The sequence below is a fragment of the Equus przewalskii genome, chromosome 21 (assembly GCF_037783145.1).
Source record: "Equus przewalskii isolate Varuska chromosome 21, EquPr2, whole genome shotgun sequence".
NCBI lineage: Eukaryota > Metazoa > Chordata > Mammalia > Perissodactyla > Equidae > Equus > Equus przewalskii.
Genome location: NC_091851.1, coordinates 28,377,688 through 28,520,454, shown reverse-complemented (window position 1 = coordinate 28,520,454; position 142,767 = coordinate 28,377,688). Strand labels below are relative to the sequence as shown.

Sequence of the window (142,767 nt, the reverse complement as noted above, 5' to 3'; positions counted from 1 at the left end):
TGTGACGCAAATACATATAAAGATGCTCAACATTACAACAAGATAAACACTGATTAAAACCAAGATACCCTCAGCTTTCAGAGTGGCAAAAAGCTAAACCTTTGGTAACACACCGTGTTGGTGACAGTGAGAGGAAACAGACGCTTTCACACCCTGCTAGTGGGAGCAGAAACTGCAAACCCCTGGAGGGCAGTTTGTTGGTATGTATTAAAATCACAAACTGCACACACGACTTTAAGAATTCAGCCTGTAATTCATTTGCCCAGGTGCAAAACGATACTATGCACGAGGTTATCCTTCGCAGCACCGTTTGCAGCAGCCCAAGACTGGAAGAAAATACTCCAACGAAAAGTCTATCAACAGACGCCTAATTATATACGTTTTAGTGTCTTCATATAATGGGATCCTTTAAAAAGGAAACTCATGTGTTCTGATGTGGAAGGGCTCATAAATACATTGGTAGTTGAGAACACCCAGAGAAATAATAGTGAATATAGCACGCTGCCACATGAGTAAAAAATAAAAGAGAAAAATATCCAAGTGTGCGGGCATAGACTTGCTCAGGAAGGATACGTGAGAAACTGTTAACGTTGGCTGCTTCCACCAAGGAGAACTGGCAGGGGGGGCGACCAGAGTGGAGAGGGATTTTTTTCATTCTGTTCCCTTTTGCACTTTTTGAATTTTGAACTATGCAGATGAATTACCCACTCGAAAACATTTAAATTTCTTTAAGGTATAAGAAGGGGAATAAAGGCCTATTCTTTTTTTTTTTTGAGGAAGATTAGCCCTCAGCTAACTGCTGCCAATCCTCCTCTTTTTGCTGAGGAAGACTGGCCCTGAGCTAACATCCATGCCCATCTTCCTCTACTTTATTTGTGGGACGCCTACCACAGTATGGCGTGCCAAGTGGTGCCATGTCCACACCCGGGACCCAAACCGGTGATCCCCGGGCTGCCCAAGCAGAACGTGCGAACTTAATTGCTGCGCCACCAGGCCGGCCCCAAGGCCTATTCTTTATACCCTCCAAAGTCCACCAAACAACTTACCTGGAAGTTTAGCAATTAGTCACTCACTCACTCATTCATTCAACAAACATTTACTGAGCCCCTCCTACGGGTCAAGCACTGAGTTAGCTGCTGAGGGGTCTCTGGGGGGTAACCTCATGGAGCTCACAATGTGAGTCTAACCCCTTCAGGTGGAGCTGCCCGCAGAGAACCTCTCCCAGCCACAGCCCCCGCTCCGTGAGAATGTGGCTCATAACAGGGCCTTCCACCCTGTGTTCTCGCCTGGGGGGTCACCGTGAGAGGTGGCGGGAAATCAGTGAACTAAGCTGGTGGAATTACTTCCAGGAAAATATTTTCTCCCATAAAGTTTTCTTTGCCATTCAATGCTTGCTGATTGAAAGATTGGTGATGCAGATTATGAATGTGTGTGCCATAAATTCATGAGGGAATTTCAGACACAAGCGCTTCCTGGGGTTCTGCAGAAAGCATCCTGAACTTTCTGGGGCTCTGTCCCCTGAGATAGCCTGGGACTCATAGTTCAGCTGAACCTTGGCCCCTGGGTGGGCCTGAGGGACACTGGCTGTAGAGACCATGGCTGAGGGCCTGACACCTGTGGTTGGGATGCCGCTTCCAGAAAAGCTTGCCCCCTCCGACATCTATGGGTACCCCTCCAACAACGAGTCAAGGTCTAAAGACTGAAGCAGTAAGAGACTTTCCGTGGGTCACAGACTGCACAAAGTTAGCCTGGACTTTTCCTCCTCTTGTTGCCCAAATTCAATCCCACCTCCTAAATACGCCTAGGAGCATCCTTTCCCCACCTCCGCTGCCACTGGCTGCCGGGGGCATCATCGTCTCTCCCCTGGACATCTGCCTCTGCCTCCTCTCCGCCTCCCTCTGTCCAATCTGCCCTCTTTAATCTCTTCTAAAGGAAGTGATCTTTCAAAAAAGCAAGTCTGATTATATCACTGCCCTTCTTAAAATTCTCCAAAGGCTTCCCACTGCCTAACTTTAAAACAAAGACTAGAGTTTGGCTCCTGCTCACTCCCTTCAATTCTTCTAATTACTTACTTCTCCTCCAGGTACACTGACCTTCTTTTACCCTCCGGAAAGCACAGGCTTTTTTATGCCTCAGGATCTTTGCACATGCTTCTCCTTTTGCTAGAAAAACTCTCTCCTCCTCCCCGTTTGCTAGAATTCAAGGCTAGTTTCAGATATCATTTCCTTGAAGACACTGTCCCTGCTCCAAGGCTAGGTAAGTCCCTAGAGAGTGCCACTCACCCTGGAGACTGCCATCATTCATTGAGATTCCCCGAGCATCCCCTCCAGGCCAGTCACTGTGGTATGCTGGGTTGCCATTAAAGACAATCTTGCCCACGAGTAAGCGAACTTTTTCTTAAAGAGCCAGAAAGTAAATGATTTTGGCCTTGCACGCCATATGGTCTCTGTCGCAACTACTCAACAGGGCTGTCGTAGTGCTGGAGCAGCCGGAGACAAAATGTAAGCGAATGAGCGTGGCTGTGCGCTAGTGGGACTGTATTTACAGAAACAGACGGTAGCTGGATGTGGCCTGCAGGCCTCAGTTCACTAACCTCTGATCTTGATGGATTTTAAATCTTGCCCTTATGCCCCATCAGGGACGTCCCCTGGGTGATCTGGATGCCGAAGCAGCTCTGACAATCCCCAGCAAGTGTATGGGGCCACTTACCTTAGGGGTCCAGAGATGTTAATGTCGATGCCATCAATGGAGCTGTCACAGTGGGCCACAGAGGCAGTGGGTCGTCCAGACGGGTCCTTGCCCAAGTTCAAGGAAACTGAGATGGAAATGCCATCCACACTCAGACCAAAAGTACCATTTAGGATGCTGGTTGGGAGAAAAGAGAAGCAGATGGTGTATAACCAGTCACCTCCAGGAAGAGGAGCCAGAAGAACGCAGACTCAGATCTGCCTTCCGGTTCCCCACTGACCAGCTGTGTCCTGTCTCAGCCTCAACTTACCATTAGCGCAAATAGCCAGTGTTTATTGAGTATTTGCTATGTAAATACTATCTGCTAAATGCCTTGCAGCTGCTATTTTATTAAATCCACAGCTGCATCCGTGAAGTGGGTTATTATTAGCCCATTTTACAGATAATAAAACTGAGGATTAGGGATAGTCAGATCTGGGTCCTTTATAGACTGGGCATTTAAGAACCCAGAAAGCCTGGGGTGGGAGGACAAGCCCTTGCCCAAAGCTGAGAGACATTCCAAGCCAAGGACTACTCACACGAAAGCCGTCCTCACCTTCCAGCTCCCGCTGACAGACACGTAGTTATTGAAGAGGGAGGCGCGGACACCCCGCCCTGGGCGAAGACTGAGATCCGAGTTCCTGAGCTCCAAGCTCTGGATCCTCAGGCTGGGCGAGGAAGGCAGACCATCAAACCCAGACAAACCAGGGGCACACCAGTCCTCTGAATGAGTCCCCTCCCACGTGTCACAGTCTCTTTCGAATGTATTGACCTAAACCACCCAGGACGAACAGACCATCGCCTTCACATGCTTCAAGGTCTGATCAGACTGCCTCCTCCAGGAAGACTTCCCCAGCCTTCCAAGGCCGAAGACCTTCCTCTCGCCTTTGACACCCACCCGCATTCGCTGCTCCTGTCCATCCTGCTCACTCCACCTTCAACATCGAGAGGACCCTGTGAGCTGGCTGTGCATTGTGTCCTGTCCCCGCAGCTGGGGCCAGGGCTCCTCCAGGAACCAGCTTCCCCTCTGGGCTCCCCACGCTTCAGATACAAATAAGGGCTCACGATATAGATAGGAGATCACCCGCTGGTCACCTGTGGGTCATATTTATGATACATAGACTATAGATATGCTTTTCTTTTCCTACAGCATTTAAAAAAATTTGAATCAGTTGCCAACATTTTAAAATTGGGGAATTTCACCCTAAAAATGTGAAGGAAAAAAGACCTAAATTTCTGGCTTCTCTTGAAAAAATCAAAAGACAATACTCATGTTCCCTTACAGCATCAATCAACTGCAGGTGAGTAGCTGCCTCCTTTAAATGGGGCAGGTGCCCTCCAGGTAAACATCGCGCTGGTCATTCTCGCATTTGCTCTCAGGTCCATTCCCTGCCATTCCCTTGCTCTGACCTATGTTGGATGGGACTGCCCTGTACAAACTACATTTCCCAGGATCCTTTGCCACTGGCTTCTAGTTAGGATTGGCCAATGGGAAGCACTGGGGGGAGATGAGTGAATAGGAAAAGGGGAGAAGACAGGGGATGCCTCAGATTGTGTCTTTGACAGTGGCTCCATTTCTGTGTTGGGACCAGCTCCTGCCAGACAATCCCTTCTTTTATGATCCTAGCTGCCACCCTGGAGGGACCCTGGCTCCTGTGGTCTGTTGACCCCTCATCCCTTTCTTACCTCTCCAGCTCTAGGGATGTTAGAGACTCTTCGTTGTTACTAATTTCTGGGCTGCTTCGCCACTCCCTCTTTTGCTTTTCAGTTCTTCTAACACCTTTGAAGCAAATTCCCTATATTAAATCCCCTCCATTGGTGTTCCTGGTGTGGGTTCTGCTTTCTTGGCTGGTCCCTGATGGACCAGTATGCTCATCTACGTTACCCACTCCCTTGTGACCATTTGGGTTTGTGGCTCTTGTCAGATCCACTCTCATTACTTCACTCAACATTCACTGAGATCCTGCTCTGTCAGACCTGGTTCTAGGCACAGAGGCGACAGAGATTCAAAACTCAGTCCCTCCCCTTGAGGAGTTCACAGTTGGTGGCAAATCTGGATGTGTTAACAGACCACAGGAACCTGCTGTGAAAAATAGGTGCAAGGGGTGCTCTAAGGCTGTGGGGAGGCATTGCCCTCTAGGAGGCGTGGCCTGGATATCTCTGTGTGTGTGTGTGTGTGTGTGTGTGTGTGTGTGTGTGTTCAAATTTAAAACAGCTCTTCTTTGACTACTGACTTCAGGAAATTGTCTGAGATTTGGAAAGGATTCCAAGAAGCAGCCTTTTCTATCAGTGATAGATAATTCATCCCCAGTGACCTATTCTGGACACTGAGGAGGCCGGAAGGAAAATCCATGCAACTAAAGAATGGACGAAAAAAGAGTAAGGGGTGAGGGCTTTAAGACTGAATGTGTACAAGCTGGAGGGAGATTAAGATCAGTTAAGTCTTATGGGGAGGGTGACGAGGACCAGGGCTTGTCACCAGGAACCAGGAGGTCCTCTGCTTTATTCCTCACTGGGGATATGTGTGGATGCTACCCTCAAGGGGTATTCTGCAAATAAAATGTGACTAGGTTCCAGAAAGACTTAAAGTCCTGGATTACAGACCCTTACCATGTTCTGGAGGGATGGATGGTATGTCTCAAGCAGGTCCCTAATCTGGGCAATTAAGAGAGTAGCCAGGAGTCCTTGGCAGAGCAAAAATCCAGGGATAGTCTCTGCAGGACTGATGTAGGGGCTGGTGAATCATTTCTAAGTGTCTCCCTCCCATCCTGATGATTCAAGAAACACATAGAACCTTCCAGAAAACCCCACAAGAGCTGGTCATGATCCCTCTGCCATTAGTCCAAGTGATGGTCCCAAGTTTATGGCCCTCCCCCATGACCCCAGGCCCCCATTCTTCCTCCTCTGCTGCCCCTGTGGTAGAGAACAGAGACCTCACCCGTTAGACTCGTAGCTCACTCTTCCAAACCAACCGACTTGGAAGCTTCCTAAGAAATCAGGGACCTCGATGGCGGACAGCTCCTTCTGCAGGGCGGCTGCTACATGTTCGTGGACTGCAGGCAAACAGAGGGAGTCAGCTCGTTCAGTGGAACGTAACTAAGTGTAACCGTTGAGTGGCTGGGCTTTGTGATAACGTGAACTGGGATCGAATGCAGGATTTGCCACTTACTATTGATAGAATCCCAAGCAAACCTCTTAAATTCCCTGAGCCTCAGTTCCCCCATCTGTAAAATGGTAATAATAATGGTGATGCCAACCGGAGCCTGAGAATTAAATTAGATCATTAACTCAAAATGTCAGATAAATGGCAATCATTGTTATTTATTCATTCCCCAAGACCGTGGAAACGGTGGTGGAATACAGCGGGGCTTTTGAGGCATCATTTAGTTCAGTGTGGTCAAACCGTAGGGTTTCCACTATTGCTTGAGCCATATGTTAACAATGCAGGTTCCCAGGCCCAGCTTCGGTCAATCTTCAGTGGATCTCTAGAATCTGTATTTATTTGTTTGAGCAGTTCTCATGCAGGTGGTCTACAGACCACCCTGGGAAAAATGCCGATCTAGTCCTATCTTTAGCTTCTGATAGTTAAGATGAGGAAACCGAAGCCCAGGGGTGACATAGCCAAAGTTTCTAAGACAGGGAGTGGCAGAACCCGAGCCTGTCCTGGTTACCAAAGCACTCTGGTGGGCAACAATGGGCGCCATAGGAATGATCAAACCCCCTTACCATATTTCAGGCCTTTTCTGGTGATCCTGGCCACCAACCCAGGATTCGATGCCCCTTCTCCAAACATGGCGACCTCTGCCAGCAGCAGTAGGACCACTACCACACCGTATAGTCTGGCCATCATCACGTCCTCAGCTCCTTCCTGGGCAGAGTCTCTTTGTAAGAGCCCACCTTACTGAAGGTGACAGCAGAGGCTGAGATGCTTATAAATACAGGGGCCAGATGAGGAAATGAGCCAGCTGGGAGGAAGGGCGGGGAAGATTCAAGGTTTTGGGGCAGCCCAATTTCCAGCAACTTGAGATGGGGAGAAGGTTGCTTGTGAAGCCATTTGAGGTTTATTTCTGGTCTGAGAGTAGCGGAAGTGGTGCCACAAGCTCCAACCTCTTCTTCTTCCAAGCACTGGTACCCAAGGAGCCTCCTGACAACGCCGTTCTCTAGCCGAACACCCTCCATTCATCCCCTGTTGTCTGCAGACTGAACTCTCAGCACCCAGCCTGGCAGCGAAGGCCATCACAGCTTGGCTGCAATGAAGCTCTCCAACTGGACCTTCCACGGTCCGAGCCTGCCCGAGCCTGCCTGCACTGTGACTCTGCTGAAACCCGCTGTCCTCCACTCCCATCGTGCAAGACCATCTGGGGCCGGGCCACAACCACGACGAGTGGGTTCTGCAGCTCTACGCTCCAGATGCTTTCGGATTTTCTCTTGCCTATATTCTCTTAGTAAAGTCAATCAACTTTATTAAAGTATAATTTAGATGCAATAGAATGCACACATTTTAAGTACACAGTTCAATGAGCCTTAACACATGTAGACATCTGTGTAACCACATCGTAGTCAAGATAGAAAACACTTCCATCACCCCAAGAAGTTCCCTGGTACCTCTTCCCAATCTCCTTCCCCACCTCTCATCCCACAAAACCACTGATCTGCTTTTTGTTCCCATGGATTCATTTTGTCTGTTCTAGAACTTCATATAAATGGAATCATCCAGTATGTTCTTTTCCGACTGGCTGCTTTCATGCAGCATTGTGTTTTCGAGACTAATCCATGTTGTTTTGCATATCAACAATTCATTCCTTTTTATTGCTGAGTAGTATTCCACACAGTAGCTAGAACGATCCTTTTATTTGTATCGTATTTTTAATTTTCTTCAAATAGGAAATACATTTACATGGTTCAAACATCAAACAGTAATAAAAAGATGTATAGTGAAAAATCTTGCTCTCTTCCCTCGTTTGCATCTTCCCAGTTCCTCTCTCCTCCCCATCAAATTAACAAAAAATTCTCCTGGGATAAGTGCTAGGAGACATGGAAGGTACTTTGAGAGCTTACATTCTAGGGCTTATGGAAGCACAGAGAGGGAGCCATTAAGACAGTAGAGGTGCTCGAGCTTGGTTTTGAAGTATGTGTAGGAGTTTGGCAAACAGACACAGAGAGGGAAGTTATCCTAGGCAGAGAGGACAGCGTAAGCTAAGGCAAGGAAACCTGAGAGAGCACTGCACATTCTGGAAGGCACAAGGAATTGTGGGAGAGTAAGGGGTGAGGGCTGGGGATGGAGGAGAGAGTGGCGGAAGAGGAGACACAAACCCATCCTTGTTGAAGTACGAACATGGGATAGTTCTAATTTTCCAGTGAGAGATACTCCCTATGCTGTGTTAAAGTCTCCTTTTTCCCTGGAGAGGGGGCTCCCCTCATGACATCTCAGTCCTGATTCGAACGGTTCAGTCATGTTTGGTTTAATTTTGGACTTGGTCTTGTCCATGTAAAACCTCCATCTCGTCTTCTGCCTGATGTTTTCCCTCTCCCTGTGGAGGCTTCCTGAGGCTCCCCTGGCTTGGAGTAGGCAAGTCTGTGTGTGTGTGTGTGCGCGTGCATGTTGATGTGTGTGCGTGCATGTGTGTGTAGAGCTGGTCTTCTCTTTCAGGTACCCCTCCCCCTTCCCTGCTCTGTTCCTGTAAGGGAGAGGGAAGGGAAGCCACCTGGGGGAGCTGGAAGTTCTCTTTTTATCTCAGTGGTGATGAAGTGACCCTTGTTGAAGGTCGTCACCACTGACCAAACGATGTCTGACAGTTCAGGGTGGGTAAACAGAGGCCCCGTAAGCCCTGTCAACGAGGGACTCAATTCCAAGCAGCTGCTCTAGGCAAGGATCAGCCCTTGGGGGAATCCTCCTCTGCCTCCGGCCGCCATTTCACGTCCTCGACCCTGTGGCCAGAATTGAGTCCAGTTTTCCTCCTTTGGAAGATGGGATCCCAGGGAGGTGGTCCCTGCCTCTTCTTTGTCTGCCCTCAGCACCACTGCCTCCCTCATCAATGTTCTTTTCCGGCAAGCCCTGGGCTCAGCTGACAACCAGCTAAGGAAATGCGATGTCAGTCTCTGCTTGTTGCAGAGTCTCTACATTTCTGAGAGTGCTTCTGTTGGGGGCCCTTCTGCCTTGGCTTTGTTTAGGGGAAGCAGCCAAGAATCCTTCCCTCTCCCATAAGATGGTGTGGGGAAGGGATCGCCGAGAGTCTTTCTTTACAAACCCCAGGAAATGGTTTAATCAGCAGAGCGGTCAGCTCGGGTCTGGGCTCTACACAGAGGTCCAGCAGCAGGTGGAGGACAGAGATCCACATTAAGGATGCCCACAGTGTTGGACTCCAGAATGGTTTAGGGGATGGAACATTCTGCCTGTATCAGTTTGCTGGCTGCCGTAATGGGGTACTGCAAGCTGTGGGGCTTACGCAACAGAACTTTATTTTCTCGCAGTTCCAGAGGCTAGAGATCCGAGAGTGAGGTGTTGGCGGCATCAGTTCCTTCTCAGGGTTGTGAGGGAGAATCTGTTGCAGTCCTCTGCCCTCGCTTCTGGTGGTTTGTGGGCCATCTGTGGCATTCCTTGGCTTGTAAACGCATCACCCGAATTCTGCCTTCGTCTCCACATGGCGTTCTCCCTTTGTGCATGTCTGTCTCCAAATTTCCTCTTTCTATAAGGAATTCAGTCATATTGGATTAGAGGCCCACCCTAATAAACTATCTTAACTAATTACATCTGCAACGACCCTATTTCCAAAGAAGGCCACGTTCTGAAGTTCTGAGGGTAGGACTTCAATATAGGAACTTGAAGGGGACACAATTCAACCCACGGTGTCCCCTCAGCTGTAAGGAGTGAGGATGGCAGTTAAAGTCATGGCGGTGCTGAGATTTGAGTCAGGATCCTGTATAACTTTTCCTCCATAAGCCTGTATCCCATCCCCTAAATGGGCATAATATTACCCACCTTGCAGGGTTCTTGTGGGGATTACATAAGATAACGTTTAGGGATGTACTGAGTGCCTGGTACCTGCTGAGCCTGGACAGTTAGGTCATCTGGATCAGGGACCATCCCCTGAGCTGGACTCCTGGGATCTCACATTTGCTGGAAATGTGGAACCGCAGTAGAGAAAAACTCCCAATTATGGCTTTTACTCCTCCTTTGGCTGAAATTTGAGGTTAGGGCCAGGAAATTGGGAGCTCATGCTTTAGAACTCAAGGGTTAGAGCTCCTCAAAACCTCTGGGCTGAAAATGTGCCTTTGAGACATTTTTACAGGTGCTATCCTCTTCATCCGGCCCCCAGGGCTCTTGAACATGTTTGATTTAGTGTGTTCCCTTTGCCAGTTCATCCCAGGATTGGTCTCCCCACTGCCCTCTACCCCAATGCCTCTTCTCCCAAGGACAGGGAGCTAGCTCACTCCAATCTGTGAACACCATGGGTGTCCTAGCCTTGGCATTTTTTCTTCTCCTCCTGGGTGGGACCGTTTGACTTGTGTCTTGGGTCCACCCCAGGCCTGCACAGATCTTGACTTGCAACAAGGGTCCTTTGTCTGGCTCAATTCCATTCGTCTGCTTCTTCCAGAACTGGGCTGAAACTCCAACTAGCCTGATTGAAAAGCATCTTCCTGGGCAATATCTGTACATGATAAAAAATGGTACATGTAGTACAAAAGCATGAAAATAACTCATCCTTCCAACCCTGTCCCCAGTCCTCCACCTCCCTTCCCCAGAGGCAGTATCTTTCTCATCCTTCCAGAAGCACTTTGTGACCACGGAAGCATGCATGGTAACCCAAGTTCTCTACATCTTGCTTTTTGCACTTAACAATAGAGCTTGGAGATGGTTTCATATCAACGAGCAGATCAGGCTCATTTATTTTAATGACTGTAGAGTATTCCATTATCTAGAGGTTCTCAATTTATTTAACCTGTCTTCTCTTGATGGACGTTTCGATTAGCTCTATTCTTGCCATGACAAATCACACTGCAAAGAATACCATTGTGTAAATGTATTTGTGTGCAGTGTGACTATGTCTGTGGGAATTATTCTTAGAAGCAAGTATTCTGGCTGGCGGCTTATTTGCATTGACAAGTTTTGCTAGGTTCTTGCTATGCTTCCTTCTAACAAGTTGAACTCTTTCACATCTGTCTCGTTCATTCTGGGAGGAGCTGGGAGCTTTGCCTCTGAAACTTGTGCCAGGAACTGAAACCCACTTCTCATTTGTAGCCCATCACATGTCTATTTCCCACGTGGACCACTTTTTTATAACTTTTTTTCCCCTTTAAAAAAATATTTGGTGCCATTCTGTCAAAAACACATGCTAAAATACATTTACCATAAGATAGTCTTCCTTATCTTATTTACAACTGTATATCTACCTCCCAGCACATATCTGACACATATTAGGCACTCAACCAATATTTCATAAATGAGTGAGTAAATGAATTAGTGAAGGGAGTCTGATGAACTTAAGACCTTGACTTTTCATCTCAGACTCAAGTGCTCAAAATGAAGAAACATTGTGTAGTAGACCCAGTTGGCTGCCTAACCCAAAGCCATTTTCCTGGGAGCAAAGCCTAGGTTTTGTTCATGTCCACTCCTCCTCCGTGTTCATCTAGTAAATTCTGACCTGTCTAAGTCCGTCAATACCATTCCCTTGCCAGTGATTAGCTTAGAAGAGGCATACAATCCAATTCTGGCCACTGATAGATGTAGAAGTCCCCTGAGGAAGGGGGACTGACTGTAAATAAACTGCCTGGGGAGACATAGCACCTCTTCTGCTGGAGGTTGTCATGTCAGTATGTGATACCTGGAACTGTGGCAGCCATCTTGGGTTCGTGAGGGGAGACAGCCAAGGACAGACTGACATGTGGAGGATGGCAGAGCAGAAAGAGAAAGAAACTATCTCTCTGGTCAAATATGAAGCCACTGAATAAGCCAAATGTGGAGCTGCTGACATTGGTACTTGCCGTTATGTGAGATGATAATTTATTACCATTTCCTCTTACTTGCAGCCAAAAGCATCCTAAATGAAACCTATTACCTTGATGAGTTAAAAAACTCACATACCTGAAGTGCATTTACAATGCAGACAAGGGACATTGGAAATGCCGGAAGCCTTGTATTGTGAATTTGTTTTGTCTAATAAACAGGAGGAAAAACAAAAAGGAAAGTACTATATATGCACTGTTGAAAACTTGGCAATATAGGCAAGCACAAAGAGAATAAAAGATTTCCATTTCTTTATCATTGAAGGTAAGCACTTTCAACATTTTAAAATATATCCTTCCAGCATTCTTTCTCTATCTCTGTTTCTTTCCATAAGAAGTATATATAATAGTAAAATATAGTGGCAAATATCTAGCGTGTTTTTTTGTTTTTGTTTTCAGTAAGCATAAACATTTTTCTCTCGGTTGTCAAACAGCCTTTGATAATGTGCTTTTGGAGGGTTGGTGCATTTAGGGAACTGCTATGCTGGATTTTCCATTGTAGCACCCTGCCCTCCAGTGAGGGACATCTAGTTACTTCACCTTCCACCTCCCTGGTTGTCAACAGTCTAAAGGACGGTGAACAAGTGTGGTGAGCCTGTTTCTCAAAGTGTGGACTTCTAGTCACTGCAATAAGAATCACCCAAAGAATACTTTAAAATGAAGATTCCAGGAACTTACCACAGCTGTGTTGAAGAAAACCCTATGGGTGGGGCTCAGGAGTCTGTAACTATAACCAGCCCACTAGGTAATTCTGATGCACACTGAAGTGTAAGAACCACAGTTCTTGTCTCTGATCATTTTCCAGGTGAAAACTGCCCACTCACAACCTGAGTTGGGGCTCTTCTTCCCTGTCCATCTTGGGTGGGTTAGGTTTTAAGCCAGTCTCTCCCTCTCCTGGCTTGCACTATTCTTTATAATTCTTCTGTAAACAATTGCTCCAGACCCTAGGGAATCTTGAGCTAATTTCTATTATCAGTATTTTCTACTATCAGACTTATAATTGATAACTCTTTCCTTCTTCTCTGCAACTTTGACTTGTTGGCCCCAGTTCTGACTCTAGAATTGTCAAGAAAAGCCTAATCCCTTTCACATACAATGTTTCATCCATTCTTTCTTTTCTTGGTTCATTCTATATAAATGCAGTGTGTCTCTACCATGTGCCAGGCATTGTGCTGGTGCTAAGGTCTAGTAGTGAGGCAGACTGTTCCCAAGGCTAACTGCTCCTCATCTGTCAGGTTCCAGCTTAAGTGTCCCCCTCTCGCTGGATGGCTCTACCTAAATGGGATCCCACCCCCAGGCACCATTTTTATTGTCTACTTCAGTATCCTCTTCATTCCTTAATTTATGTCCTCTTCATTCTTGAAGGATACTTTTGCAGGGTATAGAATACAGTTTTCCTTTCAATGTTTTAAAGATGTTGTTACACTGTTTTATGGCCTCCATTGTTTCTGTGAACAAGTCATTGATCATTCAAATCACTGTTCTCCTGTATGTAACATTTTCCTCTAACTTCTACCATAATTTTCTCTTAATCATTGGTTTTTAGTAGTTGTATAATGACGGGTGTAGGTGTGGTTTTCTTTATATTTATCCTGCTTAGAATTAGTTGAACTTCTTGAACCTGCAATTTTATATCTTTCACCAAATTTGAGAAACTTTTGGCCATTATTTTTACAAAAATTTTTTCTGCCTTATTCATTCTCTTTGCTCTTTCTAGGACTCCAGTTACACATAAGTTTTTTTTTTTTTTTTTTTTTTTTTTAATATTGTTCCATAGGTTCCTGGGGCTCAGTTCATTATTTTTTCACTCTTTTCTCTCTCTGTCCTTCATATTAGATACTTTCTTTTGAGTCTGCTCACTCTTTCTTTTTCTACCACCTTCAATCTGCTGTTAAATCCATCCAATGAATTTAAAAATTTCAGATACAGTAAGTTTTCAGCTCTTGGATTTCCATTTGATCCTTTTAAAGCCTTCCATATTTCTGCTGAGATGTTCTATTTGTTCATGCATCACGAGTGTATTTCCCTTATGTCCTTGAGCATAGTTACAATAATTACTTTAAAATCCTTGTCTACTCACAACTAAAATATGCAACTATGTACTGGGGGGATTTGGGGAGAAAAAGCAGAAAGAAAAGAAAGAAAGAAAGAAAGAAAACAGATTGGCAACAGTTGTTAGCTCAGGTGCCAATCTTTAAAAAAAAAATCCTTGTCTGATCATTTTAACATTTGGATCCTCTAGGTGTTAGTTTCTTTTAGTTGTCTTTTCTCTTGAGGGGGGCCCATATTTTTCTGTTTTTCACATATTGAGTAACGTAGGATGTATCTTAGACATTGTGAATGATGTGAAAACTATAGATTTTGTTATGTTTCTATAGATGATGTTATGTTATGTTTTGTTGTGTATTGATTTTTTTTTTTTAGCAGGCAGTCACTTTGGTTGATCTTAAATGGAAAACTTGGTCTCCTCTGTGCTGGGAAGCAGCTGAAATCTCAGTTCAGTTACTTCAGCTGTAATTAGGCTGTTTAGAGTCTGCACTGTGCATGCACAGTTTCAGAAGCTAGCTGGAGATTTAAGCAGAGTTTATGCACAGAATTTGAGGCTCCTCCCTCTCTGAAAAGTTTCTTCCCTCACTTTCAGCCACTATGGTTGCCACAAACTCTGTCTTCCGGTTCTTCAAACCAATGACAAATAAAAATGGCAAGCAATAGGATATATTGGAGTATATGAGGAAGCCATTTGGTATAAACCTAATTCGGCCTGACTTCTTTTTTTTTTCCTCCAAAAGGGCCTGACTGGCTATTGAGCACGCATTGCATATCTGCTTAGACATTTCCTTTGGCCAGAACAAAGGCCCTTGAGATAAAGATGCAACTTCCCCCGATATTAGCATTTTTCTTTAGGCTAGGAACTGATTGCTGCACTCACCTCCCAGCTCACCTGTGACCACCCAGCTGGAGACAACAGACTGCCTCCCCGCTGTGTTCACAGAGACGGAAGACCTACCTGCTATTTCCATCAATCGCTGTGCCGACAGAGCAGTCTCACAACTATTGTAAAAGGGACATTTCAATCCTATGTGAAACATCCTCTTTGAGGGTATATAACCACCCTTATACCCCCACTTCTTTGGAGTGCTCTGTTCCTTTGTGGAAAGACTCTCCCGGGTTATAATCCTCAGATTTAAGCTCAGAATAAACTCACCCAAATTTTCATTTATAGATTGGATATGGATTATTTTCGTCGACACCAGCAAGACTGTGGCCTTTCCTTAAATTAAAAAGCCACAAAAAATGGGAAACTCACCCAGTGCTGATCCCTCATTTCAAGTTTTAACTCCCCTCCAGCATCTCCCTGCTTTGAATGCTATCCAGTGCCTTCCGAGAGTTGTTTTTCACATTTTGTCCAGTGTTTAGAGTTGTTATATAGGGGAGGGTGGCCTGGTAGGAGCTACTTGGCCAATACTTGATGAAGAAGAATCTCCATTTTCTTCCATGCATGTCATATTTTTAAATTTATTTTTGATTATTTCTAATTGTCTGCTCTCCCAACAGACTATAAATTTCTTGGGGGAAGGCGGGGAAGGTGTTGTGTCAAGTTTGTTCATAAGTGCATCCTCAACTCATCGGTACAGAGCACACGATAGGGGCTCAATATATGTTTGTTGACTATACTAACGAAGGTAGTCAAAGTCCTTACCCGCATGGACCATACAGTCTATCAGAGAAGACGCATATTATACAACTAATTACAAGGTTGGAAAAAGGAAACATGGAGTTAAATAATATAAGTAAGGATGACTAACAACATGGTGTGCCAACCATTGTGCTCAGGCCTTGACAAGCATCATTTTGTTTAATCCTCATTATTATCTTATAAGGTAGGTGCCTTTGTTTCCTAGAGCTGCAATAAAAAATTAATGAAACTAAATGCCTTAAGACAACAGGAATTTATTCTTGCGCAATTCTGGAGGCTAAAGTCCAAAATCAAGGTGTCAGCAGTGTTGATTCCTTCTGCAGGCTCTGAAGAATCTGCTGCAGGCCTCTCTCCTAGCTTTTGGCATCCTCAGGCATTCTTTGGCTTGTAGATGGCATTGTCCCTGTGTCTTCACATCATCTTCCCTCTGTGCATGTCTGTCTGTGTGTACAAATTTCTGCTTTTTCGAAGGACGTAGTCATATTGGTTTAGGGTCCACCCTAATGGCCTCACATTAACTTAATCATCTGCAAAGACCCTATTTCCAAATAAGGTCATAGTCACAGTCCTGGAGAACAGGTCTTCAACATCTTTTTGGGGGGACACAATTCAACCCATAATAATACATGGTGCACCTGGTAGGAAAAATTTTCCTCCTGATTAAAATGCAAAAAGTAGATAGCATTTTATTATATATAATACAAATATAATATGTAATATAGTATTTTATTTATATAATATTTATATTATTTTATTTTTGTTTTTATTTAGCATATCTGTCTATCATCTATCTATCTATCTGTCTATCTATCTGTCTGTCTGTTAAAGGACCTTTCCTTGGACTTTTCCTGTTCTTTTTAGCCTTAAAATAAGACAGGACAGAATCCACTGAAATGCTCTTTCATCAACCTTTCTTTCTCCGTCCTGGCCACAACAGAGACTGCCATGTGCTTGGCTAAAATCTTTCTTGGATTTGTCTGCCCAAGGGGTGACTGAAGGTGGTCTTAGCAAACCCGTGCCAGCTCAGTCTAACCTACAAAGGCCTGGAAAAGGCCAGGGAAGGAGACGCGCTTAGCAGTGAAGAGGGTCATGTGATGTGCAGAGAACACCAGTTCTGCCGCCACGCAGCTTGAGACCCAGAGAAATCATATCCCCTCTATAAATGTTCGCATTTGTTTTATAAAATCTGGATGATGATAGTGACCTCTCAGGGTTGTGGCAGAGGAGGGAGTTGGAAGTGTTGAATCCCAAAGAAAGAGACAGGGGAAATCACAGCGTTCTTACAAAGGCAAGGAAGAGCTGGGCAGGGGATCTTAAGAGCTGCTGGATTGTCCTTTCCTGGTTGGTTTTCCCCTGCCAGCTATTGTGGTAGCCAGAAAGGAGTTGCTTGTGTGTGTTTATGTGCACAGCATGTTCAGTTCCTCCTTGGTAGGATGGAGGGAGCTTTTTCCCTCTCGCTGCCCTGCAGACCAAGCAGGGGGCTTTTGGGGGGAGAGTGTTTCTTCTTCCTTCCAGCAGCTTTGAAAGTCACCCGGGACGGATGTAGGAAACAGTGGACCCAAGGCAATTACAGGACAAGAGAACTGGAGCACGAATTCACAGTCGTGGTTGGGCACCTGCTTCTCCAGGGAACTTCTTATCAACATATCTGGGCCCCATCATGGAGCAGGTAGTTTAGTGGGGCCGGGGCTGGTCTTGGGTAACAAAATTTTAAAAAGCTAAAGAATGTGGATGCTACACAGAGTTAGCAATGTAGGGCCAAATGCACACACTGTTGCTAGAGTATAAATTTACACATTTCAGAGGGGTATAATGGATTGAATAGCATCCCCCAAAAATTCATGTTGGAACCTCAGACTGTGACCTTATTTGGAAATAGGATCTTTGCAGATATAATTAAGGTAAGAATCCAGACGAGGCTATACTGGACTAGGACGGGCCCTAAGTCCAATGAGAGTGTTCTTGTAAGGAGAGGAGAGGACGCACAGAGAGACACACAGAGGAAGTTCATGTGAAGATGGAGACAGACATTGGAGTGATGCTGTCACAAGCCAAGGAGTACCAGGAGCCACCAGAAGCTGGAAGAGGCAAGGAAGTACCCTCCTCTAGAGTTTTTGGAAGGATTGTAGCCCCACTGACACCTGGGCTTCAGACTTCTGGCTTCTAGAACTGTGAGAAATAAATTTCTGCTGTGGTCAGCCATCAAGTTTGTGCTAATTTGTTACACAGCAGCTCTAGGAAGCGAATACAAAGGGCAATTTGATAGTATTTATTTAAGTTTAAAATACTTTGACTCGTTAATTCCACTGTCAAGAAATTATTGTAAGGATATTCTCTCATATCTACACCAACACACATGTATGAGGAGTCATTGGTGGGGAAATGAGGATGAAAATTTGCGTACTACAATTCAACTATGTGAGAATGTAATTTTATGTTTTGGTAGCTAAACTAAATATAGTGAAATATTAATAATCTGGCAATCTTGGTGAAAGGGATATGGGAGATTTTTGTTCAATTTTTGCAACTTTTCTGTGAGCTTTAAATTATTTCAAAATAGAAAGCTACCAAAACATAAAGTTACATATTAATTGACGTTCTGCTATAAGGAAGAGCGTTTCCTTCTTATTTGCTCACTTACCTATTTACATCAGTGTGGACCCATGGATCTTTATTTTATTCAGTGGGTTGTAATGCATTAATGTCATTATTTATTTTGATGCTCAGATTATCCCACATTTCTTCAGTGGGAGTCCATTCAAGCTGGCTCATGTGTCCTCTTGAGGTGTCTCCATCATTCTCTGAGCACTTCCTCACGTTCTGATGCAGGAAGATATTTCAGGCTCAACTTATACTTTTCCTGCCTCCGCCTTGGTATCATTCACTTCTCCAAGGAGCCTGGTTTCTTTTAATGGAGACTGGTGTTTAGAAATCAAGATCCAGATGGTAGCTGTGCTCATTGCCCTCAAAAGGATATTATGTAACTCCTGATATGATTCTAATAGAAGTAAGTACACAGACACATCTGTGAGTATTTTTTGCCACAAACTCAAATCTGAATGTGACCAGCCATGAATCTTAATAGTTTACAGAAAATACAAGGGAAAGGAATGTAGGGGAGGAAGACATTTCCTCTTCGCAAATGTGGGTTCGTCTGGCCGGAGAACGAATTAAATTCACATGAGACAGACCAGCAAGAGAAAATTAAACAAAGCTTTATGAGGAACCATGGCCCGGGGCCTTTCTTCCCAAAGGAAGAAAGGGCACCAAAGAAGTGGGGTGCACAGAGTGGTTATATACCCCCAAACAGGGTGTTTCACATGTGATTGAAATGTCCCTTTTACAACAGTCATGAGGCTGCTCTGTCAGCACAGCGCTTGATGGAGGCAGATAGGTCAGCTGCCTCAGCGAACCCCGCAGGGTGGCAGGTGTGCTGCCTCAGGCTGGGGGGTCACAGATGAGCGCCGCAATGGTTCCCAGCCGAAAGAAAGATGCTTAATCTTTAAGGAGATGCCAACGTTGGGAAGGTGAGGGAAGTCAGTTACAGGAGGTTACCAGACAAGCCCAATAAAATGCAGATTTAAGTCCTTGCCTTTGGCATTGATTAAGAGTTTCTAGAGAGAAGGTTATCTCCTTTCTTCTTCCTGGTACAGCAAGGGAGGCACCTTTTACAGATAGAGATTTACCTTACAAACATAAATGTGTCCTAACAAAGAGCGAGTTCCATTCCTCCTTCCCTGTCCCAGTTTATCAAAAGCAATCAGCCTCAAATAATCCTGATGCTAAAGAGACATATCTCGGGGTGGCCAATTTCAGGTCCCCACAGGAAATATGTTCACTAACCCCATAGGGATGTAGTTAGAAAAGTTAAAAATATGGGAAATTCTACAGGACAAATGATCTGGTTTCTTCAACCAAAAAATGGAAAAGAAAAAAAGTAGATATAGGGGACATTTAGAGACTTAAGAGAGCTTCTTTGGATCCTGGTACAAAAAACTGAGGAGGAAAAAGCATTTATGAGACAATTGGAGAAACGTGAACAGTGACTGGCTATTTTGAGATATTAGTGAATTAGTATTAAATTCTAAGATGTGATAATGGTGTGGGGACTGGAATTGGCCACCCCAAGATATGTCTCTTTGGCATGATTATTTGGGGCTAGTTACTTTGCAGACAGGAAAGCAACTGAAAAGTAGAATTTACTTACCCTTTGTAAGAGACATTTACATTGTAAAGGAAATCTCCATCTGTAAAGATGTCTCCCTCTCTGAACCAGGAAGGGGCGATGACCTTCTCTCTAGAAACTCTTAATCAATGCCAAAGGCAAAGACTTAAACCTGCATTTTGTTTACTGTACTTGTGTGGTAATCTCCCATGATCACTCCCCCTCCACCCCCAACATCCTCCTTTGTCTTTAGATATTTAAGTGGTGGTTTTGGCCATTTTGGCGAGTTGCTCAGTTTGCCTGACCTCTCCCATGTATACATGTTATGAAGCTTTGTTTAATTTTCTCTTGCTATTCTGTCAGGTGAATTTAATTAGTTCTCCGGCCAGACGAACCCACATTAGGTAGAGGAAAAGTCTTCCTCCCTACAATGGTACTGTAGTTAACGTAAAAAATTCTTACTTTTTAGAGACTCATACTGAGCTACTTATGGAAGAATGTCCAGGATGTCCATGATCTTTTAAAATAATCCAGTGGCAAGAATGGGGAGTGACAGGGGTTAGATGAATTGCAAGTGGCCATAAGTTAGTTGCTGAAGCTAGATGATGGGTTCATGGGAGTTTATTATAATATTCTTTCTACTCTAATATAAGGTGAAATGTTTCTTATGAAAAAAGGTTTTTTTTTAAAGGTTTCCAGCCAGCTGCTCAGTTGTTGGCTTATAGCTTTATAAGTCAGTGTCTCAATAGGAAGTGGAGGTCACACTTACTTAGGACAATGCAAGGAGGGTTTATTTACAAAGGGACTGATTTCAAAGGTAAGGGCAAGGTGCAAAGGAACCACAAGGGCTGGTGCAGGAACCCGGAGTTAGTGACAGCTGAGCTGTTATACCCCCGGGCAAAAAAAGGAGAAGGGAGGAAGCAGTCACTGGAACTGGAAGAGGAGAGTGGTATAGAGGCCTCCTCTAGAGGATACCCTGCTTATCTTCCTCCCTCTCATCTCCTGCCAAACTCACTTGGAACCCAGACGGTAGGGAGTCCATTGGTCCATACAGATCAGCCTCCCTGGGCACAGAGCAGAGTGGAGAAGAATGCAGTGTGGGCCAGGAAGGGCAAATAGAAATTCAGTGGCTCACAGCAAAACTCCTCTACTCATGCATGGCTTTGGGGGCTGTGATAGAGTTTGGACATTGTTCTGTTAAGGAGGAATTCAAAGCAGATGAGCTCAACAAGCTGGTTAGCATTTTCAGCAATCCCTCTGGCTGTTGAGCAGAGAATAGTTTGGAGGAGGCTGAATGTTTAAGAAGGAAGCCCTATGAAGAAGATATTTGATCTGGGGAGGGGTGACTGAGCCTCAGATTCGGGTGGCAGTGTGGGTGGGGCTTCTGATGTGTTGGGTATGGGGGTAAGCATGAAGGAGAATCAAGGATAACTCTCGCTTTTTGGGGGCTTAGATCATGCAGGTTGGGAGATCCATCCATTGGGGTGGATAAGATCAGGGAACCATCAGTTATGAAATCAAGATCTCCATGTTGGATGTATTTGGATTGGCAGGTCTGTGGTTCAGCTGAGTGAGGCTGTCAAGCAAGTATTTGCATATATGAGGGCGGGGGAGTGATCTGGGGTCAAGATATAAATCTGGGAGTCTTCTGTATTTGGATCCCATTAAAGGCCTGCTGGATTAAAGTGGCTGCATAGTCTCCACTGGACCCTCCACCCTTCTCCACGCTGTCTATGCCCTCGAGGGCTGACATCTACAGAGGTGTTACTGGGACTCTTGTCCTCATGCCTCAGGTTGGTTTTCAGACAATGGCAGGAACTGGCAGGAGATGAGAGTGTGAAGTAAAAAAGAGAAGCCAGGCAGTGGCTCTCCCCAAGGCCACAATTCCTGTTGGGGGGCTCCTGTCCTCTGGTTAGTACTCTTTCCGGTAATAGCTCCTTCAGGTTCAGGGGTCAGAAAAGCTTTCAGCTATTGCCAGTCCCTGGTGTTTCATCATTTCTTTTTGGTCCTCTTATCCTCACCCACATCTTTATAAACTCTGCACCTTATGAAATCCCCTTTGAATCAGCCATGTGCTTCCTGCCGGGTCTTTAATGGTAATAACGTGGATGGATGAGGTCAAGACACAAAACTTCCAGTTTTAAAACGGAGACAGTCTTGGGCAAACCTGAATAGTTTGATTACTGCAGCCCAGGTCCCCTAGGAAGGGAATGAAGAGATAGATGAGTGTCAGGACCATGGCCTTGAGGCGCGGCCACATTTAGGAGCCCAGGAAAAGAGGTGGAGCCCATAAAGGAAGCTCTGCAGGAATGACTCATGGTGGAGGAAGAGACTTAGGGTATTTAGAGTCACAAAAGTTGAGAGAAGAGAGCCTTTTGAAAAGGACCAATGGTCAACCACGTAATATGCTACTGAGAAGCTTGGTAAGGTGAAGTCAGAGAAATGACCACGGGGTCCGGCCACATGGCTTTGCTGACCCTCACAAGCACAAGATGGAGTAAGTTGAAGAGGGAAAGGCAGGTAAGAAGGTTGAGATGGGAGTGTGGGTAACAACTCTTTCCGAAGATTTTGATGGATGAGAAGCAGAGAAACGGGATGGTAGCTGGAAGGGGAGGGGAGGTTTTATTCATTTTTCAGTAAGGCTGGAAATATCACATCTGTTTGCTGCTAGAGTGATGTCGCATAGAGGAAGAGATTGGCGGATCAGGAGGGGGAAGGAACAAAGTCCTGGAGAAAACGAGGAGGGTCCAAGACTCAGGTGGAGAAGCTTGGTTTTTGAAAGAGCAGCTGTAACAAAAACACCACAGACTGGGCAGATGAAACCACAAGCGTTTCTTTCTTTTTTTTTTTTTTAAAGATTTTATTTTTTTCCTTTTTCTCCCCAGAGCCCCCTGGTACATAGTTGTATATTCTTTGTTGTGGGTCCTTCTAGTTGTGGCATGTGGGATGCTGCCTCAGCATGGTTTGATGAGCTGTGCCATGTCCGTGCCCAGGATTCGAACCAACGAAACACTGGGCCGCCTGCAGCGGAGCACGCGAACTTAACCACTCGGCCACGGGGCCAGCCCCACAAGCGTTTATTTCTGACAATTCTGGAGGTTGGGGAGTCGAAGATCAAGGTGCTGGCAGATTAGAGTTTGGTGGGGGCCTGCTTCCTGATTCCTGGCCATCTTCTTGCTGTGTCCTCACACGGTAGAAGGGGCAGGAAAGCTCTTTGGGGTCCCTTTTAGAAGAGCACTAATCCCATTCATGCGGGCTCCACCCTCAGGACCTAAATACCTCCCACAGGCCCCACCTCCTGATACCATTACATCGGGGGTTAGAATTTCAACAGATGAATTTTGAGGGGGACACGAACATTCAGTCCATTGCAAGCAGGGACACTTCTATTGTGAATGGCCAGGTGGAGGGCAGAGAGCTCAAGTACAGATGCAGGAAGCCTTGTAAACTTGGTAGCAGGAACTTGAGGATGTTCCCCACAAGTTTCTTCTTTCTAAAGAACTATGAGACGAGATAAGGAACTGTTGAGCAGGTAGAGTTGAGGAAAAGTCGTTTTTTTTTTTTCTTCAGCATGTCAGACATTTGAGCCCAATGTTCACATGACATATGGAGTCACAGGGAGGAGAGAGGAGAAAATGGAGCTGTGAAGAGCGATTAGCAATAAAACAAAATCTCAAAGAGGGTAAAAGAGTTCTGGTGGAGGGTTTGGCCTTGGAAAGACGTCTATCTGGCTCTTGTAGCGTGTCTCATTTGTAGCCACTCTTTATGCTGAAGAGCCGTCCGTTATGTTACTCGTAGTATCCAGGCGTGAAGTGGGTGAACCTTTTTTCAGCCCCTCATATCCTTGAACGCTGACCTTCAAGTTCATCCTGACCTGGTCCCCAAGAAATAACAGCACCTATAACCACGTCTGCCTTCCAAGCAGGTGGCTTGTATTCAACGGAAAACACTGATTATATAAGTTTGAGACGAGACTTTGGACACAACTGAACTTATTTATATTGTAAAGGGGTGGGGATTGGAATTTCAGAGCAGTAGGAAGTGAAATTCAGAGGAGGGAGGGGACCAGAGAGGAACCACAATGAAGACGGAGATGAGTGAGGTGAAAGGGTCAAAGAAAAGTCAGGTTGCAAGTTGCCAAAAGGGACATTTCAGAATGGCAGTGCTGACCGTGGGCTTGAAGATTCTCTGAGTGGTGCATTCTATACTCTCCTCTTGATGGCCTCCAATTTTTTGATAAGTTCTGAGGTGTTTGTTGTTGTACTTAGTGCCGTGGAGTCAATTACGACTCCTAGGGACTCTGCACAGCAGAGTGGACCCCTGCCTGGTCTTTTTACGCCATCCCCTCACGTTCCGGCTGGTGCTGCTAACCCTGCTGGTATTTGAAATACCAGTGGCATAGCTTTCATCATCACAGCAGCAGGCAGCCACCGCAGCATGACAAAAGACAGATGGGTGGTGTGGTTCCCTGACCCGGGCCACGGCAGTGGAAGTGCTGAATCTGAACCGCCAGACCACGAGGGCTGGCTCTGAGGTACCTAGGAATCTTTATTTTAGTGGATTCCTTTGGTAGAAACTGGTGAAGGAGCTGTATTTTTTTAAGTTTAATTTTTATTGTGGTTATGTATAACAAAATTTATCATTTAACTATTTTTGAGCGTGCAGTTCGGTGACATTAAGCGCATGCGCATTGTTTTGCAACCATCGCCACCATCCTTCTCCAGAACTTTTTCATCTTCCTAAACTGAAACTTTGTGTCCATTAAACACTACCTCCCCATTGCCCCTCCCCCCAGCCCCTGCTAACCACTGTTCTGCTTTCTGTCTCTATAACTTTGACTACTCTAGGTACCTCATATAAATGAAATCATGCAACGTTTGTCCTTTTGTGTCTGGCTTATTTCATTTAGAATAATGCTTTCAAGGTTCATCCCTGTTGTAGCGTGTGTCAGAATTTCATTCCTTTTTAAGACTGAATAATATTCCATTGCATGTATATACTGCTGCAATATTGTGATTTATTAGAAAAACATTTATTTGATCACTCAGATGACCAAAATATATTTCTCATATATATTTGGTCTTTTTCCACTGCTCCTAGCTCACGGCTCCCAAAACCCTTGGAATTTCCTAAATGTTGAGGATGATCAAGGTGTCTTTTGTTATGTTAATGAGGTGACTTTTGGAAAGCACCTAAGGGTGGGGGCTGGCTGCCAGTGGAGCCGACCACGTGGTTAGAGGGTTGGAACTTTCTGTGCCACCCCCTGACCTTGGGGGATGGGGGAGGGGATTGAGTTCAATCACCAATGGCCAATAATTTAATCAATTATTCCTGTGTCATGAAGCCTCCATTAAACCCAAAAGGATGGGGTTTGGAGAGCTTCCGGGTTAGTGAACATGTGGAGATTTGGGGACAGTGACGCGCTTGGAGAGGACATGGAAGCTCTGTACCCTTTCCCCGTGCCTTGCCCTACACATCTCTTCCATCTAGGTGTTCATCTGTATCCTTTTTCATTTCCTCTTATAATAGACTGGTAATCCAGTAAATAAAATGTTTCTCTGAGTTCTGTGAGTCATTCTAGCAAATTAATGGAACCCGAGGAGGGGTCTTTGGAACCTCCAGTTTGTGGCTGCTCAGTCAGAAGCACAGGCGGCAACCTGGGCTTGCAACTGGCGTCTGTAGTGCAGGGCAGTCTTGGGGAACTCAACCTGTGGAACCTATGCTATCTCCAGGTAGGTAGCGTCAGAACTGAGTTGAACCCTCAGACACCCTGCTGGTGTCTAAGAATTGCTTGTTAGTGTGGGAAAGCCTCCATTCACAAACACACACATTGGAATCGGGTCCTGGAACCCAAAACCAACCACATTTTGTTTATTCATTCATATATCGGTGGAGGTTTGGCTTGTTTCCACCTTTTGACTATTGTGAATAATTGGCTGCTGTCAATATTGGAGTACAAATATCTGAGTCCTTGTTTTTAATTCTGTTGGATATGTGCTCGTAAGTGGGATTGCTGGATCAAATATATTCAATTTTTTGAGAAACCAAGGAGCTACATTTTATGTTTAGAATCGAGGCTGTAAGTGTGGCACCACTGGATACAGAGGAAACCATGATAGATGCTGACAAAATATAAGTCGGTTGAACAAGTGAGACTCTAAGCCCACCAGGAACTCTCCAGAATCTTAGGGAGGAGATTCCACTTTCAAAGACATTGCAACTCAGGGGCAGAAGTATTCAAGCTAATTTTTCCAGGTGTCCCAGATGAATTCTGGACAACACACAGCAAGCTCAAGGAGTTTGCTTATATGTATAATCAGTTTACTTAAATAGACTTCAAAGTAACTTACAAATGCAATAACACTACGATAAGCTGAAAATAGATAGAGAAATCTAGACAGATAAAGAAATTTAGATAGATAAAGAAATCTACCTAAAGAAAATAAAGTTAGAAGAGTGAGGTAAGACTGGAGGAAAAGTTAGCGTGTAGAATGTTACTAGTGGTAGACATTGAGCTTCCTTACAGCCAAAGGGAAGTGGTAAACAAGATCCACATAAGGTATGGAGAAAACATACAGCTATTCATAAGAAGCAAAGCATCTCCTGGTTGCAGACCTGAGAGACTTTTCCCCCCTGGCATCACAAGCGGGACACAATCGATGTAGGGGTGATGTCTGCTATCACATCACTACATAGACCAGAGAGTTTCCCATAAGCCTCTGTGGGCCAGTTGTGGGCATATGTGCTCAAGGAAACTTTAGCAGGAACTGCAGGGAACTGCAGAAGGGATCAATAATTCACTTTTATTCAAGCAGTCAGTATATCTTGCTTGCCCGGAAGTGAGGGGAAATGAAAAACGTGGGAGGTGGTCTCTAACAACTTCCCAGTTGTAGGCTGAAGTTTCCCCAAGGCTGCTCGGGGGAAAGTGTAGGAGGAAATAGAAGAGAAATGAGAAGTGGGGGAACATCTGGACGTCTAGGGCCTAGCCGGAGTGAGGAAGAAAGATCTAATTAGGAGTCACAAAAGAAAAGCCTGCTGCCGTTCTGACCTTGGGCGAGGGAGGAAGGAGAGGAGAACAGAGAAGCAGGAGGCAAATGGCTAAGATGGGGCTCCCAGATTCCCTTCTCTGGACTTTGGCTTAGAGAGGGAAACGTGCATTAGAGGGGACACTGAGGACAGGGAGGGGAATCAGTGACTCTGTGTGCAATTTGACACTCAAAAGAGGCCACCTCTTGGACTGTCCTCTGCCCCAGCCGTAGCATAGCCATGACAAGTGGACAGCTGATGTGGTCAGGCAGAGGGAGGTATCTAAGTCAGCTAGAGCTGTCATAACAAAATGCCACAGCTGCGTGGCTTAACAACAGAATTTACTCTCTCAGTTCTGGAGGCTGGAAGTCCAAGCTTAAGGTGCCTGCCAACTCAGTTTCTGGTGAGGGCTCTCTTCCTGGCTTGCAGATGGCTGCCTTCTTGCTATGTCCTCACACGGTGGAGAGAGAGACAGAGAAGAGAGTGGCCTCTCTGGTGTATCTTCTGACAAGGATGCTAATCCTACTGGGTTAGGGCTCCACCCTGATGACCTCATTTAGCCTTAATTTCTTCCTTACTCCAAACACAGTCACATTGGGGGTTAGATTTTAACATGAATTTGGGAAGGACGCAATTCAGTCCATAGCGGAGGTCTTGGAATTTAGTTTCCCTGAGATGCTCTGAGGTCCTGAGTGGTCTAAGCAGACCCAGAGGTGACTGAGGGGCTGGCTGGAGAGCTTGCTAGCAGGGATCGCAGTACCAGAGTGAGGTACCAGATCTGCCCTCTGCTTAAGATCCAGCACGTGCTGTAGTGAATAGCTGGCACTCGGCAAATGTTCATTGCAAGAATCAGCTGTGACTTCTTGTTGCGTGGATGAGTGTCCCCAGTTCTCTAGCCTTTAGGAGTCACCCTTTCCTTGGACTTCTACTGAACATCAGCCCCCGGCTCTGCAGGAAGTATGTTTGAGTCCCTAGAAAATGCTGACGTGTTCCAACAGATCCATCCTGTGGCTGTTTGTTGTGTTTTGCTCTGACAGCTCTGTTGCTCCAGGCCTCTTCGTGTTCACCTACGGCCACTTTTTAACCTCCTCTCCCAACTGCCGCTCTTTTCCTGAGCCATTTTGCTCCAAACATCCTCGTGATTAGCTAAGGCTGGCTCCAGGACAGCACAGACTCCAAACTCTGGCGTGGTCCCGTTTCTGCCTCAGAAGTATGTGCTGTCACGGCCTCAGTTAGCCATCAATATGCCTTCCAGCGCATCCAAGCAGGCCTGCTCTCAAACATTCAGCTGGGAGAATGTGACAATTTTCTGGAGCTTAATAATCTTTCTTTCTTGGTGATCCCCCAAGAGGTCTCGCAACTCTGCTGGGGTACTTAGATGGAATCTCAGGGGCTTCTGAGAAGGTGTTGGTTTATAGGGGAGAAAGGATGGGAGAAGATGGGGAGGAAGAAAAGACGGTAGGAAGCAAGAGAAGACAAAAAGAGGAAAAGTTATAACCACTTAACCCAAATTAACTCAGACTGGAATATGCATCCAAATCACCTAGAAGGCTTGTTAAAGCACAGATTGTGGGGCCCCACCCCAGAGTTTCTGATTCAGCAGGTTTGGGAACCAAGTCTTCTCATGTCTAATAAATTCCCAAGTGATGCTGATGCTGCTGGTCAGGGGACCACACTTGAGGATCACTGACCCCATCCAAAACCAGGTTGGAGACCATGCAGCCCTTTTGGATACAGTGTTTTGCTCCTCACAATGGGTAGGCAGATCTGCTCCTTCCAAGATAGCCTTGCAACCAGCAGCCAAGTCCATCTGTTTGTTCACCCAATAGCGAGATGTCCAACACATCTCTAAGGAGGCTAAAGATCAACTTGGATCCAGCTCTTTATTGTCTGACAGATGAAAGGCATCCAAGCTTGGTAACGAGCCTTTCCTGCTCTCCCAGGCTCTTTGGCCCAAATAAAGCACCTTGTCATCTATCTGGTAAAGGCCTTACCTGACAGTCTTAGACCAGAAAGACTAACCAGGTCACATGCTCCTGGGTAGCATCTACTTACACCTCACTAAACTGGGGGAGCACTGGGTGGTTTCTACTCTCAGAAACCCATTTATTCCTCTCTTGGTGTGGAGGACAGGAGACGGCGTGTGTCCCACTTTGTGCCAAGGCCTGGGACGTGATCGCCCCTACTCCCACTCACCCGTTCCATCAGGATGTAGTAGGCACCTGCGTAATCTGACCCTGAGCTAAGTGGGCGCATGGGGGCAACGGTGAAACGCATCCAGGATCTGCTTCAAGGCTAGGCCTGTGCCAGCTCCCAGCTGTGCACAGATGAGGCCTCAAGAAATGTCAGCCTGGATTATCATGGGTGTGATTAAGGAAGGAGAGTCCCAGTCTGGGTCTGGTATAGAAGCTCTTGCTGATGCAATTCACAACCTCCTTCTGGGAGGAAATTAGCATCCCTGATAAATGCTCCAGCAATTTTCTGATAAACTTTAACAAGATGAAAACCTCTTTGGGGAAATCAGCTACCCAAACGCTCAGCTGATTATCAGACTATCTTTGTCTTGTATTCAGTGTAATACTGATTATTTAACCTTTCTATAATTCTGTGAAATGGCCTTAATAAAAGGGAACTGTGACTCAGCTTTGTGGCAAGATTGAAATTAAACTCTGACACACGCTCATAACTAATTTATCTGAAAAAATTTAGAACAGTCATTATGGAGATAGGACATAGGAATGGTAGCCAACATTTATTAAGTACTTGCTGTTCGCCAGACATTAAATGAAAGGTGCTGTACAGCTCAGCTCATTGACTCTTCGTAATGAGTTCGGTTATAGCAGCTCACCTTTACTGACAAGATGCTCAGAGAGGTGAGGTGACTTGCCCAGGATCACACAGCCAGTAAATGTCAGAGTCAGGTTTTGAATCCAGGCCTGTCTGAGTTTGGAGCTGGAGCCAGCAATAGCTACACACTTCCGCCTCTGTCAAAGGAATGCTAATGGGAGATGGAGCGTGGGATAGGTGAGAAGGACAAGTGTTAAAAGGAAACAACAGGCCCAAGATGGAGTCACTCATGCTAAGCCCCACCAAGATTTAATACCTAACCCAACTGAAGTTCCAGCCTCTGCCAGGAGTGGAATTTTAAACCAATCAGTCTGGAATTTCCCCACCAACCCTAATGAGGCAATCTGCCTGATAAGACCCCTGGCCTCCCCCCAAGGGAAGGTGACCTTGCCTGAAATAATGTACTCTTTCAATTTCTTTGACCGACCCTCTTTCTTCCTATAAAAAACTTTCCATTTTGTACAACTCTTTGGCGCTCTTCTCTACTTGTTCGATGGCTTGCTGCCTGATTCATGAACAAAGCCAATTAGATCTTTAAATTTACTGCTCGAATCTTTGTTCTTTAACGCAGGTCTGGGGCTGTGGGACGTGGAGGAGGGACAGGGCCTTGGGAAGGAATGATGGGAGAAGAGGGGGCTCAGCCCCAAGAGGAGGTAAGGGAGGGACGTGTCTAGAGAGACGTGGGCCAGCAGCAATGACATGCACAGAGCCCAGGCCCGGGCATGTTTGGAGGAGATTGTGGAGCTCACTCTGGTGGCCGCAGGAGCGGTCCCCAGTCCTTTGAATAATGAGAACCCCGTCATCTAGTGTTGTGGACTGTACACGCTGCTAGTTGGTCTTTATGACTCTGGATTCAGAGAGCTCATCCCAGTTCCATCTCTTACTAGCTGTGTGACCTTGGGCAGATCACTTCACCTCTCCAAGGTGAAAGTTTCCCCATCTGAAAATTAGGGGTGATATTAGCATCTCTCTCATAGGATTGCCATGAGGATTAAATAAGATAAACCATGAAAAATGATTAGCACATGCCTGGCTCCTACTAAGGGCTCCATAAAAAGGTGAGGTGTGACTGTTTTAATGTGTAACTGAACTTGTGGTGCCATTGTGTCACTATTTTCTTCAGGAGGGCTGTGAAAAAAAATGTTAGCTTCTTATTTTTGTAGAATTTCAGATTGTTAGAAAAGTTGCAGGAACAGTACAAAGAATTCTTGAACGCCCTTTGCTAAGATTCTTTCCCTCCTGAATTATCTGCGAGTCAGATGCAGACCTGATGGCCTTTTACCCCTAAACACATTGGTGTGTATTCCCTAAAAGCAAGGACATTTTCTTATATAGTTGCAGTACAATGATCAAAATTACAGCCCCCCATAGTATCCTTATAACAAAAGAAAGTCTTGGGTCATATATTGCACTCAGTTGCTCTGGCCCTCTAATCTTTTTTCGTTTTCTGCTTTATCTCCCCAAACCTGGGGAGGAACGGGGGGGGGGGGTACACAGTTGAATATCTTAGTTGCAGGTCCTTCTAGCTGTGGGATGTGGGACGCCGCCTCAACATGGCCTGACGAGCGGTGCCATGTCCGCGCCCAGGATCCGAACCCTGCGCCGCCGCAGTGGAGCGCGCGAACTTAACCACTCGGCCACGGAGCCGGCCCCTGTCCCTCTAATCTTGACTCAGTAGCAGTTCCCCAGCTTCTTGGTCTCTCGTGACCTTGACATTTTTGAAGAGTACAGGCCAGTCACTCTCTTTGGATTCGTCTGATGTTTCATCAGGATCAGATCCAGGTTGGGTATTTGGGGCAGGAGAACATCTCAGTGCATCACGTCATCGTGAACATTTTTGTTCACAACCTTAAAACAGCGTCCCCTCATGGGAGTAGGTGGGGAGCCCTGGACCCCCCGCATGAGAATACCCTCAGGGACTTGATAAACATGCGGATCCCCCCAGTCCTCCTGAGAGCGTGAGCCAGGAGTCCGCCTGGTTAACCCACATCCTACGTGACCAGTTGTCTGCCTTCCTTCCAGCCATAACGTTCCAAAATAGCGCCAGTAGATGGCGCTGTAGTCCACACTTTCAACGCAGCTCCCTGGGTTTTGGAAAGATCTGGCTGAGATGCTTCCTGTGGATTCAAGCTAAGATCCAGGAGAGCATGGCTGCTTAAGCTGCCTGCCTCCTGCTCTCCCTTCCTGCCCCTTCAGAATGACTTCTCTTGATGCCCCAGGCCTTAAAGGGGTCAGAACTCACTTGGATGTCCCTAAACCAGAGATGACCTACTCTTCCCGGGGAGAGAGCCCTCCCCAGTTTTCTGAAAAGCTATTAAAATAATAATAGTGATAATAGCCTCAATCAACCTTTACTGAGAGCTTACTGTGTGCCAGACACTGTGACAATCTCAATCCACTCACTTTCCCATGTGATGCTCACAACAACCCCTGAGGAAGGGATTGTTACAGAGGAAGTGAGCTGCCCAAAGTCACACAACAAGTGACTGTCACCACCTCCTGTCTCCATCTTGGCTGGAACGTGTACTTCTGTTAGAGGAGGTGATGGGGACAATACTGTCTGCATCGCAGGCACATGCTCTCAGAGCTCTTATTTGTTCTGAGAAAGGAGGGGATGCTCTTCCCTGCCTGTGGGGCTGGGGTGACCAGGCACGGAACTGCAAGGGACAGACACCAGGTCAGCGCCCCTGCAAAGGGGTGCTCAAATGGTCAGGGAGGCAGAAACGACGTGGGTCACAGCACTTGAGGGCCAACGGGGCTGCTCTCTAGCAGACTCAGAGGCTGGAGGGACACAGTGGGACAGCCAGTCTGTGTGGTGCCCACTATAGAGCAAATCACACTTGTTGAGTTTGTTTCCACTTATTTAATCCTTTTCTATAGATTACATTGAGGGGATTTTCAAGAGGAGGGATCCACGGTGTCTGGGAGGGTGGTGTGAAATGAGCCTGGAGACGCGGGCAGGTGGGCATTTTCACCAATGGGTGTGGTCAAGAGAAGTGTCCTTGAAAGCAGAGCGGTGGCCTGGCGCTCTGGAAGGCATCCATATCCGTATACACGGCTATCGACTCAGACACTGCCCCCTGCTCATGCAACACCTCATCTCCTCTCCTTCCTTATTAGCAGAACCCTGGGTTAGTTGAAGTGGTCACCTGCCCAGCTAAAGACTGTATTTTCCAGCACTGGCAACTAATCCTGGCCTGTGAGCTGTGAGCCACAATGCTGGGCAGTGTATTAGTCTGGATCCAATCAGGAGAGAAAAACCACATGGTAATTTGAATAAGGAAAGTTTAACATAAAGAATTATTCACTGTAACAGGGGCTTGCAGTAGTGAGGGATTGGCTAGTAAGATGTAAAGAGAACTCTGAAGAATACAGGACTGGCGGGTACAGGGAGCAGCCACTCCTCTTAGGGCTGAGCTAGAGCCCCCGGCTCCCCGTTCTCTCCTCCCAGGGCTGAAATCCAGACTTTGTTGGAGAGGGCACGGCTATGGTTCACTGCATGGCAGAGAAGTCACTGTGGTCGTGCTGGAGGAATTTGCTGGAAATCTGTCCTCTGGAACTTGCCAGGACACTGCCCTCTGTGCTGCCTGGGAAAGCTATGCACAGGGAGGTGCCTTAAGGGAGGCACTCCATTACAAAATCACCAAAGGCGGGGATGCTGAGGGGGCGGGGTGCTGCTGGCCTTAGTTCCCGTGGCTGCCGGAGCTGGGTGCTGGAATAGCCAGCTGCACTCTAGGAGGCCGCTGAGTGAGCACACCTGAACCAGCAAGGGTGGCTCGTGGGAAAACCCTTTACAAGGGATTAGATTTTAGGTCTGGCCCCATGGCCAAGTGGTTAAAGTTCCCTGCCCTCCACTTTGGTGGCCTGGGGTTCGTGGTTGGGATCCTGGGCACAGACCTACTCCACTCATCAGCCATGGACCCACACACAAAGTAGAGGAAGGTGAGCACAGATGTTAGCTCAGGGCCAATCTTCCTCACACACACAAAAATAATAATTAAAAAAAAAATCTAAGCCGGCCCCGTGGCCTAGTGGTTAAGTTCGCGTGCTCTGCGCTTTGGTGGCCCAGGGTTCACTGGTTCAAATCCTGGAAGCAGACATGGCACCGCTCATCAGGCCATGCTGAGGTGGCATCCCACATGCCACAACTAGAAAGACCCACAACTAAAAATATGCAACTATGTATTGGGGGGATCTGGGGAGAAAAAGTAGAAAAAAAAAAGATGATTGGCAACAGTTGTTAGCTCAGGCGCCAATCTTTAAAAAGAAAAAGAAATCCTAAAAGGGATTATATTTGGCTAGATTATCCTTTTTGCATGTTGGTCTTCTCTTTTTTTCCTGCCTGGAACGTGGTCATGATGGCTGCTGCCATGCCATCCTTCTTGTGAGCATGAGGAAGGAAGAGGGCCTCATTCTCAGGATGGTGGACAGAAAAGCTAGAAGGAGCCTGCATACCTGATGTATGGAGCTGCCCTGCACTGCCTTTTTTTCCTGCAGCTTTGTGGAGATGTGATTGATACATAACATTGTGCACATTTAAGGTGTACAGTGTGATAATTTGAGGTAGATATATATTGTGAAATCTTTACCATGATAAGGTTGGTTAATGCATCCATCACCTCACATGGTTACCATTTTTGTGTGTGTGTGGTGAGAACATTTAAGATCTACTCTTAGTAACTTTGAGTACACAATACAGTAGTGTTAACTATAGTCACCATACTGTATATTAGGTCCCCAGAACTTCTACATCTTATATTTGAAAGTTTATACCCTTTGACCAACATCTCCCCACTCCCCAGCCCGTGGCAGCCACCATTCTACTCTGTTTAGATGAGTCCAACTTTTTAAAATTCCACATATAAGTGAGATCACACAGTATTCGTCTTTCTCGGTCTGACTGTCCTTTGCATAATGCCCTCAAGCTTCATCCATGTTGTTGCAAATGGCAGGATTTCCTCCTTTTTTATGGCCAAGTAATATTCCATTGTGTATGTATGTATCTATCTCACATTTTCTTTATCCATTCATCCATCAGTGGACACTTAGGTTGTTTCCACTTCTTAGCTACTGTGAGTAATGCTGCACTGAACACGGGGTGCAGATATGTCTTCAAGAGACTGAATTCGTTTCCTTCAGATGTCTACCCAGAACTGGAATTGCTGGATCATAGGGTAGTTCTATTTTTGATTTTGGGGCGAACCTCCATGCTGTTTTCCATAGTGGCTGTACCAATTTACATCCCCACCAACAGTGGAAAAGAGTTCCCTTTTCTCCACATCCTTACCTGTGCTTATCTCTTGTCTCTTTGATAGTCCTGGCCTGCCTTTCTTCATAGCCCTCATTATGAGAGAGAAAAACAAGTCCCTACCTTGACTCAGAAACTTCTATCTGGGTTTTTAGGTTCCTTGCAGGCGAATTTAATTCCTAAAGGATAAAACTATGCTTAATCAAACGCTCCCCTGGCCACGACTGTCATGAGATCACTTCAGCCAATGAACAGAAATCTTCCAGAAATCATGTGAAATCATTTTGTATAATTTCAACGCATTGCCTTTCTTAGGTGACAAGTAAGTAGTGTTTACAAGAACAGTAAGTGTTTCTGAGAGCTTATTTACTTAATATTTTAAAACCTTTTTATTGAAGTCTAACACACATACAAAAATGCACAAATCATCTGTTGCACAGCTCAAAGAATTTCCACAAGGTGGACACAAATACGTACCCCCCAGATGGAGAAACAACAGTACTTGCTCTCTAGAAGGACCCCCCCCCCCCCATTGTCCTTGCCAGTCATCACTTGTGCAAGAAACACAACTAGCCTGATTTCTAAGTACATAGATTAGTTCTGCCTGTTTTGGAACTTGACATGAATGGCATCGTATAGTATGCAATCTTGTGTGTCTGGCTTCTTTCTCTTAACATTATGTTCGTGACATTTCCCCGTGTTGTTGCCAAGCTCAGACCCTGAGGAGCAGCTGGAGGAGGGTGGACAGGCATTGCTTGCTGCTACGCATGCAGGGAGGGGGCCTAGCTGGGAGACGCTCTGGGCACAGATGTCCATGGCCAGGTAGGGCAGCTGATGGCCTATCACATTCATCAGGAAGCCTGTCTGCAGCTTAACACACAGAGCCAAGGTCCTGGGGCCAGAAGGCCATTCTCTAGACAACAGCTATCATTTGGACTCATAAATCTCTTGAATTCTCAAGAAATCATTGTAATAATCCTTCTCCTATCCACTTGCCCTGCTGTGGCCCATCTTTAGGCCTTCAAATGATCATAAACAGATAAGACCTCTTCTTTTCAAAGACCCCCATGAATCAATAGTCTACAACTTAAGCTCTACATTTTATAAAGTTTGGATAAAATCTTGCCTACCTCCCTCTTGCTGTGATGTATTTATTTTGTAACTCTCTCATCTGAGCCTAGCATGGAGTCCTCTGGAATCTACCTCCTAAATAGAAGACCGTGAGACTGGACCTGCTGCCACTATCTTATGTCACAGTGAAAGAGCCTGTGTGATACTGAAGTCACCACAGGGGAGGCAGGAGCAGAGGAAAAAGAAACTGATCCTGAAGGCTTCATCTCGACCCCTGAATCCAGGGGAGCCTGAAGTCCGACTACTCCTGGACTTTTCAGTTACGTGAGCCATATAATTCTCTTTTTTGCTACAACTAGTTTGGCTGGTTTTCTGAGACTTGCACTTGGGGAATTAGCCCCGCCTGGTACATGGGGTGAAGAGGCCAAGAGAGCAGCAGAAACAGCAAAGACTTGGATTTCAAGGAGCCCTGGGTCTGGTCCTGACTATCTGGCTATTTGACCTTTTGCAAGTCAGTCATCATCTCTAGGTCACATATGCATTTGGAGAGGTCACCCAGGATGCTCATTCCCTGGCTAAAATTCTATGAATTTTGTCGTAATGTTAAATTTTTTGTAAGGGTTTCCTTGATTGAAAGCAGCTGGAAGGAGGAGGGACTTGTCGATGTCTTAGATATTATAGTGAGCATCTGCGCAGCGTCCTTTCCTAGAATGGCAAATTGTGTTTACTTTGGGAGCCTGCTCTTCCTCCGTATCATGTGATCCCCATGAGACTGCCAGTCAAGGGCCTCCTTCCTGGCCCTACCCCAAAGGGGATGGCTGTGTGGTCTAAGCTAGGCCAACCAGGCTGTGTCTCCTGTGAACTGGAGTCTTGATAGAAGACATATGAAGATAGAAAACGGAGCTCAGATGTTCCCAGTGCGGGGCCCTGAGGGGACTGTCCACCATTGTTAATAAACTGCTGTTGAGGTCCTGGGAGCCACCAAGGTCCTTATTTTCTCCAGGCTTGGCTGTGCAGCTCTTCCTTCCACAAGTTCCTCTGTTTTGGCTTAAGACAGGTGCGGTTGGTCTTCATGGTTTATACCCATCAAACCCTACAGATGCTTCCAAAGTGTCCAAGATGGGCACCCTCCCTTTACATGAGTGTTATGTCTCACACAATTAAAAACTTAGGAGGCCGACCCCGTGGCCGAGTGGTTAAGTTCGTGCGCTCCGCTTCGGCGGCCCAGGGATTTGACGGTTTGGATCCTGGGCGCTGACATGGCACAGCTCATCAGGCCATGTCTAGGCGGGGTCCCACATGCCACAACTAGAAGGACCCACAGCTAAAATATACAACTATGTATTGGGGGGGATTTGGGGAGAAAAAACAAAACAAAACAAAAAACAAAAGATTGGCAACAGTTGTTAGCTCAGGTGCCAATCTTTAAAAAAAAACAACAAAAACAGATAATTTTAGGCTATTCTTGACAAAGGATGGTCAGAATTTCTGTTTACCAACTGAAATGGCACCAACATGTGTTAACTGCGCAAACATGATTCATGCCTGCTCACCAGCTTTGCAGATTTGTGATCCCTGATGACCTTTTGATTTGGGGGGAATTTACATGATTTCATATTTTGGGTGTATAATTTGACTTAATTATTATATATAAAATAGCTCAAATGTGCACAATTCACATAAAATGCCCCACATTTTATAGGGCATGTAGACTATAATGCATGAATCTGATGTTTGTAAATAAAGTTTTATTGGAACACAGCTGCATCCGTTTGTTTATACACTGTTTACACCTGCTTTTGTCCTGTAACAGCAGACTCGAGAAGTATAACAGAGACCACATGGCATATACAGTCTAAATACTTACTATCCAGCACTTTGCAGAAAATGTTTGCCGGCTCCTGATCCAGGGAACAGAGCCAGCTTGGCAAATTAACATTCTTTCCAGTAGATCAGACATCGTAAGTTCTGTCCTCTGTATATAAAAAGATGAGTCCTACTCGTTATGGACCAGCCCTGAGAGACATATTCACTATACTGTATAGTGATAATTATGCATTTTTCTGTATGTCTGTAATATTCACAGTAAAGCACGCACATGCAAGAGACATTTAAGAGGCTAAATCAAGGAAGAGCAAGGGTAAAGTGGGTAAACCTTGTTGTGATAGGTTGCATTATTTGTTCAAAACATCTACAGCCACTTCATACCAGCCCTGCCTACCAGTCCTTCCCTCCAAGGCCATCCTTGCAGGAGGATCCTATTTCCCACGAAGTTGACACCAGGTTCAGCCATGAGACTTACTTTGGCCAATGAAATGTAAGTGGAAGTGGCCTGTGCTGCTCCTGAACAGAAGCTTTAAGAGCAATCAAGTGGTTTCGTCTGTTCTCATTTCCCTCCGCCGGGATACGCCCCTGGCAGAGTCCCAGATAACAGCTGCTCCTGCAGCCGGGGTCCCAGCATGAAGAGGCCTTGGAGCAGAGCTGCAGCTGACACGTGATGTGAATGAGAAATAAACCGTCGTGATGACAAGCCACTAAGATCTTGGGGTTGTTTGTTCCACGGCATTATCTGGTGAAACCTGAGGAATACACATGAGGAATGTTTTATATCATAGTTGCCAGTGAAAGTACATGGAAGATCCCTCTGGGACAATGCCAACTGCCATAAATGAGATGAAGAGGAGACAAATAATACATACCCTTCAGCTTCTCTTTTGTAAATTAACTTTGGAATCAACCAGAAAAATTGGGGTAGGGTGCACTCAGGCTAGGATTCATGTCAAAGATAGACTTTCTGAACGCTCAAGTGTCAGATAATTTTAAGCCCTCTAGCCTTTTTTATGAAAACAAATAATATAACAAATAAATGTTTTGTAAAAGACAGACTATGAGGAGGTAAGAATTATGGTTAAACAAAGAGTGAATAAGGTCTTATTCAAAGGAAAAGGGAAGGAGTCATAAAAATACTTCCTGGACATTGGAAGTACTGGGGCTTACAAATTTGTTACAGGACCAGGAGGAGGAATAAAACGAACAAAAGAGAAAGGTAAAACATGAAAGGAAAAGCAAGGAAAATTTGAGGATACTATTTGTATACAACTCAACAGACCCCCTGACGTTGCTCAGGAAAGTAAAAGGAATATTATTGAACCAGTCAAGCTGGTTGCCGCCCACCTACAGGCCACACGGAGCTGCCTGTGTGAGACGCAATGGGGAGCATCTCTCTGTCCCTGTGACTTACGATTTGAAGCCACTGTGTCCTCCCTCAGCACATCCTAACACGCCTGTCTGTCCCCATCAGCAGGCACACAGGCTTCCCGCTGGAGTCCGGTTTCAGAAAGACCTTCGAGGCGTCCCCAGGGATGCGAAAAGTTAATAGCTTTTGTTTAGAGTCAGACACTTCCACACGTAGTCTCTCAATTTAGTGAGGATCCAGCTATTGGCTTTCATCGAATGTGGCAGCAGACAGGAGCAGTCGGCTTGGGTGGGCATGAGGAGGGTGAAAGCCCTCGACGACCCTCTCCAGCGCCTCTCAGCTGAACAACAGCAGTGACAAAACACTGGGGCTCATAACGGAAGAATGTGCCGCTTATAATGAATTTGGCAGGTCTGAGCAAGTTGGCAAGAGTGTCTTCCTGACACACAGAGGTATCTGTACACATTTAAGGAAGCCACTGCCTATCCCGCAGATAATGAGTGGGTGTAGGCTTCTTAAAAGTGAGAGGATCTAGAAGAGTCTGGCCAACATCTTTACTTGGAAAGATGCAGACTCAGGGCAGAGGTGGACTCAAGAGAGTTAGGGAAGGTCCCACCTCAGGCCTGTCTTCAAGCCCCAGGACCGTGGAAGCTGGGCTGTAGGGAGGACAAGGTACCCTTGACACCCTTATTTTCTCTGAGTCGGCTCCCAACCCAAACCACCAGCCTGAGGGCAGGGAGAGGAGAGAGAGGTGGGAACGACACTCTGACAGCACCCTTGCACAATGCCAGCTGAGCAGAGACAAATAAACAGAGCTGCACACTGGACAAAGGGCTTTCCCATTAGCCACAGGTCACAGAGGGATACGGAGGACCTGAATCAAATAACTAGTCAGGTCGAAGTAAGAGAGAATATCGCATTGTGTGTCCTGCAAACAGACAATATACCTTCCACTGAAACACGCAGGAGAGCATTTACAAGATTGACCGTGGCTGTAAAGAAAATAGCAGCAGCTCTCCCTAAAATAGGAATAGCGGGGACCTCTTTGACCACCAGGTAATAAAACCAGAAATTAAAGAAAGTAAAAATGAGACAAAAACCCAACCACATGGAAAAATCAATACCTCTTCCTCAAAATTTAAAACTCTATTTGAGAAGAAAAGTAAGTCAAAATGGCGAGTTCGAACCAAAAGGGAAAAAAAAAGAAGACACTGTGTGTCAAAAGCGATGAGCTGCAGCTAAAACCACATTGAAAGGAAAATTCAGTCTGAAATGCTTATATTTCTGAAAAAAAAAAAAAAAGAAACAAACATAAATGAATCAAGCATTCAACCCAGGAAGACATAAAATGAGCCACAAAATGAATCTAAGGAAAGAAGGCCAGAGTGAAGATGAAGCAGAAATGAATGTATCAGAAAACAAAACAAAGGTAGAAATGATAAATTGAAAAGCTGATTCGTTAGGGGAAAAAAAACCCACACAGTAAAACAGATAAGCCACTCACCAGCCTGATCAAGGGAAAGGCACATACAGAGGAGGCACAATTAGGAAGGAGAAATGAAAGATAAGCACGCTGAGAACATTTCAATATGTATTTTTTAATTACATAAATAATGCATGGAAAAATGCATTAGAAACAAAAGTCAAATAAGAAATAAAAATAGAGTGAAAAGTTAAAGCCTGCTGGATCAGTCTGGTGGGGCTGCCATCACAAAATGCCACCGGCTGGGTGGTTCAGACAACAGAAATTTACTTCCTCTCCGTTCTGGACACTGGAAGTCTAAGACCAAGGTGTGGGCAGAGCTGGTGTCTTCTGAGGCCTCTCTCCTTGCCTTGCCGATGGCTGCTTCTTCACATGGTTGTCCCTCTGTACCCGTGCCCCCGACGTCTCCAATTTGTGCGTCCAAATTTCCTCTTTGTATAAGGACACGAGCCAGATTGATTAGGGTGCACCTTAAAGGCCATATTGTGACGTAACCAGCTCTCCCCTCTGAGGTGAAAAGTCCTGCATCGCCCAGCTGCATTCTGAGGTACTGGGGGTTAGGGCTTTAACATAGGAATTTGGGGGGGGTAGGTGGGAGCACAATTCAGCCCATGACACTCTTTTTCACCTTTTCCCCTCAAGCCCCACCTCTCTCCCCAGAAGTAACATGACTAACCAGGCTCTCCCACGACATTTGTGGGGCCCAGGACAAGAGCCAAACCGAGGCCTACGTGTAGTATACCTACATGGTTTTTGTAAATGCTAAGAAACAGTTAAGTAAAAATGTTCTATCCTCCTACCTGGACAAATATATCTTCAGCTTGACCTGGAAAACCTCTGTCTACACCAGGATGGCCTCACGCTGATGTGTAAGGAGACTGCAACCTGTACATCCAGGGTTCCTCCACACGCCCCCCCCCCCCCCAAAGAGCAACCCTTGCTTGCTGGCTGGGCCTGGCAGTGGTCACAGCAGTGGGGCACCCCATCCTCAGGTGGAGGTGCCTGGGGCGAGTCCCAGAGACTGTGGAAGCCTGGTCTAGAAGCAAATCTCAGGCTCTAGATGGGTCTAGAAGCATCCCCTGTGGGGTGGGGTGCCTGTGGAGGGCGCTGGAGCAGGCCCCTCTGAAGTGCAGGTTCGAGGTGGAGGCCCCCTCGCTCAGGTCTAAGGGTGATACTGCTACACCAGTGGTTGTTATTGGGGATCTTCTCAGACCATTTTACAACCATTTTATATATTAAAAATGAGATTCTAACTCCAAAACAAAAGTTTATTTTAAAAAATAGATTCTGGGGCTGGCCCAGTGGCATAGCAGTAAAGTTTGTGCACTCTGCTTTCGCAGCCTGGGGTTCACCAGTCCGGATCCTGGGCACGGACCTACACACCACTTATCAAGCCATGCTGTGGCAGGCGTAAAAGAGAGGAAGATGGGCACAGATGTTAGCTTAGGGCCAATCTTCCTCAAAATAAATAAATAAAAATAAAAACATAGATTCTGTATTTCTTTGAGACTTGCTTTGTCCCCCATTATGTCTTTTAGATGTTTCCATGTCAGCATACATAGATCTACTTTATTCTCTCTAACTGTTGCGTGATATCACACAGTGTAAAGGTGAGGGGAAAGGCAAGAATTATAAAAGCTTATTTGACACAATGCAATGTTGATCCTCTTGAAAATCAAGATGCTTTGAAACCAAAATAAGTTTTAAAAAACACATTACCAAGATTGACTTAAGAAGAAATAGGAAACCTAAACAGACTGATAGCTGTAGATGTGGCTGAGGAAGCTGTCCCGGAGAGCTGCAGAGTTTCTTTCAAATCTACCAGTGACAGGCTCATCAAACTCCTCCAGAGCATAAAGAAACGCGGAAACTGCCCAGTTGTTTTTATAAGGGTACTGATATTGCTATGAGTTGAATTGTGTCCCCTCCCTAAATTCATGTGTTGAAGCCCTAACTCCCAGAGTGATGACACTGGGCGGCCGGACCTTTGGGAGGCGGTTAGGTTTAGATGAGGTCATGAGGGTGGGGCCCTTGTGATGGGATTAGTGGCCTTATAAGAAGTGACTTGAGAGACCTCCCTTTCTCTCCGCCCTGTTAAGACATGGCAAGAAGATGACCATCTGCAAGCCAGGAACTGGACCCTAACCGGGCACTGAATTGGCTGTCACCTTGATCCTGGACCTCTCAGCCACCAGAATTGTGAAACATAAATTTCTGTGGTTTAAGCCACCAGTCTATGGTGTTTTGTTATAGCAGTGTGAGCTGACTGAGACAATTACCAAAACCTGACAAAGCCGCAAAAGAAACTCACAGACTAATTTCATCTGTGAATACTGAAGCAGAACTTCTCTATGAAAGATGAAGAAGTAGAATCTAGTAATACCGTTAAGGAATAATAAACTATAGCTGAATCGTGGGAGGTTGACACACAGAAACCAGTCATGTCAGTCATATTTCTACTTATTACCAATGAAAAACTGGAAACTGAAATTAAAAACACAATACCATTTGCAGTATCTCTGTAAAATGCAATACTTAGGTATAAATCTAACAAAACATGTACAGGATCTATATGATGAAAACTATGAAATGTTAAGAAATCAAAGTCCTAAATAAATGGAGAGAGTGGCTGTGTTCATGGCTGGGATGATTCAACATACCAAAGATGACATTTCTCCCAAATTTATCTATAGGTTTAACATAATTCCTATCAAAGTTCCAGCAGGATTTTTTGTAGATACAAGCAAGTTGATTCCAAATTCTATACATAAAGCTGAAGGAGCTGGAATACGTAAAATGCTTGAAAATGAAAGTTGAAGGGATCACGCCCCCTGACTTTACTACTCATTATGTAGCTACAGGAACCAAGACAGCAGTGTTGGTGTAGGAACAGAATAGAGTCCAGAAATAGATCCACACAAGGGACCAATTGATTCTTTTTTAAAGATTTTATTTTTCCTTTTTCTCCCCAAAGTCACCCGGTACATAGTTGTATATTTTAGTTGTGGGTCCTTCCAGTTGTGGCATGTGGGATGCCGCCTCAGCATGGCCTGATGAGCGGTGCCATGTCCGCGCCCAGGATCCAAACTGGTGAAACCCTGGGCCGCCAAAGCGGAGCGCACGAACCTAACCACTCGGCCACGGGGCCGGCCCCCAGTTGATTCTTGACACAGGTGCAAAAGCAGCTCAGTGGAGAAGGGATAGTCCTTTCAACAAATGGTGAAGTGTTGGCACAGCTGGATTTATGAAGGCAAAAAAATGAACCATGACAAAAACTGTACACTATGTGCAAAAATTAACTCGAAACGAGTCATAGATCTAAAAATACAATGCAAAACTACAAAACCTTTAGAAGAAAATATAGGAGAAAATCTTCATGACCTAGGGCTTGGCGAATATACCACAAGCACAAGCCAGGAAAGAAAAATAATTGAGAAATTGGACTTCATCAAGATTAAAGACTTTGATCTGTCAAAGATCCTGTTAAGACAACAAGAGGACAAGTCACAATCTGCGAGACGATATTTGCAAATCACATGGCTGACAAAAGATGTGTATCCAGAGTACACAAAGAACACTCTAAACTCAACACTCAGATAACAATCCAATTAGAAAATGTGTAAAAGAGTTGAACAGACGCTTCACCAAAGAAAACATAAAGAAGGCAAGTAGGCACAGTAAAAGATGGTCAGCATCATTAGCCATTAGGAACATGCAAATTAAAGTTACAGTAAGTACCATCACACACCTACTAGGAAGGCTAAAGTTAAAAATGCAGTACTACCAAGTGCTGGCGAGTACACCGTTTTGTACAGCCCTGACTCCTAGAACCATGGTAATGTTTCACATACCCAATAAGCAAATAAATGACCCAAACCATCCAGGGTATGTGGGAGGAACCCCAAATAATGTACAAAGAGTAGTGAATGAACCTGCATTACATGTGAATAAAATAACCCCACCGAAGGCTATGGAGAATAGAAGAGCTAGCCTAAGTAACTTTGGGAAACAGTATTTTCCAATATCCATTTTGACCGGATACCGTTACTACAGACAAAAAGAAGTGCACACAATTTGTACTCTATTAGTAAATACGTGTATACTAGGTGTGAATAACAGGAAATACGGTGTGGATAATGAGAGCCAGGTTTCTCACTGTCAGAAAAAGAAATTAGAAATAAGGAAAGAGCTAGAATGAACTCTGTGTGGTGTTGGATTGGAATCAGAAATATAAGTAGGAACCCAGGGTTTTTAATATATTTACTGACGGATAAACATAGAAATAAATGTGGATGTGTGCACCTATGTGTTAGTCCACCCACGTGTATTCCTAGTTCTCAGAAGGCAATGACGTCCCAAAAGCAAAGAGCACACGTAGACATCTAGCGCCCACATCTTGGTTTCTAAACTCCATTTTCCTATTTTTAAAAAAGTGTAGATTTCTGTGGAGAAATGGCTGATTTCAGAGCTTGGAAAGGGAAAGTACAACATGATCCTGACAAATATTTTGGTGCTTACCACTAAGGAAGTGCCCAGAAAATGATGGGGCCATAGCGAAGGACAGAGGAGCCAACCTGCAGTCATTCCTGACGGCTCAAAGCTGTGACTATTTGAGCAACAAAATAAAGATTGAGTTATAACCCTGTTCTATCTTCTCCCACAACGATTATCATCTCTTAACCTACCACGTAATTAACTTATGTTTTTGTTTCTCGCCTCTGTCTCTTCACTAGAATGTAAGCTTTACAGAAGTGGGAATTTGGGGTCTATTTTGTTTACTGATATATCTCAAGTACCATAACAGTACCTGGAATATAGTGCAGACTCAACAGATATTTGTGGAATGAGTGAATTTTCTCTTTCCCTCCCCTTGGCATGTCGACTGGGGAAACTGAATGTTCTAGTAGAAACAAAAAGAATTTTTTCAAATAATTGAACAGCAAACATCAGCAGCCACCACCATCTGGTTCTCTGCCTCAGCACATCTGAGACTCACATGGGTGGGCAGGGATGGTCTTGAAGGAGCTGAGCAGTCTGGGACATTCTCTCAAGAAAAGAACATGGCAACCTGGGAGCCCATCTACCAAGGGAACACTTTGGAAGATTTTCCCCTCGAAAGGATACTTGGAACAGCTGTGGTTATTTTGCAAACTAGTGAGAAGCTGACTTTTGCATGGCTAATTTGAAGCCCATTGGCATCTTCATGTCAGCTGAAACCCTCCCACTGTCGTGAGGTTGACATTAGGTGGCAGTTTTACGGATCAGGGGAAGGAAGCATGGAGAAGGGGAGTGTATCAGTTTGCTAGGGCTGCTGTAAAAAAGTACTACAAACTGAGGGGCTTACAGCAACAGAAGTTTGTTATTTGACAGTTCTGGAGGCTAGAAGTCAGAAATCAAGGTGTCCAGAGGGCCATACTCCCTCTGAGACTCCGGATAGAATCCTGCCTTGCTCTTCCTCGCTTTTGGTAGCCTTGAATGGTCCTTGGCTTGCAACTGCATCAGTCCAATCTCTGCCTCCATCACTACATGGGTGTCTTAAGTCATCTTGTCTCTGTGTCCAAATTTCCCCTTTTTATAAGGACACCAGTCATTGGATTGGGGCCCACCCTAGAACCTCCTTTTAACTTGATTACCTCTATCAAGACCCTATGTCCAAATAAGGTCACGTTTTGAGGTGCTTGGGGTTAAGACGTCAGCATATCTTTTGAGGGGACACAATTCAACTCATAACAGGAAGTAACTTGAAATCATGGAATGTTAAAGCTAAAAGAGACTTTCTCCGTTGGAGTTACCCCACTCTATACCCCGTCTTTGCATGACCTTACCCATGCCCAGGCTTTCCTGAAATGGGAAGTTGTGAAGGAAATTCACTAAAATATTAACTGTGATAAAGGTCATCACCTCTCACCAGGTCTCCCGTTGCTGCGGCCCTTGACCACCTTCCAAAATGTAGGCCCTTTGTGTCTTCTCTCCCCTAACTTAACATTTCATGATTCATCCACCTCCTGAGTACCCTCTGGAGCCCCAGTAGACAGCTTAGAACCATCAGAAGGAGTGAGAACAGGGTGAGATATCCTTTGGGGAGCTCTGTGGTCCAAACAGGAGTGATATGAAAGTGAAACACAGGGCCAGCTGAGCATGTGCAGCACAGGCAGAGGCAAAGATATGGAGACGATTAACGGCTGACTACAAACTGGAGGAGCTGTGTGATAAGGCCTAGGGCAGCCCATAACTGGGGAAAAGATTGGAGTATTAGGTTAAGTGACAAGAGACTTCCCATCAAATCATCAGATACATATTAAGTGCCTGCCTCAGTACTGCAATGAGCCGTGGGTGATACAAAGACAAGTAATATCTGTTTCCTGCCCTCAAGGAAATTATAATCTGTTTAGGGAGGTTAGACACAAAACTCAGGAGAAGTTAGAGAACAAAATATTTAAATAGCAATTCACAATAGCACATGATCAGTTGCCAAATGAACTGCCAAGCTGGTAACAAGCTTTTAGAATTCTGAAGCAGGAGAGATTATTTGGTTATTTATGTTCTAGAGAGGTGCATATTTTCCTCCTGGGGGAAAGGAAGGGTTAACAGAGCAGGACAAATCCATGAAACTGAGTTAGGTTTTTCACAAAGATCAACAAAATTCATAAACCTTTAGCTAGACAAAGAGAAAAAGATAAGACTCAAATAAAATCAGAAATGAAAGAGGAGACATTACATCTGATGACACAGAAACTAAAAGGATTATAAGAGGCTATTATGAACAATTATGTGCCAACAGATTGGAGAAGCTACAAGAAATGGATACATCCCTAGAAACATACAATTTACCAAGATTGAATCATGAAGAAAAAGAAAATCTGAGCAGACCTGTAACTAGTGAGGAGATTGAATCATTAACCAAAAATCTCCCAACAAGGAAAAGCCCAGGACAAGACGCTCCACTGAGAATTCTACCAAACATGTAAAGAAGGGAGAAACGGGGGGCTGCAGTTCAACTGGCGTAGAGTTTCAGTCATGTAAGCTGCCGAAGTTCTGGAGAGCTGCTGAACAACAATATGCACATAATCAACAATACTGTACTGTGCAGTTAAAGATTTGTTAAGAGGGTACATTTCATGGTAGGTGTTTTTTTAACACAATAAAAAAATTTTTAGAAGCTGAATTAAAATAAACATTACTACTTAAAAAAAAAGACTGAGCAGAGCCACCAAGGAAGGCTCTGTGTGGGGAAGCAGGCGAGAAAGCTGTTACCCAAGGAGTGTGTTAACAATAATAATGGCTCCCATTTATCGGACAATTACTGCAGACTCGGTAATTTACATTCCTCGTATTCATGGCATTTAAGTCTTTCAGCAGTCTCATGGGTTGCTATTGTCACTTCTGTATCAATTAAACAACATTATCTTCTGTAACAGATAAATGCCCAAATCTCAGTGGTTAAATATGGCAGAGCTTTATTTGTGTTTTTGTAAAGTCCAATTGATGGTTGGAGGTAGGAGGAGCTCTACTCCATGCAATCATTCAGGGGCCCAGGCTGCTGGAGGCTCTGCCATCTTCAACACGTTTATCTCAAGTCACCTTAGATGTCAACATTTAGCTAGCAGAGAGAGGAGAGAGAGAATGGATGAGAATCATCCACGAGTGGCACAAGTCGTCTCTGCCCACATTCCATTTGCCCAAACTCAGCCACATGGCCACACCTAACTGCAAGAGAGGCTGGGAAACATAGCTGTGTGCCCAGGAAGAAAGAGAAATGCTTTTATGGCTAGCTGTCTAGTCAGACTCTTCCACACCTGCCTCTTGTTCAGATGAGGAAACTTGGGCTCAGAGAGGTCCAAGGTCAGTGAGTAAAGAGAATTCAAGAGGCACCATCTATATGTAGTTGATGGAGCAAAAACCAAATGTGCAAATATAGTATCTAAAATTATAAGCTTACCAGTAGAGAAACCAAACATATTAAGTTATATAACTATTTTGAGTGAGGGAAGGTAAGTGGAGCAGGTTAAAGAGCTTAACCCTTAAGAATTCAGTAATTATGTTTAAAATTTGTATATAAAAAAACAAAATAGGGGGGCTGGCCCCGGGGCCGAGTGGTTAAGTTCGCGTGCTCCGCTGCAGGCGGCCCAGTGTTTCGTCGGTTCGAATCCTGGGCGCGGACATGGCACTGCTCGTCAGACCACGCTGAGGCAGCGTCCCACATGCCACAAATAGAGGAACCCACAACGAAGAATACACAACTATGTACCAGGGGGCTTTGGGGAGAAAAAGGAAAAAATAAAATCTTTAAAAAAAAAAAAAAAAAAACCAAAATAGGAACATTACTTGATATTTGTAGCTATCTATCCAAAGAATTGAAAATGGAAACATTTAAGGGATTAAAAATTGTTCCCTCTGAGTCCACTGTTTCTTATTATAGACTCTTGTATGTTTGATTTTTAAACCATGTGCCTAAATTACTTTGATTTGCATCTTTAAATTTTTATTTTTAAAAAGTAATATTTGCTTGTGTAAAAAATACCTGAGCCAGGGGCTGGCCCCGTGGCCGAGTGGTTAAGTTCGCGCACTCCGCTGCAGGCGGCCCAGTGTTTCCTTGGTTCGAATCCTGGGCGCAGACATGGCACTGCTCATCAAACCACACTGAGGCAGCGTCCCACATGCCACAACTAGAAGGACACACAACGAAAAATATACAACTATGTACCGGGGTGGGGGTTGGGGGAGAAAAACGAAAAAAATAAAATCTTTAAAAAAAAAATACATGAGCCGTACAAAATGGCACAAGAGGAAAATAAAAACTTCCCAACTTTACAAACCCTTCATTTCCACTCTCTAGAGGTAACCTCTGTTTCCAGTATCTTGGGTAACCTTCTAGAAATTTCCTGTATACATATAAGCATGCATGTATATGTCTATATCATTTTAAATGAAAGGAGATAATACTGTACCTTCTGTTCCATAGCTTACTCTTTCCAATGAATAATGCCTTGACATCTTTTCACGTCTGCACATATAGTCATTCTTCTTAACGACTGCCTAGTATTCTTTTGCATGGATGCACTGTCATTTATTTACCAGTCCTTATCAAGGGCCACATCAGCTGCTTTCAGGTTTTGTTTTGTTGTGTTTTGCTCTTACAAACAATGCCACAATAAACAGCCTATCCAAGGTGTACATCCTGGGATCCTAGGTGAATAAACCTGGAAAATGGAAGCTTGTTTATTGGGAGCCTAACTAATCGAAGACATAAGGGGCCTCTTAAATACAGATATTCATCTTATGTATTCTTCTTTGAAGTAAACACACAGGCAGAAAAGTGTACAAGTAAGCGTACAGAGGGATGGATATTCACAAAGTGAACGCACCCTCGTAACCAGCACTCAGAACACTATCAAAATCCCAGGAGACCCTCGTGTCCTTTTCCAGTCATGCCTCCTCCCTGGAAGCATGAACACTCTCCTGATTCTTACTTCCATGAGCTAACTTTGCCTGTTTTGAACTTTGTATCAGTTGAATTATACGGTATGCACCCTTTTGGGTCAGGTTTCTTTAAATCAGCTTCTGTTTGCGGGATTCATCTATGTTATTGCATGCATTGAAGTTCATTGGTGCTCGTTGCTGTCTAATGTTCCATTGTGTGCATATTCCACCATTTATCCTGATGGACCACTGATGCACATTTGGGTTATTTTCCATTAGGAGTTGTCAGGAAGAGTGCTTTATGAAGTCACCAGGATGTGTCTTTTGTTGAAGATATGTGGGCATTTCGGGTGAGCGTCTACTGAGGAGAGGAATTGCTGGGTCCCGGGCACATGCATATTCAACCTCAGCAGATCCACCCAATGGTGGTACCAATTGACGCTCCCAGCAGCTCTGGACAAGTGTTCCAGTTACTCCACATTCTAGCAAACAGTTGGATTTTGTCTGTGTTTTTCACTTTAGCCATTTTGCGTTGACTCCTAAAATGATTCTGCACAGTTCCTAGAGAACCACTCTTGACGGAACTGCTGGTCCTAGAAAGCCAGCTGGGGGAGGAGGGGTGGGGCTGAGGGAGAGCTGGGCTGCATTGGGTCTGGGGGATGCAGGTGATCGTTCTGGGCCCACCCTGCTCCCCAAGACGAAACGGCAGTGGTGAGAGCATCCTTTTGAGAACAGCCTACCTGTCTCAGGGGTTTCTGCTGATAGGGCTGCCCTGAGGGCCCCAGGAGATCGCCTGAGGCAGGAGGAAAGCCTTCTCTGAGGGAAGCAGCGAATCCAGCTCTGGATTCTTTAGTGGCCCCTGGTGGGAAATCGCTTTCTTCTGGCCCATAAAGCAGCCTTCTGTTCTGCTGTGCTTTACCACCAGCCGTCCTCTGCGGGCTGGGAGAAGCAGGGCCAGGTGGATGTGCTGTGGGGGAATTTCCCCACCGGCCTCCGGGGGAAATCCTCAGGATGCCTTTAGAGGTCCCTTTGTCACATGAGACAGGTGCAGCCCCCAAATCCAGTCAGACTGCGGGGAACGTCAAGCCTGGAGGTAGGGGACAGGTCAAATCTCAGAAGGGAGGTCTGGACCGAAGACATGGACATGGGGGTCATCGCAACCACTGATGCTCTTCAACGTCTGGAACGCTGAAACCCCCTCTCTGCTTTTGCTAACCAGAGTGGATTCTGAAGTTGGCAGTTAGAGACCCTGAGCAATACGGGTGTGTGGTGCCAACCAGAGCCAAGCTGAGGATGAGTCAGCGGGGGGCAGGAGGTGGGGACCCTCCAGGCCCAGCCAGACCACAGAAAATACATATCAAGTGTCACTGGCCTCATGCTCAGTGTCTGAGGCCAGCAGCGTGTCTGGTGACCGAAGGAGCCAGAGAACAGAAGACCCGTTGTGAAGTTAGAGGTATACAGTCCACGAGACCACCCTCATTTCTGACACCAATTGTAAGTTTGAGGGTCCCCAAGACCACACATAAGTTCCAAGGGTGCAGAGATTAACTCTTAGGGCTGAGAGCAAAGACCAGACTTCTCTGTGAGCCAGGGTGAATTCTTTACTATGCATCCCGCCCCCCTCCACCGCCTGATCCCAGGTGAACCCTCTCTCTCTACTCAGGCACCATCGCAGGAAGAGGGGAGCATGTGAGAGGAGAGACTGAGCAAGTACCCAAGCGCTAAATTCACCGAAGAGCTTCTGTAAATTATTGGATTCGATTTCCTGACATTTATTTTACGGAAGTACCTGCACATACACATGTACGGATGTATGAACAAGAAATGATGTACGGATAAAGTTATTCACTGAAGCACTATTTATTGTCAGGGGCGGAGCTGAGCAGGAGAGGGAGCTGAGCTGCCAGGTGTCGTAGTAGCTGGGTAAAGCAACAACAAGCCCAAATGAAAGTGACACTGAAGCCATTTGTCACTCACTCCATAGTCTAAGCAAGCAAGAGGCTCCGACCTGCACCACCACCCCCACCCGCCTTTCATTTCCTCATGGAACCGAGTGCCAGCGATGGATCAACTGGATCCGTGTAGACATGGGGGCCATCTCATTGTTGAGGGAGCCCCAGACAGTAGCTTCTGGCAGTTTTATGGACCCTAGGCCAGGGGAAGGAAGGGCTGGGAGTGACAAAGTACTGAGTGCTGAGTCATGGCAGGGAAAAACGTCTTCAAAGTTTGCCCTTGTCTCTCTGATAAAGAGTCCTCAGCAGAGGCGCCTCAGATAGAGACCTAGAAATGCAGGCGCTCAGGCTAGGGATGCAGATACGCAAGGGCATCGCCAGCCGGCGCCTGTGTCCCTGGCTGCAACTCCCTCCAGAGGCTGCGAGGCATCGGCTGTGCACCAAGACTGGTGGGGAAGGCAGCTTTCCTATGGTCCGACTTCAGAAGTCACACATAAGTTTTTGGTTAAATTGTTGGACTCTGGTTAAAACGAAGAGCTGGACTCCACGTGTATAAAAGCAAAACGTTGGAAATAACCTAAGGATCCATCCGTAGGGGATTGGTTAAATAAATTGTGGTACATCCCCACCAGGACATCCTGTGCATCTTTAAGAAAGAGGAAGTTGCCTTGTCTGTACACAAGTGTGGAGCACTGTGTAGCTGTAGGGAGGGGTCGTGGGGAAGTCAGTGAGGAGCAGAGAGGGGGAAACAGGCTGTGGTCAAGAGGAGGGTCTCCAGGGTGGCGTCTTAGTTTGGTGTGGAGATGAGGTCTATGTGCAATGAGACTGTGGTTTCTTGATGGTTCTTTGATAGAGCAGAGTCCTGGTCATTAACGTCAGAATGTCCTGTCCCAAGGCCAGTCCTTCTATACAAGACTGAGCTGTCCAGGATACTCACAAGTCTACAGTCAGATTTCAGGATGTCAGAACCTTCTATGGGACCCCAGGGCCAGTGTGGTGATCCTGGACTTATCCCAGCAAGGCACGATGAACTCTAACTTGAGGCTCTGTTACAAAGGGAATGCGTTTAGTCTCACCGGGTAAGAATGGCCTTTCCTTGCTTTGTGAATAAGAAATATTTTATTCTTTCACAAATAAGTGTTTTTTCCCCTGTCTCATAGCAAACCTGGTTGCTCCATACTCATCAAGGACTTGCTTGGGGCTCCCTGAATCTTTTCTTGGAGCCATCCCCTGGAATGTCTTAGAAGGTTCTGGAATGCAGGCTTGCTTGCAAACTAGCCTGAGTTTCTTAAAAATATGCAGAGGAGAACAACCCACAACTTTTCCAGGCAATGTGGCAGACGGTTTTACAGCACATCCAGGAGTGTGAGCTCTTGAATTTCCTACCCTGCTATAGGGCTATATGCCGCCATGTCAGGGCCCCGCCCACATTACCACGTCAGTGCACACCAACCTGATTTCTACTTGCCGCTACTTGCATTTTTCTTTTTTTGTCTGAGAGGTTTCTGTGGCCACTGGAGCCCGGTCTGCTCAGAGAAGAACTAGGGAGCTAAGGTCCTCCAGGAGCTCCCTCAACCAGTGACTGATGGGACATGGTGTGCGAATATCCCAGCTGCCCTGGCCCTGGGGTGGACACTCAGGAGTGCTCTGCACTGGCTCCCGGAGTTTCCCCAGTGGGGTTAATCCCAGCCCCGCCATTTGGTAACTGGTTTGGTCACACATCCTTTACAGGCTGCCTTCCCTTCCTCCTCTCATTTTCTCTCCTCTGTGGGTATTTCCTGGAATCTTCTTCCCGATAAACTACTTGCATTCACCTTCTTGTCTCAGTGTCCACTTCTGGGGAGCCCAAAGGAAAGCAGGTGATGATCGCACCAGCTGTTTACCAGGACCTAGTTATGCCCTGGGCACCCCCACAAGCTTGACCCCGTGGGGTCCCTAGTCACCCTGCGAGGAGGAGTTCCCAGCCCCTTTTGAAGGGTGAGGATGCTGAGGGTTAGAGAGGCGTTGCCCAGGCGCCTAAAGCAAGTAAGCTGGACTCAAGGCTGGCCCTTTCCAGCACACCCGAGGCCACACTCTTAAATCAGGGACCGGATCCGGGTCTGTGCTGCCTCTGTGTCCCCGTGGGGAGCAGCCCCGTGCCTGCCAATAGAAGATGCTCAGGAGGCAATCCAGCCAATAAGTTTCCAATCCCCACTATGGCTAAATGAAGCCTTTGATGTGGATTACCTAATATTGTCATCATTATTATTAATATATCATTATCATCCTCATTTTATAGATAAGGAAGCTGAGGGGGGAAAGGACCTGCCCAAGGCCACATGGCTAGTACTGGACTGAGCTGGAGCCCTCCACCAGCCCTGCACAGGGACGATGGTGGACGAAAGGAAAGAGGAGGGAGAAGGCAAAGCCACGGCTTCGCCAGCTGGGTGACAGCGTGTCGTCCCATCTTGGAATGCATTGCTGTCACATACAGGGTAAATGGGTCTATTCCCTGTGAATTATCTGCTAGCTGGCAGCTCCATCCATCTGCTCATTAACACAATAAAAAAAAAAATCAAACGAGCCTTCTGATTCCCAGTCCCCAAGGGACAACTACATAACTTGGAAATGACTCTTTAGTAAGTCTGATCAAAGGCTGGCTGTTCAGTGATCAGAAATCAAAGCCTCTTCCTCCAGGCTTGGGGCTCATAAACAACCGTTGGATGAGCTTTTTATTTGGGACAGACCAAAAACTAGATGGATCCATTTCCTCCTAATTGATACCCGTTTCGTCAGAGAAAGCAGTGGGAGGCTGACATTTTGCTCTAGGAGATCCATTGGCCCCTGTGTGTGCAGCAGGCAAGAAGCGAGGGAGGGGGCGCATGTGGAAGCGAGCCCTGAACTGCCCATGAACTGAGAGGGACGAGCTCCTTAGAGAGCAGACATCAGTGCCAGAGCCACGGCTGAGCGGGGAGCGGGATCCCTTGTTCTCTCTGTCAGGTCCCAAAGCAGCAGCCCATGAGAAAAGGGAATGTGGTCAGAGTCGAGCCTCGCAGACCACAGACGGGACTGACCATCGAAAGACCCCTTAGGCAAAAGAGCGTGGGCAGTAGGGAGGTCCAGCTAGAGTACCAGGTGGTTCCTTTACTGAACCATTCAGGCAATATTTATTGAGGACCTACTAAGTGCCAGCCCTCCGCTAGGCATGGGGATTGGATGGTGAATAAAAAAGACAGTGCCTGCCCTTAAAGACATTACAGGCCTGAGAGGGAGGATGGTCCATCCCGGCAGGAAAGGAAAGTCTGGAGTCAGAGAGGGCGTGGGTGCACCTGCTGAAGAGGAGTGTCGGGGTAGAGGCCCCGCAGACCTCGCCCCCAGAGCTGAGAACAGAAGTGTCTTCCTCCTCCCAGAATCTCCGGGAGGATGCTGCACATCTGGAAGGGCAACGTGCTGATCCAGCTGTGACCTCCAAGCCCCACCTTCCTCCTTGCCCTCAGACTTTCGTGTACTGGATGTTGGAGCCCAAGAACAGGAAGTCCTAGGAGAGACGAGACAGGACAGGATGGTAAACGCATCCTCCACTCCAAAAAGAAGCATCTCTGGTTTAAAGGGAGGCCCGTGATTGAAGAAACACAAGTTCTGGCAGAAACCAGGTCAATGCATAAATTGTGAGCGTGTCTCCATCCCCAAGGTCTCCATAAAGCACAGGTTTGCCAGCTACCTTCTCCGAGGCGGCAATTTATCTGTCATTTCCCAAGCTGCTGCTTCCTGGCAGTCCTCATAAATGTCCTTTGTGTCACCTAAATTTTCTTTCCTTGGCAAATAACACAAAATTGCGAGCTGTGGGGATTTACTCTCCTACCCTCTCATAAGTTTCCATTACCCTAAGGGACAAGAATTTTGAACTCAAGGAAAAGTCCAGTTCTTTCCCACAGCGATCCATTCCCTGCCTTTGGCGCTCAAACAAATGAATGGAGTTGACCTCAAAATTCTAACGAATATGATGACATATAATAAATCTTCTAATCACTTCCCGTGTCCTGAAGCAAGATGCTTTCAGACTTGGCCTCTAATCCTCATGAGAGCCCAGTGGAGTTTGGGCTACACCCCATTTGCAGGGGGGAAAACTGAGGCCAACTGCAGGAACTGTCACTCCAGTTTTGTTTTGTTTTTTTTTTTGAGGAAGATTAGCCCTGAGCTAACATCTGCCGCCAAGCCTCCTCTGTTTTGCTGAGAAAGACTGGCCCTGAGCTAACATCCGTGCCCATCCTCCTCTACTTAATATATGGGATGCCTGCCACAGCATGGCTTGACAAGTGGTACATAGGTCTGCACCCAGGATCCGAACCGGTGAACCCTGGGCCACCGAAGCAGAACGTGTGAACTTAACTGCTGAGTCACCGGGCCAAGATCTGTCTGATTCCTTGTAAACACTCAATAGTACTTGGGTGTTGATATCTCTGGGCCCAAAGGGGCTTTGGACATTTGTTTTTCAAACACAACATTTAGTCAATGTTTCAATGTTTCTGACCATTCTGTTGCCCTTCACACTCCTTAGTAACTGTTATTTACCAGATGTTGACAATTACCGGGCACAATGCAGCATCTCCTTTAACGCTTCTAGCCCACCAGTCATCCCACCTTAGAGATGCTGTTCTAGAAAGATAACCTGAACTGTGGGACACGAGTGGACCATAAAATCCTTGGTCAGAATAGGGGAGAATCAGATATATTCCCTGGTATTAAAATAGATAAATGAATTATGGTCCTTCTGATGGATGGGACAGTAATTAACATGGGAGGGGGGACTAGATTGCAACAAGGGAACAAGCCCAAGGGATGATAAATTTAAAAAGAAAAAAAGACAGGTGTGAGCACCAGCAACGCAACTATCCAAAATAAACAAACACAACATTTTAAAATGCTTAGAGAGAAAAAAAGAATGGAAGGAGGTACACCGAAATTCAAACTGTCAATGTGGTGGGGCAATGGGTTTATGAATAATTTTTAAAAATGTGTATAATATGGTTATGTTACTTGTTTAAAATGGGAGGAGGAGCACATCAAACATATATATATGTATTTTTTTTTGCTGAGGAGGATTCACCCTGAACATCTATTGCCAATCTTCTTGTTTTTATGTGAGTCGTCATCACCACATGGCCACTGACGGATGAGTGCTGTAGGTCTGTTCTGGGGAACCGAACCCGGGCCGCTGAAGCAGAGTGTGCTGAACTTGACCACTAGCCCACGGGGGCTGGCCTCCAAACATATTTATAATAAAGCTCTTCCACTTAAGAATTTAGAAGAATTTTTAAAAAGTTAAAAATGGCTTTCAGAACTCAACCTGTGGCCAGTCAAAGATCGCAGGATTTTCAAAACGAGCTGGTCTTGAGTTCCCCCAGCCACCCACAGTGGGCAGTGGGAGGCAAGGGGGCATGAGCTGGGCAGACGCCCTCTGCCTCAATAGAGGGGCACTTCTGAAGGACACGCGATGGCTTTGTGGCATCTAGTTGTGCCCAGGGCATCCTCCTCGAGTGCAGAGTTTCCCAGCCACTGGGCTGGGCTGGGTCCTGCTCACTGAGTTACGGCCTCTGAACCTGGCAAGCTAACTGCACCCCCCCAATCCTCAGAGCCCCCCATGAACCCACTGACCTTGTGGATCTGGAGAACAAGGTCGTAGAGCCGAATATGCTTCAGCAGAGGGAGGGGGAGGCCTTTTGCCAACTTATCTGGAAGTTGAGGCATGACAATGAGAGAGGTTAGTTAATAAATAACGATTATAGATGAAGTTTTACACAAAATGAAAAGGTCATCTCTGCAAACGCTATACCCATTTAATTATCACCAAAGACTATGAGGTAAGTATAATTACTATTCCCATTTTACAGATAGGGAAACTGAGGTACAGAGAGGCCAAGTAACTTGTCCTGGGTCACAGAGCTATAAAGTGGCAGAAGTGGGATTTGAACCCAGGCAGGCTGACCCAGGAGCCTGAGCCCAGGGCACTTTATGGAGGAAGTGGCAGGTCTGGGGCAGCAGACACTCACGATGAGAAGCTGGTGGACCCGTTCCCCACCCTCCCCTGCTTTCTCTTTCAGCCCAATGAAGCAGGGCCTCACGGAAACAGGGTTTAGATCTTTACGCTTTAATTTTTGACTAGAGAGTTGGCAATTGCCTGGGAAAATGAATTCAGAGGTGGGCTGCCTTGTGCCCTCTATATTAACTTGGTCCTCAATCTGTCACCTGCCACTTCAGGGTGTGGGGGACACGTCCGTGAGTCCGTCCTTCCCTTTATGAGGAGGTTTCCCATGCTCCAAAGAGCTCAGTCCCCAAGCCTCATTAGAGCTCTGAAGGAAGATGACACCAGCTTCCACACTCCCATCTCACGGACAAGCCACCGAAGCTCAGAGAGGAGAAGTGGCTCTCCCAAGATCACACAGCCTGTAGGAGAGCCCTGTCTTCCAACCGCAAGGCCAGCTCTCTTTCACCCAAAGGGCAATGTCCCCTCTTGACTGGAAAAATCCACAATGTTCTTACCGTTGATTTTGGGGTAGAGGGTGTTGAGAATGTGGAAGTTGATCAGCGCCTCCAACAGCTCCACCTGGTGGAGAGCAGGAGAGGTACACTGTCACCACCGGCAGCCTCTTGCTCACCAACAACCCTCCACCTGGCTCCCCCCGCCACCCCCGCCCCCAGGCACGGGGGTGGGGGTTCTGTAAGTGCTGACATGGCAAAAGCCTTGAAAAAAGCAAATTGCGGATAGATATCTACTATTTCATAAGATAAAACTGTTTTGAGATGCACATTTATATGTGTGAAAAGGGATAGAAAAATTCTGGAAGATTGCACAGCCAACTGTCTTTCCTCTGGGAAGAACATCAAGGCTTGGCCTAGCCTTATCTCTAGTATTTAATTTTTTACATTGAGAATGTTCTCCTGAAGTACCTGTGTAATAAAGAAATTTGTAAGTCAAAACGAAAATTATGAAACACAACTTTGAGCACTCACTGTGTGCCAGCTGTCGGCTCAGAGCATTACATTTGTATCTGAGTCAACCTTCACAACAGCCCCTCGAAGTTGATATTAATGTCCCCACTTCACAGATAAGAAAACTGAGGACCCCAGAAGGAAAGTGACTGGCTAGAAACTTGGCAGCAGGGTCAGAATTTGAATCCAGATTTATCTGATTCTATAGCTCTTGCTTGTTACATGTCATGTTCAGGAAACCTGATAGGGATGACTTTTTGTGAATCTTTACATATGATCATTTTACTTTCTAGGACATTTTTATATGCCATGCGCAGATACGATGTTAGTGTGTCATTATTCACTTTATCCTTTAGTCTCTGAAAGGAGTCATCCTCTGGGGTCCCTGTGGGCAGTGTCTCTCCATGGGAAGAGGAGGGCGGGGGGGAGGGTGGTGAGAGGGGGCAGGCATTGTGGGATGGGAGAAAGGAAGACGACTACTGCATCTCTCCATTGGCCTGGGAAGAGCAGCTGCCATCGTCCGCCTTCGCTCTTTTCAGAGATCTCTCCTTGATGCCTTCAGCCCACCCCGATCTTCCCATTCTCTTTCCTCCTTTAATAGGGGACTGCCTATTTCACCACTTTGTCCTCCTTGAGAAATCATCTCTTGGCTTTGCCTGCCCAGCAAGCAATTCCTCTTGGTTTTGTCACAGGGTCCTTAATTTCCCCTGGGGAACCTGCCTTTCCAGTCTTAGTCCACATGATTTGGGACTGCAAATCCTGGCTCCAGGACTGTAGATAAAATGGATGCTTGCTGATTGGTCCAATTTCTGGCCACGGTGATTGGCTTAAGAATGGGCACATGACTAAGATTAATCCAATGAGTTACTATATGGATTTTTTTTTTGGTAAGTTTTTTTTAAGAAAGTGAAACTACAGAAAATTTTGGGGTTTTCCTCTAATGGGAAGAACCTTCCTGAGAATGAAGCCAACACTGATGAAAGCAGAATGGACAGACAGAGAGAGATTCTTGATGCACTAATTTGAGCACCTGGATCCAGCTGTGCCTGAAACCTGTGGCCCTAATTTTTTGGTTTTTGGTTTTTGCTTTTTAGGTATATGACTCTCTACATTCCTCCTGTTTGCTTAAGACAATTTGAGTTGGTTATCTTTTCCTTGCAGTTAAAAGAATTCTGTCCAATAGATGATTTAATTATATGTTTAATTAATGTTTAATTATATATTGTCTTATTTTGGGAGGTAATTGTTCTTGGCCCTATGTTTTGTGTCCTCGAGAGCTTCTGTACTTCTTTGGGGCAGATAGCTGCTCTTCTTCTTTTCTATTTCCTTCAATAGGCGCCATAGCATTGCTTAGTACACACTCTAAATTGACTAATGCCCTAATCATGTCATAAATAAAAACAAAGATAACTTACATTGAATACTCCAACTTTGGACTCTTTCAGTTCCACTTGTACCCTACAAGGAATCAGGGAAGATTCAGAGACATAGGTATTACATCCGTGGGAAACCTAAGCAATGTGGGGGTCCCAAGAAAGTAGGAGGTACCTACTTGAGAAGTCACAGGGCCAAAGGTGGGGTAGAGGTGGGAGTGGAAAAGATGAGTGAGTAACAAAAAACAGTGGTACAATTACATTATGAAGACTGGCAGGGGGAGGGAGGTGGTGTAAAAAGACCTCAATCTTTATCATTTCAGGAAGTCAGTACAGCGGATATCTAAAATCTATAGCTTAAGAAAAAGCAGTGTTAGTAAATTCTTTAGAAATTTGGAAGTAATGGGGGTTAGGTGGAAAGGAAGTTTGTGGGGGCATGACCAGTGAGGCAAAAGAATTGAGCCACCTGGGGTGAAATTTAAGTTTCCTTCCCAAATGGCAGGCCCCCAATATTGACAGGAGGGTCTCCTCACATCCCACCCCAGCTTCAGAGCCTCAGAGACAGTGCCCAGATGGAGCCCAGGGGGCAGGAGGAGGACTTACTTTCCTGGCTTCAGGAACCCAGTGATCTTGGTAGTGTTGAAGGTCAACACGGCGGACACATTAGTGGTCTGGAAATGCCAGTAGAAGGAAACGGGTCCCAATGAGGGAGGTTGTCACAGACAGGAAGGATGCCTATGAGGACCAGCTCTCTCCTCTAAACAACAGCTCCGTGAGTCAGAGCAGGCACTTGTCCACTAACTGTGGACTTCCACGAGGCTCACGGTGGGTGCTCAATACATGTGTGACCTTGAACATCACCCCTTGGAATTGCTGACTATGACAGCAGTTCAACTTTGAACAGACCACCAGGAGAAGGTCGATCCATGGAGATCTCTAAAGGGGGTGGATTTAGCTATCTCAAGATTCAGCCTTAGTAATAATAATAATAGATTCTGTTTTAATTTAAAATATATTGATGACAACATCAAATTGCAGATACAGCATCTAGGAGCAATTACCCTTCCAGAGGTTTGTGTTGTTGAGTTTCAAACCTGAAACAAGAGAGCAACGTTCTCCATCCAGTGAGCAGGACCCCGAAGGACTCAGATCCCTTCCCTACTAGGTGGGGCCCCTTGGGAAAGGAGAAACCACTCTGGGTATTTAATGCAGAGGGAATTTAATACAGGGAATTGCTATACAAGTGATGGAATTGCTGAGAAGCCAATAAAAGAGCTGGAGAGGCAGCTCAGAGGTTAGCAGAGGAGGAAGCTGCTTCCACCCCAGGACCTGGGGGACAGAGTGGGGAGTGGGGTTATGGGAGCCGCCGTGCAGGAGACAGTCTCTGTGCAAGACAAAGAGAGAGGAAAAACACTCACTTCTTTCCTCTCCCCCTCCATTCTCCTGACAGTACCTTCCATTGGCTGACCTAGCTGGAAGTCAGAGTGCAAGGGAGCCTGGGAAATGTAGTCTTCCGGGGTCAGATACAGACACAGAGCAGAGCAAATGGGTCAAAGACCCCTGTACCTTCCTCCCCGCCACAGCCCAGACTCACTCAGTGGGAGATACATGCTTAAACAAATAAACCTGCCAACAGCTGCATCAGCATCTTTATTATAAATGCCATGAAGAAAAATATTATGTGTTACAAGAAAAAAAGGACAAGGGGCCTGAGGTGGGTCAGGGGTCAGGGCAACCAAGAAAGGGCTTTCCGAAGAAGTGATGTTTAAGTCGAGATCTGAAGGAATTAGCCAGGACGTGAGTGAGGGGAAAAGTATGCAGAAAAAGGGAACAACATTTGCAAAGGCTTTGAAACTTACCACACCAAGCCGGAAGACAGGCTCCCTGGCAGAGCTGGGCAGGATCACAAAGGCGTCAATCTCCATGTTGGGGGCCAAGGACAGATTCCCAGGGCTGAAGTTCAGGAATGGGGCCGGGACCACTGCTCCCTGGAGCTCCAAGTTCATGTTGGGGTACAGCTTGGCTAACTGGGGGCAAAATGAGGAGATTAGGTCAAGAGAAGGAAAGATGCATGCTTGCTGGGAGAGGCTTGAGGGAGTCAGATAAAACTGAGAATGCTTCTGGGTTGGTTTTATTTCCACAAATGCTGAGTGCTTTCTTCTTAACCACACAACGGAACATCTTCCCACGCCAGAGTCTGCATCATCTGTTTCGTGGCCGCATTGTGTTCCATCGTGCATGAGTACTGTGACTGATCGAGCCCCGCTGGGCATCAAGTTGTCTCCAAGTTTTCGCCATTAAAATGACCACCCCTCTGTGTGCCCTTGGCTGTTATTTTGGGGGAATTGCAGACTCAAAGGGCAGCGATATTTTTCAAGCGTCTGACAGGCATTGCCAAACTGTCCTCCAGAAAGATCGGGCCAATTTTCTCACCGGCCACCCCTCCCCGGGCAGCAGGCGAGAGCTGTGGTTTCTCCACATCCTCATCACACTCGGGTAACTGTACATGCGGAGACCGGACGCCAATGTTTTGGAAATACGATACCACTAGATGCCACTATTTCAAAAGTGCTCGCAATTTTCTGTTTAACTAGAATTTAATTTTGGGGTGAGACTGTTCCTTTTCAGGGGGAGGTTGGTGGAAGAGCGAGAGTCCCATGAGCCTTTTGGTTATGCAAATGTGAAATCTACATTCAGTTGTAAAAGGGGGATGTAGAGAAGGTTGAGGGGGGCAACCACTTTACTTGGAAGGTGGGCTGAGTTGATTATCATACAAGCAGGAAGAGGGAGAGAGAGTTCCCTCCTCTTGCTGGAGCAAAAGGACATTGGAGCCAGGATGTGGCCACAGGCCCTGCAAAGCTAGCACCCACAGTACAGAGGCTGGTTGGGCTGTCGCGGGTCTCTAGGGAGGGGAAGGGCCTGTAGGGGGAAACTTATGGAAGGACATGACCCAGGCACAGCAGGACGTGAAATTTAAAACTTTTCCCACCATTTTAATTCCCCTCAACCGTCATCAGGCCTTCTTGCCTGATGCCAGGACATGTTGAACACTACCGCCTGTCTGAGCGCATCTTGGGGGACTCGGAAGGTGGGGGAGAGGACAGGTGGGTTTTTGTGGGATTAAACGAGATGCTGCCCAGTGATGATGGGGCTCAAGGCTATTGACTGCAACTCTGAGAGAGCCAAAGACCAGAAACAACCTATGAGTCCTCCCATGGGAGGCTGGCTTAACAGCTACGGTAAATCCATTCACTGGCAGACTGGATACCCAGGAGAACAAGAGCAAGGAAGCTCTTTATCTACCTATATGGAATGATCTCCTGGTACAGCAAGGGGAAAAGTAAGGTACAAAGTGGTGCCTCTACTTGTGTAAAAAAATGAGGGAAAAGGCACACGACGTTTGTTTGTATATACGTGGAGCATCCCCAGAAGGATGTATATCTGATCATACTGGTGGGCTCGGGATGGGGACTGGGTGGTTAGGGGACAGCATGGATGGGAGACTTTCTCCTCTATGACCTTTTATGTCTTTTGAATGTTGAGCCATGAGAATTTATTATTCAGTCAAAAAATAATTTTTTAAGCACCATGGACAGTGCCTGGACCCCAGGACGCCTCTGTAATTGTTTGATGATATTGATTAGGGTACATTTTGTGGGACATGTTGGCATTCCTTGGGACTCTCAGATATCACCAATAAAAGACCGGACAAGCTGTGGTCCCATGAGACACGGGGCTCAGACATCTGTTACGTGGGCTTTGAAGGGAAGGGAGCCCTGAAGCCTGCAGCACTCCAGGCTTCACTGGGGGCCTTGCTGCCGCCTTCTGGCTCTTGGGTAAACTGAGAGAGTGTGAAGGTTTTAAACAGAAACCCCTGAAGGCTAGTGGGCCCGACCTGCGCCCAAAAAGGGCTGAGGGGACTCACCCTGGGGACAAAGACGCGGAAGGACTTAGTGGTCAGTCGGATGGGAGAGTCAGGCGGAACCTATAGCAAAGAGACACAAAGAAGTTTTACAGTGCTCCTGCTGAAGCTGAAGATCTAAAGAGACGTAGGGAGGTGGAGGGAGGTTCAATCTTGTAGCTTCTCGACTGCCTGGGCTCACCACGGCAGTGACAAGACGCCCGTCCTGCATTCACCATGAGCACGTGAGTCCCCAGGGTCTTGGCTGCTCTCCTTGGAGCTTGGCTGACATGCAGGACCCACTCAGAGGGTCCCCGAGGGTGAGATTTGCAGTCATACAGACCTAGGGTTGGCTCCTGGCTTTGCTGCTGTGTGGTCTTAGACCAGTTCCTTCACCTCTCTGAGCCTCAACTTCCTCACCTATAAAATGGGAACAATAATGGTCCCCACCTATTGGGTCAGTGTGAGAGGGATAAATGAGATGGTGGGTCCAAAGTATCCAGCACGAGGCCTAGCACATGGTGAGCACTCAAACACAGCCGTGTGGTCCCATTCACCAAGAGAAAGGACGACCTGCAGCGGGGATGGGGTATCAAATGTGATAATAGAGGGAGAAAGCCTGTGTGTGAGAGAGAAGCCATTTGAAGGACAAAAAGTCACTCCACCCATCCAGCAGGTGGTCCCCGACTTATCACCAGGGGAAGCTAGATCCTCCAAGCTGGACCACATCGTGTTGCGTTGCCATCCTGACACTGTACACGAGGCCTCAGCTTTTACGAAGAGCTACAAGAAACAACCATCTGAAACCCAGAATATTACATTATACTACCAAATTTAGTATCCTATAGACAAAGTCACATTGGAGACAGTTTTTTCAGAGATAAATGCTAGGAGGACTTGGTCTCTCCTTTTTACCGTGAGTCACTAAACCATGTACCCTTTCCCTTCTGGCTACAAAGAAGCTCCCAGACAGGCTTGTGATTGAAAAAAAAAATCAATTTCTGGATCCAGTGTCTTCATAATTGTGCTTTACTTTTCACTCGGTCTTTATTTCCTGCTCTATGTGACTTTATGCATTTATCAGTGTGTCTATTATTCTGCTTCATTCACTAACATATTTTTTTCAAAAAAAACCTCCAAAAACCATCAGGATGAGAGAAAATATGAATCAGAACAACAGAGCTAGACTAGGGGAAAATAAAACAGATAAGCAAGCCACAAAGTCTTCCACAGTTGTTATATAAGGGAGAAAGAACTTTGACTTTGAGGTTCCTGGCAGCCAAAGTGAAAAGGGAAATTGTGCTAACATATTTTTCCTGGTCTTTGATCTTTTTTCCTATGTCACTGATGTAAATGAGGTGGAAAGGAAAGAAGGAAGGAAGGTCAGGTTACATTATCATTCGTGAGTCCTGTTCTGCCACCATCCTTACCATGTCATCTGTGATGGAGAAGTTCAGGTACCCCGCCTCTTGATAAACTAGGCTGGCTGTGTTGAAGACATAATCCGAGATGGCAAAGTAGACCATTCGGCTGTGTTCCTCAGGAAGACTCATGGCAGGAGCAACAAAGGTAACTGGGGAGCGGTGATCATGGTTAAAAATTTCACCCTGGAGAGAGAAGTAGGGTTCATTTGAACTTTTCAGAGTCTATCCCAGGGCTGAACATCTGGGCTAGGTCGCCACCTCCACAGCCTGATGAGGTTGCATTGGCTAGAGATACTGTCTGAAACTCCACCATTAAAGACTTTGGGTCTAAGTGTTGTGCTTCCAGAATCTCTTAATGAAAAGCTCCCCAGAAGCTTTGGTATATTAACCCACAGGACTTACTGGCCGGCTCCTCTCCCCCACCCAGGGCCAGCTGTGACCTCACCTGCATGGTGGGACAGGCGAAGGAGGGGAAGTAGGGGGAGGGGAAGTTTCAAGGCCTAAGAATTGTAAGACACCTGTGGGAGGATCCTGGCTCTGGGAACACTCCCCACCACTCCATATTGCCTTGTCCTCGACGCAGCTGGAACCACTGGGGAGATGAGGACAGATCTGAAGCCAAGGGGATAGGAGGCTCCAAGAAAGAGGAGCTGGACCCACACTGGGGCTGGACCCACCCAAGCCCCTGCTCCAGGACTCTCACCTTAAACCTTACATCCAGCACGTGGTCTGTTACCCGAGGGGCCTCCATTAAGCTGTAGTCGATGCTGGTGAGATTGTCAATCTCTGTTGTGACTGTGAAGTGGGGGAAGGGTGGAGTTAGGAGCCAGGGGATGGGGAAAGGGTAGGGGCTCTGGCTGACACACACTCCCTGTGACTTTCTTCAGAACCCCCTGCCCCTCTGCCTTAAGGCCCTCCAGCCAGCCCAGCCCTGGGGCAAAGAGCTGCTTCTTCAAGAAAGAGACGACGGGGGTTCTCTTGTCCCACCGGTGAATTACCGGTGGAGGGTGCGGTATGCTCAGGGTGGAGCCTGAGTGGGTTCCAGGGTCACACACACATGCACACACGCACACACCCCAAGGGCAGGGGAGTCCAGTTCTGGCAGCCCCTCCACCCCTGGAGCTTCATGCCAAGGAAGCCACACAATGCGGAAAATTCTCCAGCCAAAGGTATTACTCCCCAGGTTTACAACAGAGGCCTCGATCTTCGGGGAAACCAGCCTCCTATCAACATGAACCAAATAACCAGGAAGGTCAGGCCATGTCCAGGGCCCAGCCACTCCCTTATAAAGCCTTAGGGGAACAGGGGTCCTATGTCCCATGCATTGGGCCATCTGTGCCTGCCTGGGACCCCACTAAAAGGGAATGTCAATAAGTGAGCGTGGGGGGCCCTGGGGGCCAAGGCATCAGAGAACACCTCAGACAACTTGTCAGACTGTCTCTCCAAACTCTAGGTGTGCACCCTAGATCTGGGGCCTCCACTTCTAGGGGACTCTCCTACAGTTACACTTACGTGTGCGGGCAAAGAGGTTGTGCAATAGCAAAGGATGGCAACAACCCTCCATGTCCAGCAGCTGGGGACTTATTAAACAAATGAACCCACATCCATGTGATGGAATACTATGCAGCTGTTAAAATGACGTCTGTTCCAACCACCTCGGAAGACTGTCGGGCAGGATCTGATAATACTGAATCTGTGCAGACCACATGAGCCTGCAACTTCACTCTCAGCTATAGACCCAAAGACGTGCGTCCACATGTTCTAGAATATTCATAACAGCACTCCCCAAAATGGTCTAAAACTGAAACTACCCAAATGGCCTTCAACAGTAGAATGGACAAATATTGGATGATTCTATTCATGTACAAGTTACAAACCTAATCTTTGCTGGTAGAAGTTGGGATGCTGGTTACCCTGGAAAGGTGGGCGGGGACAGAAGGAGACACCAGGGGGCTCTGAAGGGCCATTCATGTTCTGTTTCTTGATCTGGGAGCTGGTTACGTGCGTGTGCTCAGTTTGTGAAAATTCTTTAAACTGTTCCCTTCTGGTTTGAGCACTTTTCTCTATATATTAACTTACACAGAAAACTTAAAAAATGAAATCAACTTACGTGTGCTGATATAGAAAGATCTCCGACATACACAAGTTACAAAAGGACAATGTCTATACAACGATTAGATTAATAGATATTCATAATTATGCATATATACACATATTCATGAACAAAAGGAATACATATATCAAGGTATATTCATATGCTTATGTATGTGTATATTTATATTTGTGCAAGCAAAGAAAATATCCAAAAGGATACAGTCAAAATAGAAGTTACCTCTTAGAAGAAAATTTGAGGAGAAAAAGGGACCTTTAATTTTTACTTTCTATACTTCTGCCCCATTTAAGGTTTTATAATGGATGTATATGCTTTTATAAAAATTAACAGAAATAAACTGAGCCAGGAGCGGGTGAGGTGCCCTACCTGGTAGAGTTTGGAGATAAGGCTGTAGGTCGGAGGTCACTGAATTCTGGATCTTTTCACAAATCTGAAAGAAATGAAAGAGAAAGCCTGCGTGAGTTCCCTGGCTTTGGTCTGGCCCTGTGCTGTGCTGTTTGCTTTAGTCCCATTATTTCACGTATTTGCTCATTCATCATTGATTCTATAAAAATTTATAAGCACTTATCATGTGCTGGGTACTGAGGAAACAGAAATGACCAAAAACATGTAGATCCCCGTGTGGACCCCAATAGAGTCCAACTGGACCTTTCAAAGTCAGTTCCAAGGCTGCACATCTGCGCTAGCTACTCACGTCCACAGCCTGATGAGGGGACAGAGCCTAGAGGCACTGCCTGCAGCTCTGCCACTGAAGGTGTTTCCTTTGGGAGGCCCTGGCCGCCCATAGATAAGAGTTGAGCAGCAGAACTAGGCAGTAGGTAGAAATGGCCACACGAACGAATGCGTAATTAGTGTAGATGCTTCTTAAATGTCATCACTTAGGCTGGCTGCACTGACGAATATTCCTCGTTTGCCCTGACGTCCAGGGAAGACCGGATGCTCACGCTGAGGGTGCTACCCCAGGAGGCGGGCACACGGGATTGAGTGCCACTGCCTGAGGTGCATGCTTCTCAGGAAAAGGAACTGCATGTTCCCAAACCCGTTTGCTGCACTTGCTATTGTAATCACTCAGATTATTTATTATGTAAACCGATGGAGTGTGACGATAAACCCTTTGGAAAGGTACGTTGCTTAAAGAAAATGCTGTTAAATTTGGTGTGGACAAGAAAAGCTTAGGAAGAAAAAAATCAAAAACATCTAGAAGGATTCTGCACTGGGATTTCTTTGCAAATGTCTTTAAATTCTCCTTGTGGTTAAAGAAATCGGAGCTGGAATTTGTAGCAGATTGATGTTTTATGCAAGAAAGGCAACGCCAATCAAGAGACTGTGAGCCAACAGCTGTTGCCAATCTTCTTTTTATTCCCCTGCTTTTTTTTCTCCCCAAATCCCCCCAGTACATAGTTGTATGTTTTTTTAGTTGTGGGTCCTAAGAGTTGTGGGAGACTATTTTCAGAGAACAGTTCTGAGCCTGACATCAAATGAATTTACATTGGCTGTTATCTTAAAACATTTGGATTTATATGTAAATATTTTCTTCCTTTATACATGTGTGAGAGAGTCCTCTCTTTAAACAGCTTTTCTGATTAACCAGCTACCACCTCTTGTGCAAGTGAATCCACATGTGCAGTGAAGGAGAGGGACCTGGGGGTGCTCCACGAGCACGTGATGGGGTCCTGGCCTAGTGTCGGGTCACAGATGGCTCCCTTGAAGAGGTGACACTGTAAGGACAAGCTAAAAGGGGTGAGCAGGCATTGATCAGGGACAGGGCAGTGGGGAGGGCTATGCGAGCGGCTGGGCAGGCGAGGGGTGAAATCTTAGGCCCCCTTTGGAGCCGGCACAGTTTGGGGAGAGGGCTTTGGCAGTGGGGAGCTGCCAGAAAGCAATGCAAAGGGATGGTGAGGAACGTTCATGGTTGATTTCACAGGAATGAGAAAACTCGCCCAAGGCTGTTCCTTCTTGCTTTTCCTTTAGACCATCCCAAAGGCCTGAGCCTGGATGCCCCACCCCGAGGGGACCTGAATGATGGGGGGGGGGGGGCGGGGAGGAGGCACTCTGGTACCTCTGTCCCAGACACACAGTAGGGCCTCCTGGAGAGGCAGATTAGGGTAGTGGTTAAAGGTGTAGTAGGTGAGTTGGACAAACCTGGGTTCAAATCCTGTCCAGCCCCACTGGCTGTGTGACCTTTGCAGATCTCTCTCTGCTGTTGGGTCCTCACCCACAGGATACAGTGACAAGGCCAAGTGTTCGCAGGGTGCGTGAGTATATCTGACCCAGAGTGCAAGCACGCAGTGAGTGCTCGTTCATCTTGGCCCTGCTGGTCAGACACCACGTCCTGCCCTGAGCAGGGAATTAGAAGGATCTTGTGCGGGGCAATACATTTTCCCCGGAGAAGGAGATTTCTGAAGACCCACGCTGTTCAGGAGTCAGGTGAGAGACCCTCAGCCCTATAAGGCCTTTGGTACAAGCTGTTCCCCGCTCTGGGAAGTTCAAATCCCGACCTAGCCTCCCGCCAACAGGGTGACCACGGGCAAATTACTCCGCCTCTTGGAGCCTCCTCTGTCAGATGTGCAAAATGGCAACTCCTTCAAAAGCCTGTGCCAAGTGCTTAGCACGTTATTCCTGGCCAAACCCCCGGCTCCATAAATAGCCGCCATTATTATTACAAATAAGAATAGTTATACAATGATATATTCTATATAACAGTAATCATATTAATTTATCAAAACCGTAATTGTCATGGTACTTTATTACTTTGATAATTATTATGTTACAATTAATTATAATATATTACTATTGCTATATAATATTATTAGTCATTATTATCATCCCCATCAACAGGGGAGTATAAATCCACACCGCTAAAGAATATTATGTCCCACTCAGAATGGCATGGCAACATGGTAGCAGGGGGCTTGAGAAGGAGGGTGGCATATTTCCCAAGCTCACCCAGACCCCAGGACCCCAGAACAAGAACAGGAACGTGTGCAGATTGTCACGCCCAACTGTGGGGTCTACCTGCTATTCTCGATTAGACCACCAGGGGGCACTTAAAGGCAGACCAGAGGTTGGACCAAGAGAGGTGCGTGTTCGTGTGTGTGTGTGTGTGTGTGTGTGTTTGTGTTTCTCCTTTCCTCCTTCATCATTTTCTCCTTTCCCAAGCACAGCCCTTGCTACAGACACAGCTCCAGTTACACGATACTTCAGAAATAGGATTTGGGGGGTAACAGAAGGTCAACAGGAAACCTCTTTGTTTTAGCCAGAGATTACAAAATTAAGAGATTTCGTATTATTTTTTTAATGAGAAAATTTGATGCTGCGTCGCTGCCTCTCCATCCAAGGCAGGTGCTCATGAGCTCATCCACCTGGTTCACGAACTCGCTCCGGAAGTTTCCTGCCTGGTCCCCGCTGACCTCCTTTTTGGTCTTTGTGGAATGCAGGGCAGTGGGGGGCAGTGAGCAAGCAGAGGGAGGGGTGGGAGTCTCTGCTCGGCCCCTGCTGTGTGACACTTGGCCAACCATATAACCATTCTCTCCCTAGCTGGACAGACTTGAAGTCCAGAGACCTACTTTTTGCCCCCAGTTTTGCCATACACTGGCTCTGTGACCTTGGGAAATTATTTGTCCTCTCTGGGCCTTGGACCCAAGTATGTCTGGGCCAGCTCCCACAGCTGTCAAGGACCAGAGGTCACTGAGGACTTGCATCCAGCTTTTGGGTGGCTCAGGGGACACCAGCAGCTCAGACATTCTTACCTTGCTCTCTAATGCTTCTTGGAACCTGGACTCGATCTGGCTGTGGAAGAGATTCAGCAGCCACCTGGGGAATGGAGCACAGTGGATGGTCAGCTGTGTGCCACTGAATGCAGGGATGGCAGGGTGGCTGAGAAGGCTAGGCCCTGGCCTCTCACCAGGCCAGTCTCCAAGGGAACCCCTCACACCCCATCCTGGTACCCTGCTGTGTCTGGTCTGGAACAGGATGAACACGCCAGTCCTGGCTCCAGCGCACTCACTGATTCGGTGCCTCTGGCACCCCAGGCCCTGGCTGAGCCCCAATCAGATTCAGCAGATTTGAGGGAGGGGCTCAAGAATCCACATTGTTCTCATCAAGGAAATTGAGACTCAAAGAGACTTGCCCAAGGGCTTGTATATTTTTCACAAACTCTCCTTTGGCCTAAAACCTTTGTGTTCAGCCGACAGGCAAATTTCATTTCCTGATGGTGGCCCCCAGAAGTTCATGTTTTGGTGGAAACAGCACACCAATATTCTGGCTTGAATCTGCATCTGTCAATTTCAGCAGGGTCCCCCAAAGAATTACCTGCAAATGCCTGTGACGGGCTCCTGCATTAAGCCTGGACTCTTACGCCTATCAGAGGCCAGGCTGCGGGCTGGATGGGCCTCGAGTGGCAACCAGGAGTTAAGTTGGTGACTGCCCCAGTGGTGACCTACCCCAAATCTCCTGATATGTCCACCTCCACGTCAGAGATGTGGCTGCTGCAGCTGGAGACAGTGACTGTGGGCCTCCCCGAGGGCTCGCTGCCCAGGAGGAGGTCGACCGAAATGGTGATGTCCTTGACCCCCACGTCGAAAGAGCCATCTAGTTTCCTGGAGGAGATTGGAGAAGCCGTGACTGAGCCGTAGGCCAGGGCTGGCCACCATTTAGGGGGGAAATATGAGCTCAATTCTTACCTGAAAATAAGTGGAGCTGGAGTAAACATTTAATTACAAATAGTTGTTACAAATATTTATTAGAAAGCAAGGATTTATTATAAATAAGATCATAGAAAATCTAGAAGAAAGCCTGTGTTCACTTATTCCTGGTCAGGGAAGGGCAAAGGGTTTTCTAGGCAGGACCCAATCTCAGAAGCCATAGAGGAAATGACTGATACACTTACTACCATAGGAAATTAAAAGTTCAGTCAACAAACAAATGCCATATGAGAGCAAAACAAAGAAAGGCATCATGAGCCAGCTAAAGAGTAATTTCCTTATCTTGAGCTAATACATGACTAATTTCCTTAAATCACAAAGAACAAGCCTTTATAAATTAATATGGAAAGGATAAAACAACCCAAAAGAAGGAAAAAAAAAAAAGATCAAAGATGTGAACAAGAAGTTCAATTGCAAAGAAGCATATGAAAGTTATTAAAAATGGAAATAACAATGATGCCAGCTTTTGCCTATCAGCTTAATAAAAGCTGTGGAGTTTTAACACCCAGCACTTGCGAAGGTGCAGGTTAAGTGGAAGCCCCAGAGACTGCGTCCAGGACAGCGTGTCTGGAGCACAAATTGGTACAATCTCTCCGAATTTTCACACACATATCTTTGGCCCAGGAATTTTGCTTCTAAGTTGTTACTTTGTGGCTCTTCCTGCCAAGATGTGTGTGGGGGGCAGCTCACTGAAGCATCATGGGTAATAGCAAGAAATGAGGAAGCAGCCTAAATGTCAGCTAGTAGGGACAGGATCGGAAGTCACCGGCGTCTATGCTATGCAGCCTTTCGAGAGAATGAGGCCAAATGTGGTCTATCTATCTATACAGTGGAATATCGCTCATCCATAAAAAGGAATAAGGTACTGATGCGTGCTACAATGTGGATAAACCTCAAAAACATTATGCTAAGTGAAAGAAGCCAGACACAAAATGTCACGTATTGTAAGATTCTGTTTATATGAAATGTCCGCACCGGGCAAATCCACAGAGACAGAGGGCAGACGGGTGGTCACCCGGGGCCGGAGGAGGGCGAAGCGGGGAGCGACCGTTTAATGGGTTCGGAGTTGTCTCTTGGGTGATGAAAAAGTTTTGGAAGTAGATGTGGGTGGTGATTGCAGCACGTGGTGGATGTACTAAATGCCCCTGAATTGTACGCTTTAAAATGGTTAATTTTATGTTATATGAACTTCCCCTCAATAAAAATAGAACATTAAAAAAAAGTTTAAAAAAGAGTGAGGTAGGTCTTCATAGGCTCATATAATGAAAGCTTTGAGACATGTCAGTGAAAAAGGCCAGGACAGAAGAGCACGGTCTGACTCCTCTCGTGAAAATTGAAAGGGTGTGCACTTAACAGGTGCTACATGTCCTGAGCGGCTTTCTAAAACAGCGCTGTCCAAAAGAAATAGACTGTGAGCCCCATAGATAACTTAAAATTTCCAGTAGCCACATTAAACAAGGCAGAAAGAAGGGGCAGGCCTGGTGGCGCAGCAGTTAAGTTCACAGGCTCCACTTCGGCGGCCCGGGGTTCGCCAGTTTGGATCCCGGGTGTGGACCAACATACTGCTTGGCAAGCCATGCTGTGGGAGGCATCCCACATATAAAGTAGAGGAAGATGGGCACAGATGTTAGCTCAGGGCCAGTCTTCCTCAGCACAAAGAGGAGGATTGGCAGATGTTAGCTCAGGGCTAATCTTTCTCAAAGAAAAAAAAAGAAAGGCAAAAAGAAGGAAGTGAAATTATTTTAATAGTATATATTATCATTTCAACGTGTAATCAATAAATAAGTTATTAAGAAGATTTCTTATGTTCTTTTCTGTTCTAAATCTTCAAATCTGCTGTTTCCCACTTACAGCAGGTCTCCCTTGGGCCACTTTTCAAGTACTCCATGAAGACATGTGGCTGGAGGCTACGTATTGGATGGGGCAGGTCTAAAGTGTAAATGTGGTCAGGTCACCCAGGAGAGACTGGTCAACCCTCCTGTCACGGGCTGAATGGTCCCCCCAAATTCATGTGTTGAAGGCCCAAACCCCATCATCTCAGAATGTGCCCGTATTTGGGACAGAACCTTAAAAGAGGTGATTGAGTTAAAGTGAGGCCACTGGGTGGGCCAGAATCCAGTCTGACTGGTGACCTTCTAAGAAGAGATTAGCACAGAGCGGGCAACCACACGAGGATGCAGCACAAGAGGGTCCCCTGCAAGCCCGGGAGAGAGGCCTCAGAACAAACTAACCCTGCCGACATCTTGATCTGGGACTTGGAGCCCCCAAAGTGTGAGAAAGTACGTTTCCGCTGTTGAAGCCCCCCAGGCGGTGATATTTCGGTAAGGCAGCCTGGGGGGACTAACCCACCCTCCCCGCAAGGACCTCGCAGTCAGAGAGGGGTTCGGAGTGCTGGAGAGTCGGGGCCCTGGGAGCCAGCCTTGACCAACGCAAACAGGAAGACGGGGTCACGCGGCCGAGTTGGGGTAACTCAGAGCTGGGCTCTGCCCACAGTGTCTGCAGAGGTCCCCAGGAGCGCAGAGTGCCAATGGGCGGCCAAACTGACTTCCTTAGCTCCCTGTCTCACTCCAGACCCATCCGGATCTTTCCTTAGAAAGATCCCAGCTAAGGGGCTTAAGTGCCCTTGAATTCTTGCCTTGGGGTTGGCTGCTGGGGAAAGCAAACCGAGAAGACAACTCTGTCTGGTTTAGCTCGCCCACAAGCCCGTCAGGGAAGCGTGAGGCGGCAAGAGACTCATCTAAGAGCCAGGACTCAGGCAGGTCGACCTCTGGGCTTGGGCTCCTTCCACCCACCATGTGGCCTTTCTGTTGAGTTAGGAACACCTTTGACCCAAGAAGGATGGGAAGAGGGCCAAGGCCAAGGCTGAAATCAAGGCCAAGGGCTGGAAAGCCTAGGAGCAGAGTCTACTTACAAGAATGACTTGCGCACCTTCCACTTGCCGTGGGCCCCGATGAAAGAGTCGTAGAGGGTGAGCCTCAGGCCCTGGCCGGGGAGAGGCATCAGAGCAGAGCCGAGCAGCTCACAGCTGGAGATGTCCAGGCTGCGGAAAGAGATGCAGGCAGGGCAGCATCAGCCCCAGCTTGGGTCCAGCCTCAGCCTGGATCTTGCTTCCTCCCCCACTCCCCGTGGGGACCAGGCCAGCAGAGTCTGCTTCGGGCAGGTGTCTGGCGCCCCCACTTCTCGAGTGCCTGCTGTGTGCCTGCACTGCTGCTGCCGTGAGGAGTGTTCTCCTTCTGTTAAGTCAGTTAGGCCTCACAGGGGAGTCCATATGCTTCTTGTTCCCTCTTCACAGAGGGAAACAGAACCTCTTGGAAGGGGTGCATTTGCCCAAAGCCACACGATCAGGATCAGAGCCCACGAACTCGTGATCCTGGGTGGGATCCGGAGCAGGGCACGTAGACACACCCCTTTGGGGTTGCAGCTCCTTCTCCCAGCCATCCCTTCCCTACATCCATGTCTGGGAACTGGGTTCAGGGAAGGTCAAGGGCAGCCTCAAGACACAAAATGGCTGGGACCAGCAAACCAAGACGATGACACATATTGTGGGGTCGTCCGTGGGAAAAAAGCTGTCAGGTTCCATTTTATTTGCCTGGCACACAGTAGGTGCTCAATAAACGACTGCGGTGGACTGAATAAAAGAAGGAATGAAGGAAGCAATCAATGGTAGGGAGCAGGAAGGGCCCTGATGAGCAGTGGGCTCAGCTGCCCTCCTCCCATTGCCGTCCGTCAAAAAGTGTCTCATGTCTCTTTTCAGCATCAGCTGCTCATGTCGAATGACCCTTTGGAGACTAGGCTCAGATGCCACTGCCTCTGGGAAGCCTTTGTTGACTCCCCTGGATGAACAAAGCGTGGCTCTAACAGCTGGGCTACTATATTTAAAGTTGAAGGTCTGTCTTCCCTTCCAGACACCCTCCAGCCGCCAGACCAGAGCCTGCACGTCCCTCCGAGGAGGAGAGGTGTCTTCCCCGTTGTACAGATCGGCAAACTGAGGCTCAGCCACACAGCCGGGAGGTCTCCATTCATCTTTGTTGTATGAATGAATGCAGGAGCCCGAGTCCCTCCCAGAACTTCCCTCTGAACTCTGCGAGGAACTAGCCCACTGGCCACCTAGGAATCCTGGGGCTCTCCTCCCTTCCTCTCCAGAACCCCCCCACCTCGGGGCCCCAGCAGAAAGGAGGTCCACCTGTGGAACTCATAGTGCACACGGCCCAAGTGGCGGATCTTGAAGTCCCCAGTGAAGTCGGGCAGAGAAATTCCACGCAGCTTTCTCTGCAGAACCATTGCCCCCTCCTTGGCCACTGTGGACAGGAAAAAGCTGGCAGTCAGCCTGCTCTGCCTGCCTCCTTCCCCTCTAAAGCCTTCAGGGGCTCCCACTTGCCCTGGGGAGAGAGGCCAACTTGTTTATTAGCACTAATTACACTTGCAGCTGACTGAGCCCCTCTTGCGTGCCAAGTGGCATGAGAAACACTCAGGAGGGTCACCACGTTTTATGTGGTGTTGTTACATTCGTGCCCATTTGAGGGATGAGCAAACAGAACGCCTTTGTCAGCAACTCCACGAGGGGTGGAGTGCTGTGTGCTTGGGCTGGGGGCAGTCCTCTTTCCTGTCCTTCACGGTGTCTAGCCTGCGTAGAAGAAACTATAAGGATTGTAGGGTTAGAATCCTGGCGTTAGCATCTTTCTAGCTGGGTGACCTTGAGCAAGTCCTCAGCCTTCACTTCCTGCCTCTGTCAAATAGCGATGGCAACAATGCTTTCCTAATGGGGGGCCCTGAGGTTAAAGTAGATCGTTGCAAATCACCAACGGGGCTGCGGGGATGCACAGCACACCTAGCTTGGTGCCGGCACACAGCGGGGCACCCTGTAAGTGTCTGGAATAGCAAGCAGGGTTTACGTTACTAAAAATACGGAAAGGACCCAAATGTCCAACTCTCCAGGATTGGTTCAGTGAACATGGTATGTCCACACAGTGGGAAGGGACAAAAGGCAGATTTTGCCCGATTTAGGGTTTCAATATAAACAGCATTTATTAGGAGCTTCTGTTTGTTCTGAGATGTGAGGGAGCCAGGATTCTGCCCTCGAGGAGGGCATGTGTACACCGGTGACCAGTAGCCCCACTTCCACCACTTTCCTCCCTCTAGCAAATGCACATGCTGGTCTCTCTGCCAGAATGCTACCCTTTGTCTCTGCCTAACTCCCTTTTATCTTTTCTGCTCACCTCATCTCCTCCAAGAAGCCTTCCCTGCTTACTCACTCTCTGCCCTCAGCCAGTCTGGGCTCCCAACAACCCTACCCCCAGGGCATGTTATGACCCCATTTAACACATAAGGCAATCGAGGCTCCACAAACGTGAGGAGCAGCCCTTGGTCAGTTGCTGTGGGGAGGAGTATATAAACACCCCAGATCCCTGGCCACTCAGATGGATTAATTCTAAGGCTTTGTTTCAGCATCTTAAAAATAGTCCTCCTTTTCCTACCCTTTAAAATTGAGGTATGACATACGTAAAGTCCTCAAAGGCACTAATCTTAAAGGTATTGCTAGGTAATTTTTAAATGTCTGTACACGCATGTCACCGCCACCCAGACAAGATGCAGCTCACCCCCAGTGCCCCTGCGGGCTCTCTCACGTCCCTTCCGGTCTCTACCTGCCTCCAGAGGCAACCGCCATTCTGACTTCTAGTTTTAAGGCATATGTTTTCAAACTTTACCAAGGATTTTCCAGCAGAATTGTTCCAGACACTGCAGTGGCTGCTGGTTTAATAATGTGCCTCTCCTGGCTGCCTTTCCTTTCCCATCTCACGTTCCCACTCCCCTATGGTTTTTTCTGGAACCATCTCCCAAATCAACTACTTGCACCCAAATCCTTATCTCTGATGGTTAGTGGGGACCCAGCTAAGACAAGTAAGGTGCCCAAGTGGCCCCAGCGGTTGGGTGACTTGGCTAGAAGCTGAGCCAGGGCCACCTAACCGGGAAGGCTGCACCAGCCAAGGGAGAGTACCTGGTCTGTGCCCCCACTGCGCCCAGAGCAGCCTGGTGCCAAGCAGGTCAGCCAAAACCAGTCGAATCCTTACCAAACCCGCAGCTTCTTACCATACTCCAGGCCCTTGTCGGTGATCCTGGCAACCAGGCCGGGGTTGGAGCCCAGAGCTCCCGGGGTGGACGTGAACAGCAATATCAGGAGTAGAGAGAACAGGGTCCCAGCCGAGGCCTCCATCCTGGATTCCAGGTCAGGGGGCCAGGACTGTCACAACTGTGGGCTGGGCCCAGATCCTTTAAGCAGCCTGAGGGCTGGGGGCGGGTTCCTGGGATCGGGAAGGGGAGGCACAGGGACCGGAACCTGCTTGCGACACTGTTGGGGTCACAGGTCACACAGAGAAGCTGGTTGTCGCCACCCCAGGATCAGAGGGTGGGTTGGCCTGGCCCCAGGTGACAATCTCTGTCCGCTCTTCCCACAACAAAACCCCACAGTCATTGCTAGGAAGGCCCGGTGTTACAGACCAGGAAACAGGCTCAGAGAGGCCATGTCACTCGCTCAGAGCTGGGACTCACAGCCAGGTCCGGAGCCATCCAAATTCTCTCTTCTTCATGCTCGACTCTGTTTATTTAAAAAAGAAACCCACGCCCACCCTAGGAAAACAGGCTTTCCCAAACCTTGCTGGCGGTAAAATGTTCTGGAAAGTGACGTGGCCGGTCTTTAAACACCCGTCTGCCTGGTAACCCAGTCATTCTACTTCTGGAACTTGACCCTGTGGACAGAATTAAGCCAGCGTGCAAATACATCCCTTCAAGAAGATGCCCATTGCTGCGCTGGGTGAAATAGGCAGGGGGAGTGGGACCCAACCCAAAGTGCCGAGGACAGAGCATCGGTGAAACGCATTATGACACATTTAAAGTGATGCTGCGGAAATTAACGTATTTCTGGTTAGAGAAACGTGCTGGTGAGGGTTGGTTTCCAAGGGCACCACACAGTGAGGGGCTGCTCCTTTGTTCTACCCCCATGTTTGCCATATGGAGACTTTTTAGCAAGGAGTTTTGAGAGATTATCTCTGGTTAGATGGGCAGGATTACCGGTGTTTTTAAAGTCTTTTTGTTTGTTGGTATTTAAAATTTTAATTTTCTTGGGGATATACTGTATTGGCAGTAAGTAAAGATAATAGCATTTTATTTGGAAAACAAAATTTATAGTAGGGATTGTGTTTAATTCGTAGGGATCCCCTTGCCCCAGGACTCCCTATATTTGTGAGCTTTGTTCTACCTCCACCTCCAGGAAGCCTTCCCTGATCACGCCCTCGTTTCCCTGGATGAGGGAAAAGTCCTCCTCTGAGCTCCCAGAATCATCTGCACTTTCACCATCACAGCATCAACCTGCTTTTTCATAATTGTGGTCTTGTAAAAACACGTCCACAAATTCTTTGATACTCTTTCCATCTAAAGATAAAGTCTCTGCACCGTGCCCCGTGAAATCCAGCAGGTCTTTGTGACTGCCTCAACAGCCGAATGGGGCAGAAGTAACAGAATTTCTTCCCAGTGGGTCGGAAAAGACATTAAGATCAGAACTTCCCACGCTGAGCACAGGGAAGCCCCAGCCCAGGCCCCTCTGCTCCTCTGTACCCTGCTGCTCCGGTCCCTTTGACTGAGGTTTGTCGGGGCCCCGTCTGTCCTGCACCAGCCTGGTTGCTCCCAAGAGCAGGGCCGAGACTTCCGTATCCCGCCATCCTTGCAGCATCTAGCGGGCTGGCAGGAAATTGACATTTATTGAGCTCCTGTTGAATGACAGATCCCATCTTGGTTATGCACACTCCTCCTTGGGCCCCGCAGTGGCCTCTAACGTGGGTCTTCCAGTCTTGTTCTGAGCTGAGGAAATGGAGGCTCAGAGGGGTGAAGTGATTATGGCCACAGTCGCCCAGCAGGATTTGAACCCAGATCTGTGGGACGCCATTTCAAAAGGAGGTCAGGGAAGGGTTCCCTGGGAAGATGACATCTGAGCTGAGCCCTAAGGAGGAGAAGGAGTTGGCCTTTGGAAGAGCCATCCCAGCGGAGCAGGGAGCAGGGCCAAGGCCTGGCAGAGGGCAAGGGCTCACAGGTTCTCCCCACGTGCTGGGGGCAATGGTGGGGGGTCTGCTCCCTGGATTCAGCCTGGGGAGGAGCCTAAGCTGGGAGTCAGGAAACCAGGCTCCCGCCCTGACTCAGCCCTGCCTGGCTGTGTGACCCTCAGCAAGCCTAATTTCCTCTGTGTGCCTCAGTTTCCCTCTGCGAAATGAGGGGGGCAGAGCAAGTGACTCCCACAGGCCCTTCCAGCTTGGACAGTGGGAGAGGACAGTCTGAAGAGTGAGGACCTCATGGGGACACAGATGTCACTCTTCCTGTGGCAACAGTTCGAGGATGTCCCTAGCTGGGGGCTATTTGCAGGGGCGGGATTTCCCATAGCAGCGACCTGTGGACCTTAGATCTGCCTGGCCAGCACGCCACATGGCCCCAGGCCAGGCCTCCACCCACTGTGTGGATTACAAAAGTGTTGGTTGAAAAGAGTTTGGAAAACCCACGATTTGGAAACCACAGTGTCTGGCCTACTGGGCAGCACAACATAGATCATTGTTGACAGTGAAGGGACATGTGGCAGAAGACAGTGCAAGGTTAAGGGCATGGACTCTGGGGCCAGATGGCCTGGGCTTGACTCTGTGACTCAGTTTCCTCATCTGTAGTTGGGCTGAGCCCAAGGGCAGCACGACAAGAGGTCAGAGGTCAGGGAGAGTGAGTGGTCAGGGCACTGCTTCCCTGCCCCCTCCTTGCTTCAGGTCTCAGTTCAGGCTGTGGCATGTCACTCCTGACCCCCCTCACCTGTGGCTCCAGCCCTCACTGGCCTTGGACCCTGACTCTTTGCTGCTTCAAGCTAAGGGATGCTAGTTTCTGGGGGCCTCGGCATCCTTCACGGTGTCCCTAAGCCTGCCCCCTAAGTCTATACATAGCCCCTTAGTTCGAATCCCAAGAACCATCTGAGTTGGATTCTGGTTTCCTGCCTTGACCCTGATTGAGATAATTAGTACACCGAGCATTTCTTCTGCATGATGGACCTTTTGTAGCAAATGCCTTCCTCTTCCGGCAGCGAGCTCTGAATTCTTTTCCCAAGTCTGTCCAAGTCTTCCACGGGGACAGTAGACTGTGAAAGACACGACTAAAAATCTACAGCAACCCATGTTCTGCCACCAAGGAAGTCTCTGGGGAGTCACTGAGGAAGATTTTGTACAGAGGTGACATCCTGCTGGAGGATCTTGAAGGTCACATGGAGATTCTGTGGAGGAGAAAGCAAAGGGCCGTCCCAGAGGAGGGAGCAGCATGTTCCAAAAGACAGACACACAACATGGGAAGGACCCGCAGCAAGGAAGCCTGGTCCTCGTCTAGGCTCTGCTTCTGATGGGCTGTGTGACATGGGGCAAACCATGCCCCTCTCTGACCCTCAATTTCCCCCCAAATGCAGATGACAGCGGTGGACCAGGACAGCTTTTCTCAAATCCCCCAGGGATCTTGTTTATTTATTTATTTATTTTAAAATTGATTTTCATTGAGGTCCTAGTTTAAGGTGTACAATGTGTCGAGTTGATACATTGATATATTATAATACGATTACACTGTAGCTTTAGCTGATCCCTCTACCACGCTACATAATTACTTTTTTTGTGCGTGGTGGGAACAATTAAGATCTAGTCTCTTAGCAACTTTGAAGCTTATAATACAGTATTGTTGTCTCTAATCACTGTGCTGTGCATTAGATCTCGGGGACTTCTTTATCTACTCATTCCAAGTTTGTATCCTTACATAACATCTCCCCAGCTCCCCCACCGCCAGCCTCTGCTAACCACCATTCTACTCTCTGTTTTTACAAGTTTAGCTTTTTTTTAAGTCCATATATAAGTGAGATCACACAGTATTTGTCTTTCTCTGACTGACTTACTTCACTTAGCATAATGCCCTCGAGTTCCATCTGCATTGTTGCAAATGGCAGGATTTCCTTCTTTCTCGTGGCTGAATAACATTCTGTTGAATATACATACAGCACAACTTCTGGATGTGGAGAAAAGGGAATGCTGGTACACTGTTGGTGGGAATGCAGATTGGTGCAGCCACTATGGAAAACGGTATGGAGGCTCCCCCCAAAATTAAAAGCAGAACTACCATATGATCCTGTTATTCCACTTCAGGGTATGTGTCCAAAGGAAATGAAAACAGGATATTGAAGAGATATTTGCACCTCTGTGTTTATTGCAGCATTATTCATAATCGCCAAGATATGGAAACAACCTGAGTGTCCAATGATGGACAGACAAAGCAGCTGTGGAATATACCAGGGATCTAGTTTAAATGCAAATGCCATTCATCAGGTTCCTTTGGGGGCTGAGACTCTGCACTTCTAACAAGCTCTTAGGAGATGCTGATCTTGGACCATGCTTGGAGAACAAGGGACTAAATGAGCTCTAAGTTCCCCGCCAGCTCTGCGTTTCTATAACGCTGTTCACTCTTATTTTCGGCGCAGTTGTCTATGATGGTGCCCACCCTCCTGAGAACATCACTGTAGTTCGAGGAGAACCCGCAGTTCTGGATCCCTGTAGGGTACTTCGGTGTTGACACTTTGATATTGATGGCAGCCTCCTCCCCAGCCCTATCACCTCCAGGTCTGAGTGTGAACGTACACACGCACACACACACAAGCCCTGAGGCAAGTGCATTTACAGAAGAAAAATAGTACTGTCAGTGACAATCCAGTGTGAAGGTTGTGTGTCACCTACCTAGGATGCTAGGAGACCCTGTGGAGCAGGGCTGTCCCTGTGGATACACAGCTCCTCACCCCAGGGGGTCTCTAGGGAACCTGAGGACACCCCCTTCTCTCCCTCTAGCCCATCTCTGCCTCTGCAATTGGCAGCATCTAAGATTCCAGCAGTGGCCTCATTTCACTGGGTCTTGATGGTTTTGGGGACCCTAAGGAGCTTCTGTTAAAATGAAAATTTCTCATCAAGAAAAGATTCTTGGATATTTTCCAGAGCTCACTTTATTGGATTCCTTTCCTGGGATTCCAGAGGGCCTTTGCTTTTCCAGATGGGGAAACTGAGACCTAGAGAGGGAAAGGGTCCCGGTCCCACGGGGAACCCAGCGCTCAGCCTGGATTTCTGGCCAGCCAGCGGCTCTAATTCTTGGGGTCGGGCCTGTCAGGCAGCCAGCCCTGGATCATGCTGTGAGAATCGCTGACATAGTGGCTTTGGGTCACACAGATGTGGATTCAAATCCTAGATCACTTTAAAAATAACTATTTATTGAGCACCTGCGTACGCCAGGCATCAGGAATTTACAGCTATGGCAGGCCGGGTACTGTCCTAACCGCGCAGTGAGAAGAAGTGGGTTTATTAAGACGTAGAACTGACTTTGATGACTACTTGGCAGGTCCCCTACCACAGATGGCACGCGTATTTCATTCTCTTAACGACCCTGTGAGGTAGGTACTATGATGATCCTCACTTTACAGATGAGAAAATCGAAGGCCAGAGAGCTAATCGCCCAGCGTCACACAGCCGGTAAATAGCAGAGCTGGGTTTGAACCCACAGGGTCTGGGAGCCCAGCTCGTGCTCTTCACCACCATGCTATGAGCTTATCAATTCTATCACCGATTCTTCCCAAGAACTTCACACCAAAGAGGAGGGCAAGGGTTTACTTCCACTTTTCAGAGGAAGAAATAAAGGATCAGAGAAGTTAAGTAACATTGGAAAGTTGTCCAGCCCATGAGGGGCTGGGTTGATGTTTCAAACCAGGGACGGGTGACTCCATAGCCCAGGCCCTGAACATGGATTTGAGAGACCTTGGGCAGCCTGCATAACCTCCGTACACTTCAGACTCCTCAGCTGGAAAATGCGGCTTCCATCTGCCTTTGACCATGAAGAGACTGGCCCAGGGCAGGGCCACTCATGGCCACTAGTGGGATGTGACAAAATGGTGAACACAGTGGTCAGTCTCCCTGTAACCCCTCCATAGGGTACCCATCTCCCCCCATAGGGTACCCCTCCCTCATATTTAATGTCAGCATTTCCAAAGGAAGCCCAAGAGGGCAATGCTTAACCCAGAGGGAAGCGGCTCTGATAGGGAGATTTGCAGGCAGTCTGGAGCGGGCAATTCTTTTTTAAACAGCTTTATTGACATATAGTTCACATACCGTAACATTCACCCATTTAAAGTGTACAGTTCAGCGGTTTGTAATATATTCACAGAATATACTATCTGTGGGCAACTATCACCATAATCTAATTTTAGAGCATTTTCAACACCCCCAAAAGAAGCCCCGCACCCATGAGCAGCCACTCGGAGCAGACAATGCTGAGCCTGAAGGGAGAATGTATAGTGGCTTTGCAGGCAGCATGGCAGACAATGTGGAGCGTGTTGGGGATGCTCCTCAAGTCACACCTCCGAACTCCTGCCTGTGCTCAGCCACTGGAGAGAGGTCCCCAGGGCCCAGGGTGCTCCACTTACCAGGCTTTAGCTCCAAGAAATATGTGCATTTTTTCTATAGAGAGTGGGGCGGGGACTGCCTGAATGCTTTGGTAAGTAGAGGGTAGGTGTGGGAGAGGACCAACCATCTCCAAAGAGAATGACAGAAGAGGAAGTGAGGGCAGGGGAAGCAGGGCTGTGTCCCCATCCTCATCAGCTATGCTTGTCACAGCAGCCAGAGGGGTCCTTTAAAAGCATGAATTATCACAGTAGCCAAGACGTGGAAGCAACCCAAGTGCCCATCAACGGATGAATGGATAAAGAGGATGTGGTAGATAGATATAATGGAATACTACTCAGCCATAAAAAAGACAGAATCGTGCCACTTGTGGCAATATGGATGGACCTTGAGGGTGTTATGCTAAGTGAAATAAGTCAGAGAAAGACAAATTTCACTCATATGTGGAAGACAAACAAACACAGATACGGAGAACAGATTGGTGGTTACCAGAGGGGAAGGGGGCAGGGGGAGGGTGAAAGGGGTCAAGGGGCACATGTGTATGGGGATGGATAAAAACTAGACTATTGGTGGTGAACACGATGCAGTCTATACAGAAGCAGAAACAGAACGACGTACACCTGAAATTTACACAGTGTTATACGGCAATACGCCCTCAATAAAATAATTTTTTTTAACATGAATTAGGTTGTGTCATTCTCCTGCTCAAAACTTTCCAGTGGCTTCCCTTATTTTTTGGAACAAAATCCAGAGTCCTTAACAGTCTTCTGGGTCTCCCAGCCCCATCCCATGCAGTGCTCCCACTTGCTCTCTTCCCTCCAGCCTCACAGGTGGCTTGTCTGTTCCTACTCAGTGCCTTTGGAAAATAGAGAAATGTGCACCCTCTTGGGGGACAAATTAGAGAACAGATTTTGTTTCCTCAGCCTGGTGCCTTTTTACAGTGCACAACCCACGCAACTGAACACGGTCATCCTGCCTTAAATATGTCAAGCCCCAAACAGACACGATTTTGACATCTGGGAGGAGTGGAAAGAGGATGGGCTCTGATGGTAGAAAGGCAGGGAAGGGGGGAATCCTAGCTCTGTCACATGGCAGCTCTGTGACCCAAGGAGAGTGACTCAGTCTAAAAGCATTGAACAATTCCCACCTGGGGGCATGGAGAGTGCCGTGAGGATTAAAGCAAGTCTCTCATGTGCTGTGCTTGATGGATGTCCCTCCCTTCCCCTGTGTGGCTCCAGACCCTCTACCTCCATTTAACAGAGAATCAATGACGTTAGCAGAAGCATGTGCATTTTTCTTTAAAAATACAGTTGTAAAAATATCTTTTATCTGTTTTTCCTCACTACAAAGACGTTTCTCCGTTTTTACTATCACCCACTTGGAGAAGTCTGAATGACAACAACAGACTCCTAATTTGTGCCCACCGCCTTCCACTCTCACCCCTCCAAAGCTTTCAGAAGAGACGACAAAACGTTTTTAAAACTAAAGCTGGTCATGTCGTCCCACACCCACTACCTGCTCCAAACTCTTCCTCATCCTTCTGTCTCAGACCAAATGTCAGCAGCTAACGGGGCCTTCCAGGACCGCCCAATTGATGTGAAGTGTAATGCTAGTAGGACCTGCCTAACGGCCTGAGATAGCCACACCCGATGTCCCATGGCAGGAAATGGCCCAAAGTCCCCAAGGAAACTCACCAAGAGTCCAAGGACAGTCTGGGCTGGTGATCTGGCGGGTCCTGGGATGTGAGTGACTGAAAAAGCCCCAGTGGGCTCTGTCCCCTGGCTCAGTGTTCGGCTTTGGGCCCACTGGCTGGGCAGGACAGTGTGGACTAGGAGGGCCACCATCGCGGAGCCCCAGTGTGGGGCAGGGAAAACAGGCCGCGCGGCTTCACTGTTCAACAGCGACACCGTGTGGTGGTGACAAGAACAACAGCCCGGTGGACTGATCTGCTGGGCAGACCCGCTGGGTGGGACCTTGGAAGCAAGACCCACTCTTTTGGACTGAGGAAATCCCACTCTTGGGCAGTGCGGCATGAAAGCTGTCCTCAAAAGAAACGATGGGGCTTTTTCTTTTTTTTTGAGGAAGATTAGCCCTGAGCTAACATCTGCTGCCAATCCTCCTCTTTTTGCTGAGGAAGACTGGCCCTGAGCTAACATCCGTGCCCATCTTCCTCTACTTTATATGTGGGACGCCTGCCACAGCATGGCTTGCCAAGCGGTGCCATATCTGCACCTGGGATCCGGACTGGCGAACCTCAGGCTGCTGAAGCGGAACGCGCACACTTAACCACTGCGCCACCAGGCCGGCCCCTGATGGGGCTTTTTGCTGACAGAGGGATGTGAGGACTCAAGGAAGTAATTAGAGAAGTAAAGAGGTGATTGTATCTGTGCTGTGCACTGGGCTGCAGGTACAGCCGATGGGAGAATGCATGGATACCAAACAAGAAACCATACCGTCACACAGCAGTCCATCAAAAAAAAGAGCAGGCCTTTTTTTTTTTTTTATGTGAAGCACAAAGAGAAATACTGTGGCTACAATTGAAATGCAATCCCTGGAGGAAATGACCATGCCGACTTAGCCATTAAAAAAAGCTCATAATCCCCAAAATACACATGACACATTTTTCCAAGGACAAGCTTCCCCCATGTTTAGATCACTTCTGAATCTGAATTCAGAGAAGTTTGCAAGGGTCTCTGGGTCAAGAGCTAGAAAGGGATGCCTGGAGAAAGGTAGCCTGTGCCCCACAGGCCGGTCAGGAGCGGGTGCTGGCCACCCCTCACCTCCTGGCGTGGGTGACAGCCCCGGGCACCCATGGCGACTTCAGCCATAGTGAACATCTGCGCCGAGCAGCAGGAAATTCTAGGGAGAGACGGAAACACTGTCATCAGCTGGAAGGGCACCCCTTGTTGGTGGGTGTGGGGCTGCTGGGTTTCTAGAAGGAAACTTGGGGAGCCTGCCTGTCGGGAAGGAGAGAGGAGAGGGGGCCTGTCTGCTGACAGAAAGGTCAGAGCGAATGTGGGGCCCTCGGGGTCTCGCCTTGGGGGCCTGCACATCACGGCCGCCAGCGCCCATGAATGTGCCAGCAACTTCCCTTGTGGCTGTTTCCTTCACAGCCGTGGGGAGCCCCGGGCGGCGTGGAGGCCTTCATTTGTCATCCCGGCCTCATGGCAGCCCCAGGGAGCCCTTGTGCCAAGCAAGGCTGAAAAACCACTTCTCTTTGCTCTTTCATGCCCTTCACTCAGGGTTTTCAGAAATGAAGAAGTTAAATTGCCCCATGGGGTGTTTTTTTTTTGAAAAAAAAAATCTTGGTAAAATGTGGGGAACACGGGGGATGTTTCCTCTGTGCTCTCAGCTGTTTTCCTACAGTCTCTGAGCCCCGTTAGTTCCCTGGTTGGAAGAATTGGGGATTGATTGACAGGACATTGGGAGCGAGGGAGAGTGAGGAATCTGGGTGGTGAGGGGGTTTCCCGGGGGCCTCAAGGTTATCAGGAAGGCCACTGTCCGGGTAAGGAATGCGACGGTGGGTAATGGTTTCATTGCAGAGATACTGGCTTTGTTGGGATGTGTTGGGTGTAGGGGGCCTCAGAGTGGAGGCACCAAGGAAGCCAGCAGATGCACAGGTCAGGAGTTTAGAAGAAACTGGAAGTGCAGCTGGGCCACTGGATGGCACAAAGGTGGCTGTTCAGCCCTAGAGAGTGGATGAAAGTGACCAGGGAACGGGGATCGTGGGGGAAGGGCAGGGGCCTGGAGAATGCCCTCCGGGAAGGAGGAACCAGCCAAGCAGGTGGCAACAGCCAGAGAGGAGGCTGGAAAACCAGGAGAGGGGGTCTCCAAAGCCGAGAGAAGAAAGCATCCCAAGGACAGATGCTGCGGTGGGGTGGGGGGTGGGGGGTGAGACGAGGAGAAAGGCAAGCAGAGGCCGTCCATCCCGGCATCTAAAGCCGCCAGACACTGACCGCGCTTTACACCCCACGGGCCTAGAAGGATGCTGGATGCTAAGCAAGGCAGGCAATACATATTTGCCAAATATGTAAACGCCTCCACTTTATAGAAGAGGCTCAGCGGCCACCAGTGAGCTCCCCTTCCACGGGTGAAGTGTGGGGACAATGATGGTTAAAAGCAGGGACCTGGTTTTGACCCTGGGCTTCATGTAGCAGCTGCTGGCTTTCCTGCGTCATGGTCTCTCTACTCCGTCATTCACAGCCCCCACCCTCCAGGGCTGTCGTCAGGGCGGAAGGCACTCCGTACCAGGTGGCACGGAGGCAGCTCTCCAGCAGCGGGTTGCCGGTGTTGTGGGAGGTTTGGTGAACAGAGACCTTTGGACTCACCTGGTAAGACCGAATCACCAGGTTGAAGACCTGGATGTGGCTGGGCAGCGGGAGAGGGAAGCCTTCTTGCAGCCTCTCTGTAACGGAGGTGGAAGTAAGGACCGGGGGAGGGGAGGGGAGGAGAGGCAGGGGCCCGAGAGAGCCAGGCGGGCGCCCTCCCTGAGCCGGTGTGTCCAGCTCTGGGAGGGGCTGGCACGGGCACTGAAACGAGGGCTGCCCTGGGTCTCCTGCCCTGTCCTCCACCGTGCTCCAGAGACCTGGGACCCTCACATTCTCACCCCATCGGCCCCACGCCCACATCCAAGACCTGTGCAGGCCTCTTGCCCACAGCACTGCTGGTGTCACCAGGCCCGAGTGACAGCCAGGGGCGGCTGCTTGCAGGGGTGTGGACAGTCCCTGGACATGCCACTGGGGGTGTCCACTCGTGTGCACACGAAGCCCGTCGATGTTTAGGATGAAAGCAGAGATGGTCAGTGGCCGGGGGCTGGCTCCCCAGCACCACCATATTCTGAACTGGAACCCTGGAGAATTCTAAATCAAATCTGGTCTCCCAGGTCATTATGAAGAGACGTGTGCCAAGGTGGGAGGATCAATCACACTGTCTATACTAATTTGTTGTCTTAATGTATGATTGCTGGCTATTCCAGTCACAGTTATGTGGGCCTCTCTGTCTTCTCCCCTGACTCTGCAGGCGTCACCAGGGTGGTGAGCAAGCTCAGCCTGTCTCTCAGAGTCAGGAAAAGACCAGCTCTGGCTTCAGAGCTGGGATCACACCTGTGCTCCATGTCTCACCTGCTCTGTCACCTGGAATAGGTCACTGAACTCCTCTGATCTTCTATAGCCTCGAGTGAAAACTGAAGATATCAATATCCCCCCTCGCATGGCGCTGTCGTTAAGGGCTGGCTGAAACAATGGATGGGCCTGCAGTAGGAACTCACCTCCTGTGCTCCCTTTTTTCCATCCCTTCTCCGGGGCAGAGGCCATTTGAGGTGACCAGCTCCCACAGCAGGGGCCGGGCATTAGGTGGCTCTAGGAATTAACCCCTCTGCTTCCCCCAGGATGGAAAATGAATTGTTTCTCCAAAGCTCCTTACCGTTGACCTTGGGAAGCACCAGAGTGGGCACGACATAGTTCATGATGGACTGCAGTAACTGCACCTGGAAATCAGAGGACAGGGCCCGCGTCAGGGCCTTGTGGCCTCAGCAGTGCTCCCTCACCCCCTCCCACGCAGCGCAACCCCACGGCTGGGAAAACCACCGAGAGACGGACACAAGTGAGGACGTGTGAGTCTGCAGCCCGATCAAGGTCACTGAAGTGATGTTTTTCACTCTAAAAGGTCCAGATGTAAAGCATGTTCTAGACTGCAGAGAGCAGGGCAGAGACAAGGGAGGTCCTCAGAGAGGATTCAAACATGACAACCTTTGCGTAAGAAAACACATCCTCAGACTAGAGGGCACATTGCTTCTATCTTTCTGGCAGATGTTTGGCAATATTTATCAAAAGCCTTAAAGATGCGTGTGCCTGGTGGGCCAGCCAACACGCCCGGGAAGCGTTTATCCTCAGGAGATGACGTAGGGTGTGGCAGAAGTGTCGATGCAAGGATGCTCATCAGAGTGAGACATTCAACCAAAACAATAAATTAAAAGCAACCTACATGTCCAACGACTGGAGATTCATCTGGGGACATGGTGGCACTTGGATTCTAGGAAATACTATGCAACTGTTATTGATATTATAGAACTATCATTATCAACACAGAGATATTCAGGATATATTTTTGAGTAAGGAAAAGTAGGCAATAGAAACCACGTAATTCCATTTCATTATTAAACATGCACAGCAAAAGGTCAGGAAGGGTACACCTCATATTATTAACTAGGGGCTGGCCCTGCGGCTGAGTGGTTAAGTTCGTGTGCTCCGCTGTGGCGGCCCAGGGTTTCGCCAGTTCGAATCCTGGGCGCGGACATGGCACTGCTCGTTAGGCCACGCTGAGGCGGTGTCCCACATGCCACAGACTGGAAGGACCCACAACTGAAATATGCAACTATGTACTGGGGGGATTTGGGGAGAAAAAGCAGGGGAAAAAAAAAAGAAGATTGGCAACAGTTGTTAGCTCAGGTGCCAATCTTAAAAAAAAAAGAAAAAAATTATTAACTAAGTGGTGAAAATAGAAATGGTCTTGATTTTCTTTGTTTTGCATATCTGTAGGTTCTGATTGTTCTACAATGTATATGTTTTGCTTTTGCAATAAAAAAAGTTTTTCAAAAATAATGTAACACCCTCAAGATGATTGCGTGTCTTGGTGACATTTACAACTTGTAAATATGTACATTTTCGTTTCTGGAACAATTGAGTTTCCTTCCCCAGGCGGTAATTCCCTGGGTTCATCAAATGTGGTGCCCTTTTTCCCATGAATCTTGGAACTTTACATTTTTATTCTCTGCAGAAGCAGAAGTTAGTTACCGACAAGGTCAAGCCACTGAGAGAGGCTTGGCACCAGTATCTCCAGGAAAACACAATGAGGTCGCTTAGGATCTTTCCGTTTATTGTAATCTTATCAGATGGAAACGGCTGGCTGGATCTCCATCAGATTTGGAGGGGACATTGGGACAGTCTGACTTTGGGGCTGGGTGGCTTACAAGGCACCCCCGCGGAGGGGATCTTGGAGGGCATTTCAGAGATCTAAGGAAATGTTCTCCAGGGGCTCGACAAGAGGCCCCCTGGGAGATTCGGGCCACGTGTAGTAAGTCGCTGAGGACGGAGTCAGCAGCCGTGGCTTCTAATGGAAGTCACAGGGCGATGTGCGTTCAGGACGGCTATTGGAGAGCGTTTTAGCTGCTACTTACATGGGGAACTCAATCCCAGAGCCCCGGTGGGGAGGCAGGGGTGAGTCTCCTTAAGGACGGTCAGTGATTCCGGGGAGTGAAATCATCCACATGGGCTGGCGAGGGGCCTCCTCCCCTCCCTCCCACCTGCCCTTCCCCATCTCAGTAAGTGACTCCACCATTCAGCCAGCTGCTCAAGCCAAAATTCTAGGCCTTTCTTCATCGCCCTTTCTCTCACCACACACACCAAACCTCTCACCAAGTCCTGTCTAATTCTACTTCCAAAATACATCTTCCTCTTTCTTCCTTGCCTAGTCCCAGCCTCCATCACCTCTCACAAGGACAAACCACCAGCCTCCCTACTGATCCACGTGGTCTGACTCTCATCCCCTGTAATCCATTTCCCCCGCCCCAGCCAGGGCCATCTTTGTCAAGGTATAAATCAGATCACGTCACTCCCTGCACCAAACAGTTCACCAGCTTCTCACTGCCCTTGGAACACAATCTACTGTGGCACAGAAGGCCCGGGTGAGCCAGCCCCTGCCTGCCTTTCCAGCCACATCTCCTCCTCTGCCCCCTACTTCGCTGCTCTGGCCCACTGGCTTCCTTCCATTCCCCAAACACGCCAAGCTTGTTTCCACCACAGGACCTTTGCCCCTGCTATTCCCTCTGCCTGCAACAGATCTTCCCCTTCAGGGCTCCTTCAGCCCAAATATCACCTCCTCAGAGAGGCTCTCCCGGATCACAGGGTCTAACCTCAAGGCTCCCCAGCACTTTCCATGTTGTTTTTCATTGCATTGATCATGACTGAAACGATCTTCACCTCTTATTGTCTGTTTCCCCACCATGATGTAAGGCTCTCGAAGGGGGTCACTGTCTTCTTTATCAGCATATCCCCACACCTGGAGCAGTGCCTGCCACATAGTAGGTGCTCAACAAAGTAATTAACTTGCTCATTCAACAAACACTTGTTGAGATTTTCTGTTCCAGACTGCGCATGTTTAACCCCATTTCAATCTCACCACACTCACTCAGGTAGAAAGGGTCACCGCCGATTTGAGGGAACGGTCTGAAGCTCAGAGAGGAGAAGTGACTTGCCCAAGGCCCACAGTTAGTAAGCACAGAGCAGCGATGCCAGCTCAGGTCTCTCTGGCCACAGGGCTCCTCCCATCACTATGTCAGGTGCAAATTAGATGCAAATGAACCAGTGGCCTCCAGAAACGATGCCATGAGCCTGAGCGGCCCTCAGGACAGTTATCTCAAGATCAGGGGAAGGAAGGAGGCACCACAGGCCTCAGACTCACCGGGAAGGAGCCAATGACCGAGTGCTTCAGTTTCAGGAGCAGCCTGTGAAGAGGGGAGGGGAAGCTGAGACCTCATTCACCTGACCCTGCCGAGGGCCCAGCTGCTGGGGAGAAGGGGCCCGTTCTGGTGGATGCCACTGGTTTCCCAACCCAGTATCCACTCCCATCCCCTACATGGTCAGTGCTGGGCTGTGGGGAGAGCTGGCCGAAGGGCAGAGTGCATCTCCCCTGCCACAGGGACTGCTTCAAGGATGGACCTGCAACCCATGCTGGCCCAGTGAGAGCTGGTCCCAGGACTTCTGCTGGAAATATTGGGAACGAGGTGTTCTCTTTTCTCCAGGAAAATTAGGGAGCGGCTGGTGGCCATTTTTGCCATCACTTGGTGACAGCCTGCTGGGAAAGGAAGCCAGCAATAGGGGATGGCAGAGCCAAGAGATGGACAAAGTCAGAGTCCTAAGGACATCATTTGAGCACCTGGATTCATGCTTGTCTGAAACCCCTGGACTTTCCAATTACTTGAGCGAATAAACTATCCTCTCTTTACAGCCATTATGGCATTTTAACAGCGATTTCACAGAGAGGGGGAAATAAATGGCATTTTAATGAACCCCTATCATTCACTATGTTGAGTACTTTATCCCATTGAGATTCCTATAACACCGTAGGAGGCAAGAGCCATCACACTCCCATTTACAGACGAGGAAACTGACACTCAGAGAGGTCAAGCAATCTGCCCAAGATCACACAGCATACAATTAGCAAAGTAGGATTTCAAACAGGTCTCTCTGATGCCAAAACTCCTGTTGTCTCCAATACCATACAAAACTTGAAAGTTCGCTCTTGTTCAACAGGAGTTGGGAGCCCCAGGACTCCTGCCCCCTGGACCCTCACTACCTCCACCCTGCATATTTTACAGAGTCTGTGCTCAGCCATCACCCAGCTGTATCCTCTCTGGCTCCTCTACTGGAGAGGCCCGCGGGTGTTTCCAGGAAAATGAAATTCACATGTTTCCAAAGGAGTAACACTTGTCAAAATGATGCCCAGAGAACTGAGCAGTACAGAAACCTCAGGAGCTGATCTCAAGCTGAAGGACAGCTCTGTGCAAGCGAGAAGGCAGAAGTGAGCAGGAAGGTGGGTCAAGACTCAGTTTAAACAGCGTGCAGCTGATTAAGAGAGAGACACCAGGTCTGAGTGTTGGGGTCCCCGAGAGACTGACCCTCTCTCTGACAATCTCCTTCTCTCTCCTCTTCCCTCCTCTTGTGTCTCTGTCTCTCAGAGTCTCCCTCTTAATGTGTCTCTCCATCTGTCTGTCTGTCTCTCCCCCACGTCTGTGTTTCTCTTTTTCTGTGCATCTCTCTCTTTCTCTCTTGCTTACCAAGTGTCCCAAACACTTCAGCACATATGGATACCTCATTTAGTCCCCACAACGATGCTGTTGGCAAAAGATAATCGTTGGGCTTGTTTCACAGGCAGGGAAACTGAAGTTTGGGGAGTCCGGTGCTTGCCGAGGCGAGCTGCACTTCAGGTGCAGGCAGCCTCAACGCCAGAGCCCACTGGCCCAACCGCCACTTCCCCTGCCGGACTCCAACCCGGTCACGTGGATTCCAGAGGCTCCTGGCAGGGCGCGGCTGACCGAGACCGAGGACCGGGTGTGACGAAGTTGAAGTGGGCCCTCCAAGTGCTGAGGGAGGCCAGGGATGTGGGGTGGCTGGGGTGCTGGGGTTCAGTGTGGAGCAGAATCGCCAGCAGGCGCTGCCCAGCCATGAGTCGGCCCAGGACTGAGGGGTGTTAAGCTGGGACACGCTGGGCAAACTGAGATGACTGGTCACCTTACAATGTATGGCCTTGGGCAGGTCACTTCATGTCTGAGCATCTGTTTCACTGTCTGCAATATGGGGCTATTGTGCCCATGGTGCACTGTTTGGGCTTAAATGTGATGGATGAACAGGAAAGCAACGAAACAGTACTTGGCACGTTGTAAGCTCCTGGCTAGCCCATGGGCACCAAGAATGGATGGGCAGCCCCCCTCCCATCCCCACAGGCCTACTTACTTGTCCATCTTGACCTTGCCAACAAGCCTGTTGGACCTGGCGCTGACCTCCAGAGAAATGTTCGTGCTCTGCAAAGCAGCAAGCCAAGAGGTGAAGTCCCGATCCGGGGCCGGGGCTCTGCGAGGCCTCCAGGACCAGGAGGGTCAGCTTCGCCAAGGGGCAGACCCACAGAGCCCAAGGAAGGGGGGACTCCTGCTTTGTGCCTGTTGGTGTGTTCTGGACCCTCAACCAATTACCACTTTCTCCCCTCTGCTTCCGAGACCCTTGCAGAATTCCCAGGCCACTCCCATGGACTAGGTGAGACAGACTGGGGGGTTGGAGTTCAGGCCAGGCCTATTCTCACAGTCACTCATTCATTTATTCATTCAACAAATATTTACTGAATTGGGAAACTGAGGTTCCCACCTCAGCTCTCTGCCCACTGTCTGCGTGACCTAAGGTGACCCCATCGGAACCCACGGAATCTGCCAAGTGGGCAAAATGGGTCTTGAGTGGAGAGCGGGCAGATGTGCCCGAGGCCTGTGAGCGCCTCCTCGGCGGGGAGAGAGTCCAGCCCTCACTCCTGGTGGCCGTAGAGGGTGCCACCAAGTGTTTGTGGAGTGACAGAGTGACCAAATGGTTGAATGCACACATCAGCAGGGTCATAAAAACTTGGATAAGCGAAGGATTAAACACACAAGTGAAAACAGAAACAAAGATGCATGGATGAGTGAACGATGGATGGAAGGACAAATACACAAGCGAATGATTGACTGAATGAACGTATAAATGAACTAGTGAATGAACAACGGAATAGATGAATGCGTGTACGAAGCAGAAAAGGCACAGCATTTGCAAGTCAGCAGTCTAAGGGATAATTGAATGAATAAATAATCGAATGAATAAATGAATGAGTGAACAAATACACAAATGCGTAATTGTAGGACCAATGTTAGGAATGAATGAACCGGAAGCAGTACACCTATTTCAAGCCAACGACGGGATTCGTAATTGAATGAATGCATGTCTGTTAGTAGAGTGGTTCTGGTCTCAGACCCTGCAGCCACACAGTCCAGGATGGAATCTGGGTGGGACTTACACCGGCCGGCCCTGACCCCGAGGGCCGTGCTCTCAGCTCTGTCCAGGGCTCCCCGTCTGCCCACACCCGGGAATAGCTTACCATCTCAAGCAGGAAGAGGGGGACCAGCGAGGAGTTGGGGAAGACGACGAAGGCCTGGGCCTCCAAGGTAGGGGTGAGGACAAGGCCAGCGGGGCTCATGGTGAGCTGTGGTGGGGAGGCGGTTCCGAAGAAGAATTGCATCTTCATGTTGGGGAACACTTTGGCCACCTTCAGCCCCCCGCGGGGACAACCAACAAAGGGAGCAATTTTATTAAAATGTTTCTTTTTTTTGGAGGAAGATTAGCCCTGAGCTAAAATCTAGCACCAGTCCTCCTCTTTTTTGCTGAGGAAGACTGGCCCTGAGCTCACATTCATGCCCATCTTCCTCCACTTTATATGTGGGACGCCTACCACAGTATGGCTTGCCAAGCGGTGCCATGTTTGCATCCGGGATCTGAACCGGCAAACCCCGGGCTGCCGAAGCTAAATGTGCGAACTTAACCGCTGAGCCACTGGGCCGGCCCCTAAAATGTTTCTAAATCCTGTCTTGTCCCAGCTCTGCATAAACACCTGTGATGTCTTCCCATTGATTTCCAAATAAATCCTAAAGACTGCACGATGTGAGACCTGGTGCCCTGCCAACATCAGCCCACTCCACATCCCTCTACCCCTTTACCCTCCAACTTCAGCCACATGCAGCTCCCGTTCCTCAAATATGACCTGCTTTCTTCCCGTCTAAAACCCTTTGTACACTCTGTTCCCTCTCCCTGAATGCTTGTCCCCCTGCTCTCCCATAGCTTGGCTCTTTCCCTTCCTTCAGGTCTCAGCTCACATGTTGCCTCCTTAGAGAGCAGGGGTGGCTTCAAGGAGGAACTGAGGTGGGCTTTGGCGACACTCCCAGCTCTGCTGGTCTCCAAACCTCCCCCAAGTAAACTCTCAGCCTGAATAAAAATGATGCGATTGTTATGCAAATAAAGCTTCAAGTAATTCCCCCCACAGCTCTTCCACACCAGTACCTTCTCTATAGAAATTTCTGGAAGTGTCACCCCTGGAGAACCTGTTAAGGCCTGAGTGTTTGTGCCATCTGCAATTTCATACTATGGAAGCCCTAAGCCCAATGTGGCTGTGTGTGGAGATGGGGCCCTAAGGAAGTAATCAAGATTCAATGAGGTCACGGGGGGGCCTGATCCTATGGGATTAGTGTCCTTGTAAGAAGGGACAGCAGTGCTCGCTCTCTCTGCCTGTGCTCAGAGGAGAGGCCAAGCAAGGACACAGCAAGAAGGCAGCCATCTCCAAGCCAGGAAGAGAGCCCTCGCCAAAAACGGAATCTGCGGGCACCTGGATCTTGGACTTCCAGCCGCCAGAGGGTGAGAAATAAATTTCTGCTGTTGAAGCCACCGGGTCTGTGGCATTTTGTTACGGCAGCCCGAGCCGACTGAGATAGGGGCCTTCCATGACTGCCTGGTCTAATGTGACCTCATCGACCTGGTGGCTTCACTTATTACAGTCTGCATCTTCTTTTTCGGTGTTTTGGGTGCCTGAATAATCATTTTCTCTCTTGGCTGGACTGCAGCTCTGGCAGGGCAGGGACACGGTCTATTTTGCTGGATGCCCATGTGGGGTCCCCAGCACAGAGCGGGCACTCAGCAACTGTCTGTTGAGTGGTTCAGCCCCAGCCTCCACCCTTATGCTCAGTGCCCGGGGGCTTCGAGCCATTCTCTGCACTGCGCACGGGCTGCACAAGCTACTGCCCCTCTCTCGGGCCGGGGCGCCTCTGGACCTGGAGAGGGGCTCTCATCAGGCACTCGGCAGACCCGTCTTCCCCAGCCCCTCCTGAGCTGACTAAAGGGGAGCAGGTGCTTTCTCACCTCGGGCAGGAACCTTCCGAAGAACTTGGTTGTCAGTTGGAATTTGGATTCCTTTGGAAGCTGTAAGCAAGGGAAGAAGAAGAAAGGATTCTGGGGGGGGGCTGGCCCGGTGGTGCAGTGGTTAAGTGCGCATGTGCTGCTTTGGCAGCCCAGGGTTCACCGGTTCAGATTCCAGGTGTGGACATGGCACCGCTTGGCAAGCCATGCTGTGGTAGGTGTCCCACATACAAAGTAGAGGAAGATGGGCATGGATGTTAGCTCAGGGCCAGTCTTCCTCAGCAAAAAGAAGAGGATGGGTGGCAGATGTTAGCTCAGGGCTAATCTTCCTCAAAAAAAAAAAAAAAAGAGAGGATTCTGGGGGGTTCTGTTACAGACCAGGGGTAGGAGGCAATTCCCATCTGAGGAGAGAGAGACTAACTATACAGACAGACAATGCCCAGACCAGATGTGACAATAGAACCAGACCCACTTCTGTGGCAAGCAGCCCAGAACAGTCAGGACGTGGTCAGTGATGGCCAGCTGCCCTATTTTTTTGCCCCCGACAAAGTCAAATACGCTCCCCAAAGCGATCACATAGGATGCCCGGCACCTGCTGGCCCACCTCCAGCTTCCCCTCGAGACAGCCTCCACAGGGCATGTCTGAAGACCTCACTTTTGCTCCCTATAAGGCGTTCCCACCCCCTGCCTGCCTATGAGTCTCTGCCAGATGCATGTGATGGCAGCTGACCCTGGCCCTGAATTGTTCTCATTCGGGTGGGCTTTGTTTATTTCCACAGGGGACCTGCGGGGGCTCCGCATCCGTTCGGTGCCACGACAGAGAGCGAGAACCTGGCCCCTCTTCCAGGAGCAGCAGAGGAGGAGCCCCACATGTCAGTGACCAGGTTGGGATCAGGGTGCACCTAGACTAGAAAGGATGGTCATTTCTTCATTTTACAGGTGGGTAAACTGAGGCCCAGAGAGGGACTTGGCCACGAATAGAGACAACGACGATGAGGACACTAATGGTGATGCGTCGCTAAGGCTGGATTACAGAGCTGACACCTAGCGAGTCCTCGGTCGCTTTGTCATTCAGCCCGTGCTTCCTACAGCCAGGCCTGCATAGGAGCTTTGCACGCGGTCACATCTCATCTCACCCCCGTTCCACCCTTCGGAGGAAGCTACTGTCCCTGGTGTTTTATAGATGAGGAAACTGAGGTTCTCAGAGGTGAAAAAGCTAGTGATGGTCACCCAGCTGGAGCAGAGGGGGCTGCTATCGGCCCTCAGGTCTGGCTGACTCTGAAGTCGGGACCTGGAGCCCCTCTGGTGTGAACAGACTCGGATCCAAGCCCACTGCCCTCGGAGGCCCGTGCGCTCCCACCTGCACCCCCCGCCCGGCTTTACCATGCTGTCCTTGAGGGTCATTTTCAGGACTCCAGCCTTATGGTACACGAGCCCGGCCGTGTTGAACAGGTAGTCAGAGAGGCCCAGGTACACCATGCGGTCGTGGTCGGCGGGAAAGGCCAGCGCCGGCGGAGCAAAGGGAGGCGGGTCACGGTGGGCCGGATTGAAAAACTCCCCCTGCGGCGGAGGCGACAGAGTGAGGCTGGGCATCCTTCAGGAGCCATAATTTGACCTGTCCATTCCAGGAAGAAACGGGCTGGTGACACCAATCGTGCATTCACAGAGGGGAACGCCGAGGCCGGAAACCGACAGGAGCATCAACGCCTCCTGGGCGCTAGATTCTACGTGCTTTTCACACCAACCCTGTGAGGTAGGTGTGGTCGTGCCCATCTTACAGGAAAGGACACTGAGGCAGGGGGAGGTGAAGTGACTTGCCCCAGGTCACTCGGGGGTAGGTGACCGAGCCAGGAACTGACCCTGGCCATCCAGGGTCCAGCAGCACACCCCCAGCCGCTCCACCGGCTCCGCCTTGACCTTACAAATAAGCACAGAAATTCTACTGATAGAACAATGAGATTCTGTTTGTTTCCATCTATCAAGCTAGCAAAATTTTTAAAGAGAGAGCTAAGCTGTTCTGAGTGTGTGTGTATTTTAAACCCATCCTTCCCAGTTTTTGGTGAGAGCATTCATATGCTGCTGGAGAATATATGTTTATATGTTTCTGAAGAGCAATTTGGCAACATGCTGCAAAAGCAGATCGTTTAGCTAAAAAATAATAACGTTGAGTTATAAAAGAGCAAATTGTAGATGGATACATATGGTAGGATACCATTATGTAAAACCGAAAGGCCTATAAAACATACTATAGAAGAGTTGTTGACACACACAGATATGTAGTAAAAGGATGTAAACAGCCCCAGGACGGCCACACGCTGACATCATCGGCGTGATCATCTCAGGGGGGTGGGACGGGCAGGTTTGGAGAGGGTGCCCAAGGGGGCCTGGCCTATTTATTTCTACAGTGTTTCATTTTAAAAAATCAGAGGCAAATATGACAAAATGGGAACGTTTCTTACATGTGGGTGGTGGGTACATGAGAGGGTGTAATATTCTCTGTACCTTTGAATCGTTTCGTCATTTAAAATGACCGAGCATCCCACCCATATTGTAGATTACCACGTGACTCTAAGCCTACTGAGATGGACCAACGGCCCAGCCAGGACTCATCTCTATACACATTGTGAGGTAAGGAGAGCAAGTGGAAGAAGCGTGCGTATCCGTTCAGACTAGCCGGAAAATCGCGATGGGTTTACATGTCCCTGTGTGCGCATGCTTAGAACCCGGGCTAGTGGGGGTTGACACCCCCTGGGGCTGACGGTCACTCGCTCTGGGCAGCAGCCTGGTGGGGGGGGACCGTCAATAGGGCATTTTCATTCCTCATTCGCTGGGGAGAATTCAGCAGGGTATAAATCCTTTACTCTGTTGCATCACTTAGACTTTTGCAAAGTATACTATGTGGACCCGCAATTCCACTTCTCGGCAATAGTCAAGGATGAGCGGGATCCAGGGGCAAGGATGCTCACGGCAGCTCTGGTTACATTCGTGGGAAAAAAAGAAACAGCCCAAATGTTCCAGGAGGGGGCGCTGTCCACCCACTTTACCACGAGCTGTCCCCTCAAAGACCCAGCAGCCAGTGAAAGGGCTGCAGGGGGAGCTTTCATGGGAAGGCGTCCACGTCACACTGTTCTGCTTTTAAAAAGCTGTAAAGCGGTATGTGCAGTAGGACTCGTGTGAATATGCATATGTGCGTTTATTTCTGCGTCTGTATATGTGGTTTTTGTACGTACTTGTTTCAGCATCTCGTGTGTGTGTGTGTATGTGCGTGTTCATGTGTGTGTGTTCATGTGTGTGTGTGTGTGTGTGTAATAAGTGCTGCTGAGAAAAATAAAGCCGGCCATGGGGGAAGAGGAGGGAGCTATTTCAGCGACAGTGGCCTGGGAAGGCATCTCCAGGGAGAGGGTATTTCAGCAAAGACTTGAACGAAGGGAGGGGCAACTTAGATGGATATTTCTGGGAGAGTCCCTGGGCAGAAGGTACAGCAAGTGCAAAGGCCCTGGGGAGGGAGCAGGTGCAAAACATTCCAGGAATGGCAGGAGGTCAGTGTGGCTGGAACAGGGAGAAGACACAGAGGGTGGACTAGGGGGAGCGGTGAGGATAGAGAGGAGGGGGTGGAGTCCTTGTAAGATTTGTTTCCAAGGTTGATGGGGAGCCCCGGGAGGGTCCGAGGCCAAGGTGCGAGCCTATATGATTCTCGGTACAAGTCTCACCTTCATCTGCCCATCCAGGTTCTCAGCCGTGACTCTCAGAGGTGCCACCAGCGAGTAATCGATCCAAGCCACTTTGTCTATTTTGGTTGTCACTAGAGGGAAAGAAGACGGACCATGAGCTGAACGGCATCTCTGGGGCCTGGGATGCAGCGTTAGCATCCCCTGAAAGTTGAATCAAGAACTGCACTGCTAGTTCCATTCCCGCCTCCTCCAGGGAGCCCTCCCTGAGTTCCCTTTAAAGGGAAATGAACCCACACCCCACATGCACAGACATCACCTCCCTCCCTTCTTTCAGCAGCCTTGAGATGTGGCTACAGCACAGCAGCAGAGACACCTGTGCTTGAATCAAACTCTACGACCTTGGATGAGTCCTTTCACTTCTCCAAGTCACCTTCTGCTGTTTGTAGGACGGGGCAAGACTGGTGACCCGAAGACGCCCTATACATGGTAAGGGCTCAAAAACCAGAAGGGATCCTTATTAGCAGTGATAACATCCCGGGCTGAGCCCAGACTGGCTCAGGCCTGAATGGCTTCTGTTTCCCAGCAGTAACCAATGAGAATTAAATAAATATTGACCCCTCCTTTAGCCATTCCTCCCATGATACAGAAGAAACTGAGGCTCAGAATTGGTAACGAGTCCCAGACGGTGGCTGGAGAGTGAAGGAGGGGAGTTTGAGTCCCAGGGCCAAACCTCGACACCGCAACTGCACTGCCCATGCCCAGGATGGGCCCTGCTCCTGGGGCGCTGGGCGGGGCCTGGAGGGAGGAATGCATCTTAAACGGGCAGGTACCACGTGCTGGTCACGCCGGGCTCCGGGGCAGGCAGCCCAGGTTGCAGTTTGGGGCACGGGTTCTGGAGTCAGAAAACCTGCATTTGCATCCTGTTTCTGCTTCTCACTGGCTTTGTGACCTTGGGCAAGTCACGGCTCCTTTCTGAGCCTCAGTATCCTTGAGGTAAATTTGGGAGAATTCAGCAACCTTAGTGAGGTGCTGGGAGGCCGAGGGGAGACAATTCTGCTGGGTGCATGGCCCGTGGTGAGCCCGCGGCCAGAGAGGGCGTCTCCCACCTACCGCAGCTCTTCACAGTTTCCTGAGCACTTGGGGACAGAGAGAATCGTCCCCATTTTAAAGGCATGGAAACTGAGGCCCAGACAGGAGAAATGAGCAGCCTCAGATCTCAGGCTTCAGAGAGCTGGGGGTATTTGGTTATTTGGCTCCAGCAGGGGAACGAGTAGGGGTGGGCTGCTTTCCCATCTCACTTCTGGACCTGCCTCAAGGACCCAGCCCAATAGTGATCCAATGCCAAGTGCCATCTGAAAATTACCTATTTCACCCATTCCCGCCCAAGACCTGGCCTGCCTGGGAAACTTGCTGGCTCCATCACACTCTCTCTGTCTCCCTCACCCCCTCCCCCTTCTATCCCAGCCTCCTTGACCCCGCCCAGCCCTCACCTGGCAGTGTTTGCAAATAAGGTTGCAGCTTGGAGGACACAGAATGGGTCATTATCTCGCAAATCTGGGGAGAACAAAAGAAGTGATCAGTGATGGCTTCCCACAGCAAAAAGTGTCCTTGGGGAATAATGATCCAGACATGTTTAGCTTTCCTTGAATATTTCTATTTCCTTGAAACCATGTAACTAATCAAGTTTCCCTTTTCTCTTTGGCCACCAGGAAGCTCAGAGTCCAACAAGTAGCTTGGAAACTGTGTGTATCACTGTATGACCTGAATATCTGCATTTCATTTCCTTCTCTGGTGTGGAACTTTCCTGATGGATATTTATGTTTCTATTTTTTAATGTGGGATTTTTTTGTCTATTTATCTGTTTGCTTTTGCTGTCTCAGATCCTTTGTGGAATGAGGTGGTGAAAGAACAAACAGAAGGTGGTCAGTGGTCAGCCTTCCGCTGTCTGTGCTTCTGGGAGCAGGGGTAAGGCCTCTGCTCCAGTCTGGGTGGGCACCCTCACCTTTGCTGTGTGTGGCCAGAGAAGCCTTCCCCGACCGCCCCTCCCCTACCTGACTCCCAGAGCAACAAGCACTGGTTTGAGAAGACCCGGGTCCCACGCTGACTTTAGCACTGAGGGAGTTGCTCCATTTCTCTAGACCTCTATTTTCTCATCTGTAAAATGGGACGGGGCAGCTTCTGTTCTCCATTCCACTTGCTCTTCTGGAATGTGGTCTTGCCACGCCCCCATGAAGAGATGGGGGCTGTGACCTCTCCCCTAGAACCTGGGTGGGTGCGGTGACTCGCTTCTGACCAACAGAACCTGGCAGAAGCAACTGTGTAACCTCAGAGGCCAGATCACCAAAGGCCGTGCAGCGTCCCCCTCGGTCTCCTGAAACGCTCCCTGGGGGACCCAGTGAGAAGCTGCGAGAAGCCCCAGCTCCCTGGAGGGGCCTCGGGTCGTTGCTGCGGTCAACAGCCCCAGCTGAGCCAAGCCTTCCTGTCTTCCCCACCCAGGCACCGTGGAGATGACAGAAGACCCTTCCGGATGACTCTAGCCCTGAGCTTTGCAGTCTTCCCAGACGAGGCCCAGACATCACGGGGCAGAGACAAGCTGAGCCGGCCCCACCGTGCCTGTTGATTTCCTGACGCGTAGAACCCATGGGCATCATAAAACGGTGGCTGCCTTATGGCGCTACACTTGCAATGTATAAACGACATAAAGCAATAAGGAGCCGGAACGTAGGCTGAACCACACGGCCTCCCTAACCGCAGGCACTGGGGCTGAGCGTGAGCTGGGCAGACTAGGCCCTCCCTTCACGAGGCTGCTCGCCCCAAGTCTCGAGCGACCTCCGCCTCATCAATCCATGGGGTCTCTCCAGTCCTCGCCTTTCTCCACTGCTGGGCGGCCCCTGGCATGAGGGACCACTGTCTCCCAGAAATGCTCCTTCTAGATCCCCAGGATCTCTCCGTCTGTCCCTCTCCCCCGGACACCCGCGTCGGCAGCTCCTCCCTCGTGAAAGTGTCGGAGCTCCTTGGAGCTTCCGTTTGGGCTCCCTGCTCCTCCGCTCAGGTGCTCTTCCGGAGCCGTGTCGTGCACACCCACAGCCCCGCCTCCGACATCAGTGGTCCTCCCGGGAACAGCTCCCCACAGCACCAGCACCTCGCCCTGCCCGGGACAGTCTCTACTCCCTGGGCCTCGCTCCAAGTGCCAAGGAGGGACAGCCTCCAGAAACAGCCCCAGCCAAAGAGGGATGCGAGCTGGTGGATAAATACCCCAGCTTCCTCACCCCTTGGGGATGGTTCTGCTGAGACTCGCGAACAAGACTGAGTGAGCCCCAGGTGCCACAGCAGTGGCCCCCTCAGTAACGTTCCTATCCCCGGCTCCCTACCGCCCCTCGCTGTCCTGCCTGGGATCCCCCCCATAAACTCCTTGCACCCAAATCTGTGTCTCAGCATCTGCCTGGAGGTGGTGGGGACCCAAGCAGAGTCACCTCCTCCAGGCTCCGGACATGTGGCCAACTCCCAGACTCTCCCCTGAGCCTCCTGGACAGCTGTCCCTGGATGTCCCATAGGCCCCCAAGGCCAGCACATCCCAGGGAAGCCCCTCAGGTCCTTAATCCTCCACAGGGCTGGCCCATCGTCTGCCCAGACGGCAGCCTCCACACTTTCCTCTCTCCTTCCCCACCACCAGTCAAGTCATTTCACCCGGGGGAGGGAGGGAGGGAAGAAAGAGAGAAAATTTGGTTTCCCGGAGTGTGTTTCTATCACGTAAGACTCTGGATGTCCCAAGACGATTTAGAATAGCATCCTCTCAGGAACTGGAGCCTCTGCTCCAAGTGGCCCCGAGGTGGCAGGGGTGGCACATCTGGCCCTCCAGTCCCGCTCCCCTACAAGGGCCACCAGATGGCTCCAGACCACAGCAAACCACAACCCAGCCTGCGGCCTCCCCTCCCCCCCACACGCACCCCTCCCAGCCTCGGGCTCTGCCCTCCCTCGGACACCTACCCTCACTCTGTGTTCATTGGGAGTTAACTCACAGCTCACTCTTCCCCATTTTCAGCTCTTCCTAGCACCACGGACATCCTGACAGCTCATTCATTCCTTCACTCATTCATTCATTCATTCAGTCAGTCTCTCTTCTAAACTACATCTTATTATTATTAAGAGCTTCGCCTCTGCGCTGGGTGGGTGTGGCTTGAACCCCAGCACTGACGCTTCCTCCCTGTGTCTCAGTCTCCTCATCTGTAAAATGGAGGTGATGGGGACGCCCACCCCTCACAGGGACTCTGTGTGCAATAGACGCTGGAATCCTCGTAAACTCGGCCCGGCGCCAGGCCCGCTGTGACCTCAGCACACGGAGCAGCACACGGGGCTCTTTCGTCCCCCTCATGAGCTTGTCTACCGGGAAAGAACCTGTTCTCCCGGCCCCACGTGTTAAAGAGCTGCTAACACTCCCCTCAGACTGTTATTGTTACTTAACCACAAAGACAGTGGCGCACTGGGGAGCCAGGTTGGCGGGCTGCACGTGGCCAGCACCATCTCGGCCGCCCTTACCGCAGCCGCGGAGGAAGGCACCCACGTCCCCATCTTACAGATGCTGAAACGGGGGCTGGGGAAGGTCCAGTGATTTGCTCAAGATCACACAGCTGGTTACGCGCTCCGGAATGAAAACCCAGAGATCCTGACTCTAAAACCCATTCTCTAACCCACCGTTGCGCATTTTGACCAACATGCACCGATTTTTTTTTTTTTTAACTTTTGACAGAGTGCCCTCAGTTGGATGATCTCATTGGAGAGACGTCTCCCCACCCATACGGCAGTGCCTTTGCCTGGGAAACCAACGTCTCCCATCGGGAAGACGGCACAGGCCTCCTCGGTCCCCCTGAGCCTCCTGCCCCCACTCTTGGCCTCTCCAGCCATTCTCACGGCCAAAGAAATGGTTCTAAAGCACAGATCTGGCCAGGTCACCCCCTCACTAAGACCTTCAGTGGCTCCCCACTGTCCTCTGGAGAAAGCCCAAGCTCATGCGGCTCGCAAGGCGCTCAGGGGGTTCCTGGAAGCCGACGGCTTACGACTAGAGAGCCGGCCCCATGACAGGCCCTTTGCTCAGCTGGGGAAGCAGGTGGGGGTGAGGGTGGAGGCAGGGCTGGGAGGCGCTGGCCGGTGCCGTCCTCCGTACCAGCTCCAGCCTCAGGGCACAGCTGGCCACCCTTCAGGCCAGCAGCTGCATCCACTGCATTTTCTGGGTGGGCAGCACCACGGGGGCTCGGGGTGGGGCAGAGACAGGGAAGGAGGCTGCGAGCAGAGCAGAGGTGGTGTGAGCGGCCTGGGGCCCTGCTGTGTGAGGGGACTGTCCTTCGTGCCTTGCTGGACTCCGCAGGAAGGCACATGACTGACCTCCGAGCTGGGCTAGCGGCTTCAGAGGCGGGAAGGACTGGTGACGGGGCTGGGGCGACGGTAGGAGTGTCCAGAGATGCATGAGGTGCGTGGACCCCGAGGGCCCCTCCATCCCCGACCCGCCGTGGGACTCTGAGCCCCTCCTACCTTGTTGTTCATGGCTTTTCGGAGCGAAGACTCGATCTTTTTGTGGAAGAGTTTGATCAACCACCTGGAGATTGACACGTGGGGACATGTGTGAGCTTCCCAGTTGTCTCTGGGCTGCATTCAGGAGGCTGCCTCATCCAGGAAGGCTTCCTCCCTCCTCCAAAGAGGCCTAGGCATCCTCGGGCCTGGGCTCCAACTGCACACACCCCCATAAGACACTTCACCCTGTGTGCAGGGACCTGCTTATGAGATTATTCCCTCCATGGGCACATGCCCGGGCCCCTGCCCTGTCCCAGCCTCCTTCCTCACCACTCCCCTCCCTCTCTGCACTCCAGCCACACCACTTTGCCACATCCTCTTCTGTCCTCCCACCACAGGGCCTTTGCACATGCTGCTCCCTCTGCTTAAAACACTCCCCGTCCCCAACATCTACCTAATTCACTCCTACTTACTCTTTTCATCTCAATTCAAATGTCATTTCATCAAGGAAGAAGTGGCTAGTCCCCAGACTGGGTCAGATCCTCCTGTTCTATGTGTTTGCAGCACTTTGTACCTTTTTTTTTTCTTTCTGATAACCTCTCGTAATTCTTTGTGAGCCGTTCATAAGTGCAACGACTTGATTAATGTTAGTCTTCCCCACTGGACTGGAAGCTTCCAGAAAACAGGGACTGCGTGGCTAAGAGTCTGGGGCCAGCCAGTCCTGGGCTGAATCCCTTCTCAATACTCACTAGGTATGAAAACTCTGATTATTTCCCATCCTGTCTGTGCCTTGGTGTTCTCCCCTGAACATGGGGTAATTGGAGACCAGCCTCACAGGGCCGTGGTGCAGCTTGAATGAGATAACACACAGGCTTGTAACTGTGCTTGGCATACAGTGAGCCTCCCACTGCTGTTAGCTATTGAGAAAGTTTTATCAGCCACCACTGCCGCCCGAGCGCGTGGCACCAGCCTGCTGCAGGGCAGACTCTAAGCCGGCATTTGCTGGAGGGGCGGCTGGATGGACGCCTACAGATCTGGGTGAGGATTGTATAACTTGGTACACGTAAAGTGTGTAACCCACAGCCCGTGGCCCAGCGAGGGCTCAGGAAAGGCGGCTGAAGGAACGTTGAACGCACAGTGGCTCCTCGAGGCGGACGGTGTGGGCTCCCTCTGCGGAGTCCTGTCCTCTGCCCCCCACCCGAGGCCTCTGAACAAGACCTGGCAAGGAGGTGGCACTCGGGGTGTGTTTCCTGAATCCAGGGATGGCTGGCACAGTCCTCCTTGAGGTCCCTCCTCCCATCCACAGCCCTGGGAGATCGTACCCCAGACTGCTGCCTGAGACGTGCAGGCGGACCCCGTCGATGTTGCTGCTGCAGCTGGAGCAGGAGGCGGTGAGGCGGCGTGAGGCGGGCTCTTGGCCCAGCCTCAGACCAGCAGAGATGGAGACGCCCTCCACATTCAGCTCAAAGTTGCCGCTGGTTTTGCTGATGGGAGACAAAGAGAAATGACTTGGAGCAAGCACGGTCTTCCCCACTGCCATTCGAACTCCACACCAGGGCCGGAAGGTAGTTTTGCTAGTCTCCAGGCGAGGACGTGGAGTTCAGAGAGGGGAGACAGCTTGCTCAAGGTCACACAGCAGCTCAGTGAAAGAGCCAGGACTCCACCCTGGAGTGTGAACCCATGTCTGCCTGGCCGAACCCTGCTCTTACCCAGTGCCTCAGCCACTGCCCGTGCTGTGTGGCTTTGGGCGGGTTTCTTAACCTCTCTGAACTTCAGTCTCCTCACCCAGACCCTGGACCAGCAGTGGAACATCAGCTTCGCCACTAAAACGCTGGGTGTTTGGGGCCAATAACTTTTATTAATTAATGCCCTTGTTTATTTAAAGGGGTAAATAACCCCTTCCTCAGGGATGCCATGAGCGTTAGATAAGACAGAGGACATGAATGTAGTTTGTCAATTCTTCTATAATGTGATGAAGTGTTATTTTTTTTTGGTCATAAATAAGAGAAATGATAGACACAAACGAGCCGGGGGAAGGACTGAGCAATTCTGGTTGTGGGGAATGGACAGACCCAGCGGTCCTCGGTGGGGAAGGCAGATTCACGCCCCTCTCCTCACCAATTCTATTTTCTCCCTGGATTTCCCACAAGGAGAAATTGCTAGAGCCATTGGTCAGTCTGAGCCGCTGTCACCAGTGGGCAAGGTCGCTGCGTCGAGAGCCCGATATCTAGTCAGAGCCGTCGTTCTGATGCTTTGCCCCAAATTTTCGCCCCTCCTGGCTTCCACACCCTCACCACCACCTGCCTCGTGGGAAGGCGTGTGCACTTCCGTGCTCTTGTCGTTGGGCTCAGCTGCGTGACTTGCTTTGGCCAGGGGCCCATGAGCACAAGCGACCGTGGGCCCGTTCTGAGTCTAGGCCTTCAGAGGGCCTGCACGCGTCCGCTGCCCTTTCTGCATCTCTGCCACCACCAAGCACAGGCTCTGGGGAGCCCGCCGGGGCCAGGAGGAGGAGGAGCGACGCGCGGAGCAAAGCCGCCACAGCTGAGCCCGGCCTAGGTCGGGGAGCCCTCGCCGACAGATCCATAAGCGATGATATGTGACTTGTTTTAAGCCTCTGAGTCTAGGATGGTTTGTGACTCAGCAGTGGCTAACTGATAAGGCAGTAAATTCAAGTCCCACTTAGCCTTCCATCCCAAGCCACATGCACCAACTCAGCCTTGCCAGCGCCCTGCATCGAGAGGCGGACCAACGCTCAGCTACTAACCAAGGGTTATGTTGAAACTTCTAATGTGAAAAATTCCCCCAGGAACCCCTCGGGGACAAATGGTGAGGGACAAAGCGAAAACTGGGCCTTCCTCTCATCCTTTCCAAGTCACTAAAGCTCACCCATCAATCAACAACCCCAAGCCTGGAAACGCACATGAAACTCTTTCGTGCCTTCCATTTCCCACCGATCTTGACATTGGCGTTTCTGATGGAGAGACCAAGGCCCTCATCGGGAAGCAGTTTCATCTGGGAACTGGGAAGCTGGAATCCACGGACATCCATGCTGCAAAGAGGAAACGTTCAGTTAGCCTCCCAGGCCCCCACATAAGGACTCAGTTAATCGTTCACGCAGACTCACTGCGCGCCCCTGGCCCTTCACCCCACCCACTCCAGGAGAACCCAGAAGCTACCAGAGCAGCCTTGGGAACTCTATGGGCAATGGGCAGAGGGGCGAGGCTTTGAAGTCAGACAAATCTGCCCTTGAATCCCGCTCTTCAGTTTACTACTGTGTGACCCTGCGCACGTCACTTGGTCATCCTGAGCCTCAGTTTCCTCATTTGTAAGATGGGCACAGTAATCTCCATCTTACAGGGTGTGTGGCATCAGTGAAGACAACAAATGTTACCCCACTGCCTACAAGCTCGGTAGGGGGTGGAACGTGTCTGTCTTTTCTCACTATTGTAGCAAAGCCTTCTGTTGTTAGTCACACAGTAGGTGCTGAAAAATATCCGTTGAATGAACAGGCGTATAAAATTCTGTAGAGGACGTTTATGGGTTTTCTGCCCAGCACCCATGCCCCCTTCTGCCATTTTACTTTGGGGGAACCCCTCCCCACATCTACCGCTCCCGCTGCAAAGAAAGTCGAGGCCACCTCCATCTTCAGGAGGCGGGGCTTGTGACGTAGGCATAAGCTAATCGACGTATTCTGTGCCCCTCCCCGCAGTGATTGGTTCAGGAGTGTGTCCATAACGGAAGATGGACCAATCAGGGTGAATCTTAGGGTTTTTGCCTGAGTTGCCAGCAGAACACGTTCTCTTTCCTCAGGACTGGGGGCTCTCAGGAGACCCTGGTGGCCACTGTCCTGCCTCCTCGAGGGGACACCCTCCCTGAGGGTTAGACCTCCCCAAGGGGAGAGATGCTGATAGATGGCAAGAGAGAAACGGGGTCTGATGGCATTTGAAGCTGCTTCAAGCTGAACCTGAAGCCAGGCTGCTTTGGGGGCTTTTCAGTCCTGTGAGCCAGTAAGTTCTGGCTTAGGCCATTTGGTATTAGGTTTTCTATCCTTGAACCCCCACCTCCCACCCCCCAAAATTCTAATTGATCTATGGGCCCAGTGCCAAGGTCTGGGGTTCATGACACATCCCTCCACGGGGCACGGTGAATGCCCGAAAGACAGTTTTTGTGGCTTCCTCCACGCTCAGTTTGGGAGGTTGCATCCCCTTGGGATGTGTAGACGCTGGCTTTGGGATCCTAACCTCTCTGGGTTCAGGAGTTTGTGACTCTGGGATTCGAGGTGTTGGCGGCCCCAGAGCACTTGCGGACTGAGCTCGACGGGCCTTACCTGTAGAAGTTGTAATGCCCTTTCCCGAAAGGCTTCATCTTAACACTTCCTGACATATCGGGAATCTTCATCTTCTCCAGCTCCTTCTGCAGCACGGCCACGCCCTGCTGACAGGCTGAGGGGAGAGAGCAGAGGTCATGGTCAGAGGCCCAGGCTGTGAGCGGGGCCTCGCCCACTCCACAGAAAGGATGCAGGGTTTGGAAAAATGTCTAAAGCAAGGGTCAGCTGAGGTTTTCTGTAAAGGGCCATGTAGTAAAGGTTTTCGGCTCTGTGGGTCAGACTGTCTGTCATGACTACGCAACCCTGTTGTTAGCGTCCAAGGGCAGCCGTAGACAATGTGTAAACGGATGAGCGTGGCTGTGCTCCAGTAAAACTTGATTTACGGACAGAGAAATGTGAGTTTCATATAATTTTCGCATGTTGTGAGCTATTCTTCTTTTGATTTTTTTTCAACGATTTAAAAATGTAAAAGGCACTCTTAGTTCATGGGCCTACAGAAACATGTGGTGGGCCAGCCTTGGCCTGTGGACTATAGTTTGCCAAACTCTGGTCTGAAATATCAGCCCCAAACACCCAGTCATGCATTCTAGGGGTGTTTGTTGGACCCCGCCTCTGTGCCTTGCTCTGGGCTGTGGCCTCACAGATACACATCTCTCTGGCTTTTGGATTCTGTCTTCACAGGACCTTTGCATGAGCCATTTCTTCTGACTGGGAAACCCTTCCCTCCTATCGTCACCTGGCCAACTTCTAGTCAGTTCGATCACCATTTCCTCCAGGAACCTCCTCTGACCCAGCAGACGAGAGGAACCCCTCTTGTTATCATTCTCACGATGCTGTGGGCATCTCCTTTGGCGCTCCCATTACTGTTTGTAGTTATGCCTTTATTCACGTGACTTTTTGATTAATCTCTCTCTCCCTTACCAGATGTAAGCCCCCCAAGTTCAGTGGCAATATCTGTTTTATTTACTATTGTAGAGAAATGTCCCCCACATTTACCACAATGACTGGCAGTTAATATTAGAATGCACTTAATATTTGTTGGATGAATACAGGAATGAATGCCCCCATGTCAGGAATTCTGCCATCAGTTGTGTGGCTAACAGCATCAAAGAACCAATGGAAAGACAGACTGGTTACCTGGGGAGGAGTAAGTCGTGAGATGAGGGACCCCAGGCTTTGTGTTTTCCAAGAACCAGTTAGGAAATAAGAATAACCATGATAAACATTTATCTGGGCCAGGCACCGCTCGGGGCTCTGCGCGTGTATTAAGTCGCTGGAACAATCCTGGGAAGGAGGTCCTGCTACCACCCCCGAGTCACAGATGAGGAGTCTGAGATCCAGAAAGGCGGACACTCGGCTGCCAAATGATAGAGGCAGGATTTGAATCCAGGCCTTCTGGTCCCAGAGCCCCTGCCCTGAAATAGGCCATCTGGGGGTTCAAATTAAACAAGACAGACATAGTCACGGCCTGGAGGGGAGAGAAGATGTGACACAGCCCGGATCTGCCGGGGTGCAGGGGCCGGGTCTTGGAGGGTCTCAGTGCCGTGCTGAAGGGCAGGACATGTTCTGAGGCGCTGGGGGACCCCTGACTCGTGTAAGTCAGGGGAGGGACACGAGCAGATGGCTGCATTTCAGAAAACCCACTGGCTGCCCCGTGGGGCATGAGAAGAAGGGGAAACCGAGGCCACCGGGACCGAACATGAAGACTTATGGGGTTAAGGCTGAGCCTAAGCCTCTGCTCGGGGAAGCCTTCGGGGCCATGCCTGCTCTGGGTTCGGAGCACAGCTGTCCTCATCCCTCCTAGCTCACGTGGAGCCTTCTGTCTGCACCCTTGGAATCAGAGGTGATCTCCCCCAGGGGTCACTGGCCCATGAGGTTCTGCCCTCTGCTTGGTCTCATTTCTCTGGGGCTGGCTATGCCCCACTGTTCTGCAGTTAATCTCTCTGCCACGGGGAGGCAGCATCGAGCAGCCTATGCCGGGGCATGGGGCAAGACGGGAGCTCAACGCCAGGCCGCCCACTTCCTCAGACCCACTCCAAATTTCAGTTGCTCACCTGTAAATGTTGCTAGCAACAGGATGTCCCACCCAGCGTTGAAATGAAGACGAAATGAGATGGAGCGTGCCAAGCTCCTAGCACAGTGCCCGGCACAGATCTGAGCAGGTCCGCAGGGGCTGCTTCAGGACCCTCTCTCCTCTGTCTGGGCCTCGAGAGTGGCCTGGGGGAGGCCCTCTGGTCATCCAGATGGGGGGCTACACATTATGGCTGCTCAGCCCCTGCCCTGGGGGAGCCCAATAAGAAGGGCCCTCACCACGCTCGCCCTGGCCCTGCTCAGCCTCCTCGTGTACCTAAGTTCTGCCTAGGCTGAAGACTGAGCCAGGGGTCTCGAGGCAAACGGCAGGGCTGAGAACCAGCTGTGGAGGGAAGTGAAGGGCCTAGAAGCCCGAGTTGGGGGTTGGGTAGAGGGAGGGAAGGGAGCGTGAGGACCTGAGGGGCCTGAGCACTGGGCTTGGAGTCCTCCAGACCAGCTCTGCAGTCCCAGCACTGCCACTTCCCAGCCCTGTGGCCCTGGGCGACTCACCCTGCCTCAGTTTCTTCATACGTAAGATGAGATAAGAGGGCCTGCTTGGGGGAGCTGTGAGCATGCCACGCACTGGATTAAAAGGGCTGCACACAGCAGGTGCTCAATAAGTACTCCTCAGGGGTGGGAGATGAGGGAAGGAAGGCTCTGATTACCGTAATCCAGGCCCTTCTGGGTGATCCTGGCCACAACGCCGGGGTTGGTGGCCGCTGTCACTGCTGTGCCCACGGCGGCCAGCACCACCAGTGTCGCCCACTGCAGTGTGTTGTCAGGACCCCTGGCCATGTCTTCGTCCTCTAGAGCTGCCAATGCCTCGAGGCCTCGGAGGGGAACCGGGGACCTATAAAGGAGCCGGCTGGGGAAGCACACGTCAGAAGAATGTAGAAAGAAGGAAGGAACCTGGGCGGGGCGGGCGAGGGGGAGGACTGTTGCCCATTGTTCCCGCCATGGTTGGGGCCACAGCCCCAGAGGCAATGGGAAGTGGAGCCTGGGAGCCATGTGTGTGTGTGTGTGTGTGTGTGTGTGAGACTCCTGGCTCTGGGCATCCTTCCCCTCCCTAAGCACCCCATCCTCCTCTCTGACCCCTAACCCAAATCCTTCCGTCTATGGATTTCCTTGAACCTGGGTGGTGGGTACGTCAAGTTTCATTATATTTTTCTTTTCTTTTTGTCGGCTCTATTGAGGTATAGTTGACAAATAAAACTGTATACATTTAAAGTATACACCATGAAGATTTGATACATGTATACATTGTGAAATGACGCCACAACCAAGCTAATGAACACATCCATCCCCTCACGTAGTTGCTGTATTTTGTGTGTGATGAGAGCACTTAAGATCTACTGTCGTAGCAAATTCCAGGCATACGACGTACTGTTCTTGACTATAGTCACCGTGCTGTACGTCAGATCCCCAGAACTTATTCACTTTGTAACTGTTCTATTTTTCTTTCCACTTTTGGTTTCCTTGCTATTTTTCATAGTAAAACATTTAAGACAAGAGAACCTTTAGCGTTTTCTTGTCCTGAGAGGCAGTAGTGCCAATAATTACATGCTTGAGTTTTGGAGCCCAGGGTCTTAGCTGTGCTGTTAAATCTCAGCTCTCCCACTGTCTGGTGGCCTGACTTTGGTCAAGCCCCTTCGCCTCTCCGAACCTCAATTTCCTCTTCTGTAAAGTGGGGACAATCAGAGCTGCCACACTCCCTGGACTCTTGTGAAGCAGAAAGGGCTTTAAATCTGGTAAAGCACTTAGCACAAAGCCCCTGCGTGACAAGCACACAGATGGTAGCTGCTAATGTCTCTCTGACTCTAAAAGGAATCCATGTTCATTGGTCAAAATTTGAGAAACAACCAAGAGAATAAAAGTTACATGCAATCCCTGATTCCAGAGGCAAACAGAAGTGTATTTTAGAGTATTTCTCTTCCCCCTGCCTTTTTTTGGTAAGTATAGGTAGAGTGTGTGTTTTTTGAACAAAGAAAAATGGGATCGAGGGGCCGGCCCGGTGGCACAGCGGTTAAGTTTGCACATTTCGGTTCCATGGCCCAGGGTTCGCTGGTTAGGATCCCGGGTGCGGACATGGCACCGCTTGTCAAGCCATGCTGTGGCAGGCGTCCCACATATAAAGTAGAGGAAGATGGGTATGGATGTTAGCTCAGGGCCAATCTTCCTCAAAAGCAAACAAACAACAAAAAACCCAAAACTAACAAAAAGGAAAAGTGGGATCGCACCGGTGAGTTTTGTAAAGTTCCCTTTTTTCAATAAACGGTATGGAGTGACCGTCTCTACCAGGATTAGATATCCTTCCACACGCACCATATTTCCTTGCTTCCTCATCCTACAGTTTTCCTCACCAAGCTTTTGTTTTCATTCCTTTTTCCCCCTTCCTTTGACAGATGTGGAAGCTGAGGCTTCTGGAGGGAAGTGTTTTTCCCACAGTCACACAGCTAGCTGCTAGCAGAGCTGGGATTCAAATGCAGACCACCAGAAGCTTCCCACACCAGCCTGGGTCCTTCAGCACGTTATGGTTGGGGCCACGCAGACACGCCCCCCACCACCCCAGCTTTCCAGACGGGACTCTGTCTGCTCAGCTCCGGCCCCTCCCTTTGCAGCATCCTCAGGCCCTGGGTGGTCAGGAACCCTGCCGGGCAGCCTGCTTAGTCTCCATGGTAATGAGAGGAAGGGTGGGGCTGCGGAGGGGAAGGCCAGCTTCTCTCCCGCTGGGTCCCCATCAGCCCCCTGGCGCCCTGTTTCCCGAGTCTGATTTTATGAAAGTCTAATGAAGCCCGCTGAGCCAGGAGGACGTGAGACCCCCTGAGGTTTTGTCTTTCTTTCCTCTCTCTGCCTGGTTCTAAAAGGGCCTCCCCTCCTGCCCCCATCCACAACAGCAAGAATCCTGGCTTGCTTAAGAACGAGAACAGTGGCCATGTGCAGAGCCCCTACTGTGTGCCAGGTGCTTTACACACGTTATCTCTGTCTATTATCTAAAAACAACCGCAAGGAGGGACGATTATTCTCCATTTGGGATATGAGGAAACTGAGTCACAGAGTGGCTATGTCTCTGTCAAGGTCACACCGCCTTTCATGGAGAGGAGACTTCTTCCCCCTACCTGGGGCGGTTGCGGGGAGGACTTGTCACCCCAGGTCCTCACCCCAGCTCTACCTTCCTGGCCCCCAGGGTCAGATGTCTCCTCTGTACAGGGAAGAGAGCTCTAAGTAGCAGCCAAAAGGCATAGATCGATGACTTGACAGAAAATTAGATTTTTGAAAAATTATCTTACACAGTTTTGAACCCCTGCAGCTCTAATTGCCCGAAATTCCTGAGTCCCCTGGACTCAGACAGATGTTGCCTCTGCAAGGGTGTCGGACAGGAAAGGAGCATTGAGATGAAACTCACATGTCTATGACTTACGTTGCCACAAAATCGGGATCTTAAAACCAGATGGCAAGTTTCTGAATAAGCCATCCCTACAGGCTTCCCTCTGATGGCTGGTGCCCAGCCCAGTCCGGATGAGGCTGTCAGTGATGGTGCAGCCTCCTTTTCAGTGTTGCCTCTGGCGATAGAGGTGCCCCACAGCTTCAGATCTGACTCTCTGCTCTGTATAATTCTATATAAGTGGGAATGTCTTCAACTCAAGTAACAGAAATCCTCAACTCCCATTGGCTTTGACAATTAAGCACATCTGTTATCTCAGAGAAGAAGCCCAGAGAGATGGCAGGTTTGAGGTTTTGGTTGATTCAGCAGCTAACAGACATTTACTGTCTCTCCATCTCTGCCATCCCAGTGTCTCAGATTTACCCTCACACTGGCTTCTTTCATGGTTGTAGGATGGCTGCAACAGCTCCAGCCATCACATCTAAGCAGGCTTATTCCAATGTCTCCTCCTCCTCCTCCTCCTCTTCCTCTTCTTCCTCCTCTTTTTGGTCTTTTTATTATTGTCGTAAAATATTTCAAACATAGATAAGAAGAGACTACCCAGGTCAATAAAATCTTACCATTATGACATATTTACCTCTAACAGTTTCTTCTATTTCTATGAATTTTAATACATGTATAGCTCTGTGTAACCAGGACCACGATAAGGATATAGAATAGTTTGATCATCCCCTTAAATTCTCTTCTGCTCTCCCAACTCAACATGGCTTAACTCATAAAGAAAATAAATTATCTCAGCAGGAATTCAGAGGTGGGGTGGATCAAGAGTTGGTTAATTCAGGGGCTGCTTCTGTCCATCTTTCTACTCTGTGGTCCTTAGGATGTCGACTTTTTCCAGAGGAAAGTGTATTCGGTTTGGAGCCGGTACATAGGGGTTCATGGTCTGGGCAGCCAGCTACCTACTCTGTGTGTGACACTGGTCAAATTTTTTGACCCTTCTGAAATTTGGATTCTTTATTTCAAGACCAGGAAACAATGCCCGTCATGGGAGGTTTTCTGAGGATTAAATGAGATAATAGAGCTGAATCAATTTGCACAGAGAAGGTGCTCAGTAAATAGTCATAATTCAGTCTTCATCACCAGCTGGCTGGAGGGTTCTGGAGCCCCCAGGAAAACACAGACAGGGTACCGTAAACTGAGCTCTTGCTCCTCTAGTCTTTGGGTTTGGGCTGGATATGGGCAGAGAGAGAGGAATCCATCGCTCACATCCCTGTGTGAGCCTGCCACTCGGCCAGGCACCATGAGGAGAGACAGCTGCTGGCAAGGCTGTTAAGACCACAGGTTGGGGACCTCACAGACCTGGGCCCAAATCCCCAGCTTGCCACTTACTCGCTGGGTGAGTTTGAGCTTGTCACTTAACCTTGCTACCCTCAGTTTCCTCATTTGTCCCCACGCTCCATCCTCAGGCACATGTCCCTCATCAGGCCCAGATGTTACCGTGAGGCCGTCTCTGAGGTGAGCTGCGGCCCCATCACCTCTCCCTCCCCCTCAGCCTTGATTCTCCAGCTCTTTCCCTCCTTTGCCCAGCGCAGCCCGCCTCCTCCGATTCTGGATGGATCCTGGGGCTGCGGGAGTAGGTGGGGGCTCTTGGTGTGTCCTGGGGGTAGAAGGGAGGAGAGGACTAGGCCCTCATGGAGATCCAGCCACGAGGTGAGTATGGAAAAGGCAGTCAGACGTTTGGCACCATGCAGATCACCCCGAGAGGGTGGACACTGGTCCAGGAGGTAGAGGCACGTCTTCCCGTGGGATTATGATTATGCTTATGATTATTGCCACAGTCCCAGAGTAGATCACAGGATATGTTCAGCAGGGAAGAAATGAAAGAAGGGTCAGAACCCAGAGCATGAATCCCAGACAGTAAGTGTTTGGAGCCTGAGAAGGAGAAGCTCGGCCTGACCTGGCAATCCCTGAAGGCTTCCAGGAGGAGGCGAGAATTGGCCTTGGCCCTGGCGTGGCAGCCCACCTGACAGAAGGAGGCTGAAGGCTTCGGCTTCACTTCTCCTTTCTCTCCGGAAACTGAAGAGCTTCACCTGTGTTCCGGTGTTGGCTCCAGCGGGCTGGGCCTCCTCCAGCCCGAGGGAGGGTCACAGGAAATAAAGCAACAGTCAGTTGTATTACTTAGCCAAATGTCCAACAGCCTCAACATCCAGAGTCATTTCCCCTCGGCCACACTAGGAAATGGGTGTGTGCTCAGCCAGCCCCAGGGGGCCCAGGATTGGTCCCAAAGAGAACTGTGCTGGCAAGTAACACAGCCCTCCCAGCCTGGCCCTGCCCAGGGGCCGCGAGAGCACGGGGCTGGGGTCCCAGAGAGGCCCGGACTAGAGCGAGGCCAGTGAGGAACGGCCTGGCTGTGCTTCCGCATGGCCGTGTGAACTTGGCCGAGTCTTTGCTCCTCTCTGGGCTCCAGGGTCCTCGTCCATAACCACAGCCCCATCTTTAGAGGGCTCCAGCCACGCCAGAAACCAAGCCAAGCCCTTGGATAACATTCTCTTTCAATCCTCCCCTGTCCCTGAAAGTAGGTCTCATTGGCTCCATTTCACAGATGAGAAAATTGAGGCTCAGAGAAGTTAAGGAGCTTGCCCAAGGCCCTGCACCTGAGAAGTGGCAAAGGGAGGGTGAGGGCTTCGAAAGGAGGGGAGGGAGCACTTCCTGTTGGGTTGTGTGATGGAGGTACCTGTGGAATGCCAAGGCTCCTGGAGAAACACGTCCAGGGAGCCCGCATCTGCCCAGACAGGGTGGGGGAAGGCAGGCCAGGTGGAGGGAACAGCTTAGGCAAAGGCGCTGAGGGCGAAAATCCCTAGGGGGTGCAGTGTGGGATTGCGAGGGGGAAGGAAGGGGCCTGGGCCATGCGGCCATGTTGTGGTCTTGTTCTTGGAGGCCAGAGACCCCCCAAGTTTTCCAAGTAGGAAGGTCCTCCCATGGTAATAGGTTTACAACTAGTAGGTTGAGAAAGAGCCACTGCAAACTGAACACCTCTTCTAAGCGAATTTGCATTTTTCTGGCTCCCGGCTTACAGATATTTGAAATGAGGAGCACGGGGCATGTTTGATGATAGCGGAAAGTTTGGCTAAGGGACCTCTGAACAGACAAAACTTGCCCTGCCAGTTCCCTGCCCCCTGGCCCTCAGGACACCTGGGGAGCTGAATCCAGAGACTGTCAGCCTCAGAGACTAGGTAGTGATTCCCGGTCAGCTGGGCCGGGGGCCAATGGCTGAGGCTGGGCGGGAGCACAGGGGCTGGGCCATGCTCACCCTTCCCCTCGTAGCCTTTGGTGGCCCTGTCGGGGAGAAATTTCAAACGTGACCTGACCGGCTTTCGTGGAGGGAGAGAGGGGGCGGGAGCTGGGCTTTAGCTTACTGGTCACAGGGCACTGTCCGAAGAACAGAGAAAGGGCACCTGGGTATGTGGCCCTTTAGCCACAGAGACTCCCGCCCACTAGAAAACAGGGCCAACCGGTGTCCTAGAATCCAGCTAATCAGAGCAGCAGTTCCAAAGTCCTAGGGGCCGGGGGGGAGGACGGGGAGAGCAGATCAGCAGCTGGGGATGAGGGATTTTCCCACCCACCTGGGGATGTGTGCTGGCCTCCAGATAAAGAGTTTGCAGACCCTTTGAAAGACCTCGGAGCCTCCGTCCCCACCCCCACCTCCAGCACCTCCTGCCCAGAGGCCAGGACTTCCCTGTGACAGGTGGAGCTGTTAAAGGATTTTGAGCAGAGGTGTCACTCGAGAAGATTCTTCTTGTCTTCGATGGCATTTATGGAGCACTAAGTCTACGTAGGGCACAATGCTACCTGTGCCTCTCAATTTTAATGAAGTTCGCTCTATCTTCAGGGTAGAGATCTGAAGAATTTCCTGTGGTTCCATAAGTCAGATTTTTATCCTTTCCGTAAATTTCTTTTCTGCTCAAATCAGCCACAGTTGCTTTCTGTTGCTTCCAATTAGTAGCCTTGATTAGTACAATACCCATAAGTTCCTGTGTGTGTGTGAGGTGTATACAAGCATGCATATGTGGATCTGAGGAACCCAGGTGGCCACAATGATAAGAACTAAGACAAGAACCAGCCTAATGAGACAGGGCCATCTGCAAGGCCCCTGGCCTAACAAGATAGGGCCCCTAACCAATTCGCAAGCGAGGAGAATCAGATAGAGACCACCAAGTTCCACATTCCACAGCCTCTGGACTCTCCTGGGCTTACGCAGGCACCCTAGCACCCAGGAGTCCACTGAAGGTGACCCTAGCCCCACTACCGTACTAAAAATCACACCCAGGGGTGGAGAGCTAGCATACTACTGATACAGGCAATGCATGTGGTGGCATGTTGAACAACAGCGCAAGCGCAAGCACAACCTCACCTCTACATGCCCTGACAAGGCACTCCTCCCCAGCCTTTGCCTAACAAAAGCTCCACAATCCTGCTCCCCAATGAGCCATTCACCTGCCCCCTTCCTTTCCACACAGGCTCCCTTGTGCCTCTCCTGTGCACAAGCTAATAAACTTTTACCTTTCTATTCCCATTTGTTGTCTCTTGATTTCCATCCTGGGGGACAATAAGAACCCAATGTGCCAGTAACAGAACCACACAAGGCAGTGTTCTGGGGTCTGTGCCCAGGTGTCCGATAGTCCAAAGGTCAGACTCTGTTTTCTGACTATCTTTCTTTTCTAAGGGAAAAGGGCAGACAATCATTTTCTAAATGCTCCCATGTCCCACCCCTCACTTTGCCCTCTCCACCCAGGAAGGGGCAAACATCTGCGTTGTTACAGATGAAGACACTGAAGGTCAAGAAGGTCGCCAAGGCCTCAGAGCCACTAAGGGGTGGAGCTGAGGACGAGTTCAAACCCTGGCCTCCTCTCACGGCACCCACTGCCTGCCCCACGGAGCTCGCAGAGGTACCGTGAGGAGGAAATGGGTGGGGGTCTGGCCAGGTGGGGGTTTCTAAAGGAACGGAGTGACGTGACCTCTCTGAGCGCAGAGAAGACCCTGGCTGGGCCGGTGAGCTCTGCCCCTCGGTCCCAACACCTGTCCAGCATCTCAGTGGATTCTGACGTGGGCCACTCATGGCCTCTGAAAGAGATCAGTCCGTGGGGCGCCCTGCTGGCCGCCAAGAGCCTACTGTGCGCCTTGCTCTGTGCTGTACCCTCCCCAAGGAGTGAAGAGCAGTGGGCCTGTATGTCGGAAGTTGTGACCAATCTGACTGAGGATGAGATGACCGCTGTAAAATGAGGCCCCCCTGGCTGAGCTCCTACTGTGTGCCAGGCCGGAGTGCATGCTCTCCATTTATAATGGGAGGTGGCTGTTGATGACAGGAGGTGTCAGTCTCTGCTCGAGCCCTACCTGCTGAAGAGGATCTGGCTTTGTGACTCAGCCTCTCCCTCTCCCCCGCCCTCTGAGGGGGCACTGCAGGGTTTTCCTGGTTTGTAGTGGCAGAATGAGGAAGAAACGGGGTGGGGAAAGAAAGAGGGAGAAGGCCAAGGCTCTATGGCTGGCTCGGGGCAAGGCTCCGTAATCCACGTGTGGACGATGGGGATTCTGGTCTTTTTTGCTAAGTACCTAAACTGGCTCCTAGCACACAGTAGGTGCTCAGTAAACACTTGTTGGCTGAATGAAGGGAGTTTGGAGAAGGGGGACCCCCGAAGAGCTGATAGCAGTGGTGGGGAGGGAAGCAGCTGGTTGAAGAGAGGGAAATCCTAGGAAGTATTTCTGTGCATATTCCCTTCAGGATGCTCTAAATCACGAGTGAAGAGCTTGAGTCATTTTAAATTTATTTTGGGATGTCAGGACTGTGACCCTGAATGCCACAAGCCCTGAGCTGGGACCAGAAGGCTCACGCATCCATCAGATGGATTTTCACAACAATCTTCCTAAACATTTACTGAGCCCTTAAATGCTGCCAGGCATCATTCTAAGCCCTTTGTACATGTGTACATGCACGTATACACACACAGCATCCTGATGAGGTAAGCACCGTCTTCAACCCATGTTACAGGGGAGGCCAAGGAGGCACAGAGAGGTTGAGTTACTGGCCCAGGGACACACAGTTGATAAGTGATTAACTGGGAGTTGATCCGGGGGGCACCAGAGCCCCTCCCTTGACCTTCCATCATCTAGCAGAGCACAGGGGAGGGGAGTGCAGGTGGGGGCTGCAGCCTCTGAGATGCCCAGGCTACCTTGTGGCAAGTGAAGGGGGCTTCTGAGTCTGAAATTCTGCCCCTTCTCCCAGTCTCCTGCCTTGTCTGCTCGGGGAGGAAAAATAAACATCGACAGGATGGGGCTCAGGGTTCATCTCGGGGCTGCTGTTTTCCCAGCTGTGGAGTGGCCGCCTCCTCGAGCCGGCCTTGGACTCCAGCGGTTCCAAGGAGCCAGGACAGACTGTGGTCATTGTGGGAAAATTAGCAAACACAGGAGCAAAAGAAAATGAAGATCAGCTGTAACCGCTCCACTCAGAGACTTTTGGACAGGATTTTTGGTGTTATCCAGCAGTTTGTCCTTCTACTAGTGTGTGGGTGTATGTGTGCATTTGTGTACACACATATATACACAACAGCAGGTGGAAGCCTGTTGTATAATTAATTGTGTGACATGGATATTTATTTCACAATCTTGGGAATGTTTTTCCATATCATTAAATATTCTTACACAACATCTTTTTCTCTAGCTTTCACATTGTTGGTTTATTTTAATTTACAAAGGTATGAGATGCAGCACCTTTTATAGTTGGCACTTTTTTCTTGAAGCGTAATTTGCATACAGTAAAAGTCACCCTTTCTAGTGTTTATGTCTGAGTCTTGTTTTGTTTTGTTTTTTTAAAGATTGGCGCCTAAGCTAACATCTGTTGTCAATTGTCCTTTTTTTTTCCTTCTCATCAAAGCCCCCGAGTACATAGTTGTATATTCCAGTTGTAGATCCTTCTGGCTGTGGCATGTAGGATGCCCCGTCAGCATGGCTTGTCTGTGCCCAGGATCCAAACCAGTGAAACCCTGGGCCGCTGAAGCAGAGCGTGAGAATTTAACCACTCGGCCACGGGGCCGGCCCCTATGTCTGAGTTTTGACAAATGCATAGTCGTGTAATCACCACCATAATCAACATGTGGATCCTATAGTATGATCTTAGTATATGCAACATCACTTATTTTTTAATACAGCAAAAAGCTAATGGTGTTTTTTTAAATGTTTGTCTGATATCATTATGAAAAACTCAAATGATACAGATAAACTGCTGGTAGTTTAATATAAATCCTTTCTTCTTTGAAATGCATCTATGAATATACCTCTAGACTATATAAAGAGGATTAAACTATATATGTGGTTCTACAGTCTGCTTTTTTTGATATGCCTTTCCATGTCACCACATTAAAATCTACCACATCTTTTTAGATTGCTATGCAGTGTTTCATTGTATGGATATACAAAAATTTGTTTAAACAATCCCTTTTTGTGGATATACAAATCGATTGTTTTCTATTTTTTGGCTCTTAAAAACAACATCCTTAAACTAAGCATTTTTTTGCATTTATAGTTATTTCTTCAGGATAAATTCCTAGACACAGACTTGCTGGGACAAAGACTTGCATTCCCCTTTATTTCATTTTAGTTTTTCCTTAACTCTTTTTTTACATGCATATATGAAAAGCTGGTATACAACACATCCTGCATTGCCAATCCAGAAGGGAAGGACGGTTTTTCCAATAAACAGTGCCAGAATAAATCATATGGAAGAAAATGAAAATGATTCCCTATCTCACACCATACATTAAAAATCCATTCCAACTGGATTAAGGATTTAAATGTGAGTGGTAAAACAACTTTAGAGTAAAATATAGGAGAGCATCTTTATGGAAAGATCCTTTAACCAAATTTAAAGTAAGATACAAAAGGTTTAAACCATAAAGGAAATATTTGATAAGCTTGACTAATTTAACATTGGGAACGTCCATTCAGCAAAAGACCCCATTAAGAGAATGAAAAGACAAGTCACAATCTGCAAAATTTGCAACACATGTAACTAACAAAAGAGTAGCATCCATAATATGTAAAAATATCTGTGAATCAATAAGAAAGAAGCCACTAAGTAACACAATAGAAAATGAGCAAAAACAGGAACGGAAATTTCATCAAAGTAGAAGCAGAAACGATCCATCAACCTGAAGAAAGACACTCCACCTCATGAGCAATCAAAGATGGAGAGATGAAGACCCAATGAGGTATCATTACATACCCACTGGATTGGCAAAATTTTGAAAGTCAGACGGCACCAAAGGATGGTGAGGGTCTGGAGGGAGCTGGTGGATGTGTAAGCTTTGAAAACCAGCTTTCCATGCTCTTCAGTAAAGCTGAAGATGCCATACTCTGATGTGAACGTGTATGCCTATGCTCTTCCACTCTTACGGTTACCCCAAAGAAGCCCCTGTGTAAATCAGCAACATATGCAAGAATGTTCGTAGACACATTGTTCACAATAGCAAAAAACCTGGAGAGAACTTGAATATCCATTAACAATAGAAGATAGACATACTGTAATATGCAGTTGTACAATATACTTTGTAAATACAAGCAATGAAATACTGTCTAGCTGTGAAAGCAAATGAACTTTGGCTGCTTGTGTCCACATGGATGAATCTCAAAAGTAGAATGTCCAGGGGGAAAAGCGAGTCACAGAAGAATATAGTCAGCATGTTTCCATTTATATAAAGTTTGAAAACAGACAAAGCAAAGGAATACTTTGTTTAGGGATTTATATATAAGGAGTACAATGAGAGAGAAAACTGATAAGTTACCTCAGGTGGGGGCAGGAGCATAGAAGGAGGGGGTGTGTAAATCATGGTTTTTTTTAAATTTTCTGTGTTTTATAGTGTTTTGACATCTTAAGAATCTTGCTGACTGAGGAGATGTCACTCCAGCGCTAGCCAATTCTTTTTCTTCTTCTCCCCAAAGCCCCAGTACATAGTTGTATATCCCAGTTGTAAGTTCTTCTATGTGGGATGCCACCACAGACAGCGTGGCTTGATGAGTGGTGTGTAGGTCCGTGCCCAGGATCTGAACTGGTGAACCCTGGGCGGCCCAAGCAGGGCGCAGGAACTTAATCATCAGGCAGTAGGGCAGGCCCCAGGGCTAGCCAATTCTTAGAGATAGCAAAGGGTTTGGCCAGAGCAAACCTTTTATATGCAAACCAACTGCAGAGTCCTTATCTACTCCTAACCACTTTAACACTCACACATCAAGCCAATATTTCCCCTGCTCTAAATTGTCCCAGGGTCAGTTACCAGGCTACTGGAGACCACCCCTACAGCCCAAAGCCCGCCAGAATTATTCAAACCAGCCAATCCTAGACCGTTTCCTTGCCCTGCCCAGCCTTTCCCATGGAAATCCCAAGAAAGGCTCTGGGCTAAGAGGTCCCCAAGCTCCCGCTTCTGCCTCCTGACCATCCAGATGTCCTTCCCATGTGGCCTTGAGTGGCGTGGTGTGCCCCCTTCCCTTGGGAAATGTAAGTAATAGATTCTTCTTTCAACATCATTAGCCACTCCAAGTTGTCACTCAGTCCCCCCATAAATTAAAATCTATGGGCACAATCATTGTGGCAGGTGGATTTGATCAGTGAGGGGCACACAGACATCTCCAGGGTGACGAGAGTGTTCTGTTTCTTAAATGGACTGGTGGTGAGTTCAAGGGCATTTGTCATTATTCTTCAAACTGCACATATACACCTTTGTATCTGTGGCATATGTCGCAATGAAATTGAAAAAATCCATAATCATATTGATTCACTATAAAAGTAACACATCATTGCGCCAATGTTAATTTCTTAGTTTTGATAAATGTACCCTGGTTATGTAAGAGGTTAACATTCATTAGCGGAATATAGGGGAAGGGTACATTGGAATTCTTTATACTGTCTTTGCAACTCTTCTGCAAACATAAATGTTTTAAAGGCGGGGCAGGCCCTGTGGCCAAGTGGTTAAGTTTGCGCACTCCACTGCAGGTGGCCCAGAGTTTCGTTGGTTCGAATCCTGGGTGCGGACATGGCACTGCTCATCAAACCACGCTGAGGCAGCGTCCCACATGCCACAACTAGAAGGACCCACAATGAAGAATATACAACTATGTACCAGGGGGCTTTGGGGAGACAAAGGAAAAAAATAAAATCTTAAAAAAAAAAATGTTTTAAAGGGGCTGTGGGTGCCAAGTCACGTGAGACCTCAGAGCTACTCTGAAATGTTTAGACTCTGTTCTCTGAGCAACGGGGCGTCACTGGGGGGTTTTCAAAAGTGGGGCCGGGTCCAACGGATGTGAAAAGACAAAACCCAGCTTCTTAAGAAGAAGAATTTCAAATATTGTCTTGGATGTGGGGGCAGAACTTCGCTCTGGCCAGATGGAGATTGCCTTGATCACGGATCATGTGGTCCCCGTGACGGGGGACACGTGGAAGGGGCACCGGAGAGAACACAGCGTCCATTGACCAGACTGGACAGTAGTGGGGAGGGAGTGTCCCCCAGACGTGTCATCGGAGGTCCTGCGGGAGACGGGGAGGAAACTGGAAGGACAGAGGCTGCTGGCTTTGCGGGGAGGGGTGGGGGGGGAGGCGCGTTGGGAGGGAGCCCAGCGAACAGAGAAGGCTGGAGAGTCCCCACCCTCAAGCTTCGTGTGTCCCTCGGCCAGGCCCTCAGCCTCCTCCCACCTCCCATCCTTCCTCCTCCTGCTCCTCCACTCTCTGTGGCTCTCCTCCTTCACCTCCTCTCCCCTCCCCAACGCTCACCAGCCACCGGATCTTCCCTCCCTCCTTTCTCTCAGCTCCCAGAAGAGCCCCAGCCCTCCACCTGGGCTCTTGCCCTCCTTTTCTGATTTCCTTTATTGAGTCTTCTCGGCTCACAAAATTCTCCATCCTAAAATCAGATGAAACTTCCCTCTGGTCCCAGGCCTCCCTCCAGCTAGGCCTCTATCCCCTCTAAGCCCCGTTTGTCTCCCAGGCCCAGACTCCCACTTCCTGCCCTCCGGCCACCCTCCCACGCAGCCCTGGAACCTTCCACCCCCTACATGAGAGCAACACCTTCCCGTCGGCCTGCTCATCCCCATGTCCTGCTGTCTCCCCCTCCTCGGTCCTGAGGCATTAAATTCTTATTTGCTTCTTGTCTGCCTCCCTCCCAAGATTGTGAGGCAAATGTTATGAGTTGAATCGTGTCCCCCCCGAAATTCATACACTGAAGTCCTAACTCCCAGTTGGACAGAGTATGACCTTATTTGGAGACACAGTCATTACAGAGGTAACACATTAAAATGAGGTCATTAGAGGGGCCCTAACTCAATGTGACCTGTGCCCTTATAAAAAGGGGACATTCGGACACACATACGCACAGGGAGAAGGCATGGCACCCATGAAGACGGCCATCCCCAAGCCGAGGAGAGAGGCCGAGAACAGCTCCTTCCCTCACGGCCCTGGCGAGGAACCAGCCCCGCTGACACTTTGGTTTCGGACTTCCAGCCTCCAGAACTTCGAGAAAATAAACCTCTTGTTGTTTATGCCGCCCAGCCTGTGGTATTCTGTTATGTCGGCCGAGCAAGCAAACCCAGCTGATGACACAGGAACTTTCTCTGCCCTCTCCACTGTTTCCAGGGCCAAGAACAATGCCTGGCACAGAGCAGAAACTCAGCGCAAATATTTGCTGTTTGAAGGAATGAAAGAACTTCTTTCCAAGCTCGACGGACGCTCCTTTAGGTCGCCTGATAATTATTTAAAAATATATATATGTATTAGAATAGGGAAATGTGGTAAAGATACCAAGGGAGGAGCAGTGAAAGGCGTGTCCTCCCAGAGATGTCCTGTGAGGCAGCGTCCTGTGGTTGTGTAGTTGGCAGCCTTTTAAAGACTCCCACAGACCATTGTGCCCCACACACACTGCTGGGCCCTTTCCGTCCTGCCTTTCTTCGCCTTGTGCAAGCCAGCCTCCAAGGGGACCCCCAACGGCCCCTGCCTCCAGGTATCGTGCCCTCCCACACTGAAGAGTTGACCATGATACGATATTGTGGGAATAACTGTGTGGCTTCTGAGGTCAGGTTATAAGATGCTGTGGCTTCCACCTGCTCTCTGGGATCACTCGCTCTGGGGGAAGCCCGTCGCCGCGTTGCGAGGCTGCTCAGGCTGCCCTGTGGAGAGGCCCGCGGGATGAGGAAGTGAGCCTCCTGCCAACAGACAGCACCAACTCATCAGCCAGGAAAGTGAGCCATCTTGGAAGCAGGTCTGTCAGCCCCAGTCAAGCCTTCAGAGGGCTGCAGCCCTGGCCAGCAACTTGACTGCAGTCTCATGGGAGGCTCCGAGCTGGAACAGGCCAGCTAAACCATTCCTGAGCTCCTGAGCCACAGAAACTGGGAGAAACAGTAAACATGCCTCGTTGCTTTAAGCCGCTGAGTTGCGCAGTCGCTGGCTCCCCAGCACTGGATAACGAGCACAGCCTTGAAGAGAGCGCCACATCGGTCCGTGAAGAGAGCGTCATGCTATTCAAGGCCTGACAAAGAGCCCGTGGGTGCATTTCAGTCCTTGATCGAATGGGTCTCTGAGCGGCCCTAAGGCTGCCTGTCTCTCTCCCATTGAAGCATCCCTTGGTTTTACCCGAAAGACTCTCCTCACGCTCCTTGGGGCCTGGACAACTCTTTCTCGGTTCCCTTATGGGCTTCCATTCCACCCCTTAAACCCTGGGGCTTCCTGGGTTCTGTCCCGAACCCCCTTCCCTTCCCACTCAGCAGTCATGGGCCATCACAAAGGACTAGTGGGTCAAGCCCCCCCCCCCAGCCCCTCATTATGCTGCCAACTCCCCAAACCCCCTCTCCAGCTCGGATCTCTCTAGAGTCCCAGGCCCTCGGCTGCCCCCCCCATCCCTCCCCACTACAGGGACATCCCACAGGAGCCTCAGGTTCAGGAGTGCTCACTACATCTTTTCCCCAGTCCTGCTCGTCCTCCTGTTCCTCCATCTAAGAGGGGGGCCCTGCTGCCCCCCCAGGAAGCGCGTGTCACCCTGGACACCTCCGTCTCCTCCAACAAGAGCAACCACTCCAGCCCTGTGCATTTGCCCCCTGGATAGTTAGCTCAGCATTTCTTCTCTCTTTCTCATCCCCCCACACCCTTCTGCCACAGTCCAGGCCACCGTCTGCTCCCACTTGGACCACCATAGCAGCCTGCCTTCCTGCTGCTCTCTGCTTCATTCTCCACAAGGCAGTCAGGAGGACTTTTAAAATCTAAGTTTGACCATGCTCCCTCCTCTGCTTAAACCTTTGGGTGACTTCTTACACTTTACAAAAAGAAGATAAAAGAAAATTCTTGGCATGTTGCATAAGTTCCTCCTTGAATTGGCCCCTCCCCACCTTTCTGCAGCCACCTCACTGCCGCCTCAGGCCTTTGCACTTGCTGCTCCCTCTTGGAGAACACATTCCATTTAGATTCTTTATGACTCATTGCCTTGCCTCCTTTAAGGCTCCACTGACAGCTGTCTTCTCGAACAGGCCTTCCCTGGCTCCCCTTCATGAAACAGGAACCCCCACCCCCTTGCCCAGCTTTGCATCCCTCCTGTGGAATTTCATGCATGTTATGCATTTATTTGCTTATAGGTTTGTGTCTTTCTCTCCTTCCCACTAGAATGTGAGGTTCATCAGGGCAAAGCTTTGTCTGCTTTGTTCACTGTGCCCAAACCCAGAGCCTGAGTCGGGTCTGGCATACAGTAAGCGCTCAACAGACGTAATCAGTGTGTGAACTTCTTGCCTCGCATCTTGGGCTCCAGCAACACTGAACCTCTTTTGGCTGCTCGCACACGATGCGGGCTCGGGAAGCGAGGAGTTGAAAGAAAGATTTCTTGGACTCTCAAGGTCTGGCAGTAGTGCTCTTCTATTTAGAGAATACTGTGGAATAGCCTGGGGACAGGACCTGTGGGCAGTAAGAGCTGCTGCAAACATGGGTTGAGGGTAGGGCTAAATTTATAAGGCATAGGTATGTGAGTTATCTCTTTACAAGATAAAGGAAAGAATATGTAAAAAAGTCATTAAAATGGTATCAGTGCAGATGGGGTCTGGTTATTGGGTGGTCCTATAACTTTAGATAAGAATCAGATCAGGTCAGGATGTCCTATGCTTCCAGGAGGATGTTGGTGGTGGGGGGGAGTCAGCTACATGAGGTTACCAGACAGTAAACAACTTAAGTCCTTGCCGTCCCCAGTAAGAGTTTCTAGAGATAACGCCATCCCTCCTTCCTCCTGATGCAGAGAGGGAGACACCCCCATAGATGGAGACTTCCTTCACAAATGCAAATGTCTCTCATCAAAGGGCAAGTAAATTCCACTCCTCAGAGCCTCCTTCCTGTCTGCAGTTTTTAAAAGTGACCAGCCCAAAATAATCCTCATCACACACACCCTGCTGCTCTTCACCTCCAAGCCTCTGCTCATGCTGATCCACCTGCCTGGAAGACCCTTCCTCCTTTGCATACATATTTCCTAGGACTCCTTTAAGATTCTGCTTGGGTTACCACCTCCTCCAGGCAGCCTTCCCTGATCACTGCCCCTTTGCCTGCATTATGTACCCTTTCCTGGGTTCCTGGAGATCTTGGACATCTCAATTGCAGTACTAATCACTGTGCTTTTGAAGGACTTGTTTGTTGCCTTGCTTATTGGGAGCATCTTAGGAGCAAACTCTCTCTCTGGTAAATCCTTAGCATATAGCCTGGCGTAGTCAGTGCTGAGAGAATGTTTTCATGAATGAATGAATGAATGAATGAATGAGTCAGCTTGGGTCTAGCCATAAAACTTGCTCTGTGACCCTAAGCACGTCTATGTTCCTCTCTGGACACCAGTTTTTCTGATGACCAGGTGTCTCACCAACCAGCTGTGTTTATTCAAAATACAATTTCCAGTCCTGGCCCTGGGGGTTCTGACCCTGGAGAAGAGGGGGCGCCTGCATTAATGCACCCCTACAGGTCATTCTGATGTACAACAGCTGGACATCATGGCTTCTGAGGCCCCTTCCTGCTCTGCAGACCTGAGATTCTGCTTTGACAAAAAACCAGAAGGGGAAATTGGCACTTGATGGCCCCCGGGGCACAGTCCTGGAGGACTCGCTGGGGGAGGGGGACACAGGCAGGAAGAAAGCGGCTCCCCTCCCTCCCCGCTCAGGGCTGCAGATTGAAAGGGGGAGGAAAAACAAGCACAGCTGCGCAGGACAATCTAGCCCTTTCATCAGGGGCTCAGTTCTAGGCCAGCTGCTGGCGGGAGAGGCCACAGGATGACCGCAGCCCCTCCCTGTCGCTGCCACCACTGCACCATCTGCTCAGTTTTTTTTTACACTGCCCTGGCTCTTTCACCGCAGGAAGAGGCCCAGGGTGTACTTGGGTGGCCCCAGAGCCCTGAAGTGGGGCCACAGGAAGGAAGGGACTGTCCCCATGAGAAAGGATGGAAACTAAGTAGAGTTCAGGGATCGGGGAACGAGGCCAAGCTGCGGCTGTTGGCGTGTGTGGCTGGGGAACCCTGCTTCCGATTTCCTGCAGCTCTGCCTCTCCGAGGTGATATGGGGACATCCTACCAGCTCTCCGAGCCCCCTTACCGTCTTAAAGGTCTCTCCACAGTGGCAGCTCTGACAATGCCCTAAGGAGGCCTGTTTGGGGCCTGCCATTCCCAGCAGCCTGCAATTTGGGGTAGATTCCCTGGGCTATGGGTCAGGATGGTGGATTTGAATCCTGACTTACCATGGACATGCTGTGTGGTTCGGAAAAGACTGTTGCCCTCTCTGGGCATCTTTGCAAGGCAGGTGGGAGCAGAATGGAGGGTGGTCTAAGGCAGCCTGTAACTCAGTTACCCTAGGCTTGCACAGCATATCAAGAGTAGCTACTGTCAACAGAACTTACTGCTGAGGTTGACCTCGGTCCCCTGGCTGAGGTGGTGTTCGTCAGGTTTCTCCATGTGAAGTCACTCTTTTTTCCCCTTTCCACACTGTGCTGCACAGCTGATGCTTTAGGAGCAGGGAGTTCTGCTCCACCTCCTTGAAGGCAAAGCATCTGCAGAAATTATTTGGAATTCCTCTGCACGGGAGACTTGCCTGTTCTCTCCCACTTATTTATTTATATCACTATAATACTTTGCTTTCTTGCTCAAATGTCCCCACTTTGGTCATTAGGAGCCCTTTCAGTTGGTTCCCGTGTCCCCTTTCCATCGCTGTGGGTTTTGTTTGTCTGTTTTTAGCACTTCCTCCATTTCGGGCTCTACAGGAAGCTCCAGGCTCGTCTTGTGTATTTCCTGGCCCAGTCCTAGAATCAGCCATTTCTCCAAGGAGCCCCGGTCTCTTATATTGGAGGATGGTATTAGACACCACGATCTGGGTGCTAGATGTGCTTGTTGCTACTGGGGTGTCATTGCTTCTAAGCCCTCTCAGCTGATGGAGCAAGATAATATACGTGTATAGACTCACTTCTGTGTTCACACATATCCATAAATATTTCTATATGTATCTACATTTCAATCTATCTGTGTCTGTATCTATGTTAAGCTGAGCATGAAATCATATTGTCTCCGGCTCTAATCCATTACCACATAAACATTCTAGTCCCTTGCTTGTCTGTAACCTCTTACTTCAACAGTGGGGAACCCACACCATTCTTCTTTTGATGATCAAATCATCTGAACTTTGGCTACTGGAATCTCCTTTAAGTTGGCTCCTTTCGACTTGGCCTCACCCTTCTTTGAGAGCTTCCTTGCTTTCTGACATGAAATATCTCAGGTGCGCCTTGCACTTTCCCTGCCCTGTCCTGGAATCAGTCATTTCTCTAAGGCTGGAGTTCTGTTTACTGAGGAATAGTATTTAGGAACCAAGCTCTGGGCTCTGGGTGTGCTAATTGCTGTGGGGGTGTTGCTGTTCCCTGGTGTTCTCAGTGGGTGGAGCTAGGGGAGGGGTGTGTGTGTGTTTGTGTGTGTGTGTGCGCACGCACGTGTGTGTGTGCCTGTGTGTTTTAAAGCATGAGCTTATACCGATGTCTCCAATTAAAAATTGTAGCCATATTTTTAACTTTCTTTTCTCAAAGTGAGAACCCAAGTTCCCAAATCATCAATATATTTACTCATTTCTTCTATCTGACAACACATGGATAGTAGTTTCAGAATTATAACACTAACACCTCTGCAAATTGCTATCAATTAAAGTTCAAGATTTCTTTGCAATCTCTTCATCCTTAGACTATATTCCACCGAGAGCTGGCCTGGGGCCAAAGTTACTTGAATTATTTTCTTTGTGTGGTTATGTTATTAATATGACATACAGTTAAGCTCATTTTTTTCTTTGTTTTCAAATTTAGGGTTTAGATTTTCTTTTTATTTAATTTTATTTTTGAGAATGTAAAACATTTACACTTTTCAAAAGTCAAAACCGTACAAAAATATATTCAGAGAAGCCTCGCTCTCATCTCTTTTTCTTCTCCCCTGCATTGCCACCGACTCCTTATGAGTAGCCATTTTCAATAAGTTTCTGATTTACCCTTCCTGGGTTTCTTTTGCATAATTAAATAAATAAGTAAGTGCATAAATACATTTTTTTAAAGATTTTATTTTTTCCTTTTTCTCCCCAAATCCCCCCAGTACATAGTTACGTATTTTTAGTTGTAGGTCCCTCTAGTGTGGCATGTGGGATGCCACCTCAGCATGGCCTGATGAGCGGTGCCATGTTCGCGCCCGGGATCCGAACCAGTGAAACCCTGGGCTGCCGAAGCAGAGCACAAACTTAACCACTCGGCCACGGGGGCGGGCCCAATACATGGTTTTTTAAAAAATTTTCTTACACGAAAGGTAGCATACTGTGTACAGGACTTTACATTTTTCTTTTCCTTTATTTTTTTGCTAAACAGTTGATGCTGTATTTCACTCCATACAGGGTCATAGGCATTTCCCTCCTCGTTTCTATGGCTGCACAGCATTCCCTGTGTGGTCCCACAGTTCAGTCATGCACGGATGGACACTTGGGTATTCCAAATTTTGCTATTACAAATAATGCCTCAATGAGTAAACTTGTGCATAAGTTTTTTCACATTTGTGGAGTTATAACTTTAGGGTAAATCCTGGAAGTAGAAATCCTGGGTATAGCACACATCATCCTGTCAGATATTACTGAACTCCCTTCTGTAAGGCTTGTTCCAACCGGCTCTCCCACCGATGACGTATGAGAGCATCTGTTTGCTCAACGCCTCGCCAACACATGCTGTCTAGCTTTTGAGCGTTTGCCAATTTGATGGATGAGAAATGGCATTTTGGTGCTGTTTGATTTGCATTAAAACTTCTTCCGTGTGTCAGGCTTATTTGTATATACATTTCCCCAGGACACATGGTGGGCCATTTCAGATAACCCCAGCAGACTGATCGGGCTTGACGTAACCCCCCGGGTGGCTGGTGGCTGAGGCCCCCCATCATGCCTAGGGGCCAGCCGGGTGTCCACAGAGTCGCAGCTCCTCACTCCCCGTCTTGGGTTTCTGAAGGCCACTGACCCTACGCTGAGCCCCCCACCAGCTGGGTGAACAACTGCTTCCTCCACACAAAGAAGACTCTTGAGTGAGAAGGATGACTTGGCCTCTGAGAAATGCCAAAGTCTTGACCTCCTCCACAGCTCAGGGGGCCAGCTAGGGCTGAGGAATGATGGAGCCAGGACCACGGGACTGGCTGCGAAGGACTGGCTGGGGCTGCTGCTTGAGGAAGCCGGATTTGGAGACAGAGGGCTCCCTGTCTCTCCAGGATGATGAACCCAGCCTCTCTCTCACCTCTCAGACTTAAGGCTCTTCAACTCTGTCCTCCCCTACCTGGCTGCCTGAGTGACCTGCCTAAAACTTAGAGATGGCACTCCAGACTGTACACTTCTTCTGGCTCTCCAGGATGAAAACTTAGTTGGAACCTGATCCCAACTCACTTTCTCAGTGGAATCTCCCTCCCTATCTAATACACCCTACATCCATCCAACCATCCATCCATCCATCCATCCATCCATCCATACACCCATCCATCCATCCATCCATCCATCCCCCCATCCATCCATCCATCCATCTATACACCCATCCATCCATCCATCCATCCATCCATCCATCCATCCATACACCCATCCATCCATCCATCCATACACCCATCCATCCATCCATCCATCCATCCATCCATACACCCATCCATCCATCCATCCATCCATCCATACACCCATCCATCCATCCATCCATCCATCCCCTCATCCATCCATCCATCCATCCATCCATCCATCCGTATTAGTTATCTATTAACACATAATAAATAACCTCCAGGTCAGCATCTGAAACAACGGTAAACATTTATTGTTTCACACGGTTTCTGTGGATCAGGATTTTGGGAGCAGCTTAGCTGAGTGCTTCTCTCTCAGGGTCTCTCGTGAGTTTACAGTCACGTTATCAGCCGGGGCTATAGTCGTCTGAAGGCTTGACTGGGCTGGAGAGTCCACTTCCAAAGCGGCTTGCTCACATGGCTGGAGGTGGGTGCTGGCTATGAGCAGGAGGCCTCAGATCCCCCCCCCCACAGTGGGCGTTTGTGTAGAATTGCTTGAGTGTCCTCACAGCACGGTGGCTGCTTCTCCCAGAGTGAGTGATCCAAGACACGGCAAGGCGGAAGCCACAATGTCCTTGATGACCTCCTCTCAGAAGTCACCCACCACCACTACCTCCACATTTGGTTCTTTAAAGGTGAGTTCCCAAACGCAGCCCAACTGAAGGGGCCGCCACCTTGGGAAGGGAGAAGTGTTAAGAAATCTGTGGACGTGTTTTAAAATCCTCACACTGTCCATCCACTTGGCCAACATTTATTGAGCACCAGTTGTGTGCCCAGCCCTGTAAGCAGTTCATAGCCCAGAGCCTTGAGGAACATACCATCTAGATCAGGGTGCAAACTCAAATGGCCACAGGTTCAGCAAAGGAAGCGGGTGGAGACTCCCATGAGCTGGATGTCATGTGCCCGGATGCAGGGAGAGGCTGCTGCCCAGCCCAGAAGTTTATGTGAAGCTTTCCTATTTTCAGATGTTGACAACTTATTCAATTTTTATTTTGAAACTACTATTTGCCTGGTTTGGCCCAGATGTTATCAGTTTGCAAACTCTGACGCAGCCACAGTGAATTTCTCAATGTTCTCCCCAAACATTCATTCACTCAAGAACCAACTATATGCCCTAGGCCCCTCTCACACACTATGGAAATGACTTGCAATCAGCCCCTGCACACACTGTTTCCTTGGCCTGGAATGCCTTCTCATCTTTCTCCCCACAGTGAACTTCCAAGTGCAAATGTCCGTTCCTCTCGGGAACCTCCTCTGACCCTCCTCTAGGGCTGTTACTGCTTTCCTCCTCTAGGCTCCTACCATATTTGTGTCCACAGCTCCATCCATGCATTCCCCTGTCTCCCTCCCCAGAAGGTGAGCTCCTCAGGGATGAATGAAAAGACAGGTGCTGCTGAGCAGAGCACGAGTGATCGCCTTGGGGCACTGGGCAGGGCTTCCCAGAGGAAGTGGTCCCAGGAGGATGAACAGGATTTGCAGGAAGGGGGATCCCCTGCCTGGCAGGGAGAAGAGGATGAGCAAAATCACAGAGGCAGGAAAGCGTGGGAGGTGCCTGAGTCTGGCAGAGGCCCAGCTCCTTCCTCCTTAGACCTCCCCGCAGCTGGCAGGGCTCTTGGCTGCCTCCCCAGATGGCGAGGGTGAGGTCTGCAGGCCCCGAGGAGCTTGAAGTAGCTGGGGAGGGGGACATGGCTGGCTGAACAGGAAACCCAAGTCCTGGGTGAGTCATCGATGGAGTCCGTCCCACAATAATAAGAAAGGGCTGGACTGGGAGGACAAGAGAAACCCCAGGGCTGCGGGGCCCAGGGGGCGGGGGTTAAGGGATGGGCTGAGGCGAGTGCCCTCAGCACCCCCTGCCTTGGGGCCTCCAGCCCTAAGTCCCCCTGGGGCCTCAGCTCTTGGTTTCCACTGCCCTTGGAGCGAGACCTTTCTCCAGCCCTCCACGGCAGCCCCCTTGCTGGTGGGTCTCCCTGCAGCCCCCACCCCCTTCTACTGTCTCCTCCACCCAGCAGCTAGAGGAATCTCTTGAAAAAAACCAATCTGATCACGTTACTCCCTCGCTAACTCCCTCCCATGGCTTTTCAAGGCTCTAAGGAGAAAATTCCTCTGCAATGTGCAGAGCCTGGCTCACCTCTCCCACCTCTTCCTGGGTCCCTGTCCCCCTCACTCTGCCTCTTTTGTGCCTCCCTCAGGGCTTTTGCATGTGCTGTTCCCTCTGACTGGAATGCTCTTCCCTAACTTCTTTCACTAGTTAATCCTTCCTCTTGCTTCAGATCTCAGCTTAAGCCTCAGGGCAGCCCTCCGAAGCCCTCCCAGACCCTTAGAATCTACTGGGTTCCTTTGATATGTGCTTTTCCCCCCTTTAACAACGGTACCACCACCTGTAGGATGCATTCACTGTTGAGATCTGATCTCCTACTACATGTGAGCTCCAGGAGGCAGGGCCTGTGTTGTGTTTGCCCTGCTACCCCCAGCACCCGGCACATTGTTCCAGGCATGGAGCAGGCGGTCAATAGCTGTATCTCATGGCTCCATCCCGTGCGAGATGTGACAAATGCTCATGGCTATAGCCTCAGAGCAGGCGCGGGAGGAAGGCCAAGCGGAGGTTATTGGTTCCATTGCACAGCTGAGAAAACTGAGGTTCAGAGAACTTAGGTGAACCGCCCTGATCCCCAGGGAGTCAGTGGGAAGTCTGGGACTTGAACTCAGGCCCCTACATATATATCATGGGCTCCTCTCCAGGAAGCAGTTTTAAGAGCAGACCGAGTATGACAGGTAGTTGTCCTGGCTGGGGAGTGTGGCACTGCGTGAGTTGCCCCTCTCTGGGTGGCTCCCCCTGCTGTAAATGAGGACAGTTGAACAAAGTAAGGTTTAAGTCTCAAGGCCTCTGAGAGGTTTTGTTCTCATGGGTGGCCTCCATCTCTGTCCCTATCACCAGATTGCGGGCATCCTAGGAGAGGGGGCAGCAGTGTCTGAGGTACCCGTGTGTCCACAGGTCTCCTCCACGCCCCTCCCAAGACCTGGCATCGGGAAGCTCATTTAAACAGCTTATTTTCCCCTGCGAGAAGGTTGTTGAGGGATAAAACTGTGTCTTTTTTCTTCCCAGTGTTTGTGAAGTGGGCGAGGAGCACCAAAGCTTTTGTTGGCGTACCTGTGTCTCCATGCCCCTCCTCCTGTTTTCTTTGGAGAACTTCTCCCCACTCCATGCAGTCCTGGTAGAGCCACCTTCACGTGCTCCCACCCAGGAGTGGGCGGAGATTCTACTCTGGCCAATCAGAATATCCTCCTTACCATGACCACAGTGATTGGTTCAGGAGTTGACATGTGACCCCAGCAAGGCCAATCAGCATCTTCCCTAGGATTAGTATATAGATGTGGGAAAAAAATGTTGTTGGACTAAGATTGTTGAGCTGAGACCATGCAGGCCTGGAGCTTCTGGAAGCCACCTCCCCTGGCCAGAGGAAAGAAACCACCCAAAGAATGAGGAAAAGCTCTGGCACCAGTTCTCACTTTTATGACCCTGAAGTTCCTTTTTGACTTAAGCTAGGTTGAGTTGAACTTCTGTCACTTGCAATCAAGAGTCATTGATAGGGAAGGCCAGCTTCATCCAGAGGAGGCCATGGTACCATGCCCTTCAGCTTCCAGTTCTGGCTCACTCTTTGCCCCAGCCCTCACAATAATCTCTGTGCCACCCCTTACTCTCACCATCAGAGAAGAGGGGCACACTCCTTTCCAACCCAGACTTACATGACTCCATGCTGGGTTAGTTGCATCCTCTGAGAAACACACACCAAAGACAGAGTTAGAAGTACCCGAGATTCATTGGGGGTGATGCCCGTGGGGATAAAGGGGAGAGGGAGCAGGAAGAGCAAGGGAGAACCTCAGACCAAACTGCGGGTCTGACACCTGTGCAAGAAAAGGGGGAAGAAAGGAGGATTGGGTGAAAGGAGCTTCAGAATGTGGCACGTCACTGAGAAAGTCTAGCCAGCCTGATGGGGAGCTCTGGCCCAAAGACTGTGCGCAGAAGAGTCCCACCTCAGGCAGAAATGGCAGACCCCTGTGCACACTGTGCTCCGCTGAGGGCTGCCCAGGACGCACGTGGCCTCAGCTCGAAAAACGCATCCTGGAGGTACCCACAGCTCATGGAACTTCCCGCAGCAGTCTCCTTCCTGAAGAGAAGTCTAGCTGCACACTCCACGGCTGATACAACGCCTCGGCAGCTGCTCATTATAATAAAGGTCTGTGGGGAGTTTTAAGGCTAGACTTAAACCCAAGCCTTCTGCCTCCAGAGCCTGTGTCTTCTTCGGTGCCAATCTTCCTTACACATTAGGGACCACAGACGACAAGCACTGTCTCTAATGCCAACTCATCTTGATTGGTAGCAGCTGCCTGGGTTCTGTCTTGAGGATTCTGAGGCTGCTTCCAGGTTCACTAGGAAGTTCCACCATTGATTAACGATGTCTACCATGGGTAGGAGAGGGGAGAGTGTACGCACGGATGCCAAGCACTTGCTATCCTTATAGTAGGAACAAATAAGTATTTATTGAATGAGTGAATTCTGAATCCCATGACATTCTGTTTAAATTAGGCAACCCACCTCCCCCAATGAGACTGTCCCCTGGTGAGATGTCCTGGCACCTGGCCCTGGGAATCTCAGAATCGTAGATAAAGCCGCCATTTGCTGGGGACCTAGTTCATGCCAGGCACTGTGTTAAGCACTGTTGACGCATTATCTCGTCGGATTCTCACAGAAGTCTCGTGAGGAGAGGATTATAACCTCCATTTTATGCTGAGGAAACTGCCGCCCCAAGATGGGAGGGACCTACGCCAGGCTACCCAGCAAATCAGTAGCAGAACCCATGTCCACCTCGCTCCCCTGTTTTCCACTCCACCATGTGTAAGACCAGGGATGGGTTTTCTTATTTCTCCCAAATCTAGTGCTGACTTGGAGCACGATTCAGTTATTCATTTACCAAAGAGAGAGGAAATGAATACTTGGACAGTCCTTGGAAAAATCCTCAGAAAGCCCCTGAGAGATGAACCGTGTCCAGCCCACCAGTTAGGCCTGCGCGTTTGGAGGCAGGTTTCACAACCATGGGCCCCTAACGTAAACAACACGGTTTTGTGTGTTGTATACCAGGCACAGCGCAAAGCACCTCGCACTGATTAACTGATTTACAACCATAGTCCTGTGAGGAAGTAAATATTATTCTCTGCCTTACAAAGGACGAATCTGAGGCTCAGAAAGGCGAACCTCCTTGAGGTCACGCACAGGATGGGACGAAACCACACAGCGTGTCTGGATGTGTGTGTTTACATTTGTGGTTGCATATAGGGTTGCACCATGTCAGTAGAGACTATTTTTGAAGGACGTGCCTGGGAATAAAGGAACAAAGGATAGCAAGAGCCCCAAGGGCTGGACTTAATGAGCGCTTGTTATTTATAAGCCATTTCAGATCCATTCCCACCCTTCTTTTGCAACCTCATTTCCTTTTGGGTGACCAATTATTCCTGGTGTATTCTGTGTTTGTGGGACCTTGGGCACATGACCCAGTTAGAATCTCTCTTTTAAGTCTTTGAATCTAGCAAGGAGTGACACGAGGTCATGGAATTCACTCAGGTGGCACAGGACGGTGGTTAATAACATAACTGCTGCAAATGGATAGCCTTGTCCAATTCTGGACTCTGCAGATTACTAGCTATCCAACACTGGGCAAGCTGCGTGACCTCTCTGTGCCTCAGTTTCTTCATCTGTAAAACAAGGATAATAGTAAGATCTACCTCATAACTGTCACTCACTTAGAGAAGTACCTAACGTGTAGAAAGTTCTACTTCGGTGTGTTTGTCTGTCTTCATGCAATTCCACCAGTCTTCAAGGGTTACAATTCATTCCTTCCAGTGAGGCCCCTGGAGCATCTCCCCTGTTCCTGTGTTTTCCAGAGGACGGGCCCACAGCCTGCTCATCGATTCTGTGGCTCTCACTGAGTCTGAAACCCTGCCAATCCATTATTTCTCCACTTAACTCACTCGGAGTCAGGCTCTGTTGCCCGCAAGCCCAGAACCCCAGGTGTCACTTCTGTCTCACTGCAAAGCTGGGCCTTTGGAACCTCCAAGATACAAGCCCCCGACTCGCAGTGGAACTGTGCACCCGATGTTAACAAGTCTGTTCTCTCCCAAATTCTTGTCTAGAGCAGTGATGCCAAAACCGTCCAGACTGGCTCCTGAGGACAGCAGAGGATTTATCTGATTGCTGAATACATACCATGGACGGGACCTCTGGGCTGTGTGGCACGGTGGAATTACTGGGGATTATTAGTCCCAAATGGAGGTCCAGGGATGTGAAGGAACTTGTTAAAAGTTATGCAGCAACTTGAGATGGCTCCTAGCTCAGGTTCTCTCTGTTAAAAGACTGGTTAAGCTGTGTGGGG

General features: G+C 48.9%; 2 protein-coding genes across 3 annotated transcripts; both read right to left on the bottom strand.

Annotated features, from left to right (window-relative positions):
* Nucleotides 1-51,727: 51,727 nt before the first annotated feature.
* On the bottom strand, nt 51,728-79,061 carry LBP (lipopolysaccharide binding protein). The gene is made up of 15 exons (XM_008517417.2): nt 78,406-79,061; nt 76,502-76,616; nt 75,230-75,358; nt 72,058-72,213; nt 71,365-71,428; nt 67,982-68,045; nt 66,206-66,297; nt 65,509-65,685; nt 64,103-64,162; nt 62,037-62,204; nt 60,781-60,848; nt 60,220-60,262; nt 58,355-58,418; nt 57,470-57,546; nt 51,728-55,352 (listed from the first exon to the last, which is right to left on the bottom strand). Exons 1-15 carry the CDS (start codon nt 78,527-78,529, stop codon nt 55,308-55,310), a joined length of 1,446 nt encoding a protein of 481 aa, XP_008515639.2. The 5' UTR covers nt 78,530-79,061; the 3' UTR covers nt 51,728-55,307.
* An 8,205-nt stretch (nt 79,062-87,266) lies between these two features.
* On the bottom strand, nt 87,267-120,619 carry BPI (bactericidal permeability increasing protein). 2 transcript variants are annotated; one of them, XM_008517418.2, is made up of 17 exons: nt 120,538-120,619; nt 119,185-119,353; nt 114,511-114,710; nt 111,776-111,890; nt 110,369-110,497; nt 108,771-108,932; nt 107,470-107,533; nt 103,434-103,497; nt 101,983-102,074; nt 99,656-99,832; nt 98,276-98,335; nt 96,468-96,635; nt 95,309-95,376; nt 93,258-93,300; nt 90,222-90,285; nt 89,129-89,205; nt 87,267-87,659 (listed from the first exon to the last, which is right to left on the bottom strand). In XM_008517418.2, the coding sequence occupies exons 3-17, from the start codon at nt 114,638-114,640 to the stop codon at nt 87,621-87,623; spliced, it is 1,452 nt and encodes a 483-aa protein (XP_008515640.2). In that variant the 5' UTR covers nt 114,641-114,710; nt 119,185-119,353; nt 120,538-120,619; the 3' UTR covers nt 87,267-87,620. The 2 variants fall into 2 exon arrangements, with proteins under 2 accessions (XP_008515640.2, XP_008515641.2); XM_008517419.2 differs by lacking the exon at nt 120,538-120,619 and having other exon boundaries at nt 114,511-114,695; nt 119,185-119,373.
* Between the last annotated feature and the right edge of the window lie 22,148 nt (nt 120,620-142,767).

Excerpts from the sequence above, each read along its gene's own strand:
- BPI (XM_008517418.2), bottom strand. The coding sequence starts at position 114,640 with ATGGCCAGGGGTCCTGACAACACACTGCAGTGGGCGACACTGGTGGTG. Across the intron at positions 110,498-111,775 it reads GGGCATTACAACTTCTACAG|CATGGATGTCCGTGGATTCC; the intron begins GTAAGGCCCGTC and ends TCCTCTTTGCAG. Across the intron at positions 107,534-108,770 it reads GTCTCAGGCAGCAGTCTGGG|GTGGTTGATCAAACTCTTCC; the intron begins GTACGATCTCCC and ends GTCAATCTCCAG.
- LBP (XM_008517417.2), bottom strand. The coding sequence starts at position 78,529 with ATGGAGGCCTCGGCTGGGACCCTGTTCTCTCTACTCCTGATATTGCTG. Across the intron at positions 64,163-65,508 it reads TCTCCATCACAGATGACATG|GTTCCGCCTGACTCTCCCAT; the intron begins GTAAGGATGGTG and ends TCTTTGCTATAG. Across the intron at positions 58,419-60,219 it reads CCAAAGTTGGAGTATTCAAT|GTGGAGCTGTTGGAGGCGCT; the intron begins GTAAGTTATCTT and ends GCTCTCCACCAG.